At 47.0% G+C, this 125,263-nt stretch overlaps 4 protein-coding genes and 1 long non-coding RNA gene across 15 annotated transcripts; 2 read left to right on the forward strand and 3 right to left on the reverse strand.

Annotated features, from left to right (window-relative positions):
• Positions 1–2,274: 2,274 nt before the first annotated feature.
• LOC111558660 lies at positions 2,275–9,842 on the reverse strand. Its single transcript, XR_002739752.2, has 2 exons — positions 9,706–9,842; positions 2,275–2,935 (listed from the first exon to the last, which is right to left on the reverse strand). It is a non-coding gene; the product is annotated as an uncharacterized LOC111558660 (long non-coding RNA).
• A 25-nt stretch (positions 9,843–9,867) lies between these two features.
• Positions 9,868–40,790, forward strand: GYG2 (glycogenin 2). Of its 5 annotated transcripts, none has more exons than XM_045050745.1 (11): positions 9,868–10,004; positions 11,184–11,343; positions 15,954–16,095; positions 22,824–22,998; positions 23,989–24,151; positions 24,877–25,003; positions 27,069–27,291; positions 28,517–28,645; positions 34,934–35,038; positions 36,171–36,278; positions 38,992–40,790. In XM_045050745.1, exons 2-11 carry the CDS (start codon positions 11,337–11,339, stop codon positions 39,151–39,153), a joined length of 1,341 nt encoding a protein of 446 aa, XP_044906680.1. In that variant the 5' UTR covers positions 9,868–10,004; positions 11,184–11,336; the 3' UTR covers positions 39,154–40,790. The 5 variants fall into 5 exon arrangements, with proteins under 5 accessions (XP_044906680.1, XP_044906683.1, XP_023104611.2 ...); XM_023248843.2 differs by lacking the exon at positions 9,868–10,004 and adding an exon at positions 10,271–10,391; XM_045050746.1 differs by lacking the exon at positions 9,868–10,004 and adding an exon at positions 10,380–10,486.
• A 3,370-nt stretch (positions 40,791–44,160) lies between these two features.
• ARSD (arylsulfatase D) lies at positions 44,161–68,282 on the reverse strand. 4 transcript variants are annotated; one of them, XM_023249531.2, is made up of 10 exons: positions 68,106–68,282; positions 66,294–66,443; positions 58,989–59,110; positions 55,322–55,444; positions 52,938–53,361; positions 52,421–52,557; positions 50,976–51,110; positions 48,662–48,824; positions 46,941–47,062; positions 44,161–44,951 (listed from the first exon to the last, which is right to left on the reverse strand). In XM_023249531.2, exons 1-10 carry the CDS (start codon positions 68,147–68,149, stop codon positions 44,587–44,589), a joined length of 1,785 nt encoding a protein of 594 aa, XP_023105299.2. In that variant the 5' UTR covers positions 68,150–68,282; the 3' UTR covers positions 44,161–44,586. The 4 variants fall into 4 exon arrangements, with proteins under 4 accessions (XP_023105299.2, XP_044906442.1, XP_044906443.1 ...); XM_045050507.1 differs by lacking the exon at positions 68,106–68,282 and adding an exon at positions 66,884–67,224; XM_045050508.1 differs by lacking the exon at positions 55,322–55,444.
• A 1,113-nt stretch (positions 68,283–69,395) lies between these two features.
• ARSL (arylsulfatase L) lies at positions 69,396–87,362 on the reverse strand. Of its 4 annotated transcripts, none has more exons than XM_045050505.1 (12): positions 87,155–87,361; positions 86,788–87,032; positions 85,714–85,758; positions 84,341–84,490; positions 82,982–83,103; positions 81,648–81,770; positions 79,043–79,466; positions 77,478–77,614; positions 75,796–75,930; positions 74,922–75,084; positions 72,358–72,479; positions 69,396–69,873 (listed from the first exon to the last, which is right to left on the reverse strand). In XM_045050505.1, the coding sequence occupies exons 2-12, from the start codon at positions 86,934–86,936 to the stop codon at positions 69,482–69,484; spliced, it is 1,962 nt and encodes a 653-aa protein (XP_044906440.1). In that variant the 5' UTR covers positions 86,937–87,032; positions 87,155–87,361; the 3' UTR covers positions 69,396–69,481. The 4 variants fall into 4 exon arrangements, with proteins under 4 accessions (XP_044906440.1, XP_023105297.2, XP_023105296.2 ...); XM_023249529.2 differs by having other exon boundaries at positions 69,396–69,840; positions 87,155–87,357; XM_023249528.2 differs by having other exon boundaries at positions 69,396–69,840; positions 85,709–85,758; positions 86,788–87,362.
• Positions 87,363–95,012: 7,650 nt separating this feature from the next.
• On the forward strand, positions 95,013–116,841 carry ARSH (arylsulfatase family member H). Its single transcript, XM_023249256.2, has 10 exons — positions 95,013–95,386; positions 97,105–97,254; positions 98,305–98,426; positions 101,368–101,493; positions 103,370–103,793; positions 104,931–105,067; positions 110,031–110,165; positions 112,755–112,917; positions 113,826–113,947; positions 115,906–116,841. The coding sequence occupies exons 1-10, from the start codon at positions 95,364–95,366 to the stop codon at positions 116,271–116,273; spliced, it is 1,770 nt and encodes a 589-aa protein (XP_023105024.1). The 5' UTR covers positions 95,013–95,363; the 3' UTR covers positions 116,274–116,841.
• Positions 116,842–125,263: the final 8,422 nt, after the last annotated feature.

A 125,263-nucleotide genomic window follows, 5' to 3' on the forward strand; every position in this document is an offset into this window, starting at 1 on the left:
TCTGGAAGATTGCCCTCTTCTTTCCACGGTAAATTCACTATAAATGTAATCATGGTGGTAATTCAATACAAGTTTGTAATGACATATAGGCATTATATAATATATATACACAACATATTTGTGCGTATAAATTTATATATCATTATATATAACATTATTTATAAAATATACATTTATATATGTATAAATATATATGAATATACTTAAGTATATAAGTGCTATAAAATATAAATATAAAATATATTGTTTTTAAAATATATTTTTTATATTCATGTATATAAATATATATGAATATACTTATGTATATAAATACTATAAACTATAAATATAAAACACATACTATATAAGATAAATATATATACAATGTATACTATATAAGATATATAAAAATATGTATCTATAAATATGTATATATATTTGATGGATAGATAGATGGATAGATAGATAGGTGATACATAGGTAGATAGATATGGTTGATGGATAGATAGATAGATATGATGGATGGATAGAAAGATGGGTAGATAGGTAAATAGATATACAGATACATATGATGGATGGTTGGATAGATAGATGGGTGGATGGATGGATAGATAGGTGGATGGATGGACAGATAGGTGGATGGATAGATAGATAGATATAATGGATGGGTGGATGGATAGATAGATAGATACATAGATAGATACATAGATAGATATAATGGATGGGTGAATGGATGGATAGATAGATAGATAGATAGATAGATGTGGTTCAGTAACGGCTTTATGATTGAGCTGACATTACAGAATCTGACTTTCAAATTGCCTTTTTTTTTTTTTTCTGACTACATGAAGCTTGCTTGTTGTGGAGACTTGTAAACAGGATCTGCATGTGCACTGGTATTTTATCTTCCATCAGACAATTCACTGTACCTTGGGTTGCTTTTTGTTCTAGAGAATTTGAGCATTGATGAGAGCACATTAATCATTTTCTTAAAATTTGTTCCTCATGATACATCACCAGGGCTCTGCCTGGACTCGTGCATTTGTCCCCAATCCCAGGGACACCCCTACCCCCCCGTCCCTACCACCATGGCCTCTATCTTGAGCAAGTGTTTATTGACATTGTGTTTGTTTGCTCATTGAGTTTACTTCCTTTTTCTTTGCATCCCTGGGTGTCTTATCAGATTTATGTGTCCCTGAAGATGGGGACTTGCACCCGGACTGTCTGTTCTTGCTGCCTTGTGTGAGACGGTTGTCCTTAAAGCTCACCGACCTTTCTTTTTGATGGCTGAGAAATGTCAAGTTGGGATGTGATACGAAGGGTGGGTGGATTTCAGAGCCCGTCATACTTGTTCCGATCCGGTATTGCAAAGCAGTGATGACACATGGTCCCCAACCTGCACCCAGGGGGCTCTGCTCATTGGGACAGTTCTTCAGGATCCTTATTCTGTCCTCGAGCCGTGTCATGTGGGGCTCTGAAAGCTAATTCTTGCTCTGAACCCATCAACCTTCCCAGGACACGTTAATCCACTTTCACACGGGCCTTGAATTTTTTGTTTGTTTGTCAGAATGTCAGAAACATGGCCAAACAAATTACTTGAACCAAATAAGTAACCTGGCTTTAGCTTTGTTTCAAAAAAATATTGTTTACTTCTTTTTGCTCATAAACTAGTGATGGGACCCTCGATTTGGAAAGTTTTATTACTCTGTCTATCTATCTAGATATATGCATATCTGTGTATATCTAGAGATATGTATGTATACGTACAATGGAATATAATTCAGCCATTAAAAAAAGATGAAATCTTGCCATTTGCAACCACGTGAATGGATCTAGAGTGTATTATGCTAAGAGAAATAAGTCAGAGAAAGAAATACCATATGATTGCACGCATATGTCAACTTTAAGAAACAAAACCTATTATTTAAATAGAAGTTAGTTAATTCATGGCCAGTGCAAGTTCACTCAGACCCTCGTCTGTCCCCTTGAAAGCAAGAAACAAGTTTCCTGTATGAAAAATACCTTCCCTTACTAACAAGTAACAAGACACCCTTATCACCAGAAACTGGGGCTTTAAAGCTGAAAAGGCTGTGTATGCAAACCTTCCTTTTTCTGATCTGCCTCGGCCCCAATTCTGTTCAGAATTCCTTACTAGTACAGCCCCTGAAATCTGTGTGTGTGTGTGTGTTTGTTTTTTATCTTGTCCATTTCTCACAAATGTATCATCTCCACCGAAAACGTATAAAAACTGCCTGCGTTGGTCATTTCTTCGGGTATCAATTTCATTGGCCTCTGTGCACACGTAACAAAACTTCGAAGTTTTTTGGTTTTTGGCTTTTGTTTTTTTTTCTCCTCTGGTTAGTCTGTCTCATGTTGATTTAGTTCCTGAACCAGCTGGAACACCTTGAAGGGTAGAGGAGGAATTTTTCCTTCCCGACACTTTGAAGGACTTCTCTTCTGGAATTCTGACGGGATGGTCCTTGCATACAGGTGCCTTGTTGTGCCTGCATCGGACTTCTGGACGTGCCCAAAATACACCTGCTAAGAGCACTGTGCAAAAGTGACATCTTCCTCATCTCCTTGGCCCCACTGCTGCGAACCACGGTGCGGACAGCTTCCCTGCGGGCTGTGAGGCGAGAGATTCTGCAGCTGGGTCAGGCATTTGGGTGCAGGTGATAATTGCTTTTTGAGACACCAAATGCTGCTGTCCCCTGTCTCCCCAGAGGGTTATGTTTTACATTATGCACTTGCAGACTCCTTAGAGAGTTCAGGGCTTTGTTCAGAGTGGAAGGGACGTTGTGCAGTGCAGAGCCACCGATTTTATGTCATGCGATCAAGTTTCCTCACAAATGAGACCTTGGGGCTGAGGACAAAAGTTGGGGTGCAGAATTCCAAGTGGAGATAAGGTAGGTTAGCTGATGATGGCTCCTGTGTTGTCTTGTGATTCTAATGAGCTCTGGTGAAGAGAAAAAGATATATATTTTATGTATATATGATTATATATGCATTATACATATACATTATTGTATTTGTTAATAAATTAGTATAGGAAAGTATAATATACGGTATATATAATATATAGATTATAAACATATCAACATATATTATAATTATTACATAATAAACATAATATAGACAGATATATATGTGATTTATAGTGTATATTATTGATACATATCCTATATAATATGTAATCATATATATCATATATAATATATAATTATATATTATAATATGTTTATATATGTTTGTTATATAAACATATATAAACATGTATATGTATAATAATATGTTTATATGTGTTTATAACATAAACATATATAAACATATTATAATTATTATGTAGTAAACATAATATAGACAGATCTATAGGCGATTTATAATATATATTGATACATATCATATATAAGTAATCATATATATCATATATAATACAATTACCTATATTATAATATGTGACATATAGAATTTACATGACATTATATATAATATCTTACATATATAAGATATACACACATGGGATATATAAGATAGATATCTCATATTTATATAACATATATAATATAATAATATAATATAGATATACAGATATGGGATACATAATATAATGTATAGAATATATTTTATATTTATATATTTTTAATATATATGTATATGGCTTGTAAAAATATATTTAAGGAAAGCTAGGTCTTAGAGCTTCAGAAATTTCATTTTTTTCTATATATTTTTCCTAGGTCTACAGTCTTAAAAACCTGTTAAAACAACGTGCACAACAATGTCAGGAAATCATCAATAAAAGAGGAAGTGTTGGTTATTTGTGTTTGCTAAATTTCACAATAAAAATTCAGAAGGAGTCACAAAAGAGAGACAATGGTATGTATGATTCATGCACTCCCCGAGAATCTTTTCTTAAAATTTTTAAATATTTATTTATTTTTGAGAGAGAGGGAGAGAGAGAGACAGACCATGAACTGGGGAGGGGCAGAGAGAGAGGGAGACACAGAATCCGAAGCAGGTTCCAGGCTCCGAGCTGTCAGCACAGAGCCTGATGTGGGGCTCAAACTCACGAACTGTGTGATCCTGTCCTGAGCTGAAGTAAGACGCCCAACTGGCTGAGCCACCGAGGCACCCCGACCAAGATTCTTTTAAAATGACGTTTTTTTCCACCACAAAGGCCCATCATCGTTTATTAATACAATATATTACAAATATATATATATTAATATAATTAATTACAAATATAATGACGTTGTGATAGGGAACAGTGAACACCAGGACCTATGTGTATTCTGTTTCAGTAGGAAAGCGGGCAATGACAGATTATTTCAGAATGTAAGAGTATCAAGGAGTCTTGTGACCAGAAGGCTTGAGAACTTCTGCTAGATTGTATGAATTTGGATGCTTTTCTGTGGAAGCCACACAAAGCCATCTCGAAATGGATAAAACCATAAAGATATTATCACATAAGAAGACCTAGTGAGGTTTGAGCCTCTGGGGTGGGGTAACTTGAGGGTTCAATAATTTCCTCCCGTGGCCCAGTTGTCTGTTTGGTGACCTCAGCTTTTGCAGCCCATTAGCCAGTTTTACTCATGGCGCAAGATGGCTGCTGTAGCTCCGGCTGTCACAGCCTGCCTCCCACCAATCTCGGGAGCCCTAATTAAGACCCATTTCCTATCTGCATTCCGGTTGTATCTTCTATCCGTTTATGCTTTTGACTCGGGGCGGGGATGGAGGTTGAAAGTTAGCCAGTACATAGAAGTCCTTTGATTATTATTATTTGTTTTTGTATCCACCGGCTTGCAATTACAGTTCTTTAGATATGACCGTGTCCCACAATACGGATATACAATTGCAGTCGTTTAATTTGCATATTTTTTCTCATCCTTTCGCTTGTTTTTCAAGTTAGTTCATTCGGCCTTTGTCTCAAAGGCGCGTTGCACAATCACACTGGTCTAGGACGAAAGTCACATTTTCGGGGCGCCTGGGTGGCTCGGTCAGTTAAGCGGTTAAGCCTCAGAGTCTTGACCTCAGCTCAGGTCAGGGTCTCCGGGCTGGGGATAGGAGCCCCGCCTGGATTAGGATCTGATGCCTGGGACTCTCTGTCCCTCTCTCTCTGCCCCTCCCCTGCTCACCGGCTCTGCTTCTCTCTCAAGATAAATAAATAAATTAACTTAAAAAAAAAAAAAGTCCCATTTTCTCCCCAGGGCTCCGTTGGGGAGAACACAGACTCCCTTGTGCAGTCAGCAACCGCAGCAACCGCCTTATCACAGGAAAGCAGAGGACACCGCACCTTCCGCTGGGGGGTTAAAAATGGACCCACCCTCTGGCCAGGAGCCCGGCAGCTCCCCTGGGGTCACTGCCTTTTGTCCTGGTTTCCAGGCCCAAATTCAGGACTGCAAGGGTCCCACGGGGCAGGCAGGGGAGTGGGGCAGGGGGTACTGGGTCTCAGGACACAGGACGGCTGCTGGGGTTCCTGAACCTTCTCCTAAACCTCTCGGGTGATTGGCCATTTCCCGCTGCCTTTCATCCTGGCCCACTCTCTCCTGCCCCCAGGGTCCAGCGGCCCCCTCCCCACCTTCCCCAGGGGTCAGAACAGACCCTGTCCGGGAGCCCCCTCCCCTCCCCCAGGGGTCAGAGCTCACCCCGTCCTGCAGCCCCCTCCCCCCTCCCCCACAGATCAGAGCTGACCCCGTCCTGGAGCCCCCCATCCACCTTCCCCAGGGGTCAGAAAAGGCCCCGTCCTGGAGCCCCCTCCCCACCTCCCCCAGGGATCAGGGCTGACCCCCTCCTGGAGCCCCCTCCCAGCCTCTCCCTGCAAGCATCTGGAGGGCTTGTGCATACACAGCACCCACTGGCCCCCAGACTCAGTTTTCTGTTTCTCAGGGTTCTGGGCCGGGGGAAGCGCTGAGGGTGTGCATTCCTGAGATTTCCCCTGGGTGTGTGGGGGGGGGGGGGGTGCCAGGGGGAGGGGCTGCTCTTCCTGTCTGGTGGGGGCAGAGCCAGGGCTCCCGTTTGGTGGATTGCTTGGGGGCGGGGTGAAGCCCACCCAGCCCCTGGCCCCGTTTCTGGTCCTCTGAGAGCTGGGCTGAGACACCAGAATTCCAGCTTCCCTTTGGGAGCGCTTATCTGCGACTCAGCACAGGGAAAGGGTGGCGCCGGGAGGACAAGAAGCCATCTGCGCCCTCCAGCCGGACCTCCCTGCCCCTCAGGCTCCTAGGGAGAGGGCGTCCCCCCCCCCGCCCCCGCCCTTAGCTCCTGCCTCTGGCTTTGGAGGCCGGTGGGCGGGTGCCCCTGGCCTGTGGGGGTGGAGGCCAGGACTCAGGGTGGACCCTGCTGTGCGCACGCCGGGCACGTGGAGAAGCGACAGAGGCTCCTGGTAAGTGGCCTGGAGGTCCGCGACGTGCGTGTGAATGGAAAGCTGGAGGCTTGTGCTCCGCTTGGACAGGGATGTGCCTGGGCCGCAGGGGGGACACTCAGGATAGGCGCCAGGTCAGACTGCACTCCGCACGCAGACCCCCACGGTGCCCACTGAGCCTTCGTTCCGCGCGCACACACCCCTGGGACTAACGCCCCACACGATGTGGTGTGACGCGGGGGCGGGGACGCCCCGGTTTCAGGGCCTGGCAGCCGGCTCTGCTTGGTGCGGCCCCAAGCTGGCGTCCACCCAGAAGGCTCTCTTGCCGCAGGACGGGCATTCTCAGCCAGGCGTGGTTTCGTTCCCGGAGGCCTCGGGGCCAAGTCTGGAGACATTTTCAGTTCTTACAACTGGGTGAGGGGGCTCCTGGCAGATGGTGGGTGGAGACCAGGGAGGGACGCTGGGCAACACGGTGCCCAGGACGCCCCATGTCAAAGAGTCATCCAGCCCCAGATGTCAGCAGCGCTGATGGCAAGAAACCCTGCCTCGGGACAAGAGACTCCATTCGTCTACCCATCTAAATATCCAACCATCCATCGTATCTACCTATGCATCTATCCATCCATCATACGTATGTATGCATGTATGTACGTATCTATCCATTATTTATCGATCAATCCATCGATCCGTCCATCCATCCATCCATCTGTCATCTATCCAACTATTATCTATCTATCCAACTATTACCTATCCATCCAACATATGTATGTATGTATGTATGTATGTATCTATCTATTATCTATCGATCCATCCATCCATCCATCCATCATACCTATTATCTATCTATCCATCCATGCATCCCTCCCTCCCCTCCTCCCTCCCTATAGCTAACTACCTAGTGCTGATTCTGCCCCTCAGGGGACTGAGCATGCCCTGCCCCACACGTCACCGGTGCCGGGGGGGGGGGGGGGGAACCCTGCTGGTAGACAGCTTCCGACCCACAGAAAGGGGACAATTTGGGAACCTCACTGCCCCATGTAGTAAAGGAGGCAGGACCCGTCTGGGACATTTGCAAATGGATCTCTTACTGTTGGAGTCCCGTCCCAGGACCCCATGCCTCATAGGAGGGCCTTTGCACGCAGCACTCCACACTTTGCTCACTGACAGGCCAGAATGAGGCCCAACAGAATGATCCCGTGGCTCGGATGTGTGGGGACACTCGGGAAATAATGGAGCCAGAAGGAAGACCACCACAGAGGCCAGGGAGCCTCCCCCTGCCCCTGGAAGCGAGGGGGCTGTGGGGGGCCGAGCAGGACTCACACCGGACCTCTTTCCCATGCTGTCCACCTTCCTGAGAACGTTTCTCCTCTTCCCACTGCTAGTCTGGAGGCTGCGGAGATTTCAGAGAACCTTCTAGAGGCTCAGTGAGCCCTGCAGATGCCTCTCCAGACCCCAGAAGTGGTCAAGCAGGTGCACACAGCCCGTGGTGGGGGCAGGGAGCTCCATAAGCCCCTCTCCGGTGGGGTCAGACCCACGATACCTTCGTGGCTCACCAGGTGTGAGTTCTGGAGACCGTGAGCATGATGGGGTGGGGCGCTGCCCCTGCGTGTTCCAGATGGCGTCGCCCACTTCCCTCACCGGCTTGTAAGGTCTTAACAGCTCTGGGCCCCTCTGGGCCCTGGGGTGAATAACCCCACCAGCACCTGTGCCCCGAGGCGGATGGTTATCCATCAAGCTGCTGTCTCTGTGGACAGGGGCTGCTGGAACCTGGGTCCCTTCCCTGCTCCGTCTCTGCCATTGTTACGCCCAAGGTCCTGATTTTCCAAGCCCTCTGAGGCCTGCGGCTTTTAAGGATGCAAAGCCCCTGTTCCCCATGCAGTCACTTGTGGGCCACTTGTCACAATGGGGAATCATGAGATCCACCAAAGTCCTGTTGTGGGGAGGTGACCTCCTCTGTGAGTCTTCTGTCCTCCTCCCTACCCCAGGTGACTTCGCAAAGCGGGAAGCCCGGTTCTGTCCCTGAACAACAGGCATGTCAACTCCCCCTGCAGATATATGTCCCCTGGACCCCAGAGCTAGAAGGACAATGACAGCTCATTGGATCCAGGAAGGCCACACAGAATGAAATGCTCTAGAAGGAACTGCCTGCTCTCTCTGACCACTGGTCCTTAACGCTCTCCCATGGCCCCAGTCACGAGCTGTCTGGTCTCAGGAGTTCTTGGCCCATTTGGCTGCCATTTCCCTCCCTCTGTGACTCTCCATGGCTCACGTGTCTCCTGTCCTAACACTAACTCCTACCCTGCGTTCCTCTGCTGACCCTTCAAGTTGTGCGTCCAAGATATTCGTCTCTTCAAGGCAGCGTTTCTGGGTACCCGTGTTCCCCCTTCCCCATCCACCGAGTGATGCTGCAGGAACTCACGCCTTCATGGATACGGGCACCCCTCCCCCAGTGACGATGCAGGAACTCACTCATGCGTGGATACGGGCACCCCTCCCCCATCGATGGTGCAGGAATTCACGCCTTCATGGATATGGGCACCCCTCCCCCAGCGATGGTGCAGGAACTCACTCATGCATGGATACGGGCACCCCTCCCCCAGCGATGGTGCAGGAACTCACTCATGCATGGATACGGGCACCCCTCCCCCAGCGATGGTGCAGGAACTCACTCATGCATGGCTATGGCACCCCTCCCCCATCAATGGGGCAGGAACTCACGCCTTCATGAATACGGGCACCCCTCCACCATCGATGGTGCAGGAACTCACTCATGCATGGATACGGGCACCCCTCCCCCATTGATGGGGCAGGAACTCACTCATGCATGGATACGGGCACCCCTCCCCCAGCGATGGTGCAGGAACTCACTCATGCGTGGATACGGGCACCCCTCCCCCATCGATGGGGCAGGAACTCACTCATGCATGGCTATGGCACCCCTCCCCCATCGATGGGGCAGGAACTCACTCATGCATGGATACGGCATCCCTCCCCCAGTGACGGTGCAGGAACTCACTCATGCGTGGATACGGACACCCCTCCCCCAGTGACGGTGCAGGAACACACTCATGCGTGGATACGGGCACCCCTCCCCCAGTGACGGTGCAGGAACTCACTCATGCGTGGATACGGACACCCCTCCCCCAGTGACGGTGCAGGAACACACTCATGCGTGGATACGGGCACCCCTCCCCCAGTGACGGTGCAGGAACTCACTCATGCACGGATATGGGCACCCCTCCCCCAGCGATGGCGCAGGAGCTCACTCATTCATGCACTGCACGCACTCCTATACTCATTCATGGATTCCCTCCTCCTTTGACGGAAGCATGCGCTCAGTTATTCCCTTCGCTACTCACTCACTCACTCACCGGCGGATAGGCTGGCTCACTGTTGCATCCATGCCTGAGGTCGGTCCCGCACATATCCAAGTCTTAGACGCACCCTCTGGTGCTTTGCGGGGTCACAGGCACACCCCTGCGTGCGCACGCGCGCCCACTCGCGCGCACACTCACAGGTGCCCTGGCCCAGGCGCGCACGGATTCAAGTGCTGAGGCGCCAAGACTTCATTAATCTTGTGGTCCTCTCCCGCCTTCCTGCGCGCGCCCGCTTCACTCTTCCCTGCGCTCGCCCCGAATTCGGTTAAGATCCAGCGTCGCGGTCCCTACGGGTAGGTCTCCAGCGTGGCCTCCGCAGGGCAGCTCGCTGGCCTTGAGCCCAGGCCGGCCAGGCCACTGCAAACATTTACTTTGGAGCCGGCTGGTTGAAGGTTAAATGTGCAAACCTCCAAACCTGGGGCTCCAGGATTTGGCAAGGAGGGGGCTTCGTGGTGGGGTGGGGGCAGGGGCGTGGACGGAGGGCCGTCGCGACTCCCTCTGGCGCTGGCCGGGGGGGCGGGGTCTGCGGCGGAGGTGGGGACCTGCGCCCCTGCGGCCGAGCGGGGGTGGGGCCTGGCTTCCGGCGAGCGGCCAATCGCGGGGCGCGGGCCGCGGGGCCTCCCAGCGCCTGCCCGGCCAGAGGCTGCCGGAGCGCAGGAGGTGTGGGGGGCGCGCAGAAGGTGTGAGGGGCGCGCGGCTGCGGGGGCTGGGCAGGGATCGGGGGAGGGGGCGCCGGGCTGCCGGAGTGCGCAGGAGGTGTGGGGGCGCGCAGAAGGTATGGGGGGGCGGGACTGAGGGGGCTGGGCAGGGATCTGGGGAGGGGGCGCCGGGCTGCCGGAGTGCGCAGGAAGTGTGGGGGGCGCGGGGCTGCGGGGTCCTGGGCAGGAGTCCGGGGAGGGTGTCTCCGGGTTGCTGGTGCGCTCGGGACGTGCGGGGGCGTGGAGGCCCCTGGGGCGTGGCGGGGACCGGGGCGGGGGACGCTGCGGGGGAGCCGAGGGACGAGGGGCGGGGTGCGCACGCTGTGGGGGACCCGCAGGGGAGGAGGCGACGGGGGCGCGGGGCCAGGGTGGGGCCGAGGCCTCCGGGCGCTCGTAGGAGGGGCGGGGCGCGGCGGGGCCGCAGGTGACTCGGGAGCTTCGAGGGGTCTAGGGGCCCCCGGAGGGAGCGGGGGACACGGCGGAGGCTGGAGGGAGTGCCGGGCACGGCGGGGACGCTTCTGACACCCGGGCGGGCTAGGGCCAGAGCGAGCCTGAGGGTGCCCCGGGGCGCAGAGGGGTCGCAGGTGACTCCGGGTCGAGGAAACAGGGTCGAGGGGAGCTTGGTTGGAGGACAGAGCCTGCCCACGAGCACGGACGAGGACGTGCGGGGCACGGGGGTCGTGGAGGGGGCTCGGGTTCAGCAGGGCCCGGGGTCGGGGCGCGCCGGGCTGGGGCTGCAGCTGTGGGTATCTGGAGTGCAGCTGTCGCCTGCAGGCCTGGAGCTCCGCGCGGGTCCCCTGGAGACGACGACCACGACGAAGCCGCCTCTGCTAGGCCCTGCTGCAGCCGGCGGAGTCCACCCGCGCGCCCAGGAGAGCCCAGGGGGTCAGCCCCACTGTGCGCCAGGCGACGAGCGAGCGCGGAACCATGCCGGGTGAGTCGGAGAAGGCTTTGGCGTTCAGCCTCCCTGTTCCTTGTGGCCCCTGTGAGATGCATCTGATCTGGAGAGACCCCCGCTGTGCCCCCACAGTCTCCCCAAGCCCCTCGCCTCCCCAGTGCCACCGAGCTTTCGCAGAGCCTGGTGCTGACAGGTGGGCGGAGTTGGGGGGAGTCTCACCAGCGGGGAGGGGCCATTTATAGCATGGGCCGGGGGCTTGGAGACTCCCGAATTTTCCTCCTGTCAGTCGCTGCCCGGGGAGTTCCAGAGGGCCGGTTTCTTGGCCACAGGATTGCACTGTGTGGGGTTCTCAGCAACCGGGCGACAGAGAGCAGGTTCCGGGTCATCTCCCCGCACCGCAGCAGGCTTAGGGTGGCCGCACGCCTGGGACTTCAGGCTGGGCCTGACCCCGAGGGCTCAGATCCAGCCCTTCGCACGTGGCCGTGGGTTTTGTGGACGTCCAACGTGGGCACTTCAGGGAGCCACACAATTGGGTGATTAGCATGTGACGTTCGCCCCCCGAGAAAGATGCCTGTGCTCCTGCTGGCGCAAAGCCACCCCCCGTCTTGCACCAGACCAGACGTGACCATGCACGAGCCCATTAGAGAAAGAAAAAAAAAACAAAAACAAAAACAAAAACAAAACACGTTACTTTTTATTCAGAGGTTGGTAAATCTGTGCTTTCCTCTTCTCTGGCCTTAGAAAGGAGAATTGTTGAGCGGGGACGCAGGACCATGGTTCCCTGTGGTTCCCGCTGTTAAGAGTCTGTTCCCAGGAGGAGGAAAACAGGTCCTGTGTTGCAGGGAGAGGCCTGCGTTCCTGCCCAGGGGAAACCACCTTCCCGAAGCCGCTGGGGCCTGTGGATAATGGCAGCATTCAGTGAGAGGCGTTGGGACACATCCCGGTCGGCCCTGCAACGTGCTCCAAGACCCCAACTGTGGATTCCACATTTTCCTTGGGTGGGGGCGGGGGGGAACAGAAACCAGCTTTGAGTAAAAACGGAGGGGGGGGAGGGGGGAGCCAGCCGGCTGTGTTATTTCGGAGGGGGGCGGATGGAAGACAGGTCAAGTGGAGGACAGGCCAGGAAGAGACAGGGGTAAAAATAAACGGGTTTCTTCCAGACCCATTGGGAAACTCTCAGCTGCCACGTTCGTCTGGCTGAACTCGCTTTTGCAGGAATATCTGTTTTGTTTGTTTTTTCTTAAACCCGCATTGGCTGATGCCTTATGGAAACTTGGTCGGTGGTAGCTTCTTAAAAGCAGGACTGTGTGGGTGGGTGAATTCTCATCCTTGTCAAGGTGGAGACCCATTGGTCTGCGTTGCTTCCTCTGATGGGGATCCTCCCCGTGAGTGATTTTGTGCACTCCTGTTAGCGGGATCACGAAGCTGTCCATCCTGAGCAGAATCAGGCCCAGGTCCTTGTGTCCAACCCGCTCAGTGGTCCCAGCCCCGGCTGTGACTTCTGGAGGAATCAGCGAACGAACTGCCTGTCCGCAGTGCATCATTTGGGGTCCCCGGAGACCCCGTGCCTCATGAGGAAGCCCCTGATGTGTCCAATCCTGGTCGTTCTGAAACGTGAGATGCTTGGAAATCTAATTAATTGTTCTGGGCCTGACAGTTGCCTTAGGTACAGGGCAGCCGGGCTCCTGATCATCGAAAAGATCAATGAGTAGGAGTAACCTAGTTGGGTCTTTGTCGGGTCATGGTGTTACCTTCCGCTCGGGCAGAATTTGACATTCTTTTTTGGGTGCTATCCAAGCAAGCTTCGTTGGGGATTTTCTTTTTCTGTGAGGAAGGGTCACTGGGTGATTTCTCTGCTGCTCTTCCCCCGGGCTGGGTGTGCCATTACTGGACTCCTGTGACAAATACTCTCGATGACGTGTCTCAGATAACATACGTGTCTTTTCTCCTGGTCCTGGAGGCTGGGAGTCAGATCCGGGCGGGGCTGAGACTGGTGCTTCCTGTGGCCTCTCTTTTTCGTGTGTAGACCATCTTGTCCCTGTGTCCTCATGTGGTCGGCCCTCTGTGCCATTCTGTATCCTAAACTCCTCTTATAAGGACCTCAGTCCTGTGGGATCACGCCCACCCTACTGACCTCATTTTACCTTAATCTCCTCTTCAAAGACCCCATCTCCAGATATATCCATATTCTGAGGTCCCAGGGGGGAGGAGTTTGTGTGAATTTGGCGGGGGGATGTAATTCAGCTCATAACACCCATCGATTACATCAGGTACATTTATGTCCCTACAAAACGCTGCAAAACCAGTGTGTGCCGTTACCAGTGTTTGGACACTTTCGTGTTCTGTTCCACCCAGTACCTTATCTCGGGCCAGCTGAGCAACACTTGCCTCTTGTCTGCATGGCCGTCCTGTCACAGCGCCATCCGTTCTGGTCCGGGGCTCTCTCTCGTCACCGTGAGGTCTCCAGGGGACCCCAGTCTTTGTTCCCATGTCTCAGACATCGCAGGGGTGTCTCCTCAGCCTTCCAGCACCTCGTGGCAAAACTACCCTCCTTGCTTTTCCCACAACATTGTTTTTTGTTGTCCATATTTCTGTGAGTGCTATCCCTGTCCCTGCAGACTGAACAGCATTCAAAGCCAGTTGTGTAAAAAAAAAAAACAAAAAAAACCCCCAAAAAACCCTAGATTGATAGAAAAAGAGATAACTAGATGATGGATGGATGGATGGATGGATGGGCAGATAGATAACAGACAGACAAACAGATATGATGGATGGATGAATGGATAGATAGGTGATTGTAATAAATGGTTGACAGATGACAGGTGGTGCATAATATGTGGTAAGTAAATGATAGATGACGGATCTATAGATAGATGGTAGGTGATTGATATGTTGGCGATATAGATAGATAGATGATAGATAGATAAATAGATAATAGATAGGATGGATGGATGGATGGATGGATAGATGGATGGATTTATTGATGGATGGATGGATGAATGGATGGATGGATGAATGGATGGATGGATAAATAGATGGATAGATATGATGGATAGATAGATATGATGGATGGATGGATGGATGGACAGATAGACACAGAAATAGATGGATGGTTAGAGGGATGGATGGGTGGATAGATATAGATACATGATAGATAGATGGATAGAGAGATAGATGATAGTTCGATGGATAGATACATAGATATGATGGATGGATAGATAGATAGATAGATAGATAGATATAGATAGATATGATGGATGGATGGATAGATAGACAGACAGACGCAGAAATTAATGGTTAGAGGGATGGATGGGTGGATAAATATAGATAAAAGATAGATAGATAGATAGATAGATAGATAGATAGATAGATAGATATAATGGATGGATGGATGGATGGATGGATAACAGGTAGGTAGATGGGTATTTGGCGCCTAGAAAGTTGAGTTCTCAAGTGTGGGGTAAGACTCAAGCCACAGAGGAGACCGTGGAATTCGCCCAATCCTCTTAGCAGCAAGGAGGTGCCCCAAGAAACAGGCCTCACTCAGAAGCTTGCCTTTGTCACGTTATATTTACTGTGAATGTGAGTCCTTCAGGCCCTCCTTTGGGAGCCGCCAGCCCTGCTGGGAGGGGAGGGGAGGGGAGGGGAGGGCTCAGCTCGGCTCTCTGGCCTTTGAGAACCGAGGTCTGTGTGTTCGGGCCCCACGCCGCGTGCTGCGAATTTTAATTTCTGCAGACAGCACGGAGCCTGCCCAGGATTTCTTTACGCCGTTGTGTCTCTCCTGGCAACGCGCTCTGGGCGGACCAGGAACTAAGTCCGGAAGTCCCAGGAGACACGAACACCGGGAGGGACGATGCACTTGGATTGCAGATGGCCCTCAGTGGGATCTGCTGTTACCGTTTCCTCCTGTCCTGTCCACGCGTTGGGAAACCGGGCGTAGCTTTTTTGTGGCGAGTCTCACGGGCGTCTAGAATGTAGCTCGGATCATCGGACGGTGGCTGACTCGTTTCCATGTGCTTGGGCTCAGGATCAGATATTTGGAGCATCAGTACCTTACAATCATATTCTGCTGGGCTGTGCCTCACGGGTGGGGTCTCCTTACACTCCATGGGTGTCTGTGTGATTTTTTTTTAGTTTTTTTTTTTTAATATTTACTTATTTTTCAGAAAGAGAGAGTGTGTGTGAGCAGGAGAGGGGCAGAGGGAGAGAGAGACACACACACAGAATGGGAAGCAGGCTCCAGGCTCTGAGCTGTCAGCACAGAGCCCCACGTGGGGCTCGAACTCACGAACCGTGAGATCGTGACCTGAGCTAAAGTCGGACGCTCAACCGCCTGAGCCCCCCAGACGCCCCTGTGTGTGTTTTGCAATGAAAAGGGACGTCAGGGAGCCCGACTGGGAAGCGTGTGACTCTTGATCTCAGGGGCGTGAGTTCAAGGTCCACGTGGGATGTACAGGTTATTAAAAAAATAATAAAGGAAAACATAAAAAAAAGAAAGGATGTAAGGAAAGTGTTCCCAGGGAACGTTTGAGAAATATTGAGCAGTTTTGCGATGATTCAGAGGCAGAGACAGGGCTGACCTCGAGCCCGGCCACCTGGGGAGACGCCTCGGGACGTCACTCTGGTGTTTTTGTCCACGTCCACAGTGTTGGACCAGGCGTTCGTGACGCTGGCCACCAATGACACGTACTGCCAGGGCGCTCTGGTGCTGGGACAGTCGCTGAGGACGCAGCGGGCGACCAGGAAGCTGGTGGTTCTCATCACCTCACAGGTGTCCAGCCTGCTCAGGTAAGACGGGGAGATTCTCACGCGCTCGGCCGCTTCCTGCTGCTGTGCAGGGACGCGAGGCCGCCGATGCTCGGGGAGGTGAGGGAGGTCCGGATCACGGGCCGTCACGGGGGGCATGTGACTCTGGTACGCGCCAGTTGTGATCCAAGTAGGCAGGTCTCCCAAAGGAAGATAGAGATGTCAGTTCGGGAGTCGGGGGATCCTCAGGCGGTTGTGCAGGAGCCTTGGGAGGGCGGAACGGGGCTCTGCTTCCCGATGAGTGCGTACGTGTCTCTGTGTTGCACGCGGATTTCCGGGCGTCTGTCGGTCGTGGTGGTGAGTGCGCGTCTGGGTACGGAGGAGAGCTCTGTTTCTCGTGGTGACTCTGGGAGAGAGAGGCTGGGGAGGGTCGGCCAGCAGGCCCAGGGATGTCACAACCAGGCGAGCCACGCGAGGGACGGCTGATCGAGAAGCCTCACGGTGCCTGATGGGTTGGGTGCTGTCGGTGCCCCTCTCTGGCCCCCTGTTAGCAGCACCCCTCGGGCGGGCATACCCAGCTGAGATCCCAGCCTGCACATCCACGCTGTGCCTGCCACCTGCTCTCCAGGACGAGACACTGGGAGCGGTCGGGAGGTCGGCAGTACGCGAGGGTGGGGTTGATGGTCCCATGAAGGAGAGCAGAGGCAGTGGGGTGGGGGCGTTGCGGGCATACAGCACCAGCCCAGTAGAAACAGGATCCCCACTTGGCCCCATGGTCAGCGGACACTGTGTCTGTACAGGCAGGGACAAGGAAGCAGGTGCAGGGGGCGGGGACAAGGAAGCAGGTGCAGGAGGCGGGGACAAGGAAGCAGGTGCAGGTTCCTGCCTCGATGGGCCCCTGACATGTGTCCCGGGAACAGGGGGCGCCCTTGCAGCGATCTGAATTGAGGCGCTCCACAGTCCGGGACCTTGAGATCGCCACGCAAGGTTTGCCACGGGAGGTCGAGGACGATTCCAAGCTCAGATTGATCACGACGCCTTCACGGCCATAGGCACGTGCTCGCGAATGCAGACACGTGAGCTCCTCAGACGTCCTGGTTCTGTAGAGCGGGTTGTGCATTTGCACCTGAGCGTGGGGAGGCTCCCGTCTGTGCAGACGCGCGTAGGGGTGTCACCACATGGTCGCGAATGGTGCTCGTTTGCGTGGGCAACCCCGCGTTCCTTCTGGGTGCTTTCCGGGTGACCCCGGTCATGGTTCCAGGAGCAGATCCCATGACTGCCCGTTTTTCCTTTGCTACGTTTGCTTCTAATAAAGAGAATTCTCTTTTTTCTTCATCTTCCTACTAAAGAGAACTGTCTTGAAGGTGACTGTTGTAAGAACAGACTTGTGTGAATTCAGGTGTATAATATAGCTGTTAAACATGTCCATACAGGATCCGGGGCTCATCGCGACAGGTGCCCTCCTTCGTCCTTGTCACCTGTTCCCCAACCCCCACCCCTCCTCCTCTATCTGATATATTTATTTGATAAAGGATGGACAGATGGATTGGATCACACGTACAAGGAAGGAAAAGCAGAGGCGATCAGAGGGTTTTTCCGAGTGCACGGATCCAGGCAAGAGACGCTATCGAATCAAGCGGAGAATTCACACGTTACATAATACCGCTCAAGACCGTGCACCAACGATCCCTGTACAAAGCACGTAAAAATAAAACCTATCTGATACACAGGCAGACGGAAAGAACCGTAGAGGCAGAGTCTTTTCAAAGCGTTTTGCTGGTTTTTAACTCACAAAGCAGACATGTAAGTAAGTTGATCTAACGAATAAAGCATAAGGTGTCTCTTAAACGTTACGCGTTCTATAAACAATGGCCCTTTTTCTCATCTGCCACGGACCACTTAGAAAAATTGATTTTATACTCACGGCACAAGGAGGCATTTAATGTGTTACTTGGCGCAGGAATTGGATGTTATGTCCTTTGACTGTAATGTGATAAACGTAGACATTAAGAGCAAAACACATTTAAAAAACAGCATTGCCCTCAGACATTTTAAATCAGAAATTCTCTGCTTGGGATTCTGTTTCCCCTCTCTCTCTGTCTCTCTCTCTCTCTCTCTCTCTCTCTCTGCCCCTCCCTGGTTGGCGCTCTCTCTGTCTTTTTCAAAATAAATAAATAAACTTAAAAAAAAATGGAATCTTAAAAAAGAATGCTAGAAGGCATAGAAAACATAGAAAACATTGCTACCCAGTACCTGGGGGTGGGGAACAGAGACTTATCAGTTAGAAGGTCCTGTGACTGGGCAGTTGATCAAGGGCGTTCTGTTACGTTGGCCACAAGAAATTAATTTCCATGTGATAGGAACTATCTCAGAACCTAGGGGGGAAAATGAACGTCTTCATTTATTTTAACAAACTGTCCTAAGCTTGAGACCCCAACTTGATTTACAGAGAAAGGCAGTGATCCAGTCCTTTTAATATAAAGTTAAACGTGTACCAGGATGAAATCCAAATGAGGAAGTGTAACATTTTTTAAAGTGTAGACAAATCTTAGAAGTCGGTAGATCAGGGTGCCTTGGCTCGGGCACTACTGCCATTTGGGGCTGGATGTCTGTCTGTTGTGGGGTGTCCTGTGCATTGTTGGGTGCTGACCAGCATCTCTGGTCTCCATTCGGGATATGCCGGTAGAGTCACCACCCACGACCCTCCCTGCGGTTGTCGGAAAGACACGTGTCTCCAGACACTGATATGATGGATGGGCCATTCATCCGAAAGCTGGGAAAACCCTTCTAAATTAAATCAGAGGCTGAGAGCCAGACCTCTGTTGGTCAGAAATACCATGTGTAAATGTGAAAGATCAAACAAAGTGAGGGGCACATTAAGGAGATCTGCGGTGGGGACGAGGCTTGTTGTCTGTATCATGTTCAAGGAAGTCTTACAAACAGGACGCACAGACGGACAGGTGGACGTAACAGGGATTGAGGGTGGGAAGCATCACTGTATCTTTGGAGGATATTTATAACCAGAGAGGTTAGTCTTGGTTGGGATTAAGATGGAAAACGTGGGGTACTTCCTGGTTGCCTACTGTCCCATCAGTTGCCCCGGTGATTGGGGACCGTCATATTTTTTTTTAGAGAGAACAGTCCTCAAAGAGCCCAGAGCATCCCCATGACTCCCATGTGATTCCTTCCTCTGTTCCCGTCTCCTCGGGATTGGTACAAGCTGTCCACACTGACTTTCTGCCAGTCTTCTGGTCCACCGAAGACGAGCCGTAAAATATTCAGAAACGTTCAGTAACCCTGGGAAGGTCCAGTGTTGGAGAATCATGACACGGTTTGCAGGCGTCGGGAGAGCTGAGGAACGGTGCCCTGTGGCCCAGTAGAAGACAGACAGTGACAGGTGACCGCAAGTGACCGAGGGTGTGAGTATGGGGACCACCACTCTGCTTTTGTCCGCTGTAGGGTCCAAGTGCAGAGTGGAGTCATCTTTCTGCACAGAAACAAACCCGGGAGCACGTGCTCGGAGCTTCAAACAAATTGTATCCGTGACACTCAACTCCAAGACCAGGGATTTATTTTGAGAAAACAAGCAGAACTGAACAAAAGAATTCAAGGACGTGACACCAGCATCTATTTGTAGCAACACCGAGTGATGCTTTTTTTGCCCTCCACCCTCCTGGCTCCCGGATCTTTACACAACCCTGAGGATGCCATAAATTCCATAAATAACTGGGTTAAAAGCAAGGGGAACTTGGCGTTGAAATAGCACTCTTTCAGACACGTAGGTACTTTCAATACTGTTCAGTGAAGCACACAAAAAAACGTAAGGCATGAGCATGAAAGCTGGTACGGGATACAACGGATCGCCTGGGAAATGCCAACACCTGCTTAATAATGGAAATTTCAAAAAGAGGAAAAGAACGGATTGTAGGGAGGAACTCATCTCCTATTTCCGCTTTGAGAAAGGGTTTTAGGTTGCGAATGCCCCGTGAGCGCTGAGCACATGAATGAACCCAACAAAGAGCGGAGAAAGGCGCTAAGTGCACTTGAGCATCCGTCAGGTTGAGACAGTGGATGTCTCACATTCTCTGGAGCGCAAAGTACTTGTGGAATGGGGTTTCTCAATTCAGCCGCATTAATGCAATTCGAAAGCAAAATAAAGATGTTCCAAATACGTAAAAGCTTAATAATTCTACCCCTCAAAGACCTTTTGAGAACATAATTACTTCAGGATGTACTCAACCAGAATGAACTATGAATCCAGGCAGGAACATGTAATATAAGAAGCATTGCTAAACAAATAAATAAGTAGAACTCGGATTGAATTGTAAATGCATTGTGCATAGTTATGAAAATAGTCTGGGATTTACACTCCACAACAAGGTGATTGTGGAGTGCAGTGGGGAGGGACAGAAGTGAACATCAGGTGATGTTCTTGCCTCTTCTGGGGTGAACATACAGATGCCGACTCTCTTTACGTTTGGTAGAAAAAATATTTTTAAAAGAATTTTAAATGTTTTATTTTTGAGAGAGAGAGAGACCGTGCACGAGCTGGGGAGAGGCAGAGAGGGGGGAGACACAGAATCTGAAGCAGGCTCCAGGCTCCGAGCTGTCAGCATAGAGTCCAATGTGGGGCTGAAACTCATGAACCATGAGATCATGACCTGAGCTGAAGTTGGATGCTCAACCAACTGAGCCACCAAGGTGCCCCAGAAAATATAAGTTCAAATATGTGTGTTGACAGTCTGAGGATGGTAACCACCAGAAGACTATAAAGGGTATGTACAGGTTCCCAAGCATTAATGGAAAAATGCATGGAATGGAAAAAAAAAATCTAATCCATGCAGTGGAAGGCGGGAAAGGATTACAAAGAAGAAGAAAGTATGATAAATGTAAAAGAAAAAAAAAAGGGGGGGGGAAGAATAAAATTGCAGGACTCAGTAAGAATATGTCAATGATGATACTAAATGTGAATGGGTTAAAAACCCCTTTTAAGGGAGAGAGACTACCACCAGGGGAAAATAAACATAAAATCCAGCCATATCCTGGATGTGTACAGGAGGCATCTTCAATAGCAACACAAAATGTGGAAAAGAAAGGATGTGCTTGATATTAGATGATTCTGTTCTCATCCAGGACCCTGCATTAATTATCACATCTGCCCTTGTGACTTCCCATCTATCACATTTTCTTTTTCTTTCCTTACGTGTCATGATCTTGACATTTTCAAATAGTACTGGTCAGTTATATTATAGAATTCCTTTCAGCTTGGGTTTGTCCAGTATTTTCTCATTAGTAGAGGTTATGCATTTTTGGCAAAAAAAAAAAAAAGTCTGCAGGAGTGATGTACCTCTTTTAGGGCATCCTATCAAGGAGTATGTGATGTGGCTGTGTCCTGTTAGGGTGATATTAACCTTGGTCACATGGATAAGGTTCTATCTGTGGGGTTATGATTTTTGTCTTTGTAATTGATAAATATCTTGGGGAGATACATTCAGACTATGAAAACATGCTGCTGCTTCTCAAAACCTTCACCCATTGATTTTAGCATCCATCGGAGAACCTTGTCAACAGCAATTATTACTGCAGCGTTAGCCTAATGGTGATTTTATCTTCTTTTCTTGTTTACAAATGTTATTTTATTTATTGTGAGAGAGAGGGAGAGAGGGTATGCATACAAGTAAGGGAGAGGCCAGAAAGAGAGGGAGAGGGAGAGAGAGAGAGAGAGAGAGAGAGAGAGAGAGAGAGAGGCTGAAGCAGGTTCCACGCTGTCAGCACAGAGCTTGATGTGGGGCTCGACCTCACCATCTGTGAGCCAACATCAAGAGTAGGATGCTTACCTGAACCACCCAGCCACCCCCAGTGGTGATTTTCTATTTCCCTCATTCCTAATACATTTATTATTTGGAATTCTTCTGCTAGTCCTTCTTTCCCATTTACTTATCTATTAATTAGCATATTAATACTAATATGATATTAATATATTTTTGATACTAATATTAATACTAATGTTGACCCATGAAGATTCATTTTATACTTTGGGTTTCTTATTTGTTTTCCTGTTCAAAGTGCTTCCAGCTTGGGCATGGGTAACTCTCCTGATTGGCTCCCTGTATCCTTTTGACCTTCTACCATCCTTTTTCTAGGTCTTCCTTAATTCTTTGCATCCCCAAACATTCTGGTCTATGATGAAGTAGAACGTAAGCAAAAAAATAAGTTAATGGAATAGAGGAAAATTTCATTTTGACAAAATGTCTTTCAACATTTGAATGTTGAACTTGTATGCAACCAACAATGTAGGTTTTGAATACATAAAATACAAGCAAAAAGTAAATACATAAAATGAAAAAAATAAAAAATGATCATAAAACAAAAACTGATAGAGATTGTCTGTATGTGCTCAGCATTCATTCCCACAGCACACACATTTTTCTAAGAGAATTGCCTTCTTCAGGGATGACCAGAATCAGTCTAAGACAATTTTGTATAGCTGTCAAGCTTTTTAAGTTTGCGTAAGGCTTAAGCATGAGTGGGAAGTATACAAAACTCCATGGCAAAAATAAAGCCTGAACACAAAGATTGCTTGGGGTTTTGGATCCGTGCTCCATTTTGTGAGCAGCAAAGAGTTCGCTAAGGAGATTGCCAAAGTTGCTAGGGGTTTTGGATCCGTGCTCCGTTTTGTGAGTAGCAAAGGGGTGTCATCTTGAAGGGATAGCATGTCCTGTGTTGAATAGTCCCTTGCTCTCCTAGTATTTGGTGTGGCTCTTTTCCAGGGTTATCCTGTCGAAGGTGTTTGATGAGGTGATCGAGGTGAACCTGATGGACAGTGCAGACTACATCCACCTGGCCTTTCTGAAGAGGCCTGAGCTTGGGGTCACCCTCACCAAGCTTCACTGTTGGACCCTCACCCATTACAGCAAGTGCGTCTTCCTGGATGCAGATACTCTGGTGAGTACGGGGGGGACAACGAGGAACCCCTCAGAGACCCCTTTTAAGTAGCCTGCTGGTTCTTACTGCTGGGTCCCCACCTCCATCTCTGTCACCAGCATTGACATTCAGCGCATCGGAACCAGGTATAACACAGCACTTGCACGGCCGTTGTCCCTGTTCAGGACACTAAGGGACTTGAAGCCACACTCCTTCCCTAGGAGGGATTTCTAATCACATCGTTCCATCTACACGAAATCGAATAATTAGAAAAAAGTATTTTGCCTTGATTGTATATTGAAATGCATAGTCCCAGTGGGACTGGAACAGCTGGCTTCTTGGGCTGTAGCTCCCTCCCTTTGTCATTTAGGGTAGTGACCCAAAGGGTGGGAGCCTATGTTGGCTGCCTTCAAAACCAGCCATTGGAAAGCTAAAGCGTGACAGGGAGTTGGGATGTCGCCAGTCCATTGTAGGTCGTCTTGGTGGGGCAAAAGCATCTCTATGGGAAGACGGGGAGGTGCCAAGGAAAATAAGACCCGTAGCAGCATGGGAGTAATGTCTTCTTTTTCCAAGCAGAGCACAATTTAGAAAGGCAATGGGTTTTGGAGGGATTAATCTGGAATTAATAGTTAAGCTCTGGAAGGCAACATCACGTTGACTTGGAAACCTCTCCGTTCACGGGTTTGCAGAGTTTCGTTGGCCACCTTTGCTGGGTTAAAGAGGATATTCAGGTGGGCAAGCTCTACGCAGGATTTTAAAAACCTTGAGAAAATAATGTCGTCTCAGAGATGGTGTTACTTCAGTCGCCTGAAATGTGCCGGACAGCAGTCTTACTCATAACGCTCTCCTGTGTCTGTTGCAAGCCTAACAGAAGAGTCGGTCAAAAAACATGCATGGGTTTCCAGTCGCTGGACATAGTCTGCCCATCCTTAAGTGTCTGTGGCGTTTTCACCTGCATCCCAGACGTAAGAGACGTGTGGCCACACGGTCTCCCATGCTGTGCTTTGCCAGGTGCTGTCCAATATCGATGAGCTGTTTGACAGGGCGGAGTTTTCCGCAGCCCCGGATCCCGGGTGGCCGGACTGCTTCAACAGCGGCGTCTTCGTCTTCCAACCGTCTCTTGAGACGCACGGCCTCTTGCTGCGACATGCCGCGGACCACGGCAGCTTTGACGGTAAGCGAGGGAAGCCGGACGTGGGTGGAAGAGAACGGGGCTCTTCCCAGGAGCCATATCCCTGCCTCATGCTCACCTTCCCCCAGATATGTGAATGGCAAATCGAAGTGAGTTAAAGACGGGTGTGGAAGAATAGGGCCAGGCAGGGTGTGAGGAATTAGTGAAGTCGGTCAGTAAATACGCAACGTAGAAAAGCATTGAAAACATCCGCAGTGAGTAGGAAGGATGGGTCCCCAATCCTGATCATACAGGAGGTAAGCCTTGGTTGGCCAGCCCCTGGAGTAGAATGAAGTGACCCAGCGAGAAGCCGATATTTGGCTGGAACAGGCTTTAATAGAGGGGGAGCGTGCTACGACTGTTGTCACGTAAAAGAAAACACGAGACTGATCGAGAATCCTGTCTGGGTACGGGCCAGGAGTTGCCCACCAGGCACACATGTTAGAGAAAGAAGTGTTGCTACCAGATGGGGTTCATTGTGGGCAAGATGGAGAATTCTGGAGACAACGTATGAGTTTATTATCAATGGTCTAGGTTATGGGTGGAGAATTTTGGAGACAATATGCGGTGTTAAGATTAACGGTGTGGGCGACCACTCCCTTTTGAGACGAACGGTCGTGTTGTAGTGGGCAGAGAGGAGACACGTAATGGGACCTCGCGGGTGGGTGTGTATATTAAGCCCTTCAAGCGCGTCTTGAATTCTCTCCGAGCGCTCTTCCGTCATCTAGGGGCAGATCAAGGCTTACTGAACAGTTTCTTCAGTAGCTGGTCCACGGCAGACATCCACAAGCACTTACCGTTCATCTACAACTTGAGCAGTAACACGGCATACACCTACAGCCCCGCCTTCAAACGGTAAGTTCTCTGTGTTCTAGATCCTTCTAGAGCATCTGCTTTCCGGCAACCCTGTCTCTAGAATCTTTATCAGCTTTTGGCATTTGGGTTAAAGAAATCAGATCCTGGGGTGCCTGGGTGGCTCAGTCGGTTGAGCGTCCGACTTCGGCTCAGGTCATGATCTCCCGGTCTGTGAGTTCGAGCCCCGCGTGGGGCTCTGAGCTGACAGCTCAGAGCCTGGAGCCTGTTTCGGATTCTGTGTCTCCCTCTCTCTCTGCCCCTCCCCAATTCATGCTTTGCCTCTCTGTCAAAAATGAATAAACATTTAAAAAAATTAAAAAAATATTAGATCCTCCCTCCATCTGCCTTTTGTAATTATAAATTATAGGAAGTCAAGGCAGGGAGTTTTAATGGTAGCGGTTCTCAAAGTGTGGTCCGAGGAACCCCCAAGGGGTTCGCCACAGTTCTTTTTAATGTGTGCAAAGTCAAAATGACTCGAAAAATAATTCTAAGATATAAAAAAATAAAAATAAAAATAATTTTAAGATGTTATTTTTTTCTTCTCACTTTTGCATGAGCGTATAGGAGTTTTACAGACACTTTATGATGTAATAAAAAATGCACTGAAAAACAAAAAACCAAAAACAGTGTCCTGAATGCACACAGATATAAGAAGCTGGCTGTTTCCTCTTGGGATGGTCCATGAAAATACAGTTATTTTTCATGAAAAAAGTATGAAATGAACATCAACATCTCAGGGGGTGATTGATTTCTAATGAATTGATTAAATCTGTTTTCAGATTCCTGTTTTAATTTCCATTGTGATAAATATGTACAGATAGAATCCATGTGAACAAATCTAGGCTTGTGGTCCTCAGTGCATTTTTTTTCAACGTTTTTTATTTATTTTTGGGACAGAGAGAGACAGAGCATGAACAGGGGAGGGGCAGAGAGAGAGGGAGACACAGAATCGGAAACAGGCTCCAGGCTCCGAGCCATCAGCCCAGAGCCCGACGCGGGGCTCGAACTCACGGACTGCAAGATCGTGACCTGGCTGAAGTCGGACGCTTAACCGACTGCGCCACCCAGGCGCCCCCTCAGTGCATTTTAAGAATTTCAAAAAGTCCTGGGACAAAAATGTTTGACATTTGCTGCTGTGGGTGATGCTGTTATAAAGAAAAGTGGAAAGTCTGAGCAGAATGTAGGGACAGAATAATTCTAGAGTGTGCATTTTTAACAGGGGCCAGACTGCCTCCAAGGGGCAGAAATTGGTCCTTGGGGAGTGCAAACATCCTATTCTTTTTAATGTATAAACCAGAAATGTGCATACGGAACACGCATTACAGTGCAAATATAGTATTAAAATTTCATGGGAAGACGGATATGGAAAAAATGTTTTAAAATGTTGAGATGGGGCGCCTGGGTGGCTCAGTCAGTTAAGCATCCAACTTCAGCTCAGGTCATGATGTCACGGTTTGTGATTTTGAGCCCTGCATCAGGCTCTGTACTGATGGCTCAGAGGCTGGAGCCTGCTTCGGATTCTGTGTCTCCCTCTCTCTCTGCCCCTCCCCCACTCGTGCTCTGTGTCTCTCTGTCTCAAAAATAAATAGACATCAAAAAAATTTTTTTTAAATAAAAAAAAAGGTTGAGAGGAGAAAATCCACAATCTTGAGAGGAGAGAAGTCAATTTTCTCATCTGGATCCTGTGCCATCTTCTATAAAAGTGATTTTGGTTTTGATCCCTACTGGTTTGAGGAGCTGATGCTTTGGGCTACATCCCGCAGTATCTATCTTTATAAGGTTCTCGACTGAGTCTTCTGCTTTGGGGGGAATACCCCAGTGGGTTATGATTATGTTCCTTGGGATGTAGAAAACCAAATACTGCAAATGCTGAGTGTTTAAACCGTTATCTTTAAGGAAACCTAAGTGTGGGTCCAATTAGTAGAGTTGAGACAGCTGTTTACGTGCTGCTGTCTTTGACATGTCTCATGGCCGCGTGATGCTTTCCGTGTGTGTGTGTGTGTGTGTGTGTGTGTGTGTGGTCACTTCCAAGTGGAAAGTGGAATGCTGTGTGTTTCCTCCTCAGATTCGGCTCGAGTGCAAAGGTCGTGCACTTTCTGGGACCCACAAAGCCGTGGAACTATAAGTACAATCCGCAGACGGGCTCGGTGTTGGAGGACGGCTCCGGGTTGGGGACCCAGCACCAGACGTCCTTCCTCAACCTGTGGTGGACAGTCTACCAGCACAGCGTCCTGCCTCTTTACGAGAGCTTCCGGGATGCGGGAGAGCACGTGGCTCCGGGACACGCCGTAAGCGGGTGACGCCCTCTGGAAACAGACGTTGGGCAGGGGTAGATGCTGTGCGTGACCCAAATGCCTGGTGTACTTTCTAGAAGCTCACGCTTCTGTTCCCACATGCTGTATTTCATAAAGGATGCTGAACAGACAGACACCCTGTGTGGTTATTGTTCCCCCCCCACCTTCGGCTCAGAATCGTGAATATTTAATGAGCCAGGGTGTTGCTGAGATTTACAGGATTCGTGCATAAATCATTCCAATTAGCTGCCTGCGTCAGGGAAAGAGCCGCTGGGGGATGAGTGGCCGCAGGGGATTGATTACCATGTCTTGTGAGGACACACTTTCCAATTTACATCATCAGTTGAAGCACCTGTTGCGACGCGTGGGTGAAGAGTATTTCTGAAACTGTAGATTGGCACTGATCTGTTTTTTTTTTTTAATGTCCCGGTGACTCTTAACGCACTACGTAACGATGTGTGTGCAGTCCGCTGACTAGGGGTACGGCAGGTGCCTCGCAAAAGAGTTTTTGGAATTTGGTCCCAGGGAACTTTCTTACCTGATCGTTGCTTACCGGCTTGTTTATTAGTACGGGAAGGTCGGTCCATCCACAGGCATGGCGTTGATGGGAAACCGCAAAGAATCCGTCGTTCAGTCTTTGCTGTGGGTTCTGTCTGGTGGAACCAAGTGGTTCTTCTCTTTGTGAGGACTCGGGGTCTTGGGTCGTGTCACATAAGCGCATACAAGTTTATCTGCGTTCAGGTTGCCACCGTGCTCCCGCCGGGCGGTGAGCCAGGCGTCAGGTTGTGGGGGAAGGAAAATAAGACGTGGAGTCAGGTGCTTGTGGGAAATACGGCATCCAGAGCAGTGAGGACACAGGTGGTTTTCACGAGAACGGGGCAGCTTGCTTGAGAACCACCTGTCACCTGTTTGATCAGAGCTGACCTTTGCAGGTGTCTCATGGCCAGCAGCCCCTATGGCCCGAGGGGCTCTCTGTCGGCCAGGGTGTGTGTGGGATGCTGGGGTTTGTTTCCAGAGCAGTTGGCTGTCTGCACAGCCGACTCAGAACATTGGGGTCCTGGTTTCCCAGGTCTGTGTGCATTCCCTGGGCAAGGCTATGTTTACCAAGTTGGGGAGCACTGGCCTCGCAGGGCATGGTATGAGTCTTGGGGTCCCCAGGGCAGCTGCAGAGTTGGAAACATAGGAGGAGGACTTAGCTAGTGTGTTCATCTTTCTGCAGACTGGCGTCGGGGAGCCGTGTGCAGAATCAGCAGGGTCCAGCCAGCCTTGGCCAGCTGAGGGCCCTTCGGAGGAGACTGTGGTCACGGAGGACATCCCGCCTTCCCCCAAGGGATGCCGTTCGGAGGACGTGAGTACTTGACGTCCACACGGCTGTGATGGGAGAGTCAGACGCTGGCTCCCCAAGGACACAGAGCTGAGAGCCTGCTTCCAAGGCTCTGGCTTTGGCGTGGGGGGCGGGGGCTCCTGCGTTCATGTAGATCATTGCGCAATTATACGTGGATCATTGCACAGTTTTGTGGGGGGGGGATTCCTGCGTTCACATGGATCATTGCACAGTTTTACGTGGGAGGGGCTTTCTGCATTCACGTGGATCATTGCACAGTTTTATGTGGGGGGGGGGCTCCTGCGTTCACGTGCATCATTGCACCTGTGGGTACATCAAATGATTCTCCCCGACCAACACGGGCACGTCCTGACTCTGGGAACCTGAAAACGCTACCTTATCCGGATGAGGACCTCGTGATCAGATGATTCTGAGCAAGGCAGAGACAGAAGACGTGAGCTCCGCTGGCTTTGGAGGAACGTGGCCACAAGCCAGGGCCTCCGGTGTCTCCAGAAGTGGGAGAAAGCCAGGAAACAGACCCTGTGTGGGAGCCGCTGGAAGGAGCTCCAGGCCGCCCACACCTCGATCAGCCCGGAGATACTCGTGGGGGACATAATCCCAAAGGATTATGGGTAATCCCAAAGGACACCGGTGTTCCTAGACCCCATATCTCCAAGTGAATACATTGCGATAATATCCGGTGTTGAAAGGTTTCTGGATTTAAGTCTTCACGTTGGAAGGCACTTTTATTCCCCTTAAGTTCTCTGTGCCGCACACGGCTTTGGGGAAGCTGTTTCTCAGTGTGAAGAAGCAATGTTTAATTGTTTTTAATGTGTATTTATTTTTGACAGAGAGACAGAGCATGAGTGGGGGAGGGGCACAGAGAGAGGGAGACACAGAATCCGAAGCGGGCTCCGGGCTCCGAACCGTCAGCACAGAGCCCGACGCGGGGCTCGAACCCACGGACCGTGAGATCATGACCTGAGTCGAAGTCGGACGCCTCACCGACCGAGCCACCCCCAGGTGCCTCAGTGAAAAAGCGATGTTTAAAGTTTAGCAGACATTTTTGTGGAAGGCACTCTACAGTTTGTTGCACCTCCATGCCTCTGCGCCCCAGGCTTCCCAGACATCTGTCTCCAAACGGCGGGTGCCTGCGATGGGTAACCAGTGTGTGCAGAATGCGGAGGAAGGAGTATAGAACCATCCACCTGGAGGTAGAACTTGGGTTCGGATTCCAGTGCTCAGGCAGAAGGGAGCCTCCAGACGTGCAGAGGCAGGAAGGGAAGACATCCGACTTGTCTGCTGAAATGTGTCGTTAGGGCCAGGGAGGGGTCACCTCTGAGGATCCCAGTGGCTCGATTCTCTGATGATGACCTTGTGTCTCTACAAGCGATGAAGTCCTCACACTTTTAAAAGGACGGGACGCATCGGTAAATTCCAGCCCTGAAACCAGTATTATGCTCTGTGTTAACCAACTAGAACTTAAAGAAGAACTTGAAAGAAAAAACACCAAAGGGACGCGTGCCTTCGCTGTATCCGAAGTGCTTTATTTTGGAATTCATTACACAGCATCACTGCCACCTACCGGCCATGTATTGAATTATTGACTCTGGGTCTTTGATCTGGGGAGCTGGAACCCAGTCGAAAAACAAAAAATTATTTTCATAAATTCCTATAAATGTATAACAGCTGGGTCCTGACCTTGGGATCCCGATGGAAGACAGGAGCCTTTGTAAATATGGCAACCAGTACTGACAACTAGGTATCCGTTTTCAAAAGTTACAGCCGAAGGTCTAATTTTCTTCCCATGTACATTCATTGATGTATTAGGCAAATATATTTGCCTTTTATTATTTTCTCAGTCATATGTTTTGTCCTCCAGTATCTTGGGTGGGGAAATGTGTGAATGAAAAGACAAGGAATGCCGTTTATTTTTTTGAAGTTATCGGTTGTTTTTATTGTTTGTAGAACATCCTCCTCCCTCCCACCCTCCCTCCCTCCCTCCCTTCAAGCTGAGGGATGACATATGTGTAAAAAATGACACACGTGATAAGTATATACCTTGATGCATTTTCAGAGTGAAAAAAATTCTAAATAGCCACAATCTGGACCTGAAAATTCACCCTAAAAGACCCCTTTCACCCTCCCAGTCACTACAAAATGCTACCCTGACCTTGGTCCACCATTACCACTTACCTGTGAGTGCTCTTGAGCTCCTTATAAATGGGATCCTACAGTATGTTCTTTCTAGTCTGGTCTCCTTCACGCGACATATTTATGAGATCCTTCCGTCTTGCAGAGTGAGTCAGTAGTTCGTTTATTCTGTGGGTTGCATGGTGTCAAATTGTAGGAGGACACGATATATCGATTCTAGCGTTGATGGATACTACCGTTTGGGGCGATACAGATAACACTGCTGGGAACAACGTTGTGCGTGCCTGGCGTTGCCCTTGCACACGCGTTTTTGGTGAGGTGATACTTAGGGGCGGGGTCGTTAGATCAAAGGGTAGGCTTTTATGTACCCTTCTGCGTTAGTAGATTCTGCCAAGGATTTGGCAAGTGGCGGCACCCCTAGTGGGAGTCCTGGTGGCTTCACCTCGTCAGCAACCTTCCAGAGTGCCAGTGAGCACGTGGGGCGTCTCCTTGTGGTTTTAGTGTGCATGTATCAGATGAGGCTGAATTAACATGAGCCAGTTTTTGGATGCTTATCAAGCTGTGACGCTTTTGGCAATGCTCGTTCAAATATTTTGAACATTTTTTTTTTCTCCAGGGTCTCCTGTTTTAAAGTTAGTCTTAACAATGTGTATATATTCCAGATACGAGCTCTTTTCCAGTAGTACGGTAAATACTTTCTCCTACTCTGTTACCTTTTCAGTCCCCAAATGCATCCTTTGATGCCCAGAAATTCCTAGTTTAGCCAGGTTTTAGTATTTCCTTTATGGAGAGTCTGTTTTATTCACCGTTCAGGAAAATCTGTCCCAAAACTAAGGTGATGAAGACGTTGCATGTCTTACAGAATTTGTATTGTGTCTTCTTTTTATATGTAAGTATATAATCCACCTGCAGTGGATGTTGGGGAAGGAATGGGCTTGGGGTCAGCATTCATTACTCTTACATGTGGATCTAGAATGAACTCAGCACAGGTTAACAACAATGCTGTTATTTCCCCCACTGCTTTGTCATGTTGCCTTTGCCATCATTCCTGTGCCCATTTGTGGATGGATCTGTTTTCCGATTCTATATTCTTTTGTGTTATCTTTCCCTTCCTTGCACCAGTAACATACTGCCATGATGACCATGGCTTTAAAATAAGTCTTATTACTGGTCATACAAGTACCTCAACTTTTTTCTTCTTTCCCTACCTCTTCTAAATTTCCCTGTGAATATTAGGATCAGCTTTACAGTGTCTTGGAAAACAAACACACAAAAAAGTCTTCTGGAATTTCAGCTGTGATTGCACCGAAACTACAGATCAGTTTTAGAAGGACTGATATCACCAAAGTGTTGAGCCCTCCATTCTGTGGACATAGTATATTTCTAGGTAGATCTTTATTTTATGTCAATATGTTAAATTGTTTGGTAGGGATCTTGGATACATTTTACTAGACTTATTCCTCGTTTTTGGTGTGTTTTGAGGCTACTATAAATGGTATCATTGTAAAAACTAATTTTCTTACTACTTGATGTGGGTGTATAGAAATACGTTTGAGTTTTGAAATCCAGCAACCTTGCTACATTTTTACACATGAACAGATTCTGCCTCGATTCTTTTCATCAGTCGACATGCAAAATCACATCATCTGCAAGTGAAAAACTGTATAGTAATTTCTTAAAATGTCATCCATACATGTACTATGTACCTTCATTTTAGGCCATATTTTACTGGATGTGGATTTCTCCCCTGGCAGGTAGTTTCACAAGGGCACCCTAAAAATGTTGTTTCTTTGTCTTCTGACCTCCATGATCTCTTAGCAAGTCCGTCTTCCAGCATCCTGTTTCTGCACTTGAGGGCAATTTGTCTCTTTGCTCTGGCTGCTTGTAAGATTTGTCTCTTGGGCTTTGGTTATCTGTTTCCTCACGATGGCTCTGGGTTGTTTATTCTTTGTGTTTGTCCTCCTTGGAGTTTGTAGCACTCCTTGACCCTGTGTTCCTTCTGAGCATTCTGTTTTTCTCTGTTCTCCCTCTTTCTCTCCTTCCTTCTCCCCACTCACCTACTCTCTTGTTATTGTAATTAGATCTTTAGTATGACTTTTTATGATATTCCTTGTGTCTGTGACTCACTTCTCTACATTTCTCTCCCATCTGGCTTTCCATGCTTCACTCTACTGGCCTGTTCTCCAGTTAACTGATCTTTTCTTTAGCTGTGTTTAATCAGTTGTTAAACCCATATCCTGGACACTTAACTGCAGTTACTGTGAGCTTGTTTTAAGTTTACTTATTTTGGGGGGGGGCTGCAGAAAGAGAGGGGGAGAAAGAGAATCCCAAGCAGGCTCCACGCGGTCAGTGCACAGCCTGACACGGGGCTTGAACCACGAACCATGAGATCATGACCTGAGCTGCAGCTGCATACTTAACAGACCGAGCCACTCAAGCACCCCAGTTACTGTGTTTTTAATTCCAATAAACAGAAAATATTTAATAGGACAGTTTCTGGACTCCTTTGAAATTCTCTAATTTCCCCCTTTATTTCATTTAAAGTATTTTTTAGACTTGATTATTGATTATAGTGCGTGTCTGATAAGTCATATATGTGGATTTCATGTTCTTGTGGTTTTTAAAAATTTTTTTTTAACGTTTATTTATTTTTAAGACGAAGAGAGACAGAGCATGAACGGGGGAGGGGAGGGGCAGAGAGAGAGGGAGACACAGAATCAGAAGCAGGCTCCAGGCTCTGAGCCATCAGCCCAAAGCCCGACACAGGGCTTGAACTCACGGACTGCGAGATTGTGACCTGAGCTGAAGTCGGACGCTCAACCGACTGAGCCACCCAGGCGCCCCATGTTCTTGTGGTTTGATTTTTTTCCCTCTTGCTTTTCATTTATTTGATCTTGTTTTGCTCGATGCTAGTTGATTTTGAATAGCCTTCAAGACTTATTGTACATGGAAAAATTGCTGGGGTCATTGGAAACTCTGAGTCATATTATCCTCATCCAGAGAGCATTGTGTTTTGTTTTGTTTCATCTTTCCTGGCGGGAAGTCTTCATACAGGTGGTGTGCCCACACCCTATGAGGGGTTGAGCTGGTGTGAAATCGGGCTTCTGTGTTTGTAAGAGTCGCTGTTTCTGGCCCTCCTTTTAGTGTAGTCCCATGTGAAAGCCTGTGGCGTTCCGAGGGTCCCTCTTGGATGCCTCATCATTTATGGGGTCCTCAGCCTCATGGCACTGCTAAAATGTCTGCCCAGATTCTTCTCGACAGCCTCTTGGTTGCCTCAAGGGGAAATAAAGTGCCAGGTGTATGTATAATATTCATCTTACAAGCTCAGCCCAGTCCACCTGCGTGATTTTCGCAGTGTTTTTGCACAGAGAATTGGGCACATACTCGGCGTTCTCTAGTCGCTGTGGCTGACTGATTAGCTTAGTCTTGCAGAAGCCTTCAGAGCATTTATGGCCCCCAGCCTGTGGGTGCAAGCTTGCTTCCCGATTGTGAATTGGTCAGGCTTGCCGTGTAACAAACATCCCCAAATGAGGAAAACTCTGTGCCCATGTCCTAGTCAACTGTGGTGACAAAGATATGTGTGGCTCCATGCAGTCATCGAGGGGTCCAGGATCCTCCTCTTATTCCGGTCCAGCGTCTTCTAGGACATCCCTTCTCTGCCGTGACTCCCTGAGGGACAATTAGGATCTCCTGTCGTAGCCAGCCATTGAACACAATGCGTTATGCTGTCTCTCGTACACCTGGAATGATCTTGGCTGCATACCATCCTTGGAAGAAGTGAGAAAATAGTCACTCAAATCACTTTCGGTCGGGGTTTGTTTTCTGGTGGAACCCCAGTTGAAATAGGCTTCACCTGACCTGGGAGTGGAGAGGTTAAGGAATGTGTATTCCGCCTTGCTCTAGGTGAGTCACATTAGATCTCATGCGTATGGGTGAGAAGTCCTTGTGTGGCTCCACCTAGGGGCAAGGAGGCTGGGACGCGTGAGCCCAAGACTGAGGAGTAGACACAGGCATCGGTGAGCCCGGCAGCGTCTGTCCCACACGTCTTCCTTAACGGGCTGCCCTTGTATCATGGATGCAGAAAAAAAGAGATTGGGTGTTTTCAGATACCTGCAGGAGGGCTGACCTAATTTGCTTTTCTTTCTTTCTTTATAACAGACGATAGGGTGGCCTGAACTTGAGACTTCCGCTGGAGTGAGGTGTGACCCATTATCACCACCCTCCCCTCAATGTGCAGACTCCACAGAGACCCAGACCACCTCGGTACACCTCATTTATACTCCTTACGCACATCTGTGTCTCCTAGTGTTGTTTTCTCAATGTGTCTGTGTCTGTCAATACCAAAGATTCCCCATGCTTTTCTTCTTCGTCCCATGACCTTTCTGAATGGTTTACCTCACCTCAAATACGTTGTGTGGTGATTAGTCTATAAAGGACCTGGTCATCTGTTCAGATTTTTTTTTCTTCTCCATCTTTCTGTTTCCTGTCGGCCATTTGGTCACTCCATTTTCCTTTAGGAAGCATTAGAAACGACAAAGGTGTAACATCACCATGACATATATTCTCCCATACATATATTTTTTTAAATAAAAAAATTTGGTACGATTTTGGACCCATGTTTAATATCAGTATTGAAGGATGAGGAGTCCTACCTGTTTTTTTTTCTAAATTTGCCCTCGTGAATCTGGGCTGTCATTTGCTTGCATCATCAGAAGATTGAACCCAGAGGCTGCTATGCTGCCCGAGAGGCGAGCTTAGTAAAATGCTTCTGTGGGTATTTGGTATAACCTGTAGTCAACCCTTGGATGGCACGGGGTTGAACCGCGTGAGTCCACTTGTACACGGATTTTTTCAGTAAATGCAGTACAGTACCATAAATGTATTTTCTCTTCCTTAACGATTGTCTTAATCACATTTGCTTTTCTCCAGCTTACATTTTGTAAGAATACAGTATATATTACATAGAACATGCAAAAGAAAAATGTGTTACTTGACTTTTTATATTATTGGTAAGGTTTTCGGTCACTGGTTGACTAGTAGCAGTTACCTTTTGGGGGAGTCCACGGTTATACGTGGATTTTCGACTGTGTGCAGGTCAATGCCCCTAGCCCCGTGTTGCTCGGGGGTGAACTATAATTGAATCCCTGTCTGAAAAATTAGCTTTGGCACATCCCATAAGAACTTGCGGCATCTTGTGTGAGTAATGGTGGGTGTCAGGGGAGAAGGTGGGGAGTGGTGGAGCCCACATTTCTAGACTTTGCAGAAGAGGCCATTTAGCACAATGTGTGCCTTTGATTTTATTTTCCCCTGGCAAAGAGTTCTCTGTCCTCGTGGTTAAGGCTGTAGTTGTCCTGAAGCCGTCCGCAGACTAACGATGGCCTGGTTGTGTTTCTAGCGGCCTGCGGATAAAGCAGAAAGTGGCCCGTCTGTGGAAGCCGTGGAACCGAGCCAGGAGCCCCCTGTGGATGTCACCGGGGACCCCAGTCCTCAGGATGCTCTGGAGGTGGTACCCTAATTGTCTTGTCCGGCACTCCTGGTGGATGCCGTCCGCCATGTTGAGGCCAGCCGTATTCACGCACCAACCGCTCCCTCAATTTCCAGCCTGACTTTCTGGCAATAAGACTCCACCAGCCTCTTTGGTGCTTTTGATCCGTGTCCTTGTCCTTTGCAGCACTTGCCTGGGTTGCTTGTGGTCACTTTCTTTTCCATCCTTAACCACGATGGCCTTTCTCTCTTTTAAACGCCGTTCTGCAAAAGTTCATTGACCATCGGGGGCTTGGCTGTTTTTCTGTATGGCGAGCGTGGGAACGAATGCTGAGGGAGCCATTGTCTCAAAGGAAGTGGATAAAAGCAGAAAAATCTGGGGTGAGCCTTCTGATCCAAATGGCCCATGTACTGCTTTCCTTCCTCTTCCAGAACGTTCTGTTCTTAAATTTTCTTCTTTCTGTGCGTACATTTAGTGAAAGCAATTGCTAATTTTTTTTTTTTCTAACAGCCATTGAATGACACCTCTTGGTCTTTAAGGAGTAGTTAATACGGCTCTAGAGCTGGGCGTTGAGCCTCTAATGATCATATTGAACGTGTTCCTGAGTACGTTTGAGCAGCCATAGCCGAACACGATACGCCGTGGGGCTGACGCACAGGGTACACTTCTTTCTCAGAGTTGTGCATGGCGGAAGTCCAGGATGGAAGTGCGACCCGCTTCCTGGTTCATGGACGTCTGTCTTCTTACTGTGCTCTCACACAGCGGAAGGGACGAGGGAGCCCTCTGGGGTCCCTTTTATAAGGACACTCGTCGCATTCATGGGGACTCCACCCTTATGACCTGACCACCTCCCAAAGGCCCCACATCTTCATACCCTCCTATTGGGGGTTGATAAGAATTTGGGGGAACAAAGATATCTAGTTCATAGCAATATTTGGAATCTGGCTGACCATATAATACGGAGGACAGTCGGCACAACGCCTTTACTAGCCATTAGCGCTGGAGAAAACGTGAACGCCCTGTCTCCCTCTATGTGAAGGTAGTAAATGCCAAATACGCTACTTTCAACTTCATTCTAGAGCGGTTGGTGATGGCGTCTCTTCAGTTCTGCTGGGCAGGATGTGGAATGTGAGCCTATTCAGCTCCGGGAGTACAGCTTTGAAGCTCTGTGATTCAGACGAATAGTGTTTAGAGGGTAACGTGGTTTGGGAGTGCTGCTCGGAGGACCTTATGTAACAGCTCAGCCGGGTGGTGGGTTTGGGACCGTAGGTGAGTTCACTGCCTTCTCTGAGCAGGGAATGGGGGTGGAAATTAGACCTAGGAGTGGTCTGCAAGAGTCTGTGATTAGTGCCTGGCTTCACTGGGGCGCATTCACTTTCTCGGACGATGCTCAGTATCTTGTATCATTCCGTGTGTCACAGAATCAGGGGGCTTTCTGGGTTTCTCAGATACGCACCTTCTCTGGTTATCACGGGTGATGCAGTCAGCACACCATTTTGTGCTGGCATAGTGTGACATGTGTGCTATGGGTCCTGTTGTTTCCAGAAAGCTTTAGTTCCCAGAGATGCGCCGGGACCAAATCCAAGGGCTCACAGAGAAAAGAAGGTATTCTGGAAAAGACCTTTTTTTTTCTTTCCCACTCTTGCTGTTTCCTTGACCAGTAGGATGGCCTGAACACAACACACGGGGACAAGGGCAGAAAACAGAACGTTTTCCGTACAAACTCTTTAAAAACCCAGTTGCAAATGGAGTACAGAGTACCATAGCCCACTGACATCAAAATCCTCTTTTTTCTATAAAATATTGATTTATTTTGAGAGAGACAGAGGCAGTGCAAGCAGGTGAGGGGCGGGGAGAGAATCCCAAGCAGCCTCTTCGCTGTCAGCCCAGAGCCCGACTTGGGAGCTCAAACTCACTACCGGTGAGATCATGAGCTGAGATCAACAGTTGGACACTTAACAGACCGAACCACCCAGGCCCCCCCAGCGGCATCTAAATTTGAATTTAGCCATCTGGCATCTAATATCATCCCGTTGACACATAGTGTCTGGGGGAATACCCGAGTCACCTTTAGCGTCTGTGTGTGTGTGTGTGTGTGTGTGTGTGTATTATTACCACATGCATATTTGTAGACATCTTTTTTAATTCTTGGTAAGAAATTTTCAAAGCAAACATATTTGCTAGTTTTGTTGACCCATCTGAGTGCCACACAAAAGGGGTGTGTGTGTGTGTTTGCACACGTGTGTATCTATATGTTGTCTCAGTTTTTTGCTTTAAGAAGGTAGAACCCCTACTGTTTGTGAGCAGAAAACCACTGGGATTATTATTTCGATGGCTTTGCCAGGCCGTCCAAACTACTATAGGCTTTATTCACATATGGTGAACATCCTCTTGATTTCACGTAGTTTGATTATATACAAGTGATTCAAAACATTGAGGTTTGGGGCGGGTAGAAGCCTTAAATCAGGACAGGTGTGTGTCTCAAAAGGTTCAGTGGCTAGAAATTGAAACACGTCTTACGTAAAAGTGAACCCAAGTACAATGATACTTTATAAGACTTCACAAACCGTGGCCAGCAAAACCATCTTCTTCTAAGAGTATGGTGTGAAACGCAGCACGTATTTGGTTCCAGAGAGCAGAGAGTCATTCGTAGAACCAGTCGCTGAGGCGGACGGCACGTTGTGCCGCTGATGGCTCCAAAGACCGCCTCCTGTCTCTTTGTCTTCCCCAGGTTGACCTGGCTGTCTCCGTTTTCGAGATTTCCATCGAAGAGAAGGTCAAGGCCCCGAGTCCTGAGGAGGAAAGGAGACACTGGGAGGAGGGACGCATCGACTACATGGGGAAGGACGCGTTCGCCCGCATCCAGGAGAAGCTGGACCGGTTTCTGCAGTAACCTGACCGGTTGTGTTGCTCCGTGTGTGGTTATAGACGGTGCTGTTGCATGGTCCCGTTGCGTGGACATCTCCTTCCGGCCCTTCAGAGGGAACAGGTGTTCAACTATGTGCCTCTGTTTAGGGCTGACCAGCCTGAGTGCCTCAAAAAAATAACGTAGACCATCCAAAACCCAGCTTGAAGCCCTCCCCGCCGCCCCCGCCGATCCAAGCTCTCCATGCCTTCTTGGCTGCCCCCCACTTTCAGCAGATGGGAGCGGCAATAAACTTCCGGTAGACCCTTATTCGTGCTCCCTGGTCTTGCCCCAAGGAGCTCCGAGATGCTGCCTTGGGCAGGTGCTACCATATCTATCCTACGTAGCGTTGCCTTCTGCCCCGAAGCTAATGACACCGGTATACCCGTTCAGGAACCCTCGAGGATGGAAAGTCCTTTCCTTGAGGATTAGGTAGACGTTCAGGCATCTTGAGGGTGAGTCTCACGTAGACTTTGCAGAGCGCGTCTGAGAAACACCGCAGCTGTTACTCTTCTGGAAAACCCAACTGGACCGCCACGTGCCATTGACTGACGCCCAGTTTGGGAGACGCTGGAGATGATGTGGAAGGAAGATTCTAGCCGGCTTGCGGCAGGGAGCGTCATGTCAGTTTGGAAGGACCAAGGGTTTAGTCCAGGTGGTTCTGGCGACACCTTGCTCACGCTAAGAGAATCTCCAGAGGTTCTTCTCCTTGTTTAGAGGCCGATCCATTTGTGGTGTGTCCCACGTGACTGCTTGTTGCCGGATATCACTACCTCAGCCTGAATAACGGGTCAAGTCAGCACGTTCCCAAACCATTTCGACACCGCTGTTTTGGGGACACTTCTCAGTTGTTTGAGACTGGAAGCTTTCTTCCAGGAGAAATCCTCATCTTCAGAAGTGTCCTAATTTTGTGAATCCATGCCGCGTGTTGGAACAGCTCACAGGGTCGCTGCTTGTGGCCGCCACGATCATAATTAACGACGGGCATCGCTGAGCTAAAGAGAGGTAAATGTGACGTTTTGGAAGTTAGAATGGTTTGTCTTGCACGTACTGTGGAGCATCGAAGGGTCTGGTAGACCGCTTTGGACCACGTGGTGATGGTTATGTCATAACCCGGTGGGTGTGTCTGGCCAGAGTTCCCATCCTGTCAAGCAGGTGAGCCCTTGGCTAGCGGAATCTGGGCGCGTCCGTGACGTCAGTTGTGGTGACAGCTTTTGCACGATGTGAGTGACGGAGGGTTTGCTTCCTTCCGCTCTGGGAGGCAGTCTTGGCTGACATCACACACAGGATGCTCCCGGGGCTAATTGAAGATAGCCATTGGGATATAGCCTTAGAGGGACTGAGTTGGGACGGTACTCAGCCGTCCGAGTAACACGGGACAGTTATTCTGGGGAAAGACTGGTGCTCTGTGCTGTGGTGTTGGGTTACAAAGAACAGGAGCCCAAGTCTGACATACTTCAGGAGGAGCCCAGATGATGAATATTTGAGTCTGGCGTAGCTTCTGTGGGGAAGAGAACTCCTGTTTCTGGACAGTGGTTCATTGGCTCAAGATACACGCTCGACGAAGACTTCTGTTACGCATTCTGGTCTGCTCACGCATTTCAATTAAAAATTTAAAACAGCAATATGGTGTCCCTTCTGGTGTGTGTATGCGCGTGTTGTGAGCAGCAGAATAATATTTTATATGTAACAGCGGGAAAGGATATGGTTGCCTTTGTGTTGTACCAATTTAAATCACCAATTTTGTTTTGTTTTTTTTTTTTTTCAGAATTGCTAGCAGCAGTAAAATGCATATAACTATTTACTTCTCAGTGTGTGAAATTCCCTCAGGTCTCTCTATGGAAGCTGCCCATTTTCCTAGCATTGCTTCTCAATGTCACATATTCATTAATTTATTCAGTTTATCCATCCGTCCATCCACGGACCCATGCATCCACCCACCCATTCACCTACCAATCCATCCATCCATCCATCCATCCACTCATCTGCCCATCGATCCATCCACCCATCCATCCATCCATCCACCCACCCACCCACCCATCCATCCATCTACCCACTTACCCATCCATCCATCCATCCATCCACCCATTCACCCATCCATCCCCCCATCCACCCACCCACCTACCCATTCTTCCTTCCTTCCTTCCTTCCTTCCTTCCTCTCTCCCTCCCCCCACCTTCCTTCCTTCCTGGTTATTAAGTTCTCTGTATGGCAGGCACTGTGACATGTGCTTATTCAATAAATGAGAAGTTCAAAAACATTCGGAGACTTCTACAAAACATCTACGTAAGAGGTATAATACAATGTATACCTGAATAAAGCCAGTGCCCGAATCTGTGCTATGTAATGTCGGGACTACACAATTGTATACGCTGAGACCCCAAGAGATGTGATGTGACCTATACCATCACAAGTATTTTGGTACTTAGAAGGAGGGTTGGCTGTGTGTGTGTGTGTGTGTGTGTTTACATTTTATGGTTCTATTATTACGGAGTCGTATTCATTTGGAAATGCTTCCCTCCCACCAGTGGCTTATCTCTTCTTTTGTTCATCTCTTTGAAGCACACGGGCTTTGAATTTTGCTAAACGCTCAGGCTTTAGGTGTCTTATCTAAAACGTCTCTTCTAAGGGAAGATGATAAAGATCTTCCCTTGAGTTTTTTGGCTTTTTTTTTTTTCCTGAAGGTTTGGCAGATTTCTCTTTCACACGTGGGTCTCTGGTGGATTTGTGAGTCCATTCTTCTGTTGAGAGATGAAGTGTCTAAATGTCGAAATGTGTGGACGCCCCATTGGCTGTTTACAGGCAGAGCTTGCATAAAGGTGAGGGGGAGGGACGGCCAGCCCTGGGGGTTCAGCAAAGAGCCTCATTTGCTGTGTCTGCAGCCTGAGCAGCTGGGCGTGTGGGAGCAAACATTCGAGGGAGAGGTGTGTCTGGCCTCCGGGGCACTGACTTAATCCACAGCCGGTCTAACCGGTTAGGCCAGTGGCCAAGATTTCACTGTAAGTCAACAGACAGGAACCTTGGAGATTAAGACGGGGCCAGTTCTGTCTCTCCAGGGCCCCAACCCCCACCGGAAGGCATCCCGTGGATCTCCGTCCTGGGGCTGAGGGTCGGTGGGCGGCTCCCTTCCCCGGGGGGTCTTTCCCCGCGTCCCTCCCGCCCCCCTCCCTGCTGCACTTACAGGACTTCTCTTATCTGACTTGGTTTGGCATCCAGTAAGATAACGCAAATCCGCAGTGACTGGTGTTTTGTGTTGTGTTTCACTCAAGGACTCTGACTCACAAGAAAGTCATAAAGGATGAAAGAAAAGAAAAAAAAGAAAAGAAAAGAAAAGAAAAGCCCGGGGCGGGGGGTTCTTGCAGAAATTTCAGATGTTCAGAAGCCACCTGGAAACTCTACATTTGCTGAATCAGTAATTGGGCAATGAAATGATGTTTCGAACACCCTGGTCACGTCCGTAAAGATGGGCCACCCTATAGGCTGACGAGATAACCCTGAATTTCCCCGGGGCAAGTAAGCGCCCACTTGAAAGCCCGCTTTCTCAGAGAGAGAGAGCAGGGGAGGGGCAGAGAGAGAGGAAGACAAGGAGCAGAGTATCCCAAGCAGGCTCCACAGTCAGCACAGAGCCCAACACGGGGCTCAAACTCACCACCTGTGAGCTCATGACGTGAGCCGAAATCCAGATTCCCAACCACCTGAGCCGCACAAGCACCCCTTCTGTGGATGGGGGGGTGGGGGGTGATCGGCGGAGGCTGGGGTTAGGAATTCTGCAGAATCTCCTTCACAAGGGCTGACTCAGCTGAGAGGAATACCCTTCCTCCTGCAGCTGAGATTGTCGATGTGCTGCCCGGAGCTGCTGCAGCCATTTTGAGGCCCTGAGGTAGAGGCTAGGACGGTTAGAGACTAGGTGTGAGCCTGCCGGCCTGGGTTGCTCCCCTCTCTCGTTTATGACATTTATTCCCAGGGTGTGTTACTAGCAGCCCCAAAATAATCTCTGAGAAGAGTAGGCAACATACTTTTATCTCCCATATCGAAAGGCTGTCCCCGGAGGCAACGCAATCCCAAATAGGCTTTAAGATTAATGGCTACAGAAATCGGACACTGGCGCTTTGATAACCCCCGAGCTTTGGAAAACGATTAGGACTGGGGTGGGGGGGGGGGCATGATTGGGTGTCCACTGGGATTGTCTTGTTTTGCAGATGAGAAAGTGGACACACGCTCCCTGCCCATGACATCCTCCTCGAGAAAGGGAAACCGAACTCTCCTTTTCGCTGTGCCCCTTCTGGGTCCCCCGGCCAAATGCTGGCCTTTTGGGGAGCTTGTGAACATTTATTGCCCAAGGGTGCCTGGGGGGGCTCAGCCGCTTGAGCGTCTGACTTTGGCTCAGGTCATGATCTCACAGTTTGTGAGTTCAACCCCCGCGTCGGGCTCTGTACCAACAGCTCAGAGCCCGGAGCCTGCTTCCGATTCTGTGTCTCCCCCTCTCTCTGCCCCTCCCCTGCTCATGCTCGGTCTCTCTCTCTCTCTCTCTCTCTCTCTCTCGGGGTAGAAGTGACACATCAAATTGTATGTATTGACGGAGGACAGCGTGACGATTCAATGCACGTGTCCACCGTGAAATGGGCGCCCCAGTCTCGTTCATGAGCCCAGCTGCCGCCTGCAGTCGTGATCGCCCCCTGTGTGTGCAGTGAGGACACCAAGCATCTACTCTCTGCAGAGTTCAAGTATATACCACAGTATCAGGAGCTATAATCTACGTGGACCGTGAGGCGGCCACAACGTAGACCTCTTACAACTGGAAGCTCATGCCCTCCGACCACCCCCCTCCCCGTCTCCCCCAGACCCTGGCAGCCAGTCTTATACTCTTTTACTCTTGTAAATCATACTTCATACTCTTGTGAATCAGGCTTTACCAATGAAGGAAACAAAAGCTCAAAAAAAAGAGCATCAGAGACAAGGCCAAGGAGATCCACTGGTTGCAACTTAGCGGCAGAAAGTCTAAAATAATCACCTCATTCGATAACTGTTTCTGACTCATCTGGGAACTGTTTCTCTGTTCTGTTCCCAGATAACGATAAAACGATGTGATCGGCTTTAAAAACTCTGTACCCCGGCTGTTCGGGGCCGCACTCTTATCAACAGTGTTGGTCCCGGTCGGTCGGCCTTGCCTCTCATTGTAATAGACTTTGTTGTGACTGTCACTGGTGCCCGTAGCATTCTGTTTCAGGAGTCGTGTGGATGCAACACCGCGATCACTAGACTGTAGGGCATGTATGCTTTTAACTCTTTGAAGAACCGCTTTCCTGTTGTCCAGGGTGGCTGCACCAGCCTGCATTCCCAGCAACGGTGCATGAGCGCTCCTTTCTCTGCACCCCGTCGCCAACCTGTGTTGGATGACGGGCACCGTGGCCGAGGGTGAGGTCACGCCTCGCTGGGGTCTCCGTCCTGCGTGCACGCGCATAAGGGGAAAGTTCCGCAGCACGGCTGCAGCCAAGGCTTCCAGACGATGTTGCCCAGGGAAAACTGGGGGGGCACAGGACTCAGGGTCCTCCTGTGCTGTTCCAACGCCTCGTGCACGCGCGCCAGCACCGCGTGGTACCGTGGCTCCGAGCCAGGGGACAGGGGCCGCGTCTCCGAAGGGTCCCTGGACAGGTCGAAGAGCAGAGGCGGGCTGTGCTGGGTCACGCCGTCCCCCGAGCAGGGGCACACGCCTTGGCCGTGGCAGGCCCCCGCCCCCTTGGGGTGGAATCGCGGTGTCATGTAGTGAACCTTCCAGAGTCTTCCGCCTAAAGGCAAACAGGGAAGCGGTCAGGGCAGGAGGAAGCCGGCCGCTGTGAGCGGAAGCCTGTGCCTCCCCAGATGCCCAACACCCCTCACGGCTGCAGATGTTCGGGGGACCCAGAGGCCAGGGTGACTCACGAGGGCCATCCTTGTGTGTGTGTGTGCGCATGTGTGTGGGTGCACACGTGTGTGCATGGAGAACAATGGCAGAACAGTCAGGGGTGAGGCGCAACTAACCACGGCACCTAGGGTGAATTTCACGTGTCATCGCGGCCAGGCTATGGCACCCAGACACGTGGTCAAACACTAGCCTACGTGTCAGTGCGGCGGGGACTTTCTTGGGTTGTTCTTTTTTTAGAGGAGATGAACAGTTCCATTAGTACACTACCCTCCATATTGTGGGTGGGCCTCACCCAATCAGTTGAAGGACATAAGCGAGCAGACAAAGGGCCCCTAAAGAGGAAGGAATTCTGCCTCCAGAGCAGAAATTCTGCCTCAATTTCCAGCCTCTGGGCTCAAGATGGCAGCATGCACGCTTTCCAGGCTGCTGGCCGCCCCTGAAGATTTCAGACCTGCTGCTCCCCATGGCTGCATGAGACAATTCTTTAAAATCTCTCCCTGTTTCCATCCACCCATCCATCCATCCACCCTCCATCTATCCATCTATCCATCCATCCATCCATCCACTCATCCATCTGTCCATCCATCCATCCATCCATCCATCCATCCATCCATCCATATCTGTCTTTATCTTCTATCTCTATCATCCATCCATCTACTACCTATCATATCTATGTCATTAGCTCTTAATCTATCCTGTCATCCGTCCACAATCTGTCATCTAATCAAGCATCCATCCTCTATCATTTATCTACAAATCCATCCATCCATATCTGCACCCATGCACCTGTCTGTCCACCCATACATCCATCCACCCATCCATGTATCCATCTGTCCACCCATCCATCCATCCCTCTGTCCATCCACTCATCCATCTGTGCATCCATCCATCCATCCATCTGTCTATCCATCCATCCATCCACCATCTGTCCATCCATCCATCTCTCCATCCATCCACTCATCTGTCTGTCCATCCATCTACCATCCATCCATATCTGTCTTTATCTTCTATTTCTATCATCCATCCATCATTTATCTGTCATCTATCCATCTATCCATCATCTGTCTATCACCTGTCTACCCTTCCATCCGTCCACCCACCCGTCCACCATCTATCCATCCATCCACCTGTCCATCATCCATCCATCCATCCATCCATCCATCTGTTCATCCATCCACCGAACCATCCATCATCCATCCATCCATCCATCCATCCATTCATCTCTCCATCCATCCACCCAGCCATCCACCCTCCATCCATTCATCTCTCCATCCATCCACCCACCCATCCACCCTCCATCCACCCATCCATCTGTCCATCCATTCATCCATCTACTCTATATCCACCCACCTATCTGTCCATCCATCTGTCTGTCCATCTGCCCATTCAACTATCTGTCCATCCATCCATCTGTCCATCCATCTACCATCCATCCATATCTGTCTTTATCTTCTATTTCTATCATCCATCCATCATTTATCTGTCATCTATCCATCTATCCATCATCTGTCTATCACCTGTCTACCCTTCCACCCATCTGTCCACCCTCCATCCACCCTCCACCCATCCATCCGTCCATCCATCCACATCTGTCTTTATCTTCTATTTCTATCATCCATCCATCTATCTACCTATCATCCATCTATCTCATTAGCTATTAATCAATGTATCCTATCATCCATCCATCACTTATCTGTCATGTGCCCATCTACCCATCATCTGTCTATCACCTGTCTACCCTTCCATCCATCCATCCATCCATCCACAGTCCATCCGTCTGTCCATCCATCCCACACACTCTTGGTTCTGTCTCTCAGGGGAACCCTGACTAATGCAAGCCCCCTCCTGCCACAAGAGAAGGGTGTGTACTCACTGTCTTTCTCATGCCAGCGTGCTGCGTGCAGATACTTCCCGCAGTAATGAAACAGGAATTCGTGTGCTGAGTGCTCGGCAGTCCCTTGCAACAAGGGCACCAGGCTACGGCCATCGATCACCCTGATTCAGTGAAGAGACACAGGAAGGAATCAGACCAAGGTTGTTCGTGCTGTGTTGCACCTGCAAATGAAACGCCAAGCTTGGAGGGGGCCTCCGCTGAGGGCAAGGGAGACGAGCCATCTCCCCAGTATCGTGCAGATGGCAGGTTGCTGAGCGAGATGCATACTGTTCTTAGACACAAAGTCACTAAGTCGTGGGGTCACTTCTTCCACACAAAGTCATCTTAAATTCTGGCTGGACTGCCCAGGCCCCTGATTTGAGTTTTAATGCAGCAGAATCGTAACATAACATATTATGTTATGATTTAAAATCATAACAGATTCCAAGACATGTTGTCACATGTCTATAGGAGCTGGGTAGGGAAGCCAGTAACGGCCACGTGACCTAAAGTGTCTTCCTTACAAACAACTTATATTTTTAAAAAGTCCTTAATCTGGGAGCACCTGGGTGGCTCAGCCAGTTAAGTGACTGACTTCGGCTCAGGTCATGATCTTGCAGTTCACAAGTTTGAGCCCTGCATCAGGCTCTGTGCTGACAGCTCAGAGCCTGGAGCCTGCTTCAGATTCTTTGTCTCTCTCTCTTTCTGCCCCTCCCCCACTCACACTCTGTCTCTGTCTCTCTCTCTCAAAAATAAATATTAACAACAAAAAAAGTCCTTAATCTGAACTGAATGTAAAAATGGAGTTATTTTCCCTTTTATTTTAATTGTACCCTAGTTGTGATGGTTCCATCTTCTGTGTCTACTTGGCTGGGTTATGGCGCCCAGGGATTTGGTGAGACGCCAGCCTAAGGGTTACCATGAAAGCATTTTTTTAGATACGGTTAACATCTACGGTCAGTGGACTCAGAGCAATGCAGAGCGTCCTTGATAATGAGGGTGGGCCTCACCCAATCAGTTGAAGGAGAGTTTCAAGAAGGGAAGGATGCGTTCAGAATTTTGCCAAGAGCAAAGCCTGAGGTTTCCCAGAGAAGATGAAATTCCGCCTCAAGACTATGACACGGAAAATCCGGCTGCATTTCCAGCCTGCTGGCCTGACATGAGGATTTCAGTTGAACAGCCTCCACAGTTGCCTGAGCCAATTCCTTAAGATCAAGGTCTTACTTGATAAACCCACAGACACATACCTGCACATATTGTATTGGTTTTGCCTCTTTTATTCAGAAGTATTTCTTTGTCGTCTTAAAATCAAATCATTGTGAAAAGATTTACTTTTTTGTTTTTACCCTGTATTAGCGTGAGCCTTTGGTAATGTGCAGATATCGAGGCCACAGCCTCATCCGCCTATGGGCAAGACTGCCTTTTCAGGAAATCATAGGGGGATGTTTTCCAACGGACTGACTTCTACTGCTTTAATCTCCCGATTGTTGCAGTTATCAAATTCTACCCACTCGGCAAAACCGGTCAATGGACCCAATAGTGTATTTAATCATGTTTTCGTGAGTATGGTTATTTTGTGTTGTTAGGCTGACCCCTACCTTTGAGGACGTGAGAACCTTTTAGATGTCTTCATGTTGTGGTTGTTTTTCTCCCCCACGTGTGAAATAGTGCAAGGGTAGCTATCAGGAACTGGGGAACAGAGGGTCTCATTGTACGTGTACCTGTCCTGGGGCACGTGGCCGCCCCCCAGCTCGACCACGGTGGGGAAGACATCCATCAGACTGGTGGGCTCGTGGATCACTCGGCCGGCTGGCAGCACCCCAGGCCACCGGAAGATCCCCGGGACGCGGATGCCGCCTTCCCAGCCCCCCATCCCTTTGCCACCTATAAGGAAGTGCCATTAGGGTTGTCCAGGAGACGGTCTCATCCACACACACACCTGGGCACACACCTATGCCCATCAACGCACTCCACGGCAGGCTGCATTCCCCATAAATGGTTGTGGCAATAATTCCAGAACCTCATCACTCCCCCACAGGCACGTGGAGTCTGTGCACTCTCCCCTTGTGATTCAGGGTGTCTTTGTGACCGCCAGAAAAAACGAGGTGTGTGATGCATGGCATCAGGGGCATAATGGCCCTGGAGTTTCACACCATGTACGGCTGGTGACCCCTATCTTATTCCATCCTCTTTCCTTCCGGAAGGACTGGGAACTGGGTCTGGGACCACCGTCCCTCCCACACCTCTCCTCCTTTCCCACCTGCTCACCACACCATCCATCTGTTCCTTTACCCCTTGCCTGGTTCTTTCATTTCTGGGGTGCCTGGCAATGAGTTGGGACCCAGCTTGGCTTTTGGGGAAACACGCACAACTACTGAGCATTAGGGAACATGCTTATGTTGCCTAGGAACTCTGGATAGGGGAGTTAAAGCAATCTTATGTTACAGAAGGAGAGTTTTAAGAAGGGAAGGATGCGTTCAGAATCTCACTAAATAAAGGCTTCTTTGCCACAGTTCAGATTATAATGTGCTTCCTTTCATTTTCTGTCGCTGTGTGACGAGTGACTGAAAATCAGCGCCTTCACTCCTGTGTATCTGCTCTCGGTTCTGTATGCTGGGTTCGCGGGTATTCTGTTCCGGGTCCCACAGTCGGAATTCAAGGTTTCGGTGGTTTGTAGAACATACTACCGGGAACAGTAATAATCTACTGTAAATGAACCTACTACATCTTGGACATGTATACGTGGATTAGAAGAAAAATCCGCTTCCAACGGATAGGAACATATACAGTCAACCTTCATTATCCCCCGGAGTGGTGTTCTACAGAGCCGTCAAAAACACCCCATGAGCAAATAGGAAACCCCAGCTCCCACGAGTAATACAGGGCTCGGTTCCAGGGAGACTCTGGTCTCTATATTTTCATCAGTCAGTTGGTATATTTCTGTGCGTTTGGCTTAAACACACCTTACTGAGTAGATACTGTGATTCATTGACATTGATGTCACAGCCAACAGCATTAGAACGCACGTCTCGACCAAGAGGATCTAACACACTGATTTTCTCAGTGAGGCACAGCGCAGGCTTCTTGCCCTCGGACACAGGGCACAGCCTTCAGCGCTATGGTTGGGAGCCATTTGAAGCAGCAAAGTCGCCAACAAAAAGCAAACAAAACCGCAAAAACGTGGCCACAAAAGAGACCTGTGTTCATAGTCTGAGAGACGAAATACAGGCACACAGTTGCCTCATCCAACCTTAACTGGGAATGTACGTGTCAGGTGACCAGTATTTTCATTGCTCTTTCGATGACCACAAATTCATCATAAGTATTGATTTTGGGGCTACAGATAAAGTTTAGCAAAGAGGAGAATTCATAAATATGGAATCCATGAATCATGTGGAGCGATTGTGTCAGACTTTAAAAAAAGGGCAGTATAAAAGTTATGATGCGCTAAGTATCGCATAATATAGTCAAATACAAGGATGCATATAATTAGGGTTATAGTTACTGTACTGTCTTTTATTTAGGATGACATTTATTTTGTCTTAATCATTTATTTGTATATCTCGCACTTCTACTAAAATGTAAACTCTTCATGGGAAGGTCGGGTGTCTTTTTTTCTGTCTCTTGGCATCTGGTAAAATTTGGTGAATAGCTGCTACTCAAGAAATCCCCCTTTGAAAGCACACACTCTTGGGGTGCCCGGGGGGCTCAGTTGGTTGAGCATCTGAATCTTGATTTTGGCTCAGGTCATGATCCCAGGGTTGTGGGATTGAGCCCTGTGTTGGGCTCTGTGCACTGAGTGTGGAGCCTGCTTAGGATTCTCTCTCCCTCTGCCCCTCCCCTACTCACACTCTTTCTCTCACTCTCTCTAAAATAAAAAAAAATAAAAATACAATGAAAGAAAGAAAGAAAGAAAGAAAGAAAGAAAGAAAGTACACACTCTTTCCCCCTCTGCCTGTTCTCCAGTCTCCACTGCTGGGAGTCATTTGGTAGACCACGATCTGCCTTTTCAGCCCCGATCTCCACTGGTCTCACCTCTGAATATTCCATTCCATCCCCCCAGCTGGCCACGTTCGTCTCTTGCCTCCAAATGTCCTCCATGATCAGAGGTAAAATACGCGAATGTTGTGTTTTTCAGACCGTTTTCTTCAATGGCCTGAAGGATTTCACCTTTAGGAAAAATGGAACATTTCAGGACAGAGCCAGTAATCCATCATCAGTGAATTCAACCCCAATTTCCCCATTCTTGCTAGAAAGTCCCCCAAGTGGATTCTGCAGTCACCATAGACCATCATAATGCACGTTGTCAGAAAGGGTCAATGCCTATGAGATTATTCTGATGCCACAGGATTCAGAATCTTGCTTACAAAGGTATCACCAATGCAGAGACCATAATAAGCACCCAAAGTCATAGACTGTTCTGAACACGCATGGTTGGCACGCATACACGTGTCCATGATGAGTGCATGGGGGTGGCAACGTGGTGAGAAAAGGTTTGATGGGAGTCCCCTGTTGGGACACGAGGAAGCCAGACCTGTGAGCATCTATCTGTGGGTGTTGACACAGGGAGCCCAAGGCTCGGGAGTGCAGAGCCACGTACAAGCCATGTGCACATTTTATCCATGGAGACCGAACACACCTCTAAAGCACTGAAAATGAAGATTTTAGAGCACGTTGGCATGCGTAACAGTGGAAATGCAGAGTTTTAAAACATTATGTAATCCACCCTCCCATTTTGGGGTTGTTTGCCTCTTAACTTGGTGTACCACATCACTATGTTTCTCCCAGGACATCCCTCAGATCCTGCAAGGATTTAGATGTCTACGTCTTTCTGAGAATCTCTATACAGTTGACACTAAGTGTGATACACTGTGTATCAGCCACACTCCAAGGTGAAAACAAATAGAATGTACCATCTCACTGGAACTGTCCGGACTTTCTCGAGGCCACAGGAGGAAAGCTGTGTTGGTCTGTTGTCCTGAACAACAGTGTTCTTGCTTCACTTTCGGTAATGTCTCACGATGGCTTTAAATAACGCACTTCGTGGAAGGATGATTTTGTGCAGAAGCAGACCGAGGAATCAGAAGTGCTGAAGGAGCACGTGAATGATATGGGGACGTTGCTCTCTATTCTTTGCCTTTTTCATTATTCTTTTTAAAAATTCTTTTTTGATGTTCATTCATTTTTTAGAGATGGAGAGAGACAGAGTGTGAGTGGGGGAGGGGCAGAGGGAGAGGGAGACACAGAATCCGAAGCGGGCTCCAGGTTCCGAGCTATCAGCACAGAGCCCAACGCAGAGCTTGAACTCACAAACCATGAGATCATGACCTGAGATGAAGTCAGACTCTTAACTGACTGAGCCACCCAGGTGCCCCGTTATTCTTTATTGCAACCTAGTTAACAGTGAGATGGCCCATGTGTTTTCCAAACTTGAGCAGTGACTCCAAGAGTGAATGAGGCTCGGGTGTGCGTTGACTTACCTACCAGCCAATCCATCTCCTCAACATTGTCGCCATATAAGCCGTGCTGGCTTTTCCCGAGAAACTGTTTTGTGGTGACCAGGGGGATGTGCACGTGTAGCAAGGACACAAAGAGGAGGAATGGCCCGTGCTTATTTCTGAAAGCAGAGAAACACCCTTCAGACACGATGGAACCTACTTTGACATTATTCGATCCACCTGAGCCCCTGAAAACCATCTCCCCATTGAGGCTGGTTGAGGAAATCCCAAAGATGATAAAGAGACTCAGGTGCTCTGAGAAGTCACCTCCTCTTTCAAATGTGGTGTTTTTGGCGCCCCTGGGTGGCTCAGTCGGTTAAGCGTCTGACTCTTGATTTCAGCTCGGGTCATGATCTCATGGTTCATGGGTTCGAGCCCCATGTCAGACTCTGGGCTGACAGTGTGGACCCTGCTTGGTATTCTCTCTTTCTCTCCCTCCCTCTCTCAAAATAAATAAATAAACTTAAAACAATAAAATCAAAGGTGATGGTTTTATTACCTTTCAATATAGGAAACTGCCTCCTGTAGCATGAGACGCGCGGTTCTTTCCAAAACCATGGGCTGCTCTGTGACGTCATGGTTTCTCATCAGGATACAGTTCCAACGACGCACAAACCCGAAGCTGGCATACCAGGAGACAAAAAAGAGGAAGACGAGGCTGGCCGCACCCAGGACCGCTTTCCAGGGCACGGAGATTAACCCGCAAATCTTGCCAAGAGCAACGGTCAGCACTCCCAATGCCGCCACCTGGGTGTAAAACCACAACCTCGCTCTTGTGCTGGCGTCCACTTCCGGGGGCCTGCCTGGGTCACAGTCATTCACAAGCGTGAAAGGCATGCCATAGAAATAGTCAAATCCGTGGTTCAGTGGGTGGTGGCAGTGGTCAGTGCGGGATTCACAATTTACGCCCTGGTGCCATTTCCCTGAAAATGACAGTAGGGCGTTAGAGAAGAACATACAAATAAGGTGCTCTGTCTGATACGAATCACCTTCTCAATAATTTGGATGTTCTGATGAAAAAAGATGGTATGCAACCAGCAAAACTTGAACGAGAAAAGCAACATAATAGGAGCGCCTGGGTGGCTCAGTCGGTTAAGTGTCCGACTTTGGCTCAGGTCACGATCTCATGGTTCATGGGTTTGAGCCCCACGTTGGGCTCTGTGCTGACAGCTCGGAGCCTGGAACCAGCTTCGGATTCTATGTCTCCCTCTCTCTCTGACCCTCCCCTACTCGTGCTCTGTCTCTGTCTGTCTCTCTTTCTCAAAAATAAACATTAAAAAAAAATTTTTTTTAAAGAAAGGAACACAATAGAAATTCAAAATAGAAAGGGATGAAATGAATTCATTCGATATTGGGGTATTTTTAAATGGGTGCGTTACACTTTGCAAACAGTAATGAACATTACAAATACTCATGACGGTTATCAAGAGATTAAAGGTTTAAGATTTTCTGGACTGTTTGGAATTATAAGTTTGTCACCCTAGACTATCCTATTAAATAACTCACATAACATCATTTACTGCTATTTCTTACTTAAAAGACAGCCGCTTGATAACAGGAGTTGGTTCTTGCAAAATCTCAAGACCGAGTAGAAGTAACCGTCTCACTCCACCAACTAGTAAGCAAGAAATGCTTATAATAGATTTTTTCCCAAAGGCGGGAACTTTTGACAACAATATCATTGAGATGGAACGTGAGTAAGCCCGTATATCAAATTCCAGCAGGATATGCAAGAGTTGGGTTCTCTATGGGCACTTAAAAAAAAATGTTTAACATTTATTCATTTTGAGAGACAGAGGGAAACAGAGCATGAGCGGGGAAGGGGCAGAGAGAGAGGGAGACGATCCAAAGTAGGCTCCAGGCTCTGAGCTGTCAGCACAGAGCCCGACGTGGGGCTCAAACTCACGAACCGCGAGATCATGACCTAAGCTGAAGTCAGACGCTTAGCCGACTGAGCCACCCAAGTGCCTGTCTATGGGCACTTTCTATTTCATTTACTCCAGACCTTCAACCACCTTAAATTTAGCAACAAAACAGGATAGAAAAGGCTCCAAAGTACTATTTGCCATAATTTCCAAGTGCACAGGGTACACCGGGTCCTTGCCCTGTCGCTCCCTCCCGCGACTCACAAAGTGTCTTCAGAACCTATAGGAATTGGTTCTAACTCCAAGCCCGGGTATCTTCCTTTATTCGCCTGCTTTCATTTAAGGCAGCAAAAAAGTTTGAACAGGGTGAGGGTGGTGGAGACGAAGAGTGTCCAGGAGGTTCTCCACCTCTCATGCTGTCAAGAACAGCCTTCTCTAAATATAGATGGCACGTGTGCACCAGAAGAAGAGGCACAGAAGGAACCGGTACACAGGTCTGCAATTCTAGTCAACGCAAAATAAATCTACTTTTCCAGTTCTGGGGTCAGGGACACTGACCCAATGGTGGTGAGTTGCTAATGGAAAGTTCTAGTCAATTTGGGTGGCTAAGAAGCTTTGTTCCACTTCTTGGGAGTGAAAAGAGAAAGGTGATAGTGTGGATGTGCAACGAGTCCTTGAAAATGTCCCCAAAGATGTGATATGCTATGTTCTGAATGTCTGTGTTGCTCCCAGATTGCTACATGGAGACCAGAAAAGTCATGGGTGCCGGGAAGCAGGTGCCTATGAGAACAGCCCCAAATATAGAACCTGGGGATGGAGGAAAGAGGGCCACCTCCCAAGAGACTGAGTGAAAAACTGCCTGTCAATAACAGAAGTTCCAACACTGTGACAAACCCAAGAGAGATCAGAAGGGTCCAGCCCCTGATTTTGGTTCTGACACACGACTTTTTTTTTCCGCCTTGTAGGGAAACAGGTTCTCTTGATGGTTGGTCTTCCTGTTCACTGGCGATATGAGTACCTATGAGGCCGGTTGCATAACCTTGTTGCTGCAGGATTCTTGCAAACGTGGTTTCATTCTCGGGGAGTCCACCCGATCCCCCGTTCCACTGGAGGGCGCGGTACCCATCATGGGCTTCCATGCCTGTGGAACAGAGCAGACAGCAAGTGCTCACTCTCCCTTGACTACAGCAGGGCTTCTCACCTGGGGAGGAGCCTGGCCCACACCGGTGGACTCATCGCCGTGCCTGGGCTTGGCCTGGGTGTCACAATTGTGGGAGGGGTGATACTGGCATCTGGTGGGTGGAAAATACCCTACGGTGCCCAGGACTCCCCCACTATCCATCTTATCCATCACTTATCCATCCATCATATCTATCTGTCTATCTATCTATCTATCTATCTATCTATCATCTATTCACCCATCCTTCCATCCATCCATTCATCTATCTGTTTCTGTCATCTGTCAATCCATCTATCTACTCATCCATCCATCTGTCCATCTGTCCGTCTGTCTGTATCATGTATCTACCTTACTCTCCATCTATCAATCTATTAATCTACTATCTATCTGTCTATCTATCCATCCATTCATCCATCCATCATATCTATCTATCTATCTATCTATCTATCTATCATCTATCTATCATCTGTCCATTCATCATATCTATTTACCCACATACTTATCTATCTATCTATCTATCTATCCATCCATCATCTATCTATGTATGTATCTATTATCTATCATCCATCTATCCATCCTATCTATCTATCTTACCTATCTACCTATCTATCATATCTATCTATCCATCTTATCTATCTACCCATCCATCTCTATTTCTATCTATCTATCTATCCATCACACTTATCTATTGATCTATCTATCTATCTATCTATTATCTATCATCCATCCATCATATCTCTCCATCCATCCATCCATCATATCTATCTATCTATCTATCTATCTATCTATCTATCATCTGTCCATTCATCATATCCATCTATCCATCATATCTATCTATCTATCTATCCATCCATCATCTATCTATCTATCTATCTATCATCCATCCATCCATCATATCTATCTATCTATCTTGCCTATCTACCTATCCTATCCATCTTATCTATCTATCCAACCATCCCTATTTCACTCTATCTATCTATCCATCCTCCATCATATCTCTCTCTCTCTCTCTCTATCCATCCATCCATCATATCTATCTATCTATCTATCTATCATCTATCTATCCATCATACCTATGTTTCCATCTTTCTATATATCTATCCATCATATCTATCTATCTATCTATCTATCTATCTATCTATCCATCCATCATATCTATCTATCCATCACCCAACATATATTCTATCAATCCATGCATCCATCCATCCATCCATACATCCACCCATCCATACATCATATCTATCTATCTATCTATCTATCCATCATATCTGTCTATATCTATCTATCTATCATCTATCTATCCATCATATCTATGTTTCTATCTTTCTATGTATCTATCCATCATATCTATCTGTCTATCTATCTATCTATCCATCCATCCATCATATCTATCTATCTATCTATCCATCACCCAACATATATTCTATCAATCCATCCATCCATCCATCCATCCATCCATCCACCCATCCATACATCATATCTATCTATCTATCTATCTATCCATCATATCTGTCTATATCTATCTATCTATCATCTATCTATCCATCATATCTATGTTTCTATCTTTCTATGTATCTATCCATCATATCTATCTGTCTATCTATCTATCTATCCATCCATCCATCATATCTATCTATCTATCTATCCATCACCCAACATATATTCTATCAATCCATCCATCCATCCATCCATCCATCCATCCACCCATCCATACATCATATCTATCTATCTATCTATCTATCTATCTATCTATCCATCATATCTATGTTTCTATCTTTCTACCTATCCATCATATCTGTCTATATCTATCTATCTATCTATCTATCTATCTATCATCTATCTATCCATCATATCTATGTTTCTATCTTTCTATATATCTATCCATCATATCTATCTGTCTATCTATCTATCTATCTATCCATCCATCATATCTATCTATCTATCCATCACCCAACATATATTCTATCAATCCATCCATCCATCCATCCATCCACCCATCCATACATCATGTCTGTCTATCTATCTATCTATCTATCTATCTATCAATCATCTTTCCATGATCGATGTCAGTGTTTCCCAACCAAAGACAATTCTGCCCCCCAGAGAATACTTGGCAATGCCTGAAGGTATTTTTGGTTGTCACAATTTGGTGGGGAAAGTGGGTGTTACTAGCCTCTAGCTGACCCCTAACCGCACAGAATGTGACTATGTTTGAAGATAAGGTCTTTTTTTTTTCTTTTAAACATTTTTTTTTTTTTTTGGGACAGAGAGAGACAGAGCATGAACGGGGGAGGGGCAGAGAGAGAGGGAGACACAGAATTGGAAACAGGCTCCAGGCTCTGAGCCATCAGCCCAGAGCCCGACGCGGGGCTCGAACTCACGGACCGCGAGATCGTGACCTGGCTGAAGTCGGACGCTTAACCGACTGCGCCACCCAGGCGCCCCAAGATAAGGTCTTAAAGAGGTAAAATGAAGTCAGTAGAGTGGGCCCTGATCCCATAGGACTGGTGTCCTTTTAATAAAAGAAGATGAGAACACAGACACGCACAGAGGGACGACCACGTAAGGACACAGGGAGAACATGGTGTCTGCACGCTGAGAAGAGAGGCCTCAGGAGGAACCAGCCTCAGCCCCACCTGCTTTTTGGACTCCCAGCCTCCAGGACTGGTGAGAAAACTCATCTCTTTTGTTTAGGCTGCCACACCTGTGGCGTTCCATGTGGCATCTCAAACAGCCCAATACAACAATATTCCAATACGTGAATATACCAGATTATTAACCCACTCTTCTGCTGGTGAACTGTCTCCGTGTTTGCATCTTACAAACAGTGCTGCTCCATCTTTTGTGGAACATGCCTGTGTGTCCATATTGGGCACAGACACAGGAACTGCTGGGTCACAGGGTACACACGCATTTAGCTTAAGCAGACACTGAGAATCAAATCACGGCCCCTTCCTACATCCTTGAAGTTCATCACACCAACCTCTTCCTTGTCCTTTTCTGACCCTGACCCTGACCCTCTTGCTTCCCCCTTATAAGGACCTTTGTCATGACACTGGGCACCTGGATAATCTAAGATAACTTTCCCATCTCAAGATCCTTGATTTAATCCTATCTCCAAAGTCCCCTTTGCCATATAAAGGAACATTCGTCACTTCTGGGAATTACGATGTGGGATCTTTGGGGACCCTCATTCAGCCCCCTATACACTCACCCAGAGCCTGTCTGAAATCATGACTGCACATCAAGATTGACTAAAATATTTAGACAACTAAACACAATGTCAAACATAGTCAACTACCCTTAGAGAGTTTCAGCCTTTGAATTCCCAGTCGACCCAATCATTGCATGACTATATAAACCACAGTATTCTTCATGTAATTACAAGGTGATGCCTCTGCAGATTATATTTGCACCGTTTCCCCTGGATCTCAAGCATCGCTAGTAACATTGAAGATGAGAAATGAGTGGCGGCCCCTTTCTCGATTGTCCCAACAACACCGACCTGATCTGAAGGAGTGCCTCCCCGTGAGGAAGGAAGATCTGCTTGGGGTGCACAGGGGGGCGGCCGCCAAGTGCTGGGTGAGCCTCACGCCTTCCTCTGCAAGCCGGTCGATATTGGGTGTCCTGAGCAAACCACACAGACAATCACTGTCAGGACAGGGACATGCATTCAGCTTATGGGGATCCATGCACTGGAAGGTACTGGCAGAGTGCATTTCTATAGGTTTTAGAAGTAGTTGCATATGGTGTCTTGCAGAGGCAGATGGACCCACCCCCAAAACAACCAGCATGAGCACATGCATTGAGTACTGCTTGCTATAAAAGATGGGGGGCCCTTGTCCTGGGGTCCTCAGCTGGAGCCCAACCCACTGCCTGTATATTCAACATCTGAGCCCACTGTGTCACCAGAGGGTCTTGGGGGTCAGGAGCAAGCTTCCCCTGATACCCATTGCTGCTCTGTGAGCATGCTTTGTTCCACATACAGGAAATGCTCTTCCCAATCGAATGGGGACAAAGTGCCCCTTTCTTGCCTAGACCACCAAGTTTTTGTGCGGATGGGTTATAAATAGCAGAGAGCAAGTGGATTAGAGAGAGAGAGGAGGACATGAAGACCAAGGCTATTGGCTGGAATGGAATCTGCAAAAGCCAATACCTAAAACTTCCTTATGGGCAAGTGGTCCAAAGCCAATGACCTCAAGGTGAAAGGGACCTTTGGACAATGTTGGAGGCATGGGTGGAGGGCTTCCTAGCTGAAATTAAGAGTATTGGTGGAGGATTCTGGGAGTCGAGTGTGGTCCACAACCATTATCTACGGGGGTGAAGAGCCTCTAAAGTTCCCTGTTCACCCAATGCTACAGGAGGAGCAGGCTGAAGCGACTGTGGCTTTGTTGAGGGGGAATGGGCAGCCCCGGGCTGAATCATGGCACTAATGGGCGCTATTTTCTTGTACATAAGGCACACCCCAAGCCCTGTGACAGTGACTGCTTGCTAGTGGGGGGTTCCAGGTGTCTCAGAGGGTCCGTGTCCATAGGTTGTATGGACAGAGGATAGAAACAAGATGAGCTGTGAAGGAACAAGAGGTCAACTGAAGGACCTCTGTGAGTTGGTGGGCGTCCCAAAGTCCTAGTGTGGGTTTTCAGCTTCAAGAACGTGAGATGAATCAAGACCACCACCGAGACCATTCTCTGAATGCTGCACTAACTAAGTACCTTTCTTTCTAACTCGAATGGTGTTTCACCTTTTGAAGAACACATTTTTAGTTTTACTTTTGCTTTTGTTTCGGTCCCTTTTATTGAACATGGTACATGTTGTCTGAAAAAAAAAAAAAACACGAAAAATTAAATGTATTCGTCAAAACCCTCAAAGCCAGTGAAGCATAAAGGTAACGGGCAGGAGGATCGTTTTCAAAAGATGTTCGTTGTTAAGGTGTAAACTTCTGAGCTGGTGTAGTAATTTTGGGGGTCATTACAGCGAAAAGCTGCATTTTGGGACACCCTGTGTTATCTTTAGCCCTGGCGATTTCTCGGCCAGTGGAGCCATCTCCCCGTTTGCGAGGAGACAAGCAACGTTTGCAGATTGAACCCCTCACCCTTGGTCATGGAGCTAGAAAGTGCCAAAGGATGGCTTAATGCCAAATCTGTTTGACTTAAAAAAAAAAATCCAGAGTGTGCCGTACTGGGCATTGTGACTCAAGCATCTTAGATATCGGGGGTCACATCTTGTATGAATCACGGATTTTCTGATTGTTTACTGTGGGGGGGCCGGGCCCCCGTGCCAGGCTGAGACCGGGCCGAGCAATGTTCCCCGTTGACTCAAGCCAACCCGGTGGTTCCCCCTCCCATTCCCCCACTTTCAAGGGCATACGAAGGGCATACGAAGGGCATACGAAGGGCATACGAAGGGCATACGAAAGCCTTGTCAAGGCTGGAGAGTTAATTCCTGAAGCCTGTGGTCTGCAGGTGTTGGCAGTAATGCTACCTCCCTTTTTCTACCCCGAGTCAGATAGAAACAAACATGGGAATTGTGTTTTGCTAGCAATCTTATCAACAAGGTCTTGTTGTGACCCGTCTAGAAAATGCACAAGAAACACAGAACTAAATGTTTTGGTTGGCAGCGATTATGTGAAACCTGTTTATTCTTAGAATGGCCTGACCCATAAGAGTCTTATATTATAAAAGATTGTGTACAGCAACAATAAAGCCGTCACTTGGGCCATCAGCCCAGGGGACCCTCCTGTTCCCAAACTTTCTCTTCTCTCTTTTTTTCTTGCATTCCCCTACCCTCAGGACCCTGACCTCGGTGTTTGTCGCGCCGGTCAAGACAGTTTACAACCACCCATCCACTTTGTGACCGTGGCAGCCTTTTTCCTGATTGCTTTGTTCCTGTTCGAAGGCAGGGAGTGCCCCTCACCCTCTTGTGTGTAAGTTGATACCTGAACTCCGTCAGCTGTGACTTCCAGGCCCTCCCTGCCTGCCCAGAAACCACAGGGGAAGCTCAGACACCTGCTCCTCAGGGCAACTGCTGGGGCCCTGCCCAGCCTCTGTTTCCAAAGAACAGCTGTGTCAATGTCATTCAAGATAGTTCTGGCTGCTTTTGACTCATATTTTAATTGCAACCAACTGAGATATAACTTTTGTTGTTAAAAAGCACCCATTCTGTACTCATGCTGGTTGTTTTCAATAACCCAATTATAGAAATTTACTTTTCTTTTTTTTTTTTTTTTTTTTTGGCTCAGCGATGAACATGATTTGCAAGGGGCTTATAGGATTCTACCAATTAAATATAATTTTGTTAGCGTTGACCTATTTTTCACAGTTGACAAAAAGTTCTCTCCAGTTTGATATCCCAAAGTCCAACTATGTATCTATTATCTACAAATTTATGAATCATTTATCTATCCATCCTTCATCCATCTTTCCATCCATCTATCCATCCATCCACCAATTTTCCATCCATCCATCCATCCATCCATCCATCCTTCTATCCACCTGATGAGGGAGCATAAGGTGAACTGAAACTCGGCACACAGCTCCCTGCCCGGGTGGGACATGTGTGACGTTCCTCAGGCACCCCTTGATGCTCAAAAACAAAGTAAAGGAAAGAAAACAAATGGTTAACTGATCGAGATCACAGTCATGCAAGACAGGAGTCTTGATCAGTTTAAAAATGTCTTAGTACATTACAAGAAAAAGGCAACCCTATCAATAGCCTCATCTCCAGAACCCTATAGACTGTTTCCTGGAGCCCCAATATCACCCTCCCCTCCATCATGATGTAGGGAAGGAAGGCAAGAAGGAAATGGTAGATATAATGAAATTTCCTTATAACCTACAGCCCATTGACAGATACTTGAGGTAAGTACAGAGTAGAACATTTCTCCAGGAAACCCCTACCTCCTAATGTTAACGCCTTACTAGAGGAGAAACCACCTTAACTTGACAATAGCAAGGTCTCAGCTATCTTAGGAGTCCTCTTTAGCATATCAAAGTCCTTCTGGAGGCCTCCTTTCTGCTTTTACCTCCCCCAACTCCATAGTATAGAACCAGTCACTCTTCACAACCCCAGTACAGCTCTTTCTGTGGGTCCTGTCCTGTGCTTTCATAAAATCACATTTTTGCACCAAAGATGTCTCAAGAATTCTTTGTTAGCCATTGGCTCCGGACCCCACCATCACTCCAGAATCCCATAACATCTCTCCCTCCCTCCATCCACCTTTCCTTCCATCCATCCATCCATGTATCCACCCACCCATCCATCCCTCCATCCATCCAGCCATCCATCTGTCCGCCCATCCACCCATCCATCCCTCCATCCATCCAGCCATCCATCTGTCCATCCATCCATCCATCCATCCATCCATCACATCCAGCCAGCCAGCCAGCCAGCTATTCAGTCTCTCCATCCATCCATCCACCAATTTTCCATCCATCCATCCATCCATCCACCCAACCTTCCTTCCATCCATCAATCATTTGTCTATCTCTTTTCTATCAAGTATTTATCTCTTACACATGTCTTTATGTTGTGGAACAGAATGTAGAACACTACAGGTTTCAACCTCAGCATGGAAATCTTTTCCTGCAGAATCTCATTCTTTCACTTGTTAAAAGATAACCTTAAAACAGGAAAAATGCTTATATGTGTGTGTGTGTGTGTGTGCGCACACACACACATATATATTGCCAAATATATATATATATATATATATATATATATATATATATATATAAGTTGATTGCCAAATACAGTCTTACAGTATTACTCTCAAATGCCTTTCATTTTTTATACATCCTTTTTCTTTTAACTAGGCATTCTGAAGCCGGGTTGGGGTCACAGAGCCAGTCCTGGGACTCCCTCTTCTGTCCTGACCTCCTGTGCCCCCTCAGTGCCTACACACTCATTACACACCTCGTGGGTTCTCAACGTCCCTTTCTCACAAGGCCAAGCATCTGGGATATTGCATTGCCACCACTGAGTGTCCTGTACGCAGCGAGGGAGAACCGGTGTTTCCAACAGGCAGAAGTGAGTCTGGACGCACCTCTCTACGGGGTCCTCAAGGTCTGCTCCGTCCATCAGAGATACTTCGGAGTTTCATGGTTTAGAACAAAGTTCAGCACACTATGGCCAAATCTGGCCCTACCTCTGTTTTTAGGGGTCCCCGTGGAGCTAAGAACTTTTTTTTTTTTTTTTGGGGACAGAGAGAGACAGAGCATGAACGGGGGAGGGGCAGAGAGAGAGGGAGACACAGAATCGCAAACAGGCTCCAGGCTCCGAGCCATCGGCCCAGAGCCCAACGCGGGGCTCGAACTCACGGACCGCGAGATTGTGACCTGGCTGAAGTCGGACGCTTAACCGACTGCGCCACCCAGGCGCCCCACTAAGAACTTTTTAAGATGTGTCACGAGTTAGAAAAAATGAAAAGGGAAGAAGGGAGGGTGTGAAACACAGATCCGGTGTGGCCCACACAAGGTACCAGAGTGCTGTGTAGCTGACCCCTGATTTAGAACGCGAGCATCTTCTAGCGTATTTAGACATGCGCACCGAACGCCGAGGCGGCTGGAAAGAATGATATGGGGCTGATTTACTACCGGAGGGAGAATGGCCTATGTGCCAGATGGGTTGGAGGGATTTCGTCGCAAATCACTGAACGATGAAGTGAAGGAATGGAACCACGTCGCCATGAACCCAGTGACAGTTTCTCTAAATCGTGTGGTTCTTACGCAAAAGTTAAGTCTTCTAGGGGCTTCTAGGAGCCGGGATGCCTCCATCGGTTCAGCGCCCAATTCTTGATGTCAGCTCAGGTCATGATCTCACAGTCCGTGAGTTCGAGCCCACATTTCGTACAGACGGACCTGGAGGGGCACGGCCCCCACGTCTGCAAGAGAACATCTTTGTGGGCTAAAAATCAAAGGTGCTGTCCCTAGGGGTGGGAATGGCCAGGCAATCCCAGGGTCTGGGTACTTTTGTTAATTCCTTTCTTTTTTTTTAAATATATATTTAAGTTTATTCATTTTGAGAGAGAGAGAGTGCGTAAGCAATGGAGGAGTCCAACGCAAGACTCGAACTCACCAACTGTGAGATGACCACCTGAGCCGCAATCAAGAGTCGGATGCTTAATGGACTGAACCGACCAATTTCTTCATGGCGGTTTTCTGAGCCCCAAACCCGAAGGCTACAGAAGGTCCCGAGGGGTTAGGGATGCATCGCATGAATTCCGGGGGGCCAGGATTCAGTCCATCACAGGAGAGGGGGGCGATGGTTAAGAGAAAGCAAAGGGTTCCCTGGGGGCATGAAATTGTCCTAAACTGGTTTGTGTCAATGGATGCCCATCTCTGAAGATCCGGAAGCCAATGAATTGTCCACGTTCGGTGGCTGAATCGTCCGCCCTGCGCGGGCTCCGTGTGGGAAAGAAGAAGCGTGGACACAGGGGTTTCTCCTGGTGCTGGACAGGCCGCTGGGAAAGAGGGTGGCCCCGGTCTGTGTAGGTCAGCCCTAAGGTGGGCACCTACTGCAAGGCGGACGTGTGTGAATCTGCAGGGGGCGGTCGTCCTAAAGGAAATACTCACAGAAGGAGTGAGATGCTTTCTTCCCTTTTGTCCTTCACGGAGCCAAGCAGGCAAACGTGCCCCTGGGAGCACACACACCCTGAATACGCACTAAGCTCCCTGCGGTGGATGAACCACAGCCCTGGGGCAGATAGGCCCAGTCCTAATGCCCAGTATTTATTTGTAAATAGGAACTTACCCCAGAGTGGGGACTTGAGAGATGTAACTAGTTAAGGATCTGAGATGAGCTCATCCTGTATGAGGGTGGGCCCTGAATCCAATGACAGGTGTCCTTGTAAGAGTCAGAAGAGAGACAGACACAGAGAAGCCGCGTGAAGGTGGAGGCAGAGACGGGAGGGAGGCAGCCACGAGCCCAGGGATGCCTGGAGCCCCAGAAGCTGGAAGAGGCAGGAAGGACCCTCCCCTGCAGCCTCAAGAGAGAGTGTGATCCTGCCCCCCTGGATCTCAGTGGTCCTGCCCCTCCTGGATCTCAGCAGTTTTGTCCTGCCTGGATCTCAGTGGCCCTGCCCTGCCTGGATCTCAGCAGCCCTGCACTGCCTGGGTCTCAGTGGCCCTGCCCCTCCTGGATCTCAGTGGTCCTGCCCTGCCTGGATCTCAGCAGCCCTGCCCTGCCTGGGTCTCAGGGGCCCTGTCCTGCCTGGATCTCTGTGGTCCTGCCCTTCCTGGGTCTCAGTGGTCCTGCCCCTCCTGGATCTCGGTGGTCCTGCCCTGCCTGGATCTCAGCAGTCCTGCCTGGATCTCAGTGGTCCTGCCCCTCCTGGATCTCAGTGGTCCTGCCCCTCCTGGATCTCAGCAGCCCTGCCCCTCCTGGATCTCAGTGGTCCTGCCCTGCCTCCATCTCAGGGGCCCTGTCCCTCCTGGATGTCAGCGATCCTGCCCCTCCTGGATCTCAGCAGCCCTGCCCTGCCTGGATCTCAGCGGTCCTGCCTTGCCTGGGTCTCCACAGCCCTGTCCTGCCTGGATCTCAGCAGTCCTGGTCTCCCGGATGGAGAGAGAATACAGTCCTGTTGTCTAAAGTTCCTCCTTTAGGAAGGAGGCAGCCCTAGGACAGGAATACACCCACTCACCCGAGTGCCGTGTTGTTTGAAAAGTTTGAGATCCTGCTTCCCTGTGTAAAAGCAATTTTTCAGTGTTCAGATCTGATGCTCTAAGGAATCACCACTATAGGCAGATGTTAAATGCATCATTTGGCCAAATACACCCCCCACCACACAGGCAGACACAACAGCTGGACTGGGTACCTCAGGGTATTGTTTCCATAGCAACCAAGATCCCCAATGCCAAGATCATCTGCCATGATCAGTAGAATATTGGGTTTAGAGGCGTTTGCTGCTTGGAACCCCGAAGTCCTCAGAAGCAAACTGAGACTGAGTAGAGCCCACCAAGAGTCCCTGGAGACAGAAACAAAAGGGGAAAATTAGGGGTTGGGACTGGGAAGGTTGGGGGAGTGACACTTCAAAGCACGCTGCTGGGGGGGCTCGAGCATCTCCACCAAATTAGGATTCACCCCAAGGGCCTGCACCCGGGTCCTGGGTTCCTTTCCTCCCGATGCCTTGCTTTGTAACACCCACCCCCAGAACGCTTGAACTCGCTGGGGTCTGGTTGGGAAAGCTAGGGTCTGCCCGAGTGAGGTTTGTTCCCGTGAATTAACCCAGGCCCGTCCTGCCGACCCCTTGGTAATGAGGCCACTTCTGTGAGGTTCTTTCTAAAGGACTTGCGTTCAGGGCCTCGCCTTCCAGCCTTTCAGGGTGCCAAGTGGGCCCGGGTGCGCCAGGCGTCCCACAAGCGACCCCGCAGGAGGGAGAGGGTCTAGGCAGCCGGGGCAACTTACATTTCAAAAGGCAGAATGTGGGACTAAAACCGCCCCAGGCGCGACAGGGAGATGATGGGACCTAGTAGTTACAACACGGACTTGAAGCACATGGCGCCGGGGAGGCCGGGACGCACCGCTGACCCCGCGTGGAAGGGACCTGGAGCGTCCCCGACGCGGATCCCGGGCCCTGCCCGCCCCAGAACCGAGGGGGGCGCCTGGGGGCCGGGGGCGCCCTGACCCCCATTCCTGGCTCCTGGCTGGCAGCTGGAGCGTGCGCCGGGGTCCCCGGCTGGGCCCCCAGGGCTGTCTGGTCCCTCCATTGCGCCCCGGTGAGCCCGCTGTCCAGGGAGGGAACAAGGGGACAGAGGTAGCGCGACCGGGCGCAGGCGGAGCACGGGAGGGGCGGGCCCGGCGCGTCTTAGAGGGCAGCTTGGTGGGGGGGGGGGGGACACACGGTAGTGCGTGGGATGGCGACCCGGGAGGACTGGGCCTGTGTCACGTTGGGGGGTGGGGACAGACGCCTGCGCGCGCGCTGGGGACCCGGGAGGACTGGGCCTGTGTCGCGTTGGGGGTGGGGACACGGGTGCGCGCGGGCTGGGGACGGGGCGGGACCGAGCAGGAGGGAGGAAGCCGCGCCCTGAGGGGGGCGGGGCCTGGGGTTTGGACCGGACGTGTGTCCGAGGGGGGAGGGTGCCGCCGTGCTGGGGCGGGGGGCGGGGACGGAACAGGGTGGGGGATGGGTCGTGGCCTGGTGGGCCAGGGGGCTGTGCTCCGTGGGGACGCCGCCCGGCTGTTGGGGGGATAAGAGACCCAAGGGGGGGGGTGGGACCCGTCTCTGCCGTTTGGGGACAAGGCCGCGCTCCGGGGGTAGGGGAGGGCTTTGGGGGGGAAGGGGGGTACTCGGGGCCCAGGGGGGTGTCCCAGGCAGTGGGGGCGTGGTCTGTGAGGACCCTCCGGGTGTTCCCTTGCCTCTCGAGGCGCCTCCCTCCCCTCCCCTCCCCTCCCCGCGTCCTGTGGCCTCCCCCCCCACCCCCCAATAAGGCTGGCTCTCGGGTCCAGCAGCCGATAGCCGGCGGGAGGGGCCTCCAGCTGCGTTTTGGAGAAGCACCCCCGCCCGGCCCGCCCGTCCGGCCCCGGACTCGCGCTCGCCCGGCCCCGGACTCGCGCTCGCCCAGGTGCACCCCCTCCCCCAGCGCCCCCATCTCCGTCCCAAGTGGCCGAGTCCCCGGGCCCCGCGCACCTGGCAGCGGGCGCGGCGCGTCCCCTCCGAGCCCCGGGTCCCATGGCCGCGCGCGGGCCGGGCGCGCAGGACCTTGTCCCCAGCCTGCCCCTGCGGGGACCCGCCCCGGCAGCTGAGCCCTCCGGGGAGCAGGGCCGCGCCCCGCCCCAACCGGCTTGATCCGCAGGCGCCCGGGGGCCTCCGGGAATTGATCTCGGAAACAGGTTTTCCGGGGTCCGGCCGCCTCCGGGCGGGCACTCCCCGGAGACTGGGGTGCAGGAGGGGAGGGGATGATTCCTCCTGGCTGGGCCTGGGCACGGGGAGCCTCCGGCAGGCCTCGGCCAGCGACCCCCGCTTGCCAGCGAGTTCTGGAAAGGTCTGGGGACTGACGGCGTGCAGGCAGGCAAGCAGGATGTGAATGCCAGGGTCCTGGACGCAGACTCCTACTCCGTGTCCAAGTTTGGGGGGGTGTGGAGAATGTGAGCGGGGCTACTTAGTTCTCGTGTTATCCTTCCAGCTCAGTTCTGCATTTGGGGGAGATAGGAATTGGGAATGAACGTTCCCCGCTAGCTTGGGAGTGGGCCTAGTTTGCCCTACCGCCCCCGCCCCTGCCCGCGCCTTGCTGGGGGGCTTCCGGCCTGCAGAGCTTTGAAAGAATACATTTCTATGGTTTAAGCTGCGTCCTCCGTGGTTCCTTGCAGATGCTGGGCTCAGGGGAGGGTCACAGGCGGGGACTAGGTGTCTGTGTGTGTGCACCGACAGGTAGTTGCGCACGGAGTCTGGAGTAAAGGCCCCGTCCTGGGCAGATGCGGTGCAAAGCCAGCCAGCCAGCGAGGGAGGTTGGTCATCGCCCAGTGACCTTCCAACACGGAGCCGAAGGACGTGCAATTCTCAGCACAGCCCCCAAATTCTGGGTGTCCCTAAATCACTGGGGCATTTGTTCACCAAGAATAATGATCGGCCTGTGCCCTTTGAACTGGCCCGACTCCCACGTTTTCGGGGTGTCGTTGATTATATTTGGTGCGCACCTGCTCTTTGCCTGAAAATCTGTTTGGCACGGACCTCCCTTCCACTGGGGCTCGGAGCTCTAGATGGGGCCAGAGTGGCCTCGTCTGGGTGACACTGAGGTCTGTGGGTGAAAGTCCCTGGGGTGGGGGTGGGGGGCTCTCCTCCTCCCCAGTTCCTTGTGGGTGGTCTGAACACCGCCCCCCTCCCCCATGGCTCCTTCTAGCTAGTGGTGACTGCACCCGGCTGCCTGTTCCTTTCACTTCCTGTTTTGAGATGCAAAACTAGTCCGCCCTCACAAATGGATAACTTAACCCCCTAGGGGAGGTTTAATTCCACCAGCAAAGACCTGCGGGGATCTGGAAGGGGGACCTGGTTCTCCCTGGAGGCGCTTATGCTTGGCCGTTTTCCCGATCACACCAGCAGAGGGGAAACGGGCCACAGCACGGCTGCAGCCAGGGTTTCCAGATGTTTCCCGGCGCGTCCAGCTGCACTGGGACTGGCCTGAGCGTCCGGCGATGCTCCTCCACGGCGCGTGAGATCGTGTCCATCACCCGGTAAAAGGCGGGCTCCGTGTCCGGCGTGAGGGCGTGCACCTCGGAGGGGTCTCTGGACAGGTCGAAGAGCAGAGGTGGGTCGTGATGGGCCACTTGGTCCCCGAAGCACGGGCACACCCCTCTCCCGTAGCAGGCGCCGGCTCCATGTGGGTGGAACACTGGGGTCGTGTAGTGGACTTTCCACAGTCTTCCTCCTGAGGGAAGGACACGAATCTCAGAGGGTTGACCTGGAGAAGGAGGATGGGTTGAGGTGGAGACGGAGGACGGGTGTTGGGAGAAGCCCAAGTGTCTGATGTGATGAATGGAGGGCAGATTGGGCAGCTCAATAAAGCTACAAGGGGGTGAGTTCCTTGTGTGGTAGGTAGTTCCAGGCAGGATGCTCAGAGGCTTACAAGGGCACTAGCTGCTCTCATGAAGTTTGCTCCAGGGCGCTGGGCAGCTAGGGAAAGGAAAGGAAAGGAGGGAGGGAGGGAGGAAGAAAGGAGGGGGCAAGCTATAGCAACCAACCTTCCTCTCTGGGAGGGCACCCATCCTACTTCTGCCTCAGGAAGAGACTTTGAAAGAATAGAAGGAGGGACCGGGGAGGTCGCTGCACTGGCCTCCTGCCCAGAGTTAGGTTGTGCCAGCTGCACAGCCTGTCCTCCCGGCTTCCTGCTGCTCTGGGAGGGAGGCCCCCACGCGTGTATCCCGACAGTGAGTCTGGAGAAGCCATGTGTAACCGGGGCGGGGGGGGGGGCAGTAGACACGGGGCGTATTCCCAACGTTCAAGCCTCTTCAACAGCACCCTCACTGGCTTCCCAGAATCACCCACTGTCTACTGACCTTGAAAAAACATTGAGATATTCGCCCAGTTACTGTGAGATGAGAGGTCATTAACGGGCAGCCACAATGTAAAAGAACAAACTTGAAGCCTGGATGTAGATTACAATAATATGGAAAATAATGGATGAAAAGGGAGGGACGTTTAAAGAAAACAATCTAAGGGCGCCTGGGTGGTTTAGTCGGTTAAGTGTCTGACTTCAGCGCTCATGATCTCACGGTCATGGATTTGAACCCGTCATTGGGTTTGCTGCTGTCAGTGCAGAGTCCTCTTCAGATCCTGCCCCCCTCTCTGTCTGCCCTACTCCTGCTCACTCTCTCTCTCTCTCTCTCTCTCAAAAATAAATAAATATTTAAAAACTGTGTATGTTATAGGGGGCACCTGGGTGGCTCAGTCAGTTAGGCGTCCAAATTTGGCTCAGGTCACAAACTCACAGTTCATGAGTTGGAGCCCCGTGTCAGGCTCTGGGCTGACAGCTTGGAGCCTAGAGCCTGTTTCAGAATACGTTTCTTCTTGTCTCTCTGTCCCTCCTCCGCTCACACTCTGTCTCTCTCTCCAAAAAAATGCTAAACACTAAAACACTAAACACTTAAAAAAAAAAATATGGTAACTTCCTCAAATAAGGGAGACCCCAAGAGGTATTCCTTCACCCTTGATTCCGATGGCTGGAGACTTCTAGAGGATGGTTTTGAGGAATGGAAAGATAACAGTTAAATCACAAGAAGGATACAGTCCTTCCCAAACAGTGGAGGAAGAAAAGAAACACAAAACCTATGCAATCATAAAGTCACAAATCCAATCAATCCATAGGGCAAATCCAAAAGAGAGGAGAAAATGTCAAGGCACAGAAGAGTAATAGAAGGGAAATAGAAATGAAGAAAAGTAACTCAAATGAATGAAACTCTGTTACCAGAAGACAAAGGTGGCAGCAGAAATCAACTGTGTGTAAAATTCAAAACTAACAGTTCTACAGTAAATGCGAGAGCTGAATTAAACAAAAAATTTCTAACAATGGAAAACCTCTAGCAATGCCACTTAAGTGATGATGGAGATCAGATGCATAGAAATATGGAGGCAATTAAAATACAATGAAATTAGTAGGGATGGGAACAATGTGCTTGATGAAATCAATATTTTTTAAACAAAAAGACTAAGTCGAGGGGCATAACGTGACTCAGTCAGGAAAATCTGATATTGTAAAGATAACCAATCTTCTCTCAGAGTCAGTTTATACATGGGATGCAGAGCCAAATCATAGTCCCATCGGATTAAAAAAAAAAATCTTGCAGTGGATCCTGAGTGGCTCAGCTGGTTGAGCACCCAACTTCAGCTCGGGTCATGATCTCATGGTTCGTGAGTTCGAGCCCCACACCGGGTTTGCTGCTGTTAATGCAGAGCCCACTTTGGATCCTCTGTCCGCTTCCCCGCTTGCACTCTCTCTCAAAAATAAATATTTATAAAAAAAATAAACAGTAAAAAAAGCCCTTGCACATGATTTTAGACTTCTTTTAAAAGGCCAGTGGGCCAAAATAGCCCAGGAAGTTTTGAAATGCAAAAATTATTTGGTATGCATGTTGCTGCTTATATCATAAACTTGTGATTATTACAAGGATGAAATCATGTCGTTGAGATAAGGTGGTTGGGACAGGTGGAGACCAATGTAGGTTAAGAGCACAGGTTTCAAAGATGAGAGGCAGACTAGAACACCTGTGTTCTGGAAGGCCACATGAAATCCCCTAAACAATGGTAATATGGTGATAAGGTGACTGACCGCTTGCATCCGGCAGCTGTGAGGGGAAAATACGGTCAAGAAAGGGATAATAGGGGCTCATGTGAAGCAGAGCCATGGGAGTACAAGCCAAGACGTGACTCCATGTTCCAGAGAACTCACCGTCACGTTGGTGCCAGCGGACTGCGTGCAGAAAATTCTCGCAGTAATGCAGCAGGAATTCGTGATCCGAGTGCTGTGCTGTCCCCAGCAGCAAGGGCAGCATGTCCCGGCCATCAATCACCCTGCAGACGAGGAGCACAGGGACTCAGGGGTGCAGCAAGGATGCACGGAAGGCATGCTCGAGCCTTAGCAAGTTTAGGGAAGCACTGGGACAGGTGCCTCCATTCTTTGTCTGCCAACATCACCTTTGGCTAAAGTATCCCCAAGGATCCAGCTATTTCCAGACCGACCTTGTTAGGAATGCAAACATAAGCCGAAGGTTCTGTGACCTGACTCTTTGGTTTTATACTGTACTGGGTTCTAAGCCATTGCAGCCTACGGTGTATTCATCAAGACTGAGTACCATTTCCTTGCCTGCTGCTCGTCCTGCTTTTGTGTTCCCTCCCCTAGCCCCACCTGTTGGGTTTTCTTCCCTCTTCCCTTCCTTGTCTTCTCCAGTTTCCAAGGTGTGACTCCACCCCACTCAGGACGGAGGTCTTCTAGGGACTCCAGTTCCATTTTCTCCACACTTTGTAGGAGACAGCTTAAACCCACTACTTGTGATTTGCAGGGATGGCCCTGAGCATTTGATGTCCTAGTGACGGGGTCCACTGCTTCAGGGTGGGAAACAGGTCTGTGTTTCTTTGGGACTTGCCCACCACTCCTAAAGCTGTAAAGTTGCGTGGATGTATCGGGCCATTAACTTTCCCCATACTTGAAGGTAAGCAAATGACTTTATGGACAACTGCAGGGATCCTTCTCGATTTTTCTTAATTGTCTTGATTACTTTTCAGAATCTTGTGGGTCAGATGTAAATCACCGATACTGAGGATAGGTTTTGACAGATGCCCACGGAAAGGGGATCTTTTTCTCTAGTTTCATTAATGTTCTTCATCGTGTTTATATACACATAAACATATATATATCTTTATATATATTCTTATACACACACACACATATATAATATATAGTATTGGTTTTGTACATGTGTGTATCCTTATATATATCCATATATATACACACACATACAATATATAACATTGGTTTTGTGTGTATATACACACACACACACATATATATATATACACACATAAATACATGTGTATATCCTTATATATCCATATATATACACACACATACAATATATAACATTGGTTTTGTGTGTATATACACACACACACATATATATATATACACATAAATACATGTGTATATCCTTATATATCCATATATATACACACACATACAATATATAGCATTGGTTTTGTGTGTATACACACACACATATATATATGTACACACATAAATACATGTGTATATCCTTATATATCCATATATATACACACATATATATAACATATAAATATATGCATTATATGGCTGCATTTCTTTTTTCATCTAGTGAAACACATTTGCAATATACATGTCAAATTTTTATTTTTAAAGCAAATGACAAATTAGAAATTAATTTAAAGATTAGCACCCAGTTAGAAAAAAAAAAATCAACCAGAGATATGATATTCAATGCAAGAAAAAACAAGAATGTTGACTAAAGGTATGAAATATTCAACCTCTCCAGGGATAAAATGGTGGAAATTATAACACACACACATATGTATATTTGTATACACACATATGAGTAATTTTATATAAATTACCTGTACAAAATCTATATTTATCTTAGCTCTGTTATGTTTTAAAGTAGACATCTCGCGTATGTCTGGTTGTGGTTCCTAAGGAAAATTTTGACAAAATACATGAAGAGATTTATCTGTAAACAGCCATACGCTTTGACTCAGGAATTCACCTTCTAGGGGATTCTTAATAAGGAGGTAATCATGACAGACAGTAACATGATAAGACAGTATTTTTTTTAAAGCGAGGCTAAAAATTATAAGGGGATGGTTGAAAGAAAATACCATGAAGGCATTAAATTTTTTGTCTGTTCAGAAAGATGTCTAAATATATATGTATTTACATGAATATGCATAAAATATGGAAAACGTATCTAAATCATATCTAAGTCTACATATCTCGATAGATCTACGTATAGATAGATCGACATGATATATATCAAACAATTTATAATTGTATGAGAATCATATATTTCTTATATTTTTGCATCTTATGATTATATACATAATTAATTAGATTATGAAATAATATTATTTTCTATTTCCCCAAAAAGTCTCTATAATTTTTAAGACAAAAAAATTGGAATCTGTACAAAATCTCTACCACACTACATGAAAAGTAATTTCCCACGATGAATTGTTAGATTTTTTCGATGGCCACCATAATAACATGGCTCCACTTATGAATCGGGAGAAGGGAAATAAACATTCTGTGCATCAAATGAAGCAGACAGCTGATCCTAATAGCTCATAACGGGGGGCCTGGAGTGTTTTCCCAGAAACTGATATCACGGGCACGTCACGCAATGCGGAAGTGACAATGACATTTCACATACACGTTTGTCTGCATGCAAAACTGAGCTGCTTGAGTTTCCTTGGGCTGTTAGGTACCTGTCCTGGGGCACCTCACCGCCCCCCAGCTGGACCACGGTGGGGAAAACATCCATCAGGCTGGTGGGCTCGTGGATCACTCGGCCGGCCGGCAGCACCCCAGGCCACCGGAAGATCCCCGGGACGCGGATCCCGCCTTCCCAGCCCCCCATCCCTTTGCCACCTGTGTGTAAACACGAACAGAAAAGAATGTGATCGGGCCGTATTTTTTTGGCAGTGTGTTTTACAATCCTTGGGGTACATCTGATAATGGTATGTCTGTGGTTGATAGCATTCTAGTTTGCATATGATGTGGCCACCACGGGTACCCACCCTCCTTGGATGCATTGCCTAATTCCGGAGTCCCTCACTCAATCAATGGGTAATCAAACTGTGGCCCCTCCACACAGTGGAAGCTTAGCCATAAAAAGGACCGTGGCACTGACACATGCCAGGATGTGGGTGGACCTGGGAGAGACATCGTGCTCGCTGAAAGAAGCCAGGTGTCAAGGGCCACGTACTGCACGATTCATTTACATGAACTGGTTAGAAGAGGGGAACACAGAAAGAGTAGGTGGTTGCCAGGGGCTGGGCACAGGGAGGATCCGGGAATGACTGCACATGGGTACTGAGTGTCTTTCTGAGGAATTGACCATGTTTTGCGGTTGAGCGGTGGTGATGTTTTCATAATTCTGTGATTCTACCGAAACCACAGCGTTGTGCAAAAGAAAAAAAAAAATCAAGTTTCAGTATGACAAATTATACTTTCTACCCTGAATAGAAAAGCAGAGTCTCTGGTGACTCTCTTGACATGCATGGCCCCATTCCAAGGGAAGGGTGGGGAACTGTAGGGTGGAAATAAAGACCAGACACAAGGATCTGGGACTCTCCCTACCTTTATAGATTCCATTCGAGCCGCCATACTGGTTGTTTCGGAGTCGAGACTCTAAAGATCCCCCATGATCCGACGTAAAATAAACCAGGGTGCTGTTGGTCAAGCCTTCCGTGTCCAAAGTATCAAGGATCTTCCCTGCAAAGAATAGACGGCATGTGAGCCAGTCAAAAGGGAAGGCCGTCTTAAACCAAAGTCTTCCGTGCATGCTGGAGTATTTTGGAGCTCTCCATGAGAATAAACCTTTAGTGTTAGCACATGAATGGGAACAAACACCAGTGTAGTCATGCTATTCTGAGCATCACCGACCCAAGGTTCATATACACCCTCGGATGCACCCCATTCTGTTTCCAACATGCTTCAGGCAAGCTACACGGAATATATTGCATAGGAAAAAAAATAGCAAAAATTTAAAAAGGAGGCAAAAGAAGATTATGGAGTCAACCATGCTTCCATTAAACAAAAACGAAAAACGAAAAACAGGGGACACCTGGGTGGCTCAGTCGCTTAAGCATCCAACTTCAGCTCAGGTCATGTTGTCACGGTTCATGGGTTCGAGCCCTACGTCCGGCTCTGTGCTGACAGCTTGGAGCCTGGAGCTTGCTTCGGATTCTGTGTCTCCCTCTATTTCTCTGGCCCTCCCCCCGTTCATGCTCTGTCTCTCTCCGTCTCAAAAATAAATAAATGTTAAAAAAAATTTTTTTTAATGATCATACTGTGGTTTGGTTGTGTTTGAAATTGGAACACAGAGGCACTAAGGCTATAGAAAAGATTCCTTAAATGTATCTTGGGTTCCTTATCTTGATGGACTTAGGGGGTTCTTAGCTCTGTACTGTAGAGTTTCAGATTCTATCACTCAGTAAGTGTTCGAGTACATACACCTGCACATGCATTCATTTAGCAGATTTTCCCCCAACCGTGACATGGTGAATTCCATTTTCAACACTCAATATCTAGGGTGCCTGGGTGGCTCAGTTGGTTGGCCATCCGACTCTGGATTTTCCAGTCATTTTTCATCTTTTCCACACAAGGACCATAGTGGTAATGGTGAATGAGTTCGCCCTGAAGAAAATGGCATCACAAAGTCCCACGGGGGGACGCCATGTGACATCAGTCTTTGCCTACAGGTCTCACAACCGCCACTATTTTCTCCAACAGTTCATTCAAGTCATACATTTTCCTCCAAAGTGATGTTTTCGGCGAATTTTTAAAGTATGTTTTCTCCTAAAATCTGGTTCCCATCATTCTGTATCTCTTGGCCCTCTCCGTCCACCGGCACGTCAGCCCGAGGGGACCCGAATCCTCATGTGAGGAGCAGGGAAGTGTGTGTGTGTCTGTATCCATGTACTCATGGGACAAATGTGCCCTTTCTGTCATTCCGGGCATCATTCCAAACGCAGGGGATGCACTGGGAGAACAGGGCAAGACAATCCTACCCCGTGGGGATTTTAAGCTCTGTTCTCCTGGGGGGAAATCCAACATCAACCCACCTAAGACAGCGTGATGAGAAGAAACAAAGCCATCAGAGAGACGAAAAGGCTACAATCGCTCGCAGCCTTCCTGTGCAATGAGATCGCACTGTTCACACTGCCTCTTCCATCTGTAGTCTGCGTTAATCTCCTTTCCTGCTGCTGTTTCCAGAGAAGCAACCATCCTGCCTGCACGGGGAAAAGGCACCTACTTACCCAGCATCCAGTCCATCTCTTCCGTGTTATCCCCGTACAGCCCGTGGACACTCTTCCCGCGGAACTTCTCGGTGGTGATCAGAGGGGTGTGCACGTGTAGAAAGGACACAAAGAGGAGGAAAGGTGTTTGCTTGTTTCTGAGAATAAATAACACGACTGGGTTTACTTTTACGTAAAGCAGAGACCGAGGCCCTAGAAGATGCAAAATAAAGATCTAGATCGTCATGTCCTTAAAGAAGTCTACCTGCTAGTGTTTAATGTGATGGCGTCACCCTTCTAAAGTCTGTTGAGGGGCGCCTGGGTGGCTCAGTTGGTTGAGCGTCTGACTTTGGCTCAGGTCATGATCTCACGGTTTCTGACTTCGAGTCCCACATCGGGCTCTGTGCTGACAGCTCAGAGCCCACTTTGGATCCTCTCTCCTGCTTTCTCTCTGCCCCTCCCTTGCTGGTTCTCTCTCTCTCTCTCAAAAATAAAATGAAGAAACTTAAAAAATGGCACAGATATGACACGTATTTTTTCCCTGTTTTTTAGCAGTTTATAGGTGTATGTGCCTCTGGATCTGAAGGTAAGACAATTCCAGGTGGCTGGAGTTTACTTAATTCAGTTATTTATTTCATTCGATTATGTCGGTATAGGTTCCCACCTCAATCCTTAGTGTATAGGATAAAGTGATATTGCATATTTGGCTTTCTTTTTTTTTTAAGTTTTATTGTTAAGTAATCTCTATACACAACATGGGGCTCGAACTCACAACCCCATGATCAAGAGTCCCATGCTCTACAGACGGAGCCACCTGGGCTTCCCTAGCTCACTTTATTGTAAGAACACAGCATAGAATACATATAGCACACAAACAATGTGTTGATCGACTCTTCATGTGATCAGTAAAACTTCCAGTCAACAATAGGCTATTAACAGTTACGTTTTGGGAGAGTCAAAGTTATTTGTGATTTTCCTCAGCACATGGTGTGGGCATCTGGGAACCCCCACGTTGTTCAAGGTCAACTGTAACCGTCAACATCATTTCAGACTCACGTTAGGCACTTCCACGAAAAGAATGTTCTGGAACATGATCACAACCTCATCACCACCGAGTGAACTGGGGTTCACCAGTGGTCCCCCTGCCCCCACTTTACTGGAACACCCTTGGGGAGCATAGAAACCACCTCTGTTTGGCGTAGCTTTTCATCAAGTCCCTCTGGGCTCTGACACAGTAAGTTCCTTGTTACTCAAACTCACATTTAGCATAAAGTTGCCAACAGGACAATGTAGTTCTGATGATAGAGCTTTAAAAATATTTAGAATTTATTGTAAATCTACGGGTGTTTCAGTTTGTTTTGTTAGTTAAATACGGCCGGTGGTGATCAGCGGGTGCTTACGCAATGGGACTGACTCAAGTGGGGCTCAACTGAACATCATCTATGACACAGTTTACCAAAAAACGTCTTTCTGGGCTACGGTGATTTCACTGGTCTTATCCTCATTATAGAAAAAGACTTTTCAAAATGCATTTTCACCATGGACCAGAGCCCTAGGATGAAGCTAACCCTTCCTTGGATGCTCACCTTTGGATGAAGGACGAGACCTCTTTGAGAATAAGAGACGTCGTCCTTGGAAAGTGCATGGGTTGCTCAGTGATGGTGTGGTTTCTCATCAGAAAGCAGTCTGCGTGAACAATCAGGTCTCCCAGGAAATACGAGGTTGTAAAGAGGAAGATGGCAGCCATGGTTGACCAGATGACCGGAGTCCATGAGCCTGACGTCAGGTGGGTGAGTTTCCCAGCGGTGAGCGTGAGGGCAGCCACGGCCATGATTTGGAAACAGACGTTGAGTTTCCGCTCCATACCTGCACGCTTCTCTGACAGTTCCCAGCGGACGCAGTCTCCCATCATGGAAAACGGCATTCCGTAGAAATGGTCGAATCCGTGGTTGAGAGGGTGGTGGCAGTGATCGTTGGAAGATTCACAGTTGAGACCCAGGTGCCATTTTCCTGAAAGGCAAAATAGATGCCCATTTAGGCCATCTCCCCTCCTACACCCCCTCCAGTAACCCTCTGTTTGTTCTCCGTATTTAAGAGTCTCTTCTGTTTTGTCCCCCTCCCTGTTTTTATATTATTTTTGTTTCCCTTCCCTTATGTTCGTCTATTTTGTCTCTTAAAGTCCTCATATGAGTGAAGTCATATGATATTTCTCTTTCTCTGACTGACTAATTTCACTTAGCATAATACCCTTTAGTTCCATCCAGGTAGTTGCAAATGGCAAGATTTCATTCTTTTTGATTGCCAAGTAATACTCCACTGTACATATACATACAACAGCTTCTTTATCCATTCATCCATCAATGGACATCTGGGCTCTTTCCATACTTTGGCTATTGTTGATAGCACTGCTATAAACATGGGGATGCCTGTGCCCCTTCGAAACAGCACACCTGTATCCCTTGGATAAATGCCTAGTGGTGCAATTGCTGGGTCATAGGGCGGTTCTATTTTTAGTTTTTTTGAGGAACCTCCATACTGTTTTCCAGAGTGGCTGCACCAGCTGCATTCCCACCAACAATACAAAAGAGATCCTCTCTCTCCGCATCCTCGCCAACACCTGTTGTCACCTGAGTTGTTAATGTTAGCCGTTCTGACAGGTGTGAGGTGATATCAAGATCCTCAACTTAATCACATCTGCAAAGACCCTTTTTCCATAGAAAGTAATATTTTCAGCCTCCAGCATGTAGGACATGATATCTCTGGTGAGCATTATTCAATCTACTGTGCCTGAATTTGCAAAGGTCTCTGGTAGGTCAATAAGGAAGGCACAGGATGCTCAGATTGCTCTAGAAAATGCAATCTGGGGGCGCCTGGGTGGCTCAGTCGGTTAAGCAGCCGACTTCGGCTCAGGTCATGATCTCGCGGTCCGTGAGTTTGAGCCCCGCGTCGGGCTCTGTGCTGACGGCTCAGAGCCTGGAGCCTGTTTCCGATTCTGTGTCTCCCTCTCTCTGACCCTCCCCCATTCATGCTCTGTCTCTCTCTGTCTCAAAAATAAATAAACGTTAAAAAAATTAAAAAAAAAAAAAGAAAATGCAATCTGCTGTAGTCAGCGGGGAAAAGATTTCTTGACTTTGGGATTGTCCCTCTCTTTGTTTTTGTTTTTGTTTTTGTTTTAATTTTTTTTCAACGTTTATTTATTTTTGGGACAGAGAGAGACAGAGCATGAACGGGGGAGGGGCAGAGAGAGAAGGAGACACAGAATCGGAAACAGGCTCCAGGCTCCGAGCCATCAGCCCAGAGCCTGACGCGGGGCTCGAACTCACGGACCGCGAGATCGTGACCTGGCTGAAGTTGGACGCTTAACCGACTGCGCCACCCAGGCGCCCCTGTCCCTCTCTTTGTTAAAGCACTGAAATGATGGTCAGGATCATGGTGGACATTAGGTTCTACAGAACACAACTGTCAAGTTCAACCAATGACAGGTGTTTAGCTTCTCTACTGTCACTACTAGGGTATTGACAAAGAGGCCTGTGTATCTTCCCAACACCCCAAATGGTGCCTCCCATCCAGAAAACCTCATGCAATTTTCCAAGGAATGTTCCACATGGGTAGACTTCTGTCCCGAAAACAACAAAGAGCCTGTCAGATTTGATGGTCAGTGTATCAGGTGGTCTTGCTTTTTTACGATCAATAAATGGCACTGTTAATAAAAATTATCAGTATAAGATGATAACGCTAGTGACAGCTTGGTCCCCTCTCAAGAAACTACTGTCCCTGATTGTACTTACACATGACATGGTTTGTTGACATACAGAAAAGTAAGCATGCTATTTGTGGAAGCAGAGAGGGAATGTACTAAGAGGCACATTTCTAAGCGGAATTTAGGGGGAACGACGTTGTGGAAATTGTTGGTAATTTGGTGACATTAGAAAAGAATTTTCTAATTTTTTTGTGACAGTGCATCAGCAAATAATATGACATGCTAGATGTTTCATTAAGCGGACATTTCTTGAGCATGTACTTTGCACGAAGCAACCTGCAGGTATTAAGGTCGTTCCTGCATGCACGGAGGGAGCTTTCTGTCCGGTGGACGATCCCAGTGTGTCATGACCACGTAATTTGCAAGCTTTATGGTTGAATATCTTCTTCATATAAAAGTAATGTGATTAATACTTTAAAAACTGCACATACCTATTAGCCCAGTGGCATAGCCTCTGTCCTTTAATATTTTTGCAAACGTTGTCTCGTTGGTCGGGAGCCCTCCAGATACTCCCGTCCACTGAAGAACACGATAACCATTACTGGAAACCATACCTTTGAGGAAACATTTTCAAAGAAATGTTACCATCACACATTGACATTTGCCATTATGGTTAATTTTTCATGTAAAACAGGCAGTGAAAAATTAATTGAACAATTAGCAAAAACACTTAACTGTGTTGCTGTGTGAAGGTTATACACACAAAGAGGATGAAAGGACAGAGGAAGGGGAATTAAAATTGGTTTTATAATTTCACCAAACTCTTGATATAACAAGTTTGAGGGGTTCTCAAACTTGTCTGCTCTTTGGAATCATCTGAGAAGCTTCAAACTATTCTGAAACCTGGTCGTCGATCCAGAGAGTTTGAGTTCAGTTGGTTGGGGGTGGAATTTGAGGTGGGTTGCAAGACGCCCTAGATGATTCAAATGTGCCAGCAAGGTGGGGAGCCATGGCTATAATTCCTACCAGCCCTGACATGCCCAAGGCATGGACGCGAGTGTTCCAAAAGGTAGGTTAAACATTTTTCTGAAGTTCTGAAGCATACAGTTGAAAACCACTGACTTAGAAGGTGCTCTATGCCCCCTAGACCATTTTCACCAATGCAGCTCAGTCTTACTAGGGAAGATCCACCTGGTTCAAAGAGTGAACACAGTTCCCACTGATCATCTTTTGGGGACCTGGAGAATTCTTTCTGAGATTTTCCAAACCTTTGAGAATGCATCTGACGCCGCAGGAGACTAGGGGAACATACGTAGTTCTCGGCCATAACAAAGACAGGTGGGGTGTTTTAGCTTAAGTTGGCCAAGATTCCTTCTTCCCTGGGACATGAGAGGGTGCCAGAGACCCATATACAGGAGGGTCTGTGACAGTTCATTTGATACGTCACATGGCCAGGCCAGTGTCCAGTTATTCAAACACCAGCCCGTTACTTCAGATGGTGCTGCGAAGGCCTTTCAAGATACGGTTGACGTGTACAATCAATTGGCTTTAACCAAAGGGAAAACCCTTGATATGGACCTTCTTCGTCCTTAGGGTCCAAGAACATCACACAGACTTCCAACTTTTTGTCTATTCCCTACTGAAATGCCCCATCTGAGTCATGTCATTATCGGTGGGGCTCTATATCTGATGGTAAAACTATGGCGATATCAGATTATTCTCTCCCCACGATACCAGTGGACCCATGCTTTAATACCTGCGTTAGAGGAGTTACAGGGAACACGCTCTTCTCCAGAGCCATGGTGAGACAGGAGGGACAACAGACCTGATCGGAGAGGGTATCTGCCCGTTAAGAAAGCTGCCCTGCTTGGGGTACACACGGACGCGGCCGCGAGGTGCTGGGTGAGCATCACACCATCTCGTGCGAGGCGGTCAATATTTGGAGTCCTGCAGAAGAGACACGAACAGTTTTGTTGCTGAACAAAGACACACACGGGTTTTTTGTCTACAAGAACTGCTACATATTTCATAGAAAAATCAGCCCATCATCATTTAGCACAGCAAGATGTTCTTGGGAGTGGCCAAAAGGCAGTGGCGAGAACTTCGGACGTCACGTGAACCATGAGAGGACCCGAAAATTCGACCCCATGGCAGCCGCACGCTGTCGTTGGGACTCGAGGGTGGGATTCTGATGACACTTCCTGGTGTTGGCTGAGTTCGGGGCCCAAGGGCAGTTAGAATGTGACCCAGGTGATGGAGTGAGGTCATTCTACACGAGACAGGCTAGCGATGACCGGTGAGTGTGGTGAGGTATGTTGGGGTAACGGGGGCATGGATTTGTGTGACCGAAGCAGGGCATTCCAGTGGGGAGCACCGGAAAAGTCATGCATGGTTGGGTAGACTTGACTTGATGGACAGAAGTGGAGGGTGAGGAAGCCCTGGTGTTTGACTTAGACCCAACACCATTGAATCTGTGGACACTGTCCCTCATGGACTGTGCTGATAGAAACCACGTTTCAAAGTGAAATGAGGAGGGGCGCCTGGGTGGCAGTCGGTTAAGCGTCGACTTCAGCCAGGTCACGATCTCGCAGTCCGTGAGTTCGAGCCCCGCGTCGGGCTCTGTGCTGATGGCTCAGAGCCTGGAGTCTGCTTCCGATTCTGTGTCTCCCTCTCTCTCTGCCCCTCCCCTGCTCGTGCTTGCTCTCTGTTTCCCTCAAAAACAAATACACATTAAAACAAAGTCTTAGGGGCGCCTGGGTGGCTCAGTGGGTTGAGCGTCTGACTTCGGCTCGGGTCATGATCTCGCGAGATCTCGCGTGATCTCGCGTGAGTTCGAGCCCCGCGTCAGGCTCTGGGCTGATGGCTCGGAGCCTGGAGCCTGGTTCCGATTCTGTGTCTCCCTCTCTCTCTGCCCCTCCCCCGTTCATGCTCTGTCTCTCTCTGTCCCAAAAATAAATAAACGTTGAAAAAAAAAATTAAAAAAAAAAAAAGTGAAATGAGGAGTCACACGTAGGAGGCATCTGAGCTGGGGTTAGCGCTGGTGAGGGCAGAACGAGGGGCGAGGGGGCGTGGCACGGACGTGTGCGGAATCCGGTCAAGGTCTGGACTGCACACGTCAAAGGTTTGACCCCTTGTCAGTAGGGTTTGCATCGAGACGCCAGAGGACCCGTTCTCAGATCCTTGCCTGATGGTGTCGTTGCCATAGCAGCCAATGTCGCCAATGCCGAAATCGTCTGCCATCAGAAGAAGGATGTTTGGACGCGAACCAGATAGATCCCTGCTGGCGGAGGGCGTCACACCCAGAAGTGCGCCGACTGTCACAGCTAGCCAGGTCCTGAAAGGCAAGGTGCCAACGAAAGCTTAACGCTGCTTTCCAGTTAAATAGTGGCGTTTGTAGGGGCGTCACTAGGGGACTTGGATATTGCATCGTGTTGTGGAAGGGTTTGACTACATTTCTGAGGTATTTGATTTTTGTTTTAAAGTTGAAAACAATTCACCTTCTGGATGGTTATTTTTTTTTTAATTTATATATTTATTTTGATAGAGCATTATGGAGAGGGAGAGAGAGAGGGATGGTTTTTTACTTTTTATTTTTTTAAATTTGTATATTTATTTTGATAGAGAGAGCATTATGGAGAGGAAGAGAGAGAGAGGGAGAGACAGAATCCCAAGCAGGTTCCGCACTGTCTGCACACAGCCTGAGGTGGGGCTTGAACTCACCAACGGTGAGATCCAGACCTGAGCTGAGATCGAGAGTCGGACGCTCAACTGACTGAGCCGCCCAGGTGGCCCTTGATGATTTTATCTGAAGTGTAAACATTTTGTCTTTGGAAGCCCTGGGGTCTGTTATTAGGACTCATACCATGACTAAGGAAAGTCCTTTTTTGTGGCTTGGATCAGGTCCCCAGAACAGCTATAACTCTCTGCCTTTGCCTCTTCCTCGTTTTTCTTTAAACAAGTAAACTGTGTTGAACTTGGGTCTCTGTGGCCCGTTGGTGGGAACTGGGCCACTGAGTCAGGGCCCAAGTCAGGGCAAAAGCTCACCAATGCCATCTGGTGATTCTGAGTCTATGAAAAATAGCCATATATTCTAGCATGAGTGTGAAACTACCAAAGACTGTCACGGGGAGGGGGGGGGGAGGGGGGTGGTGCCTTTGCTACCACTATGGCTACCATAACCGTGGCCTCCGTGGGGGCCCTCCTGTTTCTGGAAGTCTCTGTGGGCAGGTGCATATACAGAGGGACAAGAGTGTGCCAATCCCCGGGGCCATGAAATCAACATGGGATCTGAGTCTCCAAAGAAGATTTGCGGTGTGGGCACCCCGGAAAACCAGACGACGTGGTTTGGGAAAAGTGGAATAGAATGCCTTCGAGTGGCTCCCAGACTGCAGAGTGTGGGACAGCGATATAAACCCTGAGCCCCACGGCCAGCGCCCCAGATGCATCAGCAATTGCTAGGTGTGCCGGAGCGCTCCATCAGCGCGTCCTGAGCGAGGAGGCGTAAAGAAAGGTAGAGGCGCAAACAGAAGACTGGAGATTGCACTGTTTCTACCTTACCAAGCGTGCTCCAGACGTAACATGTTCTCTTTTCGCTCGTAGTTCCTGTAAGAAACAAGGACGTATGTAATAACGATGTTCAACACGTAAGATAGTACCTACCTATCGAACGGGAAACTTTGATGCGCTCGGATCGTGTCAATAAAACCTTAAAACAGCTACCGAGAACTCGTAAGAATGGTCTTGTCTGTCAGAAAGGCTTTAAGGAAGCTGAACGCTGTGTTAAGAATGAGGAATGTACGTCTGTCATGGGCAGGACGATAAATATTTGGGGCTTTTCTGCCCACGTTGCCGCTATCCCCACTCTGCCGTTGGAACGTGACTGGGTGTCACTGGCTTCCACTGAAACAACGTTTACAGATCTGGTCAGCTTTGTTCGCCCCACAAATCATAGATGCCCGGTCTTTTCATTTGTTCGTTTGTTTTTAATGTTTATTTGTTTTTGAAAGAGAGAAAGACACAGAGTGTGAGTGGGGGAGGGGCCGAGAGGGAGACACAGGATCGGAAGAAGGCTCTAGGTTCCGAGCTGTCATCACAGAGCCCGACGTGGGGCTCGAACTCCGAGATGGTGGGATCATGACCTGAGCCAAAGTCGGATGCTCAACCAACTGAGCCACTTAAGTGCCCCTCTCAATTTTTTTTTTTTTTTTAAAGATAAGGACACGGAGAAAGAAAAGCCCTTCAACGCAGTGTCTTCCCTGGGTGGGAAGAAATTGCACACAGCTTCCCAGCTGTCCTCCAGACCCCAGACGGCAAGCCTGCCTTCCCGGCTCTGCCTGGAGCTGCTCCCAAAACCAGCTCGCTTTCCGGTCTCTGGGATCCCAGCCACGTCGAGTCCACAGGCTCTGAGAGCCGTTCACAATCCCGTCTCCATGCTTCCCCACCTCTGCATGATTTTTCTGGTTCCTTTCAATCTGGTTCCTTTTTGCAATCACCCCAGGGGTGTGTGTGTGTGTGTGTGTGTGTGTGTGTGTGTGTGTGTGTGTCTGAGAGAGAGAGAGAGAGAGAGACATGGGGTGGGGTGGGGGGGACCAGTCAGTGATCCTTTCACGCGTCTGTGGGCTTCCCAGTTACCTGGATGGCTGTGCTCCGTCGGGGCCGGGCCGCCTGGACCTCAGCGATCGGCTGGCGGTGCAGCAGAGGGCACGGCTGGTCCTGCGGGACTGTCCTGAGGCGGCCGCCAGTGCCCAGGCCTCCTCGGCCGGCCGGCCGGCCGCACGCATGTGCACAGCGACCCAGCCCGTTCAGAGCCACAGCAAGGAGGTGGAGGAGAAGCAAGTTCGGTTGTGCAGAGAGTGGCCGGGGCCGTGGCCAGCGGCCTGTTGGTACAGGAGACCTTCTGTTACTCATTAGAACGCGCAAGGTGCCCCGGGGGCAGCACACACGGCTCCCGCGGGGGCCGGTGACTCATTTATTCCCCAGCGGGTCGCAACCTCCTGACCTCTGTCCTCAGCTCAGGGCTCTGTGCTGGGTCTCCCTCCGAAGCGGCCAACCGGTTGCCTTCAAAATGCCTCTCCCGAGCTCCTCACAGCCCGCGCCCCTTCCCCTGCAGCCTGCGTCTGCCTCCGCATGGAAAAGGGGGAACAGAAAATAGGTGTGCCTTCGCGGGCCAGCAGCATCACAGGCCAGGAACTTCGCAGCCGCCGAGGCGGATGCCCGCGTTGGGGAGCTGCTGCTCTGGGGCTTGAGGCCATTGTTTTTGTTTGTGTCTGTTCTTTGCTACTCACCGGGGAGCCAGCTTCCTCCTGCCGGAGGCACAGCCGTCACACCAAAGACTTCCTTTCCAAGGCTTTCCTGAATCAGACCTTGCTGCGCATTCCCAGGTGTGCCGTCCCGTCAACACGTCCCCCCTCAAAGCCCCTCGTGTGTGGTCACCAACCCCCCCAACCCCACCCGGGGGGCTGAGCCTTGCAGACTTTCCACTGGGGGCTCCGGCCTGGCAGATAACAGCAGTCCTAATGGCTCCAGGCGTCCAACATTCTTTGTGAACTTAACAAAGGACAGGAACAAGGTTCCGCCCCGGGTGCGGGTGATGGAGGAGGGCAGCGGGACTCCTTGTGTTTTGTGGACTGTTTGCTTTAGTTTAGTTTTTTTAACCAGACTAAGCGGAGACACATCTTGGAATTTCCACGTGACTTGTGGTGCACCCCACCTCGCTCCCCGTTGAGGGATAAGACCAGAGGCCCGTAACACCTCCCGCTGCCCAGGTTGTGACCGCCCCCAAATGCCCGCAGACGTTGCTGAGTGTGGCCTGGGACCAAGACGGCTCTCGCTGAGGACGCCCCAGCGATCCAGCACTTTGCAGAAGGCTTCCTGGCGCGTACTGACCTTCCGCTGCCCTGTCACAGTCCTGCTGGGCAGGTCGCACACTGAAGCTGTCAACCCGGACTTACAGCCTCTCCCCGTTTCTCCCCTTGGCTACTTTTTCCAGTACACAGCCCCGGAACGGGATCCTTGCGTGTTTTTGGTCTGGAGTCATTTGGGGCTGTGAGGTGACGTGTCACTGTGTGGGTACAGAGTGTTCCCCAATTCCTACCAGGATCCCTTCTGAAGGGGACTGTACCCCCTGCCCTCCGGGCCCTCGGGCTTCCTCTGTTGTATTTGCATTGATGCTTCAGGGAACTGGAGTGAGTTGTATTGTGTTCTCTTCACCAACAGCCCAGGCGTCGGTTACAAGCGAGACGCTGCCCAGGGAGAAGGTCTGTGGGCAGAGAGGGCCCTGCGGGGGAGGGGACGGCATGCAGGATCCCAGGACTGGAATGTCTTTGAAGTATGACCTCCTTGCAACGCTGGCTCCTTGGTTGTGTCTCCAGAAATTAAGGAGCTCTGGCTGAAGATCCCTTCCCAGGGATGATGTGCCCGTCTTGCCCACGGTAATGCTCGCGTGAACATCACTGCTTGTCTGGCTCCCATATCCCGTTTTCACAGACATAATAAGACTGTAAAACAGGGTACAATCAAATGAGAAAAAAAATCTTGTGATAGAAGCAATTGTACCTATCTATCCATCCATCATCTATCTGTCCATCAATCATCTATATATCCATCCATCCATCTATTATCTATCTATCTATCTATTTTCTATCTATGTAATCTCTATCTATCCATCCATCTACCATGTATCTATCCATCAATCATTATCTATGTATCCATCCATCCATCTATTATCTATCTATCTATCTATCTATCTATCTATCCACCTCAACATCCATCCATCCATATATCCTCCCATCCATACATCTATCCATCTATCCTCCCATCATATCTATCTATCTATCTATCTATCTATCTATCTCCATTCATCCATCCATCCATTCATCCATTCATCCATCCATCCATCATCATATCTATATCCATGTATCTATGTGTCTATGTATCTATCATCTATCAATAATCTATCCATCCACCCATCCATCCATCCATCCATCCATCCATCTATCCATCATATCTAACATCTATATCTATCTATCCATCCATCCATCCATCCATCCATCTATTATCTATCTATCTATCTATCTATCTATCTATCTATCTATCTATTTTCTATCTATGTAATCTCTATCTATCCATCCATCTATCATGTATCTATCCATCAATCTATGTATCTATGATACATATTATCTATGTACAATTATCTTTGTACATGTATCTATGTACAATTATCTATGTATCCATCCATCCATCTATTATCTATCTATCTATCTATCTATCTATCTATCTACCTATCTATCCACCTCAACATCCACCCATCCATATATCCTCCCATCCATACATCTATCCATCTATCCTTCCATCATATCTATCTATCTATCATCTATCTATCTATCTATCTATCTCCATTCATCCATCCATCCATTCATCCATCCATCCATCATCATATCTATATCCATGTATCTATGTGTCTATGTATCTATCATCTATCAATAATGTATCCATCCACCCATCCATCCATCCATCCATCCATCTATTCATCATATCTAACATCTATATCTATCTATCCATCCATCCATCCATCCATCCATCTGTATATCTTTCTATTCATCCCTGTATCTATCTACCTTTCTCTATCTTCCCTCGAAGCATTTCTTCTATCATCTATTGTTCTTGGAGTGTCTAACTGAATATTGCATGCTGTCTCAGTGCCATTATGTCTCCAGGTATCAATGCAGCTAATGACCCTCGCCTTCCTCAGAGGTGCAAGTTGCAGCCACACATGATGCAGTGTTTGTAAGACACATGTAGACCACAAGACAGAAGCTACTCTTGAAAGTTGGCGTCAGAATTGAACATGGTGAAATTCTTGTTGTACATCTACCCTCTCGTCGCTATTTTGAAACTCTAACTGGAATCCTTGGTGGAGATTTTGTTTTTTTTTAAATTATCCTGGCAGAAAACGTATTCGACTTAATTAAGTCTCCTTAATTATACATGAGTATTTGGTGGCAGTTGAAAGCTGAGATGAAATGTTCCTTTGGCAAATAAGTATGCAACAGCTGCCAGGTAGGTTATATTTAAATACAAAGATAATTGACAGACTTGAGCAGGGCACAACCTTGGTACTTAATAAACGTTTAATTATAATAACGAGCGCAGTCTCTTGGAACCGTGGCAGGAGCCTGGATGCACAGGACCCGTGTCCACAAATGTAGGAATTGGAGAAACCACTTGTTTCAAGTAAGTAAAATATGTTAAGTTCATATAATTAATGTAAAAGACGTTAAGTTAAACTAATTCCAGTTTGGTGTGCTGAAATTTTTAACGGTCAACAAGTTTGAGCATGAAGGGTTAAGTGTTAGTTGTATTGAATCATCTCTCTCTGTCTCTCTCTCTCTCTCTCTCTCTCTTTTTTTATGTTTTCTAGGATTTTATATAACCGGAGTGTGAAATATTACATATTCTTTTTTGTGGCTTTTTTTTTTTTACTCAGCGTAATCACTTGGAGACCCCTCCCTGGTGTTGCCTGTGTTATTGACAGTTTGCTCCTTATGGTGGCCGGATGGTATTCTATAGGATTCTAGATATCCCAGAATTGATTTACCTACTCACCTGTGAGGGGATATCTGTATAAAATTGTATTTTCTGGAGTGGATGTTAAGTGTTTAAGAGTATTTATGGTGTTTCCAGGAAGACAAATAGGGAGGGTAATCAGAGGTCTTGGAGGTGGGTGACCTTTGCTTGGTAGTGAAATGGTAAAATCTCTATGAGTAAGTTTATAAACTTTAAATTTTGCTTTCCCTTTCTTTCTTTCTTTCTTTCTTTCTTTCTTTCTTTCTTTCCTTTTGTTTCTTACCCCCTCCCCCCCTCCTTCCCAATCTCTTCCTTCCTTCCTTCCTTCCTTCCTTCCTTCCTTCCTTCCTTCCTTCTCTCCTTCCCTCCTTCACTCCCTTCCTTCCTCCTTCCCTCTTTTCTTTCTTTCTCTTCTTTCTTTTTCTTTCTTTCTTTCTTTCTTTCCTTTTGTTTCTTACCCCCTCCCCCCAATCTCTTCCTTCCTCCCCCCTTCCTCCCTTTTCTTTCTTTCTTTCTTTCTTTCTTTCTTTCTTTCTTTCTTTCTCCTTCCTTCCTTTGCTCCTTCCCTCCTTCACTCTCTCCCTTCCTTCCTCCTTCCCTCTTTTTTCTTTCTTTCTTTCTTTCTTTCTTTCTTTCTTTCTTTCTCCTTCCTTCCTTTGCTCCTTCCCTCCTTCACTCTCTCCCTTCCTTCCTCCTTCCCTCTTTTTTCTTTCTTTCTTTCTTTCTTTCTTTCTTTCTTTCTTTCTCCTTCCTTCCTTTGCTCCTTCCCTCCTTCACTCTCTCCCTTCCTTCCTCCTTCCCTCTTTTTTCTTTCTTTCTTTCTTTCTTTCTTTCTTTCTTTCTTTCTTTCCGTTTCTTACCCCCTCCCCCTAATCTCTTCCTTCCTCCCCCCTTCCTCCCTTTTCTTTCTTTCTTTCTTTCTTTCTTTCTTTCTTTCTTTCTCCTTCCTTCCTTTGCTCCTTCCCTCCTTCACTCTCTCCCTTCCTTCCTCCTTCCCTCTTTTTTCTTTCTTTCTTTCTTTCTTTCTTTCTTTCTTTCTTTCTCCCTTTCAGCTATCTGTTATCCTCCTTGAATGGGATAATGTACCATTGCAGTGAATGAACAAACACTAAAATATTGAAAACCACAGGTGGACCCATACCATAAGAGTTTTGCCAGTTTAGAAACCAGGCTCCTGGTCTCTGAATTTACTTCATAATGGTATCATTGAATGTTTTGTTAGTGGAGTTTTTCTTAGCCGAAAGCAAGTAATGAGTTTTTCTCATCCTGTGAAAAACGTGGGTTTTTTGTATGAATTGTTAGTGGGAAAAAAATAACAGATGTATTTAAATTTTTTTCTTACTGTTGAGTATTCCCTGTTATATTTTATCATAATGACGTTGCCAGGGTCACTGAAGATCAGGCAGGTTGGAGGAAGTTTGGGGATTGGTGTGAATGTTTTTAGAAGTCTCTCGGATGCGTGAGGAGACCCAAGGTGACAAAGCCACACTCCACGTGTTCAATTCTTTCCAGAAGGACTCAGTAAAACAAAGCCCTCACAAAACTGTCAACCTCAGTCTTCATTCTCATATATAAACTAGGGAAAACATAGAAGAGAATCACAGATGGTCTGTTCTCAGTCCACAGCTCTGGATGAGAACATCGGAATCTTGCAGGATGAATCAATAGCTTTCGATACCATCCGAGAATGATTTCCTATCAGGCTGCTTCAGATAGGACCGTGTCATGCCCCTGGGGGACACTGGGCGATGTCTGGGAATAACTTTAGTTATCATGTGTGGAGTGGGGGTTCTCATAGCAGGTGGCAGGTGGAGACCAGAGACACCGCTCCTCCCCTCCATGACACTGAGAGACCGTGATCCGTGGGGATTTCTTTATGCATCTCTGCGTTGGCTGCCTTGACCCTCTCCGCTGCAGGGCTTGGCTCTGAGCACAGGGCAAAGAAAGGACTGGAAGGTCTTGGCTAGTGGGTCTTAATTAGAGACAGTGTTTTAATTAGGCTGCAGTTGACTTTATTGGTTGACCCTAAGCTACAGCCCCACTCCTGGAGCCCACTGGATCCGCGGAAGAGTGGGACAAATCATATGATTATCCCCCGTCCTCCAAAGCGTGAGGCCATGACACCCAGGTAGCATCTGTGTGCCCCTGGATGAAAGGTCCCGTCAAAGTAATTAGTGTTTTGATGTCAGCTGGGGTTGATGAATGCCTCGCAGGATGATCCAGCTTTACCATCAAAAAACCCTGAAGGATCGACGTGTACATCCTCTCTATTTTAAGGAAAAGAGCACAGAATTCCGCAGTAAGAGTGTATGCCGGGTTAATTAGCGATGTCACCGCAGCATGATTTCAGCCGGCTTCAGCATGGCATATTTAAAAGCAGTGTGATGGGGCGCCTGGGTGGCTCAGTCGGTTAAGCGTCCGACTTCGGCTCAGGTCACGATCTCGCGGTCCGTGAGTTCGAGCCCCGCGTCGGGCTCTGTGCTGACAGCTCAGAGCCTGGAGCCTGCTTCCGATTCTGTGTCTCCCTCTCTCTCTCTCTCTCTGCCCATCCCCCATTCATGCTCTATCTCTCTCTGTCTCAAAAATAAATGAACGTTAAAAAAATTAAAAATAAATAAAAATAAATAAAGACAGTGTTGCCCTGAACACCCTCACTCCTGCATGTTGCGCGCTGGCTGAGCGTTTGTCCGGGGTAAGAAATCACAAGCGGTGTGTGATAGCTTATGATATTTTTTAATCTACTATTTAATGGCCACGTACCCCCACAGAAGCTTTCGCTGGCAGCACAAGTGCCCGCTGTTGACCCTGGAGAAATTACTGGAGGTTTGATAGCTGTATGGCCTGGTGATGCTTAAAACGTACCTGTTCCTGTCACCAAAGAGGCTAAGCCTACAGCGATGTGCTCATTAATCGTGTCTGTGTGCTGTCAGTTGCTTGCGGACAACCTATGTCTGATTTTTACGGTATCTTTCTCCCGTGTCCGATCTATTTATAGAAAATATTGCAAATGTTTTCTCCTTCTCTGAACATGCCACTTTTGCTTTGCTGATGGTGTCTCTTGGCACAGGGAAGTTTTCTGCTCCCCCCCCCCCACTCCCCTACAATTACTTCTATTTCTCTCCTTGGGCTGGTGTAACAAATGGTCACAAACTAAGGGCAGGGCTGCTGAGACCCAGGCAGGGAAGGATTACTGAGATCCAGAGCAGGGCTGTGCTCCCTCCACAGGCTCCAGGGGAGGGTCCTTCCTGCCTCTTCCAGCTTCTGGGGCTCCACACGTCCCTGGACTTGTGGCTGCCTCCCTCCTGTCTCTGCCTCCGCCTTCACATGGCTTCTCTTCTGTGTCTGTCTCCTCTTGTCTCTTACAAGGACACCTGCCCTTGGATTTAGGACCACCCTGATCCAGGATGAGCTCATCTCAGATCCTTCACTTAATCACATCTGCTAAGACCCTATTCCCATATAAAGCCCCACCCGAAGGTTCTTCCTTATCAGTACCTGATAACCTCTCTCTCAGTAAGGTATTGATTGGGTACCATGGGTCAGAGAAAACCGGCCACCGCTAAAAGGTGGGGTGTGAGCCTCACCAAATGCCCCAGGAGAGTCAGCTTCTAGAACTGTGTCACTTGAGATCGTCACTGGAGGTCTAAGATGAGAAGGTGAGAACTGCACACACACACACACACACACACACACACACACACACACGATGGCAGAGACCATCCAAATGGGACCTCTCCAATTCACTGGTCTTCGTGAAAGTGTTCAAAACTCTCTCACCACAGCTCCTTCTCCCATAAAACAAAAGTGTCATTAACCCTTCAAGGCAAGCAGGGTGAAATATTTTAAGGAGCCAATGGGAATGTGTGTGTGGAAATGCCTTGGGGATGAGGAAACCCTGTAAACTCTATGGTGGGGTCATTAACCATGATTATATATCATTTTCCTTGGGGTGGCCCATCAGCCTACAAAACTTCACCCACCTGGAGCCATCTGAGGGTCTTTGGCGGGGTGGAGGGGACACAGGACTCTTCCAGTCTTTGGACTCTTATAAAATCATCATAATTACAGTGGCTAAACATGCCTTCTTGACCTCAATGAGTTTGGCCAATGCGGCCATGGGTTCATGGTGTTGATCACTGTGCTTTTTAAGGTAGGCATTGATTAGGCACCTTGGGCAGAAAAATGTTCTTTCCTTTTTTTAAAAAAATGTGTATTTATTTTTGAGAGAGTGCGAGGGGGGAGAGGGGCAGAGAGAGAGGGAGACAGAGGATCGGAAGCAGACTCTGTGCTAACCGCAGTGAACCCTACACGGGGCTCAAACTCACGAACCGTGAGATCACGAGCTGAGCTGAAGCTGGACACTCAACCGACTGAGCCCCCGAGGTGCCCTGAAAAATGTCAGTCAGTGGGTTGATGACTTACTTGTTCTACTGACTCTGGAATGAAGGGTTTTTGTGGCCAGATCATCGTTTGTCGGGAGTCTGCCATGACAAGTGTCCAGGAATGACTGGGTCACACATGGTGTTTCTCACATTCTCTCTGGTCAAACGCGACTTGTTTGCAATTAGGTATAAAGAATCGAGGGGTGACCGCGTTCACGGGTGGACTCATCTGCCCATGAGAGAGATATCGCTCTTGCAGCCATGACGTGGCCATTCCGTAAGTGGTAAGTATGCGACCTCGTAAACTGTCATTGTCCTTTGTATCCAGACGGAAGGGTTCGATGTCCCAGTGTTGTTCACCCTGGCTGATGTTAGTTCTGCTTCGTCTGCTTGACACGTGATGAGGGTCATGAGGGGTGTGCCGGGGGCTATGGGTTGATGGCATCCTACAGGGTGGCTTTTCTGAGGAATGCCTACCTTAAGGATGACAGCACGGAGGTGGGGGTTGTACAAGGGCCAAAGTCACAGATTGTTGTAGGGATTTTAAGGACGTCCATGGAGGAGCGAGGGGTGGGGGGTGGGCAGAGAGAGGAAGCCATGACAGAGTAGCAGAGCACCATTTGCTGAGGCTTGTCAATCATGGCGCAATGGGAGGCCGTTGGAATTCTCTACAGAGCATAGCAACCAGCTTTGTATATTGATAGGGTCGCTGTGCTTGGCTGCATTTGGGTGCAGCCCAAGTGGCAAAACCGGGAAGGGCCAGGCAGGCCATTCAGAAGAGTCTTCGGATATGTGAGTGAGAGACACCATGATTGGCGTGCCATGATTGCTCTGAAAATGGATGGAGGCCAGTGGATTTAAGATATTCTTTTTTGAGGTAGAACGAACAGAAGATAAAATGGGTCGGATGGAAACTCCGGGGTTGGGGAACCAGCTTCTTGCACCGGAGAATGGTCTTCATCTCAGCTTGTGGGGATTTTGGTCAAAGGCTGTTTGTGCTTTTCTGCCCATAGGGTACCATTCGGCGGTGACAAATGGGTGATTCTACAGCCTAACGCTCAGTAGGATATAGAAGTAGGTTACAGTTCCCCTTTTGGGTGTCAAAAGGATTCCCGATGGTATTTTAAATATATATTTTAATATTTTAAAAAGGACAGGTCAACATTGAAAAAAAAAAGCAAAAGGCTTGACTAGCTGGTGGCTAGCCCCTGATTTTCCATGTTGAGTTTTTATTTAAATCAATCAAACTATGAAGCCTTGCACTCATGGTTAATCGCTATTAAGTCTTTTTTTTTAAGTTTTATTTATTTATTTTGAGAGAGGGAGAGAGAGCGTGAGTGTGGGGGAGAGGGGCAGAGAGAGAGAGAGAGAATCCCAAGCAGGCTTCATACTGTCAGCACAGAGCACAACGTGGGGCTCGATCCTGTGACCCTGGGATCGTGACCTGAGCCGAAATCAAGAGTGGGACTCCCAACAGACGGAGCCACCCCGGTGCCCTTGCACTGTTGGTCTTCTTTAAGGGTTTCCTATCACAAAACCCTGTGTAGCATGATAAGAATTTAAATATCACCAGACACATAAAACTAATTTGAACGTGAGAGTATGTGAACACAAAACATGAGTTTTGGGATGCTTGGGTGGCTCTGTAGTTGGGCGTCCGACTTCAGCTCTGATCGTGATCTCAGAGCTCATGAGTCCGAGACCCGCGTGGGGCTCTGTGCTGATGGCTCAGAACCTGGAGCCTGCTTCCAATTCTGTGTCTCCCTCTCTCTCTGCCCCTCTCCTGTTCATGCTCTGTCTCTCTCTGTCTCAAAAATAAATAAACGTTAAAAAAAAAAACACATGACTTTAAAACACAAAACTTGTGGCTTCTGAGCAAGCCCACTCAGGTCCTTGGTGTAGTTGGAATGGGTGAGGAATCACAGTGTTTCATATTTTCAGTTGCCTGACATGCAGATGCGGTTGACAGTCCTCTGTTTGTCACGTCCCCAAACGCCTCCAGGACCTGCTGGCTGTCCGTTCACCTCTGGTGCCTGTTTGGGGCCCTGAGTTCAGCGCTGATGACGAGGAACTCGAGGCCCAATATTGTGCTCCTGATGGCGGATGACCTCGGGGTGGGAGATGTCTGTTGCTACGGCAATAACACAGTGAGGTAAGGAGGCTGCCCGTCCCCAGATGGTGATGCCCTGGTCCCTCGACTGCTAGTTGCCCATCTGCTTTCTGTCTCTCAGGATTGGTTTCTTCCGGAAATTTCACATCCGCTGAGTCCTATCACCCATGACCATCCCTATCACATATGACTGCGGTATAACGGATACCGCATCCTGTCCCAGGGCCACCATAACAGACAGCACATCCTGTGTGGCCATCAACAGCACGCGTTGATATTATTTGTCCTTGCAACGTGGGTCATGGACCAGTCCTGTATTTTAAGCATGGTTTTGGTCTTCTTAAGGGCAATTTGGGACCACACGAGCACTGTTCTCTAGTTACCTCCTCCAGTCGTGGTTAAGATGGAAGACTGTCCGGGATTCTTGTGACTGTCAACCAGGTGGTGACTCTCTCCATACAAAGTACTGGGAGGTACACACAGACCGTCCCCAACACCGACACTGAGGCTCTTTGGGCGTATCTGAGACCCTCCCCAATCACACCGCTGTGCGGTTGTGTGAGCAGTAGGTCATCAAGACTGGGGACATGCTTTCGTCATGGGAGAGCCTACAGTCTACCGTTCTCCTGAAAGATTTTGGAGACCTTAAAACATCAGACGACCAAAGCGGGCAATAAGGGACCATCCAAAATGTCACAATTTGGTTATTTTTTTAAGTCACCTTTTCCTAGAAGAATTACAGTAAAATTTAATGTGATCCAAGTCACCCCTTCATTTTGGGAATATAATATAACCAAACAGGCTAAGTTTTGCATGGACAGGCCAATGCACCCGGGGAGGTAATAGTTGAATTGTACACGCAGTTGTGCCTGGAGACATATTCTTGTAAACTCTGTTTTCGTGTCCCTTCTGGGCATCGATGCGTCCCAGTGGGTGGATGGATAGAAGGTTAAAGAGCATGTGTTTTATAAGGTTTGGTGGGAACAGAGTTAGTGGGACTCACGCCAGAGTGGATGGCTTCGAATGTTCCGTGCTTTGCTGAGAAATGCGAAACACAGGTGCTGAATCCTCTGTCTGTCTGTCTGCCCGCAGCACACCGAATATCGACCGCCTGGCGAGTGAGGGCGTGCGGCTCACCCAGCACCTGGCGGCTGCGTCCGTGTGCACCCCGAGTAGGACTGCCTTCCTGACCGGCCGGTACCCCGTCAGATCAGGTGCAGGAACTCAACAGTCTTGTCTTTCTCTCGTGCTTCCTTCTTATTTGTTTATTGTTCGCTCCTCCTCGTAAGGATGCTCGAGATCGGTCATTTACGGGATTAAGAATCTCAGTGCAAATGGGGGTCATGTTTTTATACCTGCAGAGTTTACACAGCCGAGTGTCTTGACAAGTGCCTCCCAGGCTGCCCCACTGTGCGCATCCAGTGGCCGGGTTTGGCGAGCAGTGTCCCAGCTCCTTGTCCAAGTTTTGGACTCAGCAAGAACATAGCCAACCTTTTATGATGGAGAAGTTCCCAATGTTTCTTACCCCTAACTTTCAGCAAAAATAGTTTAGGAAAGGGGCCAGGCTGAAAATAAAACCAAGATCGAGCTTTTGAACAAAGGGATATAGTGTCCACCCGTCTTCATAAGAGTAATGGTGGTGGACCTTCATGAGATGTTTTCACCACTCAGATTTGGCAGAAATCAAGGCTCTCGTTTTTTTTAAAGACTTTTATTTTAAAGTTTATTTATTGATTTTGAAAGAGAGAGAGAGAGAGCAGGAGGGTCAGAGAGAGAGGGAGAGAGACAATCACAAGCAAGCTCTGTGTTGGCAGTGTAGAGCCCGACATGGGGCTCGAACTCACAAACCGGGAGATCATGAGCTGAGCTGAAATCAAGAGTCAGATGCTTAACCGACTGAGCCGCCCAGGCGCCCTGAGAAATCGGGACTCTGGGTGCTGATGATGTGAAAATGAGTTTTCTGAACCTTTTGAGGGAGCAAGTCAACTGGGGAAATAACATTAAATGTCTGTCGGTAGGAAGTGATCAAGCCAATAGTGTGGAACCCAGTGCATCTTTAAAATGGTAGACAAATCTTCTAACACGTGGACCCTGAGCGTGCTGCAAGGTGTTTTTTGTTAGATGGGGAAAGCAACCTGAAAACGCAGAGTAGAGGTCGTGCACAATGGAATAGAGCTCCGTCATTGTCCCGGAAAAGCAGCCGGTCACGCCGGCCGCCTCTGAGAGGGGAGGGGAGCTGGCGTGGCTGAGGGCTCGGCAGGATGGAGATGTTTTTAAGCTCTTTTAGGTGTTGAGTGTCGTGTCGTGTGAATGGCGCCCATCAAACTTTTGTACACACACCAAGATGTAAACAGATATCTACATTTACTGAGAAGATGTAACCACTTTCCTTGCAAATGACAGGCCTGGTTTTTGCCTTCTAGGATTTGCAAAAGGCATCGTTTTTAATGTACCCGTTGCTCTTGGGAAGGGAAAAACAAAGCTGTAGGTTGGATCACAGGGCTATTGAAACATATATTGATTTTTTTTTTTTATTGATCGTGCACATTGGTACCTTTTTTTTTTTTTAATTTTTTTTTCAACGTTTATTTATTTTTGGGACAGAGAGAGACAGAGCATGAACGGGGGAGGGGCAGAGAGAGAGGGAGACACAGAATCGGAAACAGGCTCCAGGCTCCGAGCCATCAGCCCAGAGCCCGACGCGGGGCTCGAACTCACGGACCGCGAGATCGTGACCTGGCTGAAGTCGGACGCTTAACCGACTGCGCCACCCAGGCGCCCCGGTACCTTTTATTTATAGGTGATCGTTGTGACGTAAGTAGGACATACCTCAAGGCGCATGTGTTTTAGTGGTTGAGATGCAAGGAACGGTTCAGTGAGCTTTGGAAGCCCCTAAGGGCCCGTAAAGCATCCCCAGAAAGTTGTCCTGGAACGTGTTCCTAAAAACACAGCGTTTCTGAGTCAGGACTCAAGAGGAAGGGTGTGCCCAGCAGAGGAAATGACACGCTCAGGTAACGCATGAGTGCGTGGAGAAGGAGGTGGCCACACTGATAATCAAAAGACTGTGCAGTCTACACCCCAGACTTAGATTTGTGTTAACGGGTGCTGGACGGACAGTCATGAGGTTTGACCAGTGGAGGCGTGTAGGTTGGAAGGGTTGTTGAGAAGGTGACTGAGATGATGCATGGAGACTGGCTGGTGTATGCCATACAGCGCAGTGGAAGCTGTGCTCCGAAGCTATGATAGATATCCCTAGCGTTTACTGGGACAGAATTATCAGGACTGGACACTGGATAGGGCAGAACAGGGCAGGGTGTGTGACAAAGAGGTTAGGAAAGGAATTTGTGCGTTGGGTGGCTGGGGGCATCATGGCGTCCTTGGCTGAGGTAGGTTTGAAGTCACATGACTGTGGACTGGTGTGTTGGCCAGGCCAAGATTGGGATTCGTCGCTATAGAGATCTCCAGATAGGACGTAAAGTTCAGAGGAAGGTCTGGAGGAGAGCGGGCTTCTCACCGTGTAGAAAGACGTGATGAGGGGCGCCGGGGTGGCTCAGTCCGTTAAGCATCCTACTTCGGCTCAGGTCGTGATCTCACGGTTCGTGAGTTCGAGTCCTGCATGGCGGTCTGGGCTGATGGCTCAGAGCCTGGAGCCTGTTTCCGATTCTGTGTCTCCCTCTCTCTGCCCTTCCCCTACTTGCGCTCTGTCCCTCTCTTTCAGTCAAAAATAAATAAAACATTAAAAAAAGTCATAAAAAGAAAGATGAGATCAAAGTTGAGAATCGAGGTCCAGCGACGTCACCCAGAGTCACGTGCACAGTTACATTTGAACCTCGAACAATCAGTGAATAAATTTTCAGCACAGATACGCCCCGCACAATGTTTGGGGCATGTGTATGTACTGAAGAGTCCTGCACGGTTAATATGAGATTCCATTGTGACCGGACATGCTTTCTGGAGCTGGGGATCCTGATGACAAGACAGCAGGTGCATGTGACAAATGTGAGGGTTAGCTAAGTAGACGCAAAGAAAGCACGTACAATTGGGGAAAGAACAGCGTTGGGGAGACGCTTGAAGGAAAGGACTATGAGCCCTGGGGTTTCTCGTGTCACCACGCGGCCTGTATACGTCACCTGCTCTCTGCTTCTGTGAGTTTAGGGATGGCGTCTCCCTTCAACCTGAACCGCGTCCTTACCTGGCTCGGAGGCTCGGGCGGTCTGCCCACCAACGAAACCACGTTCGCCAAGCTCCTACAACATCGGGGCTATCGCACGGGACTCATAGGTACGGGCTGTGGACACGTGGGGACGCACGTCCCCTGGCAGTGGGGCTCAGCCCTCCCGGGGGACGTCTGCTGGGTGCACGCCAGCTGACTTCTGGGTGGCAGGAGACACGCGGGGAAGGAGTCAGATGCACGATTACTCAGGGCCTTTCCGGAGTCCAGAGCAGGGTATTGGGGGAGTCAGCGGCAGGAACAACAGCTTGTAGATTCTTATCCCTAAGATGGGATATTCTGTGTGTGTGTTGGGGGGGGGGAGATGCTAGTTTTATGACATCATTAGAAGCCGGGAAGTGAGTGCACTTTTATTTTTTTATTTGAAAGGTTATTTATTTATTTTGAGAGAGAGAGAGAGTTGGGGGGGGAACACAGAAAGAGAGAGAGATTCCCACGCAGGTTCCACGCTGTCCGCACAGGGTGCAACACAGGGCTCGAACTCACAAACTGTGAGATCATGACCTGAGCCGAAAGCAGGAGTCAGATGCTTAGCCCACTGGGCCACCCAGGCGCCTGAGTGAATGCATTTTTAAATATGTCCTGTTCAACCAAAAGCATGAATGGTGACCAAGTTACTACATTTGACCCTTGAACGATGAGGCTCTTACGGGCACCAACCCCCCTCCAGCTGATAATCCACATACAGCTTCTAACTCCCCACCCCAACCCCGCGCACCAAACTTAACTACTAATAGCTTGCTATTGACTGGAAGCCTTACCGATAACACAAACAATTGATGAACACATATTTGTAAGTTATATATAGTATATACTGTGTTCTTACCACAGACTAAGCTAAAGAGAAGATATTTGCAAGTTGTAGATAGTGTATATTGGACTCTTGCAACAAAGTGTATATTGTACTCTTAGAACAAAGTATATACTGTACTCTTACAACAAAGTAAGGTAAACACAAGAAATTGGGGCTACGAAGTCTGTTTATACGGGTTGTTTGATATCTTACGCCCTTTTGGGGAGACCCATGACACTGTGACAGCATCCCATCAAGTTTTTTTTCCGTGGAATTTCTATCCAGTGCATTTTTCCCCCAACAAGAGATGAGCTGTACCCAGTCTCTTCAGGCTTCTTCGAGGATCTCGGCTGCCCTCACTTGAAGCAGTCAAATAAAAAAAAAAGAATGACCCTGGTTCCCCCGTATGTGTCCTGTAGGGCAATCATCCCTCAATGAACCCCAATGGGCACCGTGTGGATGGAGATCTTGTACGCGATCTTTCAGGAATATTCTAGGGCACGACCAAACCTGAGTTCCCATTCAGCTGTGTCGTTTTTAATTAACATGACCTGAGGCCTGTTAATACGAGGGTGAATTTCTCACTGGCAGTAAGGGGTCTGGAGTGGGTTAAGTATAATCACGTGTGTAAATGAATGAGCATGTATGTGAGCCATGTAGTAGGTGCTCAATAAAAGGAACGGGGACCATCACCTGAGTCCTTTTCCTCGTGGCTCCCTTATGATCGTTCCTCAGGGCTCTTGGACCAGATCTTTGTGTAGAATTCTGGTTCCCTTTCGGGGCATGGGACAAAGGAGTCAGATTACAGCATCTGGGGGCAAACCCACAGCGAGCAGCTCGGAGGAGGGCAGAAAACACCCAGCACATGCGATCTGGCTTTCCGGCTCCTTCCAGACCCCTGGGAAGGGTCTGATGGAGAAGGTGGCTGTGCTCTGCACACTAATTGTTGCCTCTGCCCCCAGCAGGGACTCCCGTCCCGGCAGCACGCGGACGGTTTTCTGTGGCCCTGTTTTCGTGCGCAAGGTGCGGGTGGTAGGGACCGCTACGGAGTTGGTGAGAAATACGGGAACCCATGGGTTCTACAGACGGACGGATGTTCCTGGCGCCCCGGTGACGCTGTGTGTCCCCTGCAGGCAAATGGCACCAGGGCTTGAGCTGCGCCTCTCGGAACGACCACTGTTACCACCCGCTCAACCACGGCTTCGACTACTTCTACGGGCTGCCCTTTGGCTTGCTTAGTGACTGCCAGGCGTCCAGGACCCCCGAGCTGCACCGCTGGCTGCGTATCAAGCTGTGGATGTCCACGGCGGTCCTCGGCCTCGTGCCCGTCCTGCTGCTCGTCCCCAAATACGCCCGCTGGTTCCCCGTGCCCTGGAAGGTCCTCCTGGCCCTGGGCCTGCTGGCCTTCCTCTTCTTCCTGTCCTGGTACTCCAGCTACGGGTTCACGAGACGCTGGAACTGTATCCTGATGAGAAATCACGACATCGTCCAGCAGCCCATGCGCGAGGAGCGGGTAACCTCCCTCCTGCTCAAGGAGGCCCTCGCCTTTATCGACAGGTACGCGGCCCCCGCCGGCCGGACTTACTGCTTGGGGCTCTGGTTTGCACGGCAGAGACGTTGGCTTTGTCTTGGGGACGCGGGCCTGTGCGTGTGCGCACGTCTGTCTGTGACGTTTGCAACAGACCAGACTCTCTCCTTAGAGTAAGATTGAGGGGCGCCCGGGCGGCTCAGTCGCGGGAGCCCCCCGCCTTTGGCTCAGGTCATGATCTCACGGTCCCTGAGTGTGAACCTCACGTTGGGATCTGTGCTGACAGCATAGAGCCTGCTTGGGATTCTCTCTCTCTCTCTGCTCCTCTCCTGCTCTCTCTCTCTGAAAATAAACTTTAAAAATTAAAATAATAATAATAAAATTGACAGTTAAATTTCCTGCCAATTTTAAACACCGAAATGGCCGTGATTCAATTTCCAGATACGTCGTCTGAGGTTTTATATGCTCAGTACAAGCTCCCTTCTAGATGGGGAATGAGGGGTCTAGATGGGAGACAAGATTAACCCCTGACAACGGAGCCTCCTTCACTCCTCTGCCTCCATGACCCCCACATTCCTTCTTTGCCCTAACACAGCGGTCAGAACGTAGTCACTCAGCCCAGCTTTCACTCGGCCCCAGGGCTGTCCTGGAGAGAACGCACCCCGTGTCTATGCACTTCACCCTGTGTAATGCCCGGTTGTAAGAGTATGTGAAGGGGCAATTTGAAATGGCTGCGTGTGACGTTAAAATGCAGAATACAAGAAACAACATAGATTAGCATCCTCTCTTGCGACCTGTGATGCTGTGCCAGCAGCCTCATGGCTCAAAGTTAATGCCAAAGCTCCAGCCATCACGTCTATGTTCCAGACAGCAACTGGGGAGAAAGAGGAGGAGGAGGAGGAGGAGGGAGTGAAGAACTCTGTTCCGAAGTCAGAACTCACTCACTATTTTGTTGCCAGTGCAAATGTTCCCATATTGTTTATTCCTACCCACGGTCGGTCTTTCTGCCGTACTTTTTGTTACTTCCGTGAGTGGCACTGATGACTGAAGTACTTGCACAACCTCTATCCACTGTTGCAAGACCTTTCAACCTGTGCAGCGTCATAGCCAAGTGAAGAAAACGCCTTTGTCTGTGGCGATAACTCAGTTAATGTTCCACCCATTAGGTATAAACGCGGCCCCTTCCTCCTCTTCGTGTCCTTTCTGCACGTGCACACCCCACTGATCACCAAAGAGAAGTTTGTGGGGCACAGTAAATACGGGCTCTATGGAGATAACGTCGAAGAAATGGACTGGATGGTGGGTGAGTATTGAGGAAAAACGGGGTTTCTGGTAACGGGCGGGCCGTTGCATGTCTTGGGGCCGCCGAGAAGTGTTTGTTCCCGTGAACCGAATTCAAATCTGGCCGTAGGTGCAGCAGAATCAGTGAGTATTCCCCCAAGAAAGCGGTCATGATGACGATTGTGGGGTTTTCTGTCTTGAAAACAGAGACGAAATTAGTAAAGATACTAAAGGGAGGGTAATCAGAGGTCTTGGAGGTGGGTGACCTTTGCTTGGTAGTAAAATGGTAAAATCTCTAACGAGTAAGTTTATAAACTTTAAATTTTGCTTTCCCTTTCTTTGAATTTTTTTTTGCATTTATTTATGTATTTATTTTATTTTTGAGACACAGAGAGAGGCAGAGCGTGAGCAGGGAAGGGGCAAAGAGAGAGGGAGACCCAGAATCGGAAGCAGGCTCCAGGCTCTGAGCTGTCAGCACAGAGCCTGACACGGGGCCCAAACTCATGAACCTTGAGATCATGATCTGAGCCAAAGTTGGATGCTTAACCACCTGAGCCACACTGGCGCCCCTACATATATGTATTTAAACATCCATCCGTCTGTCCATCCATCTGTTATCTATGTACCTATGTGTCTACCTAACTACCTATCAATTCTTGAAGCTTGAAAACCATTCTGTGCCGACTGCCTACACTGATATTCACAGAGTTTGAAATGTGTTTTAAAATATATTCAAAGTTCCTTAAATATGAAAATGTTACTCTTACATATAGAAGGTATATATTCATTTAATATCTATTACCATTTAATATTAATTTCTATTTAATATTTATTCAATATCTATTTATATTTAATACCTATTTAATATCTATTTAATTTAATATTGATTTAACTTAGTATCCATTAATTTAGTATCTGTTCAATTTATATTTAATATCTATTAATTGTATACTTAATGTATTTAATATCTATTTCATATCTATTAAATTAAATGATATATTTAATATCTATTAAATATATATCTATTAATATATATATCTATTAATATTTATTTAATATCTATTAATATACATTACTCTTTAATAGCTATTAAGATTAATATCTATTTAATATCTATTAATTTTAATTTAATATCTATTAATTGTATACTTAATGTATTTAATATCTATTTCATATCTATTAATATTAAACGATATATTTAATATCTATTAAATATATAATATATATCTATTAATATATAATATATATATTAATATTTATTTAATATATATTAATATACATTACTCTTTAATAGCTATTAAGATTAATATCTATTTAATATCTATTAATTTTGGGGCGCCTGGGTGGCGCAGTCGGTTAAGCGTCCGACTTCAGCCAGGTCACGATCTCGCGCTCCGTGAGTTCGAGTCCCGCGTCGGGCTCTGGGCTGATGGCTCGGAGCCTGGAGCCTGTTTCCGATTCTGTGTCTCCCTCTCTCTGCCCCTCCCCCGTTCATGCTCTGTCTCTCTCTGTCCCAAAAATAAATAAAAAACGTTGAAAAAAAATTTTAATATCTATTAATTTTAATTTAATATCTATTAATATCTATTTATTTAGTACCTATGAATATTAAATCAACTAAGTATGTAATTAACTTAAGTGTTCAATATTTAATATCTATTTAATAGTCATTATTTATGAATATCTATTTATTTAATATCTATTTAATTTAATATTGATTTAACTTAGTTAATATCCACTAATTTAGTATCTATTCAATTTATATTTAATATCTATTAATTGTATACTTAATTTATTTAATATCTATTTCATATCTATTAATATTAAATGATATATTTAATATCTATTAAATATATAATATATATGTATTAATATATAATAAATATCTATTAATATTTATTTAATATCTATTAATATCTGTCACTCTTTAATAGCTATTAAGATTAATATCTATTTAATATCTATTAATTTTAATTTAATATCTATTAATATCTATTTATTTAGTACCTATGAATATTAAATCAACTAAGTATGCAATTAACTTAAGTGTTCAATATTTAATATCTATTTAATAGTCATTATTTATGAATATCTATTTATTGAATATCTATTTAATATGTATCAATATTAATACATTTGATGTATTTAATATCTATGAACCAACAGTGTATCATTATGTTAATATAAATCTATCCATGCAAGTCAAATATTAATGTGCATATATGTATGGATACATGATTTATATATGTCTCCGTGCATAGTACAATATATATATATATATATATTTTTTTTTGAATTTCCTGGCAGATGTACACAAACACTGAGACTTACTGAGAGTTGCTACAAGTGAAGCCAAGCTGTAGGCTGATAACTTAGTGTCATTGCAACATTGTACTTTATTTCCTTGATGTGTTTTATCCTTCAGGATAATCTCCTTTGCAAACAAGGCATTTCTATCTTAAGTCCAAGACCAGTTTTTTCTATCTTAAGTCCAAGACCATTTCTATCTTAAGTCCAAGACCCGAAGGGGCGGAGTTTGCCACTAACAGATAATTAAGTTTATTCTGCCGTCTATGTTAACTCTGCGTTACAGGTTCCTTGTAAACGCTATTAATTGCATTTAGTTCCGGGGCTCATCCTATGTATGTGGGAGAAATGCCGAGTAAGCATTTCCCTGCACGACACCTGCCAAATACATTGCTGTATTTTTCCCTTCAGGGATTAAAACAGATTTTTTTTTTTTAATGTTTATTTTTGAGAGAGACAGAGGGAGTGTGAGCGGGGGAGGGGCTGAGAGAGAGGAAGACACAGAATGGGAAGCAGGCTCCAGGCTCTGAGCTGTCAGACCCGTATGTGGGGCTCAAACCCACGCACCGTGAGATCATGACCTGAGCCGAAGTTGGATGCTTAACCGAGGGAGCCACCCAAGCGCCCCTCCCTTCATGGCTTTTGAAAAGCGCATCAAAAACAGAGGCAGGTCAAAAACCAGAGAGGCGTCTTGTGTGTGTGTGTGTGTGTGTGTGTGTGTGTGTGTGTGTCTAGTTGGCAATATGATGACACAACTTAAGATCATTTCCTAAGTTATTAACTTTCTCAAGAAGCCATAACAATGTTACAGTCAGAGTGACATAGAGACTGAATGTCCTAAAATGTCCAGGGTTCGGGAACATTTTAGACTCTGTATTCAAGCAAACTTGAGCTTAAAAAAATATGTCAGACACTCTGTATTTTTGCAGTCTTTCCTCATATCTTGTCTTATATTTATGATTATGCTGTTGCCATTTGCACATACATATGGACACAGACATCTCTACGTTTTACACCTTGCATACACATAGGCTTACATGGAAATATTTCCAAAAAATATCAGGATTCGCATCCGTTGTCTTTGCATGTTTGAGTAGAACAGGAATGTGGCCGGGGAAGGGGCTCCTGCTGGACGGTGAGACCTATAGAAGCCCAGGGCTGATGTCCAGCTGGGATCACAAGTTAAGTCAACATCGTGTGGAAAGTGGCTTTGCATCTGTTTGTTTCAAACACTCGTTTGTCTTCTTACGAGAGTGTCCACACTTAACGCACAATGTTTGCCGAGTCTGGGAAGATGTTAATTATTGTCGGAGGCTTAGAACCTGTGGGTCCGGTGCCACCTTCAGAGAGCCGTGGGGACAGTACATCCTGGTGGGGGGTGGGGGACCGTGCTGCTCTCTGGCACAAGGGTACGACTTTGCTTCTTTCTTGCTGCAAATGTCAGTGTTTCATCTGTTATCTCTTTTGTATTAGTGATTGTAAGGCTCTTCTAACTGCCAAACTTCATATTTGTTGCCTATTAAAACTTTTGTCTTGGCTGTTTGATCCTTGAGCGAGGATAGTATTGTATCTACATAGTAGTTCATATGTTCTCATACACTCTATGTGTATACGTCATGTATTTATAGAATATGATGTGTGTGCATGTCATTACATAATTTCTAAAATAAATATATTTTCCTGTATATTATATATTACATATATTTCTTGCAGGTATTATATAGCATACTTCTTATATTACATGTTATATTTTATATATCATATATTATACTTAATATATGTTATATAAAATCATTTATTATGTACTAAGTGATATATTAAATGTATATAAAATTGCACAGTACAGAAAACATTATCCATCAATATTACATAAATAACTAATATATAATACTACCATATATAGTTATCAAACACTATACAATATTTTAATATATATGTTACTTACATTATATATTATACACATTGTATATGTTACTAATATACTATATCATTATATAAAATATTATATGCTTAATATAACATTTTAATATATTTTAAATCATAAATTTTATAGTTATACATATTTCCTCATATTTACATATATATTATATACCATTGTATGAACTTTATAATATAAAAAGCATATAGGATTATAATACATAAATTATAGTTTCATATATTTACAAACACATAATATGTTTATCGTATAGTATATGTTGTGGATTACAATTTATTATAATTTAAAACATTATGATATATGAAGCATCTTTTTTATTTATTAAATATATTTATTATTATGTTATTATATGTAATAAGTTATTCCTATTATATATTTACTATTTATTATATAGTTATATGGAATATATATTTATATACATATATGACATATTACATGTAATGTCAAATATATGCAATAAGTAATTATAAATATATAAAGCCCAATTTTATGTTATATGCTACTTAGCATATACATTCTATGCTATATAGCATATATTTATGTATCCACTCTTAGTATCCTTACGTATACTACCCATGTATTAGAGTATATAACAGTGATTTATTATATATTATTACAACCTATACAATAAAATAGCCCTTAGTTACACTGTTACGCTAACAAGTGCCTGATAATAAGCACCTCATGGAGATGACCGTGGTCACACTGAAAGTTGAGAGCTTCCTGTCCGCACCTGCACCAGGTAGGATCCTGGAGGCCCTGGACCGGGAGCGCCTGTCCAATCACACGCTGGTGTACTTCACGTCGGACAACGGGGGTCGCCTGGAGGTGCAGGAAGGCGGGGCCCAGCTGGGCGGCTCCAACGGCGTCTACAAAGGTGATGTGCGGAGAATCCGCATGTTTTATTTTAATGCCCGAGTAGCGTCTACTTAACTTTGCATGCACGCGTGTTCATTTGCAAACTCGGTTTGGAGATCTTTGTGTGAGTGACACTCTCATGTGAAACTAGATGGGAAAAGGTGCGAGTTTGGGGGCTACTTCTGGGAATTGAAGACAGAAGTGCCTGAAGTAACGAAAGCCTCTTGAGTGGAAATGCACAGGGTCTCTGTGACTATCGAAAGCTGGTCTCTCAGGCTTACAGTCTAGGCATTTGGAGCTTGATGACTGTGGGATGGGGCGTCCTGGACCCTGTAGGGCATTGAATAGCGTCTCTAGTTCCCAGCCAGCACATGCCAGGGGCACTTAACACTCCCCTCCCCAGCAAAATAGTGACAACCAAATGCGTCTCCAGACATTACCCAGTGTCCCCCAGGGCCACAGTCCTCTCTAGCTGAGAATGACTTACTCTAGAATAATACTCACTTGAGTACCCAAATTCAGGTCTTAATGAGATAAAATTGATCATGTTATCAGTAGGCTTCAAACACTGTGAAACAAAGAGGAAAGGAATTAATGATCTAGCACGGGGGCCTTCCTCCTCATTGAGGGAGTTCTTTTGCCTGTCTTTGATGTGTGCCATGCTGGGTTATTCAGTAGCTCTCCTGAGCCTGCCCTTACAGATCTGCAAAGTGGGGCCAACAAAAAGAATAGTCTTGCTGTTTGCTACTCCTCTCCTACCACTCCGAACCCCAATCAAAACAAAGTGAAAGCGTGTCCAAGTTGTCATCTTTACAAAAATCAGAGCTTTAGGATTTCCTTGTACTTCATGAAACAATTTAGGATAGATAGGTAGATGATTGATAGATAGATATATGGAGAGATACATGGATGGATGGATGGATGGATGGATGGATGGATGGATGGATAGACAGACAGATATGATGGATGGATGGATGGATGGATGGATGGATGGATGAATGGATGGTTGGATGCATGGATAGATAGATAGATAGATAGATAGATAGATGTTGGATGGATGGATGGATGAATGGATGGATAGACAAACAGATATGATGGATGGATGGATGGATGGATGGATGGATGGATGGATAGATGGATGGATGAATGGATGGGTAGACAGACAGACAGATATGATGGATGGATGGATGGATGGATGGTTGGATGGATTGATGGTTGGATAGATAGATAGATAGATAGATAGATAGATGTTGGATGGATGGATGGATGGATAGATAGATAGATGTTGGATCGATGGATGGATGGATGGATGGATGGATGGATAGATGGATGGATGAATGGATGGGTAGACAGACAGACAGATATGATGGATGGATGGATGGATGCATGGATGGATGGATGGATGGGTGGATGGATGATTGGGTGGATTGATGGTTGGACGCATGGATAGATAGATAGATAGATAGATAGATAGATAGATAGATAGATATGATGGGTAGATGATACATTGACAGATCAATAGGTTGATCAGTCGGTTGACTGACAGATATTAGATAGAAGATAGATAGGACAGATACATTATACATTGTAACTGACAACAAGTGACCTCCTAAAAGTATCCATCTTTTCTAGAAGGTCATGTCAACTTGCTGTAGGCATACTGTTAATTAGCATAGACTAAATTGGTGCCAATCCTAGGGAAAAAGTTATGTAGTAAAAGTAAGTCACTCTATATGTGCCATCAAGTGAGATGTCACTATTAAATTATATTCACATTGCTTGTGTGTGTGTGTGGGGGGGGTTGTGTGTGCACAAGACCATCACTCTGAAAAGTACCTTCTGATATCTCTGAAAGAGACATGGCCGAATTGTTGTCGAGCAGTTTTACCTTCGGAACCAGTGTCCGGCTCACCAGGAGGGGCTGAGTCCATTTGGCACACAAATTTGGGTGTCCTGGGCAGACGATTAATTTTGTTGTAGGTGCCTTACACAGTTGCCAGGCATTAAATACGACCATGTATATGTCAAGGTGGGTTTATGTTTGCTTTTTTTGTTCATTGTTTATCCATATATAAAACAAACATAAATTCAGTTCAGAGAGCTGGTTAAGTTTTCCATAAAGAATGGTGCTGTAGACTGGGGGTGGGGGTGGGGGCTTTGAACACTGACAAGACCAGTATCTTGGACCCTAAATGTTTTCCCATTTAATGTTTTCCCCACTTCTACATAGAGAGACACTGTCTTGTGTTTTCTTTGTAATTTGTACCGTCAGAGTAACACACATGGAAAAGGTGTTCCGTGAATGTTTCATGTTTGTTCTACTTTGGAAGAATTTCCTTTACCCAGCCCAGAGAACCTCATTTTCTTTTCTCTTAAAGCTCACAGAATGTTCTCTTTTCTCATAGTATTGAAACTCCATGGCAATCATTGTCATCACAAAATAATAGCACTGTATTAGGACAGCACTTGCTTTACAAGTGGAGTTTCAACTGCTTGGAAACAGGAATTTGGCAAGTGACAGAAAACATTCCATCTAGACGTAATTTCCAACTGAGTGGAGAAATATGATTGACTTGAATTCATCCTTGGCTTTCATCTTTGGTTTTAGGTGGCAAAGGAATGGGCGGATGGGAGGGGGGCATTCGTGTCCCAGGAATATTCCGGTGGCCGACGGTCCTGGAGGCTGGGAAAGTGATTGATGAACCAACAAGCCTAATGGACATTTATCCGACACTGTCTTATGTAGGTGGAGGGATACTGCCCCAGGACAGGTACGGAAACGGTATTTGCGCCTAACCTTGGCAGACATATTTGACAGGCACTTGGATGTGTTAGAAAATGTTCTATGTGTATGTGTGGTATATCACTTAATTTTCAATATTCCGTTAAGATGGGCAGACATCTTTCTCCCCTTAGTGGGTGGTGGGTGGATGGATGTTTCCCGATTAGGACACGTTCTACTTTGTCTCTCCTACGCGTATGCAGACACAGGCTTGGCTGTCCTCATAGGTGGGGTGGACTCTCATTCACTTTTATATCCACCACATCGTCCAGACCATTAAGCAGATATTTATTAGGTGAATGACTGAATACAAGTGCATTTTGTGTGAACGTATGAATGAGGCTGTACTTATCTATGGGCTTTAAGATGAAGAGACGTGGTCCATGCTCTAGTGGTTTAATTCCATGTGTGGGGACTGGTATCTGCTCATCTGAGGGGGGGATGCTCTTGAATCAAATGAGTGTCAGGAGCTCAATTTTCTAATCCATGACGCTCATTCATACTGTCTTCCAAGTATCAGGATAGTATCTCCAGCCACTCACCTCTCCCACTGTCTTAGAAACTGTGTGACATTTCCTCCTTTTTCTTTTGTGGTTGTTGTTGTTACTGGTATATAATGAGTGAAGATGTGTAGTGAGGCTTAAAGTCCTTTCTTCTCCTTCTTCTTCTTCTTCTTCTTCTCCTTCTCCATCTTCTTCTTCTCCTCCTCCACCTTCTCCTTCTTCTTCTTCGTCTTTCTCTTCATCTTTGTCCTCCCCCTCCTCCTTCCCTTCCTCTCCTTCTCCTTCTTCTCCTTGTCCTCCCCCTCCCCCTTCCCCTTCTCTTCCTCTTGTCTTAAGATGTCTGACGAAACCGTGCCCCTCTCACCGCATTCTGCATTTCTCCTTCTCTCCAAAGAGTGATTGATGGCCGGAATCTAATGCCCTTGCTGGAAGGCAGGGTATCCCACTCGGACCACGAGTTCCTCTTCCACTACTGTGGGGTCTACCTGCACACAGCCAGGTGGCATCAGAAGGACTGTAAGTATGGAGATGGCAGGAGTGTGGGGACAAATAAGAACACAGCCCCGTTTCCTTTCCCTCTTGGGGGAAGTTGTACCATGTACAAACAGCGCCCAGCTGTTTGAGGTTCTTTTTCCTTGGGGAAGTTAATTATAAGCAGCCATTGTACTGTGGTAGGATTTTACAGGTGTATGTAAGCTCGTGTGCACGAATATGCCAGAGACAGAGAGAGAATATGAATGCTCACAACTAAGGACAGTGAAGTAATTAGCAACAGGGAGTAAGCTCTGCAGTGTAGCCCACACAACTGTCCTGTCCCCTTCCAATGAACTGTCTCTGCCTTACCTTCGCGCTAGATGATTCATGAAAACAAATGTAAATTAACAAAAGATACTCATTTCCTTACATCTGTAGGAAAAGCTCTATCAAAGGCAGTTGGATAAAGTTCCAGAATTCTTACATGATGGGAATTAACTTAATCTGCAGAAAAGATAAACATTTTCTCCCACGAGACCTATCACTTGTGGTGTGATCCATTCTTCATGTCAGTGTGGACTAATCGCCCACATAAAACAAGAACAAACTGACAAAAACCTCTTTCTTCTAGCTTCTCTATACTTAGGGACATGTTCAATGGTGAGTAACGAAAGAAAAACAGCCCCCCCCCCAACAGCAAAACTTCCTAAACTTAATGATGGAGAGTTAAACAAATAGAATTTTACTTATATTTTCATAATCAAGATTTCAGAAGTTGGAAGCACAGAGGTGGTATAATGTTCAACACCACCTGGGGGAAGGGTAAAGTCAGGTGATTGATTAGGAGAGCATATCTTTTCCGTAAAACCTCACTCACAGACTTCTATGGAAGTTTCATTGACCGGATGCTGAGAAATGCTTATGATGTTTTCTGTCTAAAATCGATCTCTGGAAATAGAACTGCCAGCCACTGATACAGGAAGAAAGAAAGGAAAGAATGAAAGATAAAAGAAAGAAGGACAGACAGATGGAGAAGGAATAGAACAAGGAATGATTGACCTTGCCAGATGACCTTTGTCAATTTCAGACCTGAAAGTGGTATTTAGCTTTAGAATTTTGGGGTGCCTGGCTGGCTCAGTTGGTTGAGAGTCCAACTCTTGATTTTGGCACAGGTCATGATCTCTGGGTTGTGGGATCGAGCCCCACATCAGGCTCTGCACCGAGCATGGAGCCTGTTTGAGATTTCCTCTCTCCCTCTACCCCTCCCCCGACTCATGTTCTCACTCTCTTTCTCAAAAAAAAAAAGGAGAAAGATAAGAAAAGAAAAGAAAAGAAAAGAAAAGGAGAAAAGAGAGGTACCTGGGTTGTTCAGTCAATTAAGCATCCAACTTCCGCTCAGGTCATGATCTCGTGGTCCATGAGTTCAAGCCCCACATCAGGCTCTGTGCTGATAGCTCAGATACTGGATCCTGCTTCGCATTCTGTGTCTCCCTCTCTCTCTGCTCCTCCCCTGCTCACGCTCTGTCTCTCTCACTCTCAAAACTGAATAAATGTTAAACAAATTTTTTAAATAAAAAAAGACAAGAATAAAAGAAAAGAAAAGAAAAGAAAAGAGGAAAGGAAAGACAAGACAAAACAAGACAAGAAAAAAGAAAAGAAAAAAGAAAAAAGAAAAGAAAAGAAAAAAGAAAAGGAAACTTTCCATTTTGCCTATGGCAAGTCGGAGCAAAGTAGTGATCAGACTCACAACTTCTGGAATTATAGCAGCCATTCAGGTAATAACTATTATTTCCACATGCCCTTGTGATAAGGTAAAAGGTTTTCAAATTTGCAGCAAAGTTGTGTGTTGTTCTCACAGTTGAGGAAACGCTACAATTGCTAAGTAACTCTGTGCACAGGATGGTTGATTGTTGGCGAAAGCATTTGAGAAATAGGTTTCCATGGAACGAGTCCTAAAGTGATAACAACTATGGCACTTTCAACAGAGCTCTGTTTTCCAGGTGCAACGGTGTGGAAGGTCCATTACGTGACTCCCAAATTCTCCCCGGACGGAGCTGATGCCTGCTATGGAAGTGGAATATGTTCATGTTCTGGAGATGTCACCTACCATGATCCTCCACTGCTCTTTGACATCTCGAGAGACCCTTCTGAGGCCCGGCCTCTTAGCCCTGACAATGAAGCCTTATTTGACTCAGTGGTCAAGAAAATCGAGGCGGCCATAAAAGAGCATCGCAGGACTCTCACACCTGTCCCACAGCAGTTCTCTGTGTTCAACACCATTTGGAAACCGTGGCTGCAGCCCTGCTGTGGGACTTTCCCTTTTTGTGGGTGTGACAAAGAAGATGACATCCTCTCTACGGCTTGGTGAGCAGCAAGGGCCCACTTGTTACCAACCACCAACACACTGTTACAGACTTCATGGAAGCAGCTCTCAGCTGATTCCTCCCTTCCTTGTGGGATGAATAATTATGCCCTCCGCCATCTTTTTTAACCCTCAGATTTCAGTTCTTTCTTCAAGTCACATCCGGGAGCTTGACGAAGCGAAAATGGATCTGGACACCAGCGCCCCTGGAGTAGAGAACTTGTGTCATATCTTTATATCATCGTGTCATTGTTCAAGCAAAAAGGTAGACCTAGGAAACCTTCTGCAGATTCTTATGGATCCGTGGCGCTTAGGAGATGGTGAGACATGGTCGGACGGACGGCATCGTTTTTACGTAGTTGTGGTAGAAACTTCCACTCGGGGATCTTAAATCCAGATGACTTATTTTTGTAATCAGTCATTTCGTTTCAGCCTGAAGCAGATGGTGTTCATGATAGTGGAAGTGGTCCCACACTACTTTTCAATTCTTGACTTCCGGTCTTTTCTTCTTTGCTTCTCTTCCCGCTTACATAATAAATGCCCGCCTACAGGTGTTGGTTCTGATTCCTGGCAACTTTTGATGACAGAGGATGTGTTGTGTCTTGGTGTGTTCATGTGTGAATTGGGGGGAAACCAGTGTCTATCGCATGGAGTGGCTGTGAACATCGCATGCATTAATTCACCTGAAATCACCTTCCGTACAGTGAGCACTAAATCGGTGTTATTGTTATGAATGTTGTAATTGTTGTCAATTGCAATTCATCATGTTCCCTAAAGTACAGAATAGGAAGAGTAGAGAAGAGGCCATATCTAAAATGGAAAAAAAAAATGGATGGAAAAGTTTTTCATTGATGAAAGGTATTCAGGCATCACATGCAGAGAGCAATTCTAAACAGGATAAACAAAAATAAATCCACACCTTGAAGAATCATGAGAAAACTGCAGATTACAAAGGACCAAGAAAAGATCTGTAAATCAATCAGATTTCCTATAAAATACAAAGTATTCAAATAAAACTAGATTTGCTAATGGCCCCAAGGGAAGCTATAAGAGAACAGAATAATCTCCTCAAACTATTATTTGAAAATGATGCTGAAAGTTTTAAAACACAAACAGCCAATATTTTGGATTTTTTTATCCCTTTATTTAACTCTGTTTTCCTGTATTTTGAAGCTCTCCGGTACTAGAAGCCTTTGAAAACAATTGTTTTCCTGATTAATCGAATCTTTGATCAGTAGGCAAATTACCTCCTCACATCTGGTAATGCTCTGTATCTTGAAGTCCAGTTAAGCTGGAATAAACATAGCTTTAATGTTAAAACTTAATTACATTAAAAATTGCTTAGTATTTAAGTGATGTACTTTTCCTCATCAGTTTAACCAATGTGTGGCTTTATATTTAAAGTGCTTCTCGGGGCGCCTGGGTGTCTCAGTCTGTTAGGCGTCTTACTTCAGCTCAGGTCATGATCTCACGGTTTGTAAGTTTGAGCCCCACGTCGAGAGCCTGCTTCGGAATCTGTGTCTCCCTCTCTCTCTGCCCCTCCCCTGCTCTCTCTCTCTCTCTCAAAAATAAAGAAACATTAAAAAATTAGAATATTCTTTTATCTTTGGTCTTTCTTATATTCCTCTTTTGCATTTTTTAGTGAGGGATCTAGAAATTCTAATATATGTGTTGAGCTTATGGTCTAATGAGAGTTAATCTCATCACTTCCCATAAAATGGAGAAACTTTGCTACTCCATATATCTATTTGCCAGCACTCATTCTTTATGCTCTGGGTGTTGTATTACAACTATGTGTATGATGTAGCCCCCAGTAGTGTAATTATTTGCTTTAAACCCAACGTGTATTTTAAAGAAATCAAGAGAAAAAAGTAGTCTTCTTTGCTTAGCTCAATATTGACTATTTCTCATGTTCTTTGTCTCTTTCCGGGGACTTGTGTTTTCATTAGACATCATTACCCTTCAGACTAAAGATATTATTTTAGTATTTTTTTTATAGTGTAGGTCTTTAGATGATGGGTTCTCTTAGCTTTAACTTTTTCCTTAAGGTCCATCTAAAACTTTTATTTCACTTTGATTTTTGACAGGTATTTTCACAGGTTCCAGATTTATCTGTTGATTTTTATTTTATTTAAGCACGTTAAATACATCAATCTCCATGTCTCCTTTTTTTCACAAGTATGTGACAGTCATTTGAATTGGATCTCATGTATCATTTTTCTTCATATTTATCCTACGTGAGTTCTCCTGAGCTTCCTGAATCTGTAAATTGTTTGTCTTTCAAAACATTTTGAGTATTTTCTAATTTATTCAAATAATGCTTCTACCTTTTTCTCTCTCCTTCTCTTTGGTGACTCCAAATTAGACTTTTTTGAGATTGTTTTGTAAGACTTCCTTTACAGTTTTTTCTCTCTGACCTGAAAATTGGGTAATTTCTGCTGATATGTTTTCAAATTATTGACTGTCTCCCCCTTGTGCTCTATTTAGTTTTTAGGCATTTACAGTATACAAGTTGTATAGCTTGATTCTAGAGTTTGCATTTAGTTCATTACACTTAGACTTACCAACCTTGTTTTTGTTATGAACATATTTTTTGTTACGTCATTAGGCATAAAGATAACAGTTGCTTTTAAAGTCCTTTAAAACCAAGGACTTTAAAACCAAGATGGATGGTTTTAAACCAACCATCTTGAAACCATCCATCTTTAAAACCAAGATGGTTTTTGGGCGCCTGGGTGGCTCAGTCGGTTAAGCGTCCGACTTCGGCTCAGGTCACGATCTCGCGGTTCATGAGTTCGAGCCCCGCGTCGGGCTCTGTGCTGATGGCTCAGAGTCTGGAGCCTGTTTCGGATTCTGTGTCTCCCTCTCTCTCTGACCCTCCCCCGTTCATGCTCTGTCTCTCTCTGTCTCAGAAATAAATAAACGTTAAAAAAAAAACCAAGATGGTTTTAACCAACTTGGGGTTGATTTCTGTTGATATTTTTGTTTCTTTTATTCTTGGGAGTGGCTCCTGTCCTCCTGACTGTATGTAGACTGAGTAATTCGGGATTCTATCTTGGACATTGTGAATGGGAGAGTGAGGATTCTGGTTTCTCTTATATTCATCAAAAGAGTGTTGATGTTTTTGTTTTCTCAGGGAATTAACGTGTTTGGACTCAAATCAAGAGCTCGGGCTACTAGGTAATGGCTCAATTGCCAGTCTTTTCCCCATGTTTTCTCTTTAACTGGGCATTTTGTGTTTGCTCTGGATGTGTGTGGTTCTGACATCAGACACAGATCTGGGCAGCACTTATATGCAGTGTTTACAGTGATCCCATTCAGGCTCTTTCTTTGCTTTCTGTCATGTTCACCTTCCTTTACATGCATTTTGGATATTTTGGGCTCTACCCTCCAATCCTACCCGAGCTTTAGCTGCCCCTGGTACTCTCAGATTAGAAGTTTTGAAACCTGGGAAAGCTCACCCTTTGATGGTCCCTCCTTCCACATGTTGACTCTCATCCTGAACCTGCCTTGTTGTGTTCACTCTCCAGATCCTTCACTACTTAATGTGTTGGTTTTTTTTTTTTTTTTTTTGCATTTAGTATAGAGATTATAGCTGTGATCTCTGGGAAGACAGGTCTGTCAGGAGCTAGTTCATGCGTTCTTGATGTAGAAGTCAGAGCAATGGTTTTGACTCAATGGTTTTGGGGATCAGACATTGAAATAATTCAGTTCAACCGTCTTCTGTGACACGATTATGTTTTTGTGACTCAGTTTCATGGGTGAATCTTGAATATTTTAAGTGTCTATGAGCTAATAAGAGTACATAGGTTCTTTCTCCTAAGGATATTTGCACAAGTGGAACAAGAGTATTATTTCTTGCTCAAGAGAAGTGAGTTCACAAACCTTACTAAGTAGACTGAGCCCCAAGGCCAAACTCATCCCATCTCTGAGGACAGTCACCTGCTGGTAACCTTGTAATCTCACCAAAAAATTTGGGTAGTCATCCCTCCTCACTAATGGTTAATAATAGGCATCATGAATTGATTTATGATGCAAATCTCACACAACTACTATTACCATTAAAGTGACCACAGGAATTTCACATTCATGGAGTATGGCGTTTTACCTCTTGGACTCACAGAGTTACTTAGAATCATCACTGTGTTTTAGGGAAGAATACATCATTGTTTCTTTATCATAGAATTATCTCCATGTCCCCAGTAATTAGGATGATATCTTTTTCTTCTGTAGCCTCGTGGTGATTTTCTGGGGCCAGACACACATTCAGTGCTTAAATACATGGTAGTTTCAAAGGCTGCAATGTTCCGCCTCCATGAGGCATCTAAATTAGTCAGACTTGTAGAAACATGGAGCTATAATGGAAGTTGTCAGAGGCTTGGGGAGAAACGCATAGGGAGGTGCTGTTCAACACGTATAAACATTCAGGTTTGCAAGATAAATAAATTCTGTAACATCGTGTCTGTAGTTAACAGTATTATATAGTGCAGGTAAAAACTCAACAGGGTAGATCTACATGATGTGCTCTTACGACCGTAGGAAAATCCTAAATGAAAGAATTTTCAAAACGAAAAATAAAGATGAATCAGCGACTACGTGGTCTGAACTTTCTTGTAAACACAACCACTCATGCTTGCACATCACGGTCACATCAGTGACAGTGAGGCTTGTCTGACATCTAAGGAAGAGCATAACCTTGTGCTTGTTGTAAACTCTATGTCCCAAAGTTTCCAAATTGCTGGGTTCCTCACAGCTTGTGTGTGGGATAGTCTAGAGCGGGAGACAGTTTAACACATGGGTTGGGATCCTCAACATGCATGGGCCAACACTTTTAACTAGCCAGATGGGAACAGGTTGTGGTGAAAGACAGGAGTAGAATGACACATCTTCTGACCCAAGCTTTGTTGGATGCTGTGTTCATGTCGTCAGCATTGATTTGTTTGTCTTCTATGGAACTGAGTCCTTTCCATATTTTTATCAGAGTTTTTTTTTTCTATCTTCTAAACTTTGGTCATTGGGCTTTCTGGTAAACATTGTGTTTGTAATAGCCATTAACTACTTCCATTCCATTGAGAGAGTAACAGAAATCCTATCTTTCATTGATAGAAGAACAGATAAACAAATTGCCTAGGATGGAATAGTACTCAACAGTGAACAAGAAGAGAGCACAGATGTATAACTCCCATAGATGAATTTCAAGCCCAGTATCCTCAAATTAAGGAATAAAGCACCAAAAGAGTATGTACAGTATTATAGTATCTTCTATTTATGTGAAACTGTAGAAAACGGCAATGTAATGTAACGTTGCAGAAAGCAAAATCCATGAATGCCTGGGTCTTGGAATTGGCCGTGGGCAGATAGATTTTCATGGTGGTTCCGTGAGTGTAACATTAACAACATTTTTTTCCTTGTCACGTGTCATTGGTCTTGACATTGAATTAACCTGCGTCCATTTTATATTGTGTAAATGATTACACAATAAGGTTGATAATTTAAAACTGTTCCTTCTAAAATATTTATGAATTGACCCATAAGTTTAAAAAAAATTTTTTTTTTTTATGTTTTATTTATTTCTGAGACAGAGACAGAGCATGAGCGGGGGAGGGACGGAGAGAGATGGAGACACAGAATCCGAAGCAGGCTCCAGGCTCCGAGCTGTCAGCACAGAGCCCGACGCGGGGCTTGAGCTCACAAACTGTGAGATCATGACCTGAGCAGAAGTCGGACGCTCAACCGACTGAGCCACCCAGGTGCCCCGGACCCATAAGTTTTCAGAATAAAACCTGTGTAGGGGCACCTGGGTGGCTGAGTCAGTTAAGCTCGGAGCCTGCTTGGGATTCCCTCTCTCCCTCTCTCTCTGCCGCTCTCCCGCTTCTGTGCCCTCCCCCCACAAATAAATCAATTAAAAAATAAATAAAACCGATGCATCTTTAACGTGCATTTAATTCAGTCTAAATACCTTAGGTTTTGGCACTCATCCTTGACCATGTAACAAATACCTCTGAACAAGCTCCTCTTTACGACGCTGCAATGCACATAGTTCTTTGTTTTCCTCGGATCTATTTCTGTCCTCCTTTTCACCACAGAGTGGTGTTTGTCCCTCTGAGAAACACATTTCATCTTGAAACTCTTCAGTAGATGGCCCACCGAGAGACAGGGACAGAAAGGAGGTCAAAGAGGATCCTCCAACATGAGGATCAAAGAAGAAGCAAACCTCGAAATCCTACAAATACTGGAAGAGAAACGGAAAAGCCGATATGATATATTTCACAATTTAGATGCCCTGGAGGGTGGGGTCACTGTTCCGTTCACCTCGCAGAAACGCCATCAAGCCGCACTTGGAACTTGTGCTTTTTCTTGAGCGTATTTTTCAATGACAAAATGACATAAAAAGAGCCTTTTTTGGGAGGAGGGGGGCAGTGTTCTGTTCTTGTAGGTTCATATGCGCGTATGCAAAGCAAGTGACAGAACACTAATTCTCCAGGATTAGAAAGAACTTTGGGGCTGTAAACGGGAGCTTTGAGGGCTTTGGCCAGTTTTCTGGTTTCTGGGAACAGAGGAGACTGGGTTCCCCAAATCTGGAGGGAAGCGGTCCACCATGAGGGCTCAGCTCGTGTAGCACAGATTCGTGTGTTTTGAATGCGCCGCGTGACCTCCATTTCCACCCGGGGACAATGAGTTTCACGGCGTGTAAGGATTTCCCTGAGCTGACATGGATGTTCTAAAGCCACAGGGGCAAAGCCAGTGTGTGTTTTCCCAGGTCTTTTGTCGGCTCTGTCCCTGTGCCCGCGGGAGAGGTCAGCGGCCATCCTAGTGCTCTATGAATACTGACGTTTAAAGATAACACTGTTATACTCACGTTTTAATCCTTTCCTCCGCAACCAGTCACTGTTCATTCGAGATCCAATCTTGCCCGTGTTTTCTCAAAAAAAGGTACAAATAGGAAACAGCTTCTATTCACTAGTCAGAAAGTCTAAACGGCTTCTTCTCTGTGAAATCTTTTTTTCGGTTTACCAGTATAGCACCTCCACACCATTTTACTGTTTTTAGCTTGAAATTCTTCTGCTGGTTACTTTATCATACTTCTCTACCAGACAAAAGAGTTACAGATGATTTCTATTTTATAAAAAAGTTTTTTTTAATTAGTTTATTTATTTTGAGGGAAACAGAGACAGCCCAAGCAGGGGAGGGGTGGAGAGGGGGGAGAGAGAGACAATCCCAAGGGGCTCCTTGCTGTCAGTGCAGAGCCCATGTGGGGCTCGAACTCATGAAACCCGGAGACCATGACCTGAGCTGAAGTTGGACGCTTAACCGGCTGAGCCACCCAGGCGCCCTTAAAATTAAATTTCTAACACTACTGACGGCTTCCTAAGGTTTTTCAAGAAGCAAAGTCTCTGCTCGAAGCGGGCTCGGGGGTGTGGGCTGGGTCCTTGGAGGATCTGTGATTTGGTTCAGCGTCTTGCCAGCACAGATCAGTTCATACTCGCTTACGATTAAGCAATAACGTCGGGCACCTGGGTGACTCAATGCGCTAAGGAGATTGACCCTTGATCTCAGCTCAGGTCGTGACCCTTGATCTCAGCTCAGATTGTGACCCTTGATCTCAGCTCAGATTGTGATCAGGGTCATGAGGTTGAGCTCTGTGTCAGGTTCCATACTTAAGAGAAATTTTTTTAATTACAAAAAAAACAAATTATGGGGAGCCTGGGTGGCTCAGTCGGTTAAGCATCCAACTTCAGCTCAGGTCATGATCTCCGGGTTTGTGAGTTTGAGCCCCGGGTCGGGCTCTGTGCTGGCAGCTCAGAGCCTGGAGCCTGCTTCGGATTCTGTGTCTCCCTCTCTCTCTGCCCCTCCACCACTCGCACTCTCTCTCAAAAATAAAATAAACATTAAAAAATTAAAAAAAAATTGAATGATGATTTAAATTACATGTTTTTGTCATGAAAATCCATTTTGCCCCCAAAGACAACGTTTCATGTTTCAGACATCTAATTCGTAGGAAAATAAAAATGTGAACCCGATGCTTAGGCTTTTCAAAGTCCATGTATTTTGAGGTCCGGTTGTGACATCCACTTTTGAGTACACATAGAATAAATAAAAAATAAGTAATAAATAAATATAATACAGTAATAATAAATGTTTACAAAAAAATATATTATATGATATCTACAAAATAATATAATATATTTTATTTTATATATAAATATGTATAAATTCATATATAAAATATAAACATTTATTTTAGATATTATACATAATATGTATAATTTATTTTAAATAATAATTTATATAAATTATACATTTTATATATGCAAATGTATAAATGTTATAAACATGTATTTTATAATTACATACAATTTATATATAAGATATTGTAATATTACTATATATAAAATATATAATTTACATTACATTTATTATTATGTTATAATATATTATATAATAGTGTACTATAATATAATACAATACAATACACTATAATAAAGTATAGTATAATATAACATTGTATAGTATAGTATAACATAATATAGCATAATATAATGGAGTATAATATAATGTAATATAATATAGTATAATATAATACAATACAATTCAATATAGTATAGTATAATATAACAGCATAATATATTATAATATAGTACAATGCAATGTAGAATAGTATAATATAATACAATGTATTATATTATAAATAGTATATATAGTATAACATAATATAGTATAATATCATGGAGTATAGAATAGCATAATATAGTTTAGTATAGTACAGTATAGCATAGTATAACATAATATAGTATAATATAATGGAGTATACTATACTAAAATACATATTATATTATATATATTATTATATATGATAATATATAGTATTCTATAATACATATATACTATATAGTATAATATATTATAGTATAATATAACCTAGGGTTTCAAAAAAGGTTAAAGAGAAAGAAAGAAACTTTGGACGGAATGAGTGATTTGACTAATCCAAATATAAC

This window comes from Felis catus, chromosome X (genome assembly GCF_018350175.1).
Source record: "Felis catus isolate Fca126 chromosome X, F.catus_Fca126_mat1.0, whole genome shotgun sequence".
Taxonomy (NCBI): Eukaryota; Metazoa; Chordata; class Mammalia; order Carnivora; family Felidae; genus Felis; species Felis catus.

What these genes read in the sequence shown, in the direction of transcription:
- GYG2 (XM_045050745.1), top strand. An exon ending in ACGTGGCTCCGGGACACGCC is followed by an intron (nt 27,292 to 28,516) that starts GTAAGCGGGTGA and finishes ATCTTTCTGCAG; the next exon opens with ACTGGCGTCGGGGAGCCGTG. An exon ending in GTCCTCAGGATGCTCTGGAG is followed by an intron (nt 36,279 to 38,991) that starts GTGGTACCCTAA and finishes TGTCTTCCCCAG; the next exon opens with GTTGACCTGGCTGTCTCCGT.
- ARSD (XM_023249531.2), bottom strand. Translation starts at nt 68,149, where the DNA reads ATGGGACCCGGGGCTCGGAGGGGACGCGCCGCGCCCGCTGCCAG. An exon ending in TTATGCAACCGGCCTCATAG is followed by an intron (nt 53,362 to 55,321) that starts GTACTCATATCG and finishes TGTCATTTTCAG; the next exon opens with GGAAATGGCACCAGGGCGTA. An exon ending in ATGGAATGGAATATTCAGAG is followed by an intron (nt 48,825 to 50,975) that starts GTGAGACCAGTG and finishes ACTTCCTTATAG; the next exon opens with GTGGCAAAGGGATGGGGGGC.
- ARSL (XM_023249528.2), bottom strand. Translation starts at nt 87,063, where the DNA reads ATGAGTAACAGAAGGTCTCCTGTACCAACAGGCCGCTGGCCACGGCCC. An exon ending in CTATGCCACTGGGCTAATAG is followed by an intron (nt 79,467 to 81,647) that starts GTATGTGCAGTT and finishes TTTGCCTTTCAG; the next exon opens with GAAAATGGCACCTGGGTCTC. An exon ending in CTCGAATGGAATCTATAAAG is followed by an intron (nt 75,085 to 75,795) that starts GTAGGGAGAGTC and finishes GTTTACACACAG; the next exon opens with GTGGCAAAGGGATGGGGGGC.
- ARSH (XM_023249256.2), top strand. Translation starts at nt 95,364, where the DNA reads ATGACGTGGCCATTCCGTAAGTG. An exon ending in TACGGCAATAACACAGTGAG is followed by an intron (nt 97,255 to 98,304) that starts GTAAGGAGGCTG and finishes GTCTGCCCGCAG; the next exon opens with CACACCGAATATCGACCGCC. An exon ending in CTATCGCACGGGACTCATAG is followed by an intron (nt 101,494 to 103,369) that starts GTACGGGCTGTG and finishes TGTCCCCTGCAG; the next exon opens with GCAAATGGCACCAGGGCTTG.